General features: G+C 42.2%; 1 long non-coding RNA gene across 1 annotated transcript; it reads left to right on the forward strand.

The window, feature by feature from the left end:
* Nucleotides 1–36,599: 36,599 nt before the first annotated feature.
* Nucleotides 36,600–119,680, forward strand: LOC115644367. Its single transcript, XR_003998484.1, has 3 exons — nucleotides 36,600–36,659; nucleotides 90,939–91,066; nucleotides 119,619–119,680. It is a non-coding gene; the product is annotated as an uncharacterized LOC115644367 (long non-coding RNA).
* The last annotated feature ends 24,499 nt before the right edge of the window (nucleotides 119,681–144,179 follow it).

The following is a 144,179-nucleotide window of genomic DNA, read 5'->3' on the forward strand; positions in this document are numbered from 1 at the left end:
ATAGAATTCCCTACAACCTCAAATGAGTACTCTGGGAGAAGAAGAGAGAGCAGCAGTTACCTCACGTTTGGATTTCTTGGATTGAAATACAAGTCAGTCCATTGTTACAAAACTACACAGGTGAATCCACACAGACTTATTGTATAAGGTATTGAAGCATACTAATAGACATAGCAAAATCACATGAACACTTTAGCAGTGTTCATTGTTAGATTATTAATCACAGATAATCATCACCCACAGACACCTTCTCCAAAACTCTATCAAATCTGCCAATTAATCCACATCTACAATAAAATTAATAAAGTGATCAAAATCGATATTTGTATTACAGTCCCACCTAGAGGCATCTACCAATGCACAGATATGTAGGGTACATCTACACTCAAACAGGAGAGAGAATTTCCAGTTGGGATAGATGTACACATGCTATCTTTGAGTTAGGGCATTAAAAATTGAAGTGTAGCCCCAGTGGTGCAGGTGGCAGGATGGGCTAGCCACTCCGAGTATAATGCTGCCTGGGACATAGGTACTCAGACAGGCAGCCTGTCTCACAGCTCGTGCCACCACAGTAATATGTCTGTTTTTAGTGCAGTAGTTTGAGCAAAGCTGGCACAAGAACATCTATCCAAGCTCAAAATTACAGCTCCAGTTTCAGTGTAAGATGTACCCATAGCAAAAGATGGTCTATAACCTGAGGAGCTTACAAATGGAATAGATAAAACAGAAAAGGGGAAGGAGAGGAAACAGGCACAAAGATGAAGAATGACTTGTCTAAGGTGATACAACCAGTTATGAATAGAACCCAAGTATTCTGAATCCCAGTCCTGTGCCCTACCACTGGCCCAAACTGCCTCTATGATCAAGCTGCAAGCAGAATTTCTCCAATAATTCTTTCCTAATAATCTTCTTCAAAAGATGATAGGTTAAAGATTGAGTGATAATTGGTGATATTATTAACAAAAGATGGCATCTTGAGCATCAGTATGACACCTGCCCTCACAAGCAAAACGGTCCATAACAGTGGGCCCCCAAATTTCCCACCAGCTATTGCTAACTTTTAACAAAAAGGTTAGGCTAATTTTAACTATTCAATTGTTCCAGTTAAACAAAGTGAAATTAGGGCCCATTTCCCCCCCTTGGTTTAGAGCCCCCATAAATGGATTTACAAAACCCTAGGAGGGAGCAGGTAGGTGAATGAAGCTAGGATTTTAAAATATATTATTTTGTATATACACACTTTATAAGTGGTTTGATACTATAAACAAAATTTAAAAATATCTTCAACAAGTGTTTTCTTTTTCTCACTGAGTTACGAGGACAAAACTAACTGTATTTAAATCAAATAAGCAGATAATAGAAGCACTGTCTGTGGGGATACCTTCAGTTGTATTTCTAATATTATCTGATCAAATGTCTCTTAAATTGGTTTAAACTTCCTTGGCCAAGTCCAGTTTCTGCAAATATATGGATACAAAATGGATTCCATTTAAACTCCTAAGTCTGCCAGGTTCTCCTTACTTCACTAACTTGCTTTGTGGAATGCAATAACACACTTGAGATATATAATCTAACATTGCTCAGTTGAGGCCAACTCTGCTTGCCACGTGATAGAAATTCTATTTTGCCATCAGCTGTAATTTACGATGAGGCCAGTCTTTATAAAAGTCTAAAGTGATACCTTTCCTAGTAAGAAGTAGTGACCATGCCCCCTGACCGAAAGCTGCGCAGTTCATTTTGAAAGCATTTGTCTCAGAAAATATATTAAAACAGGATGAGTAAAGGATGAATTTTGCTCTTCTGCAGCAGGCCGGCCCAACGCCTATACCACTTACCACCCATTTAAAATAGACTTAAGTAGGGGCGGTGCATAGGTTTGAGCTGAACTCAAACATCCTCCACTCAATAGTGGCACCAACTACACATTTTCATTTCATTGAGCATACCAACTTGACCCCAAAAAGAGAATCCTTGACTTTTCTTTTATCAGAAACTACCTTGATTACCCTGCTATGTTTTCAGCATACACTAACTGGAGAATAACTACAGACAGAGTCCATTAGGAAAGTTCTGGCTTTTTTTGTTGCTGTTTTGGGAAAGATGCAATTTTCACTTTTTCTCTGTTTTATGCAGTGCATTCACAACGAACAAAAATATCTCAGCTCATATATAAATAGGACTTGATTCTGCAACTTGCTGAGCAGTCTGGTCCTGATCAAGCAGTGCATTTAAGCCCATATTTAACTTTAAACATATGAGTAGTCTCGTTGGAATCAATAGGACTATTAATGTGCTTATAGTCAAATAATACTTTGTGGCATCAGGGCCAGCATGTGCAACACCTTGCAAGACTGAGCCCACAGCTAGCTGCACAGACTAACTGCAAGTTTCTCTTCAAATCAAAATGAAAATTCTACATTAAAATAAGACAAAATTCAAAGTGATGGTCTGAATTATTAAAGTAAAGGTTACAATTAGGAACAATGCTGTGTTATATAAAACCATGTGACAAAAATCAGCAGTCTTATTGCAATAAAGTAGTCTTATGAATGTATACTATGCATATTCAATGCCAGGTTTGTTTTCAGTCTCCACAGAATAGTAATTGCTGATAGTATGGAATTGTGTGTTCTGCTTTTGCAATGTGGACTTCCATTCCCTGAGGGGTAGTGCTTAGAATGTGGACTGAGAAAGGTCAGCACATTATCCATTAAGCCATCAAGCTTTTTCTTATTATAATAGTAGGTGAAAGGCTTTAGTTTGAGTCACAAATGTAAAGTTCAGCAGACTGATCATATCTCATATTGAAAGAACAGTGCAAAAATAGCTTTGTCATAGTACATATTGGTATTCAGTGCTCTAAATGTCACTACACAATGACAGAGTATCAAATATGTTGAATCATATCACTGAAAGCCAGGAGATAGAGCAATTTTCAGCTTTCCAAGTCCAATTTATGTTTATAAATGGGAAGCTCAGTTTGAGCCCTACTTATCTGAACAGACAATGCTAGCATGAGGTTAGATTTTTATATGAGCCTGCTTGTTTATCTCTAATTATATGCTAATCAATTTGATTTCTCATTTAAACTCTAAGCTATTTCCATGTAATAATCAACCTCACGTTGAAGCAACAAAGCAGCTGTTATACTTACTACATAAGCAGGGTTTAATTGCACATTTGATATGATGAAAATGAAGATGGATTCTGTTTCATTGTCCTTACAATATACTGTTCTACGGTGCACTTGTACTTGAGCTGACACATTTATAGCTATATTATTAAAGTGTAACATCCAAATATTTACTAAGACATTGCCAAGCTATTTCCTTTGTGTTTTTGTTTTATATAGGCAGACTGACTGGTTTTTTATTGTATTTTTCTCTTAATTTTTTTTGTAGTGAATGTGACATATTTATACAACAAAAATGGAAAAACAAAAACTAGAACTGGCTAATCTCCCTTAAAATAGCATATGTCTGACCAAAGCAAACCTACATGCAGATGGCAGCTAAAAATATCTTTTCTTTGGGGGCATTAGGGAAAGAGTTTGGAAAATTCAGAGTACTATTTTTTCCTACTTGTATACAGGTAGCACCTTAGACTTATGAACACCAGAGTTACGAATGGACCGGTCAACCACACACTTAATTTGGAACTGGAAGTACGCAATCAGGCAGCAGCAGAGACCAACCCCTTGCCCCAAAAAGGAGAATACAGTAGAGTACTGTGTTAAATGTGAACTACAAAAACAATAAAGGGGAATTAAAAAAAAAGATTTGACCAGGTAAGAAAGCTGTTTCCGTGCTTGTTTCATTTAAAATAAGATAGTTAAAAGCAGCATTTTCCTTCTGCATAGTAAAGTTTCAAAGCTGTATTAAGTCAATGTTCAGCTGCAAACTTTTGAAAGAACAATAATGTTTTGTTCAGCATAACATTTCAGAGTAACAAACAGCCTCCCTTCTGGAGGTTTTTGTAACATGGAGGTTCTGCTGCAGTTACACAGTTGTCATGGTGACTGGGAAATATTTGAATAAAAGTATTGTTAAATTAAGGCCCTGATCCAGCAAAGCCCTTAAGCACATACTTTAAACATGTGTAGTCCATAGATCCATGGGACTAATCATATGTTTAAGTACTTTGCTGAATTAGAGCCTAAAAAAATCCAAAGTTCAAACATTTTGGGTTTTTTTTTTAGTTAAATACTACATGGATAAAAAAGCTAAAATTCTACCTCTGTCCTGATTCTGGATCTAATTGTGAATTATGCAAAAGTGCCCTATGAGAAGAGATGAGCACTTTGATCTCTGATCTATAGATAAATGTCTATCAGGGATGGTCTAGACAGTATTTGGTCCTGCCATGAGGGCAGGGGACTGGACTCGATGACCTCTCGAGGTCCCTTCCAGTCCTAGAATCTATGAATCTCATAGATCGAGGCCCACAGTGAGCAGAAGATATATACCTAAGCCCTTCCCACTGTGCTCCCCTCACAAATCTGAGCAAAAACAATGCAACCTCCCCCCCGCACACACACACCACCACACAAACCTGTATTGAATCTTCTGGCTAAAGTATTCCTTGTTATTGCTTGAAATATTTACAGTTCCAATGGAATAGTGGGCTCAGTCCTGTTTGGTTGGATATTCTGGGGTGAACTGGAATGCAAGTTTGGTCTTAGCATAGTCATCGCAAGGTAGGGTTTTTGATAGGGTAGGTACCTTTGTGCCAGACAGGGTGCGCATTCACTGGAATGCCAAACCCATTATTGTAATACTGTAGCTCAGTGTGTCAAAGCAAGAATTTTTATTTCTATTTGTTTGCAGTAGTTCCCACTATGTACTAGGCACTTTCAAAACACTCAAGAAAGATGGTCTCTGCTCCATGAAGATTAAAGAATGATAGAATCTGCAACTCTCGTGAAAGTTTTTTTTAAATATCAACATCTCTTGCATTTGGAAATTGTAGGTTAAAGAAGTGGTATTTGATACTTGTTTCTATGAAATGTTATCACTTAATTTTATTGTTTTTATTAATATATGAAACAATGCTATGTTTTATGATAATTTTAAAGAAAACCTCTTTTTGGTCTAGTAGATCAACTTTAAGTAGGGGGAAATTTTATGTTAGGCTGGCATTGAGTATATACTCAGTGTTTTCTTTTGGAGGCTATGTAAATGCTGAATAATCAATTTGGATGTATGGGCAAGGACTTTCATGGTATGAAATATGGACTTTTACCTTCTGCGATTATTTGTGCAGGGATGGCTAATTAGAAGCCTGTGGTATTCAGAAATGTGACTCATTACTTGCTCTCTGATTTAGATGCTTAGATGGGACTAGCATTAAGCATGTACTCAAGTTGCATTGAGTTCAGTCCTCACTGCTTCTTTTTAACTGCTAGCTCAGCCCATCATGTTCTGTCTGCTCACTCTGGACATCCTGTTTGCTCTGACAGTGTGTATTTTCAGTGCAAACATTTAAATAAGTGAGGTGTGTCTCACTGACTTTTCACAACTTGCAATGCTATGCTTCAAAATGTGATCACTCCTGATTTAAGAGAGAAACTGTTGTTTTCTAGTGTACTTGCAATAAGTGGCTGCTGAGATTCATCAGATAGCAAAGTGAAATGGAGGCATTTAGTCTCAGAAGTCATTTATTGTGAATATGGTAGAAGCATTAGAGGAATTGCTATTACACCAAAATCCATAGCATGAAAAAGTAGAAGAATGCATTTCCCTCACTCTACATGTGGATGTGAGCACTGTGGTGATTTTTTCTCTGCCTTACCAGAGATATGCACCTTGGAGATGATTGTAATGAATAACTGAATAAAGGTGGCTTGTGTGTTAGAGGGTAGGTCTTTGGTCTGAATAATTGATCAAAGGGAGTGACTTGTGTGAAAAGAGCAATGTCGTTGGACACGCACTGCGCTATATTTCAGACTAGATTCCAGGGATGCAAGTTGTGGTAATGTCATGCAAAGCTACACACATGAAGAAAAAAATATTTTCAGTAATGCAGCTGCAACAAACGTTATTTAACTACAAATAAGATATTTGTACTCTCTGTGCACCTTATTTAAGGTCTCATTCACATTTTACTCTGTCCTTAGTCAGGGAAACTCCCACTGAAGTTCATTATACATATACTTGTCAGTGTGGAAACCACTCTGCTTTTCTTGATGGCATTGAAGAGTAGACCATACATGGTGCAGATCCAACCCAAGGATGCTTTGAAGTTATACGGGTGAAATCTGCTCTCACAAATAAATGATAGCAGAATTTGGTAACAAAATTGATTTTCTAGGGTTCAAATTGTATCTAAAGCTTTCATACTAATTTAAGAAGAAAATAATGATTTTACACATAGCTAAATGTTGAAAACATTGGTTAATGGATGAAAAAACTAGGCATGTATTTATATGTCTAAAATTGTTATAACTAGTTAAGGAATGTCTTACAGAGATTTGATTTGTTTTCTTTTGAATTTTTTCTCTAATGTACAGGACATTTCACTTAAAGCTACTGATTGATGTATGATAGGAGGGACCTTAAACTGATATTTCAAATTATACATTTATGCTTTTAGAATCTGATATATAAATGATTGTTTAATGCTTGTACCGTATTTGATATATACTTATATGCAGAGCTTATTAATATGATAGTTGTATTCCAGCATTTTTAAAAGCTACACAACTGTTTTCCTTTTCTTTAAAAATTTCCTTCAACTTTACTGAGAATTAACAATTGTGTGACTTGTTACTGTTGTGAGATAGAGTAGAACCATTAATTGATATGTATGACAAAGTTCCTCCTCTACCTTGGTGGGTCCTGGGCTTATTGGCAGATTTGCTCACCTCAGTGATCTTCCCCTCTGGTGGAACCCACAGTCCGGGTCAACTCCTCCTGTGTCTGATCAGGAGTTGCGAGATTTGGGGGGAACCCGGGCCCACCCTCTACTCTGGGTTCCAGCCCAGGGCCCTGTGGATTGCAGCTGTCTATAGTGCCTCCTGTAACAATTGCATGACAGCTACAACTCCCTGGGCTAGTTCCCCATGGCCTCTTCCCAACACCTTCTTTATCCTCACCACAGGACCTTCCTCCTGTTGTCTGATAATACTTGATTGTCTGATAATTCCTCAATCCTCCAGTAGCACACCTTCTCAGTCTCAGCAACTTGTGCCTCTTGATCCCAGCTCCTCACACGTGCTCCTTCTCCTCTGGCTCCTCCCTGCCTGACTGGAGTAAGCTCCTTTTTAAACCCAGGTGCCTTGATTAGCCTGCCTTGATTGGCTGCAGGTGTTCTAATCAAAGTAGCTATCTCCACTGCCTTCTAGAACGATCTTAATTGGCCCCACATGCCTTGATAAACTTGGAGCAACTGCCATTTGGTTACCACGGTCCTGGGGATTTATTTAGCCTGGTGCTAACATACCTGTTCCTCAGTACTTTACTGTAGCCATCTGGCCTTGCCGCATCACATATCCCTCCCCCTCTGCTCAACAGCATAGGATTGGGCAACTTGGGACGCCAGGCAGTGTGCTCGTGAAAGACCATCACCGTTGCCGTGGTGGCATCCAGCCTTGTGCCGTATGCGGAACTGGAATGGTTGGAGGGATAAGAACCACCTGGTGACCCTTGCATTCTTTTCCTTATTTCTCTGCATCCACTGGAGGGGTGCATGGTCCTTCACAAGAGTAAATCACCGGCCTAAGAGATAATAATGCAGTGTCTCCATGGCCCATTTGACAGCAAGGCATTCTCTCTCGACTACTGCATACTTCTGTTCTCTTGGGAGCAGCTTTCTGCTTAGATAGAGAATCAGGTGTTCTTCTTCTCCAATCATTTATGACAGAACCGCCCCGAACCCCACCTCAGAAGCATCTGTCTGTAAAATAAATTCCTTGGTAAAGTCCGGGGCTATGAGTATGGGGTCATTACAGAGAGCTGTCTGAAGGTCTAAAAATGCCCTCGCTGCTGCGTCGGTCCACTTCACCATGTTTGGACCTTGAGCCTTAACCAGGTCTGTTAGAGGACTTGCCCTACTGGCGAAGTGGGGAATAAAATGTCGGTAGTAGCCTACCACACCTAGGAACACACCGTACTGCTTCTTTTGGGTCGGCCGGGGCCAGTTTTGAATCGCCTCTAGCTTATTAGTTTGGGGCTTCACTATACCTCTTCCTACAATATATCCCAGGTACCTAGCCTCTGCTAGTCTATGGCACATTTAGCAGGATTAGCGGTGAGGCCAGCCCGCCTTAAGGTGCGTAGTACTGCCTCAAATTTCTCCAAGTGGGTTCCCCAGTCCGGCGTATGGATGATAACATCATCTAGGCATGCAGCTGCATAACTAGTATGGGGGCGCAGCAGCTTGTCCATGAGACGCTGGAATGTGGCTGGGGCCCCATGTAACCTAAAAGGGAGGACAGTGTACTGGAATAGCCTGTCTGGGGTGGACAACGCTGTTTTTTCTTTAGCTTCTTTGGTCAGGAGAATCTGCCAATACCCTTTTGTCAGATCTAATGTAGTCAAGAATCGGGCACTACCCAATCGGTCAACCAGTTCGTCGATGCGTGGTTTGGGGTATGCGTCAAATTGGGATACCTCATTCATTACAGAATCTCGTGGTACCATCAGGTTTGGGCACTAGAACAATTGGACTGCACCACTGACTGTAGGATTCTTCAATAACGCCTAATTCTAACATTTTCTTTACTTCGGCCTTGATTTCTTCTCTTTCGGCTGCTGGGATTTGGTAGAGTCTCAGTGTTGGCTCCAGGGATCGTGCGGATATAGTAATAGGTCTCAGTCTTCCGCCTCAGTTTTGTAGAGAACACATCTCAGTTGCGATTAATCATGTCAGCTGCCTCGAGTTTTTGGATTGGCATCAAGTCGGATGATATCTTCACTTGCTCATGTAAGTTATCCTCCTGGGGAAGAGTCTCCTGGGTGACTAAGCATGCCTCTCGATCATGCCAAAGTTTTAGAAGATTGATGTGGTAAATTTGCTCCAGTTTCCTGTGGCCTGGCTGCCGCACCTTATAGCTGACCTCTCCCACGGCTTCAATCACTTCATATGGTCCCTGCCACTGGGCCAACCGTTACTCGATCTCCTGGCTGGAACCGTCAAAGCTTTGCTTGGTGATTATAATGGGTCCGTTGGGTCTCCTGTGCTTTCTCTAAGTGTTCCCATACAATGAGTGTAACTCGAGCTATTCAATCCCTCATCTGTAGTACATGCTCGACTATGTTCCTTCTGGGATTTGGCTCCTCTCTCCAGGCTTCTCTGGCTATATCCAATATGCCTCGGGGGTGGCACCCATATAGTAGTTCGAATGGAGAGAAACTGTGGAGGCTTGTGGAACTTCTCGGATGGCGATCATGAGGTAAGGCAATAGGGTATCCCAGTCTTTGCCATCCTGGCTCACCACTTTCCTGATCATTGCCTTGAGGGTCCTATTGAACCTTTCTACAAGACCGTCTGTTTGTGGGTGGTATACAGAGGTCCGCAGGGCTTGTACGTGGACCAATGAACAGAGATCTTTCATCAACTTGGAAACGAAAGGTATCCCTTGATCAGTCAGTATCTCCTTGGGTAGCCCAACCCGGGAATAGATATGTAGTAGCTCTTTAGCTATTGTCTTGGAAGCTGTGTTGCGTAGGGGGATGGCTTCTGGGTATCGGGTTGCATAGTCTAGTACAACCAGCGCATGTTGGTGGCCCCAAGCTGTCTTTTCTAGGGGCCCAATCAGATCCATGGCTATGCGTTCAAATTGTACCTCTATTATTGGAAGAGGTATCAAAGGGGCCCGTAAGTGTGGGCGAGGGCTATGTAGCTGACACTCTGGACAAGAAGTGCAATATCGCCTGACGTCTTCATGTACTCCTGGCCAGAAGAACCTCCACAGGATCTTGGCCTGGGTTTTCTCTACCCCTAAGTGTCCTCCAAACAGGTGACTGTGGGTGAGGCTCAATATGGCTTTTTGATGTTTTTGTGGCACCAGAAGCTGATGTATCTCTTGCTCCTGCATTTGTACCACACGGTACAGGAGATCTTTCTTCACTATAAAGTAGGGTCCTGGGCCCCGGACCTTCCCCTCCACTGGTATCCCATCTGTCTCAGCCACCTCTTTCCTGATGTTATCATATCTACGGTCCTCTGTCTGGTCCCGTCCGAAAGTCTCTCTCCCAGGACTAACCTGCCTGAGTTCCCAGGGGCCGGCTTCTTCTTCTTCCAACGGCTCATTGCCATAACGGCTGGGGCCAGCCTCTGGCTCATCTTCCCTGTTGGTAGTTTCTCTGATGGCTGCTCGTGTCCATCTGCCTACTAGCGTAGTCTTCTGGCCCTGGGTCAGGAACTGGGTTCCCAAAGCCTTCGCGGCCTTCCTTTCTTTTTTTGTTTTCCGGGCCTTTTGTGGGGGGCTGAGAATAGATCCTGAGAAAACTCAGAAAACATTGGGGGTTGACATTCCCCCAATGATGAGTCGCTGCCAACAGGGTCTCCACCTCTCTCCAGCCTCTCCCAAGGGAGTAACTTATCAAACCCTGGATAGTCCCTCCCAATAACTACAGGATGTGAGAGTTTAGGAACTACACCCACTGTCACCTTAATGGGGTTCCCCTGAACTTCTATTTCCACTGGGATGGTGAGGTAATAGCTCATGGCCCCATGTACACACGTCACTGCTACGCGTTTGGCTTGCACCAGCTGGCTACTTTTTACCAGTTTACGTGATATAGGGGTGATAGCACTCCCCGAGTCCACAAATGCTGTAGTCTCTACTCCATTTTTCTTCACCGGCCTGGTGTAGTTATGCAAGGTGGATAAGGGAGCATGGGACCTCCCAATCCCCCAAGTTTCATTGCATAGGCTCCTCGGTGCTAGGACACTGTGCTGCTATGTGTCCCCACTCCCCACATGCATAACATTTATAATTGTTTCTAATCATTCTCCTATCATGTGGGCTAGGGGGTTTAGTCTCAGGGTTCCCCCCACTCAGGCCAATCCCTTCCTTCTGGAGTCTCTGCTGGTTTTCAGCCTCCCTCTTCCTCCACCTAGGACTCCCCAGGGGTTTGGCTGTCCCACCTTCCAGGGCTGAGTTGGGTGTTTGCTACGAAAGGAGCTTTCCTTGGGTAGTCGAGACAATTCCCTGGCTGTCATGTGTCTTTCTACCAGCATGATCATCTCGTTATAGGTGGACGGATCGTTCTGGCCTACCCATTTGGGAGATCTGGTGGCAGTGCCCTCATGTACCAGTCGATGACCAGAACCTCAAGTATCTCTTCCGGACTCCGGGACTCTGTTTGCAACCACTTTTGTGCAAGATGGATGAGGTCACACAATTGGGACCGCGGGGTTTTGTCTTCCTGGTACCTCCACTCATGATACCACTGGGTCCGCACTGTGGGCCAGGATCTCTGCCTTCAGCTGGGAGTAGTCTGCTGCAGCCTCTTCAGGCAGATCATGGTAGGCCTTCTGGGCCTCCCCACACAGGGATGGGGCAAGGATGCCAGACCACTGATCTCGAGGCCAGGCCTCCCATAGGGCTGCCCTCTCAAAGGCCAGAAGGTATGCCTCTACATCATCCTCCCACGTCATTTTCTGCAGCCAATGGCTAGCCTTTATGAGCCATGTCCCATCATGGCCACAGTTCAGCTCTGTAAGGGTCTTTACCTGGTTTACCAGTTCCCGCAACATAGCTCGGTCTTGAGCAGCTTGGTCCATCAGCAGGCAATTAGTCTCTTGCTGCAGCCGCACTACTTCTTGCTGGCCCCTTCCTGGACATAGGCAGCCTTCTGCTGGGCCGCCGTGGCTTGTATCAGTGCCCTCACTACATCATCGATTGTGGTGACAAAAAAAATTAACCCTCTCTCTCTTTTTTTTTTAAAGCACCCTCCTTCCTCCACCACTCTGTGCACACCAAAAATCCCACCTCTGGCACCAGTTGTGACAAAGTTCCTCCTCTACCTTGGTGTGTACTGCGCTTATTGGCGGATTTGCTCACCTCAGAGATCTTCCCCTCTGGTGGAGTCTGGGTCAGCTCCTCCTGTGTCTGATCAGGAGTTGGGAGGTTTGGGGGGAATCTGGTCCTGCCCTCTACTCCGGATTCCAGCCCAGGGCTCTGTGGATTGCAGCTGTCTATAGTTCCTCTTGTAACAATTGCATGACAGCTACAACTCCCTGGGCTACTTCCCCATGGCCTTCTCCAAACACCTTCTTTATCCTCGCCACAGGACCTTCCTCCGGCTGAATGATAATGCTTGATTGTCCGATAATTCCTCAGTCCTCCAGTAGCACACCCTCTCAGTCTCAGCCCCTTGTGCCTCTTCCTCTCAGCTCCTCACACACGCTCCTTCTCCTCTGGCTCCTCCCTGCCTGACTGGAGTGAGCTCCTTTTTAAACCCAGATGCCCTGATTAGCCTGCCTTGATTGGCTGCAGGTGTTCTAATCAATGTAGCTATCTCCATTGCCTTCTAGAAAGATCTTAATTGGCCCCAGGTGCCTTGATTAACTTGGAGCCAATTGGAGCCTTGGGCTAACATATCTGTTCCTCAGTACTTTACTGTCGCCATCTGGCCTTGCCCCATCACATATGGTAATTGAGGGCATCCTATCACTGGTTTTAAAGTATATGTCTCACTGCATTATATAGCATGTACACAAGCCAATAAAAACTTAAAATATTCCTACGTATCTTCAATTTATAGGATGAAAGTTTAGCCTCAAATGTCAACTTTCCTTGCTTTCTTGCTGCTAAAAGTTAGAATGCTGGCATTATTTTTACATGTGTTTTGCTCAGATGAAATGTTAAGAAATTGCACTTTGGGCACAATCATACTTTACTGGCTCTGTTCTTAAATAATGTATCATAGATGAGGTCTCTTGTCATTCATGGTAACAGGATACCATAAATGTTATAATTCAGTTACATGACCACATGCAAATGGCCATATGATTTAGCTTTTTGTACAAGCTGCTGCATAATTGTTTATTTTATCTACATTACAGCTTTGCTTTCTGGAAATTGTTCTGAATCTTCCCCAGAAAAGGGAGTTCAGTGGGTGTCCTGTGCCTGCTCCCATGCTGCTGCCTTTTGAAAGGACTGAAGTAAGAAGATAAGAATGGCTATACTAGGTCAGACCAAAGGTCCTTCCAGCCCAATGTCCTGTCTACCAACAGTGACCAATGCCAGGTGTCCAAGAGAGAGTGAACCTAACAGGTAATGATCAAGTGATCTCTCTCCTGCCATCCATCTCCACCCTCTGACAAACAAAGGCTAGAGACACCACTCCTTACCCATCCTGGCTAATAGCCATTAATAGACTTAACCTCCATGAATTTATCCAGTTCTCTTTTAAACTCTGTTATAGTCCTAGCCTTCACAACTTCCTCAGGCAAGGAGTTCCACAGGTTGACTGTGCACTGTGTGATGAAGAACTTCCTTTTATTTGTTTTAAACCTGCTTCTCATTAATTTCACTTGGAGGAAGGTTCTTCTGAAATACAGGTCTGTGCTAAGGACAGCAGAACTGAAGGTCAGTCCCAGGAACATATGTATTCCCAGACATCAGCTTCTCTCAGAGGAAGTGGTGTCTCTGCTGAACTGTAGCAAGCAGCATGTTGCAGAGCATAAGGTACGCCATTGGGGTTGGGGTTAGCTCCTGTACAGCGCTAGAACCACTGAAAGACTTTCTAATTAACTGTAATAAAGGCAGATTAAGCAGTTGAGAGAGCTAGAGGAGGCTTGGAGGTGAGTCCAGCTACCTTCCAAAGTTCTCATTTCAACTGCTGTGGGCCCTAGGAGTTTCCATGGTAACATTCAGCCGCTCCAGTGGAGTTGCTAAGCAACAACGCAGATAAATAATAATATGTCTCAGGAGTTTTTATTTGTGAAGTGTATTTTAAATTATTTTAACATTTAAGCTTGTGAAATTATTTTGCATCAGTTAACATTGTTGCCATAATTCCCATTTTGCTGTAGAATTCTGTGCAATTTTAGTGCATATATCTAGAAGGTTGGACCCAGACACTGGATCTAATATGGTGCATAATATGCTGGGCCTTGAGGAGATGATATGTGGGTGCCTAACTGTCATAAACAGATGGCTAAGGGTTAATGTCTCTTTTACCTGTAAAGGGTTAAGAAGCTCAGTGAACCTGGCTGACAACTGACCAGAGGACCAATGGGGGGACAAGATACTTTCAAATCTTGGTGGAGGGAAGTCTTTGTTTGTGCTGTTTGTTTTGTTCGTTGTTCGCTCTTGGGGCTAAGAGGGACCAGACGTACACCCAGGTTTTCTCCAATCTTTCTGAGTCAGTCTCTCATATTTCAAAATAGTAAGTACTAGCCAGAAAAGGCAGATTAGTCTTATGTTTGTTTTCTTAACTTGTAAATGTGTCTTTTGCTGGAAGGATTTTTACCTCTGTTTGCTGTAACTTTGAATCTCAGACTGGTGGGGGAAGTCCCTGTAGTCTATATGAAACTGAATACCCTGTAAGCGTTTACCATCGTGATTTTACTGAGATAATTTTTACTTTTTTTCTTTCTTTAATTAAAAGCTTCTTTTTAAGAACCTGACTGATTTTTCCTTGTTTTGAAATCCAAGGAATTGAGTCTAAACTCACCAGGGATTGGTGAGGGGGGGAGGAAAGAGAAAGGGAATGGTTAATTCCTCTTTGTTTTAAGATCCAAGGAGTTTGGATCTGTATAGCTTCCCAAGGCAACCCAGGGAGGGGAAAGTCTGGGGGGGGAAAGGAGGGGGAATGGTTTATTTCTCCTTGTTTTAAGACCCAAGGGGTTTGGGTCTTGAGTTCCCCAGGGAAGGTTTTGAGGAACAGGAAGTGTGCCAAACACTATATTTTGGCTGGTGGTAGCATTATCAGATCTAAACTAGGAATTAAGCTTAGAAGGGTCCATGCAGGTCCCCACTTTTTGGACGCTAAAGTTCAAAGTGGAGAAAAAACCTTGACACTAACCAATTAGAAACTTCCTATCCCACATTAACTTTCTCTTGCACTCCATAGAGATAGGAAAGTAAAACATGGCACTTAAACCCTTTTTTCTCATAGTAGCCACAAAGTCAGTATTAACTTGTCTTTCATAATAAAAGAAGGTACATGCTGTATACTGTAGCCTCCAACATAAACCTAGAAGGACTCAGTCACACAAAGGGATAATATAGCTGTGAAAATATCTTTAAATTTTATGAGTCAGTCATTCTTGCTTGTTATAATAAGTGGGGCTGGTAGCATTGTCTATTACTTAGGTGCCCAGACATTTCCCATTAAGACCGTGTGTTTAGTTGTTTATAACTTTAGCAAATGATGTCCACTTGGGCTGAAATTTTACATGCCTCAGGCTGATTTGTTGAAAATGTCAGCCAATACTGTTCAATAATTTCCAAGATCAAGATAAGAGAAAAATATGTTGTTTTGCCTGTGTTGAAAAATTCATACTTTTTCTCTGAGAAGCTCTATTTCCCCCATGTATTGGAGCAAGGACATGATCTTCATGTGAAGGATGTGCCTTTTGCCATTCAAATTGCAGATGTGGACTGATGGGGGCCAGAACTGAGAGCCAGGAGACTGCCTCTGCTGTGCTGTCTATGCCCACTCTGATGGACCAAGGCAATGTGGAGAAGGAAGCTGACTAATTTGAATGTGCTGGACAAGCACTGTAGTGGGAGGGGAGAGTAGGTTGGAACAGAAGAAAGACTGGTACCCCAGGTTGGTGGTAGGGGGAAGAGGTATCTGGACTGGGAATGGGCATGTTGGGGAAACTGGGACTGGCTGGGCAAGAAGATTCAGAGTCTGAGAGGGAAATGGGGGAGAACTGGAATCAGTGGGTTGGGGAAAGGTTGAGACTGAATGAGTCGTCAGGTGGGGTGACTGGGACTTGAAACCTGTGGGCTAGTGGGGTTCAAAGTGTGGTGGGGAGAGAGAGATTTGACAAAAAGCCAAGGTGCAGGGGGAAAATGGGCACAGTTTCTTTGACCAGTCAGTGACAAGAAGGCAGGGAGTGGGTTGCAGGGACACTGAGATTATATGAGGAACCCGGGGAGGAAGATTGGGTCTGTGAACTGATGGGGATGGGGGATGTGTGTAGGGGGCTGACTTGAGGCCAGTGCATTGAGAGAAGTTGATCAGAGAGGGAACCAGGCAAGGAGGTAGAATGGGACTGTCAGGGAAAGGAGACTGGGAGCAAGGGGTTGAACTGGGAGGAGGAATAGCTAGAGGAGACTGGGACTGGGATAGGGAATGTGCAGGAGGAGACTAGGAGGCTGAACAAGGAGAGTGGGAGAATCCTGAGAAGTGAAGACTAGGACAGGGTAGGTGAGGAGAATGGGAGTGGACAAAGAGTCAGGGATAGGACCGATACAGCAGGTTCAGGCTGGAAGGGATGCAGGAAATGCACAGAACATGCTATGCATGCTAGAATGCACTCCCTTCCAGCCTGGACTGGACCCCAAACTTCTTGAGTCTCACCATTCCTCTGCTCTTAGCAAATATCAGTGAATCTCTCTATCAAATTATCTGATCACCTTCTTGTGCTAGTCCACAAAGAGTATGGCAACCAACTTATATCAGTTACTCTGTTTACATAGGACTGTGTGGAGGGTCTAAAACTTCTATCTCTGATGTCCCATGTGGATGTCAATAGGATGAATTTTTTTTAAACTACCTGTACAGAACATTATTAAGGTTGCAAAATCAAGCACTCAAAAATTAGGAAAAGCCAGCATTACGGTTACTGTGTGTGTTTGCACTATCTCTCTCTCTCTCTCTTGTTTTTTGTGAAAAAGTTCGAAATGTCTCTGTTGTATCCCAATGCAGAATGGGAAAATTTTTGAAACCTCAGTGTTTTGTAGGATGCTCTAATTAGGATGCTAGCTTTAGCCTCCTAGTTTGAAAATATTGGCTTAACTGCATATATTTTTCGTACATTTTATGAACCCAGTATATTCATGAGGTAGATAGCTTTTATGTGTTATTGACTAGGTGTGTTTTTGATCATCCTTCATTTTTGTCATGCAGAGCACACTTTATGTGTCCAAAATGCTGAGCAAGGCTTTCTGACTGATATTCATAATTCTTTGAGCATAATAGTCCTCCATAATATATTGGACATGAGGAGGTGGAGCTTAGAAGCCTGTCTTGTTTTACGCCTGGTCCAATTTAGCTCCTAGAATGTACTGTAAAAAATACTTTTCATTTTGATTTTGTATTAGGCAGAAAGCCTTTAATCCTGTAAACTTTAGCCCATTAACCTCAGCACCTCATTTCATTCCTTGCATCTTCAGTGCTCTATTCTGTTGCGGTTGATCCAAAGCCATTTGGTGCTACTTCAGGCTTGGATTAATCTGCTGCATTTTATTCTTCTCTGAACTCATCCTTCATCTTTTCAATTAGTTCAGTGAGCAGCAGGATCACAGCCTTCAGGACCTTCCCTTGTGGACTCTGCTTTGGATTATGCATATGAATCAGCACAATTGTGGCTGATTCAGCTCCTATCTCCATGAGTGAAACAGAGATGCCATGTGAAAGTGAGATACAGACTCATCCACCCAGAGCTTTGGAGAAACAGCATGAGCAAAAGGCAGATATAAGGGAAAGATCAAATTAATTCACTGAATGTCAGATAACTAGAAGAGATTGGCTTGAACGACTCAGTTTATGGCGGGTGGCTGGATAAGATTGGTTTACAGAGTGCCATGTGAATTGATTTGGAAGGATGTAATAGATGAGGATTAAGACTCCATTGTACCAGGCACCATATAATCACAGAAAAGAGAGAATCCTTTATAATTTAAAGGTAAAAACCATGACTAGATGAGCAAAGTAGCCATCAGCATACAGACATTACAATATGTCTATAGAGTGTGTTCACACAGTATTACAAGGCTCTACATAAATATCTAAAAATATATAAGACATGGTATATTATATTTGTTATTTTAGAAATAGAATGTGATAATGTAATTAAAAACTGTAGTAATATATGTACACAGGGACAGAATAAAGGTTTCACATGCAAACTTCATTTTGACATGTTTTAAATCTCTTGCAGTAATGTCATTTTTTAATGGAATATGTGTTACTGTGCAGGCCTTCACTTACTGCTAATCACTTAAAGCTCTTTGCATCTAGGAAAAAGAAGTAATGAGATATGGTAGAGTGGGACAGGAAGGGGAAGAGAAACTATTAGGATGAAACTGAATGGTAAGAGTTTATCTGGGTGGAATTGGGACATAAATAAATATTTAGAAAGTATAGAATTGTAAACATAAGAATACAGTCACTAGTAAGATTTGTAATAAGTCCTTCTACATCTTGCATAGAAGGTGAGACAAAGTGAACTGGAAATCATCATGTTACTTTATCACTCATTTTACTTAGGTTACTGAACTCATGAAGTGCCAAAAGCCAATTAAAGTCTTGTCTAAAAAGCATTTAGGATTATCAAAGAGAGCCATCCACCATTTAAAAATAAAATGCCAAAATTCAAAGAAACAATTTCCAGTTCAAGCCTTGTCATCTAACAAATGTTTTAGAACATAAAATGAATTCAGTAATCAGAAACCATTTTGTTATAAAAGAGTTGATTTATCCTTACTGAACAATGAAGAGGGGAGGGGAAGAACAATGTAAGTAGAGAGAACAAGACAGTATGTGTATGAGTGAGCATATGTTTTCTCTCTGACTTATAAAGGAGTGTCCCTAGTGTTTTCAAATTGTTAAATATGAATGTGAATGAAACTAAAGGAAGAATTCCACTGATAAATAGTAAGTCAGTGGGGGTCTGTATCAGATTATAATTATTACTATTTTATTATTATTTCAATTATTTCAGTGTTTGACAGAGTTCAGAATAATTGGCAAGGTCACCTCAGGAAAAGGAGTGAGTACTGGTGATCTGACAGAGCTATTTAGGAAATCTTATGGATGTAGATTGTATGGAAACTTATAGTGATAGTATATTTGTGTCAACATACATTTTTAGAACAGAGACATTTCTAAATTACATGAAAGGAACATTTTCACCAGCAAAATTTGAGAGAATGTTAGCAGAAAAAGAAAAAAAGAGGGGAAAAAAGTAGGGAGGAGGAACAGAAAAATAGTCATGATTATTTACCCCAGGTGCCCCTTTGTCACTTTACAATGCTATAAAGTTGACTATAAAGCCCTAAGAGTTTATAGTCCCAGGCCCTCGTCTGGCAAGCATTTATGCATATACTTAACTTTAAGTAAGCGAATAGTCCCATTGATTTCAATTCCTATAGCCTAAAAAGCTGATCCTATGAATACTAGCAGGTTTGACATTTACTATCATGAGTAGTCCAACTGGCTTCACTACAAAAACTGATGCATTAGGTCCTGACATTGCTACATGATGTAACAAGCTGAATGATCTGAGAGTGGAGAGCTCTACTTCCTTTGAAAAAAATGACATATAATTAAAATAGTATGGCAAAACTATAATTAAGAGGTGATAGATCCATTAAGCATTGTACATCTTATTTGTAACCAATGCATTATTCTTCTGAGAGTATGTATGCTCTTATTGTCTGTCCTCTCATTCTTCACCTTCAGTCTCTCCCTGTATTTGTCATTTTCTTCTGTTCTCATCATAGCTGAGAATTGGATCTTACAGATACTTACCACCAGTGCTTACTACTGTAAGTAGTCACACAGAAAAAAAACCAGACATGGAGTGTGTTGGGAGAAGAAGAGTTAGGAGAGAAAAGGATGAAGACAATAAGGTTATGTAGTCTCTTGGGTAAGCAATACATGTAGTTTGAGTTACTTTTACTATATACTATATACAATGTTTATCTGAGCACACTCTTTCTTGTATGCCTCTTGTTCAGTATTTTAATGCAGACCATTTTTTTCCAAAGGAAACAAAGCTCTGGTTTACACAAAGGAGTATCTTTAAAGATTAACTAAATCACTTGCTTTGCTGTCACAAATAATTTCAAGGCCTGAATCTTAAGCCAAGTGTACTGAATTCTCACTGAGAATACCGTGTGAAACAGCTGCAGGATGAGGTGCTCAAATGTTGTTGTTGGGGTTTTTTTTGGATTCAGCTTTTCAATAATTTTCACGATTAACAATGCTTTACGGATAGCGTTCTTCAGAGCCGCAGCTATACCCCTGAGTGCCGCAACTTTGTTTGATTCTGGCTTAGTGACACCAGTCCTTCACCTGTTTCAGCAGCAAAAAAATAAAGCTCCAAGTTCAGCAAAAGCGATGTTTTAAATTTGCAGCCTTGAGAAGAATTTTTGTAGATGAACAGAAAGGACTTATTTGTCTTTCAGTGTTGAGCTCTGGACATCCAGTCTTGCACATCCAGAAGGTCACACATCACAGTGTGAGACTTAGAATAAGAGAAAGAAAGGGGAGGAGGGAGATTCATGGAGCTTCAAAGGAACCCCTAGAGGGGAAAATTAAATTTCACAGAAGATCTGTTTTGATGTTGAATTCAATTTTCTTCACCACCCTTTTGATCCCCAGCAGATTAGTGACTGACCAGAGATTTCTCTCCATTAAATAACAGAAGCTAAAAGCAATATTGTTGGCGCAAACAAGCACACTCAGGAAAGTTAATGCTGATACTATCCTTAACCTATGCCACTCTAGTGGAGCATCTTTCATCAAGAAAAATCCCAAAGCATTTGCAAAGTGGCTTTATATAGAAATCACTTTGTTCTCTCCCAAAATGTGCCCCTCTCTGCAGTAAAATACCACAAGAGCTAGATCCATAAATGGAGCTGAGATTAGGTGCCCTACTGTTTGTTGGAATCCACAGCCCTGAGCTAGGTGCCCAGGCTCCCTATCCACTGCATGGGGAAAGTTAGGTCCGAAAGAATGGAATTCACGGAAGCCAGCAAACTGAGTGGGGAGCCACCCAAGCTAGCTAACGAGAGATGCTGAGAAAAGAGGTGTGGCCTAAGCATTGTCTCTCAAAGAGGTTTAGACACCTAACTCTGGGCTGAAGTGAGACACTTATATCAACCTGGGAGTAAGCTTTGAACCTTCCCTGGAGTTAGGGCTGATCAGGATTAGGCACCTTTCTCACAAAAAAATTGTCTTGGTGGAGGTGTTGCTGCTGCTATACCCAATAGCCCAGTGGTTAGAACACTCACTCCAGAGGTGGGACAATTATGTTCAAATCCCCACTCTCCCTGGTTCAGCGCAGGGAATTTAGTCACTTTCTGGCAGAATGAATGTTTAAGTATTTCATACAAAATAGAACAGCTTCAATAGGAAAGATTGAAAGCACTACGCTTCAGATTATCCTGTAGTCCTCTGGTTAGAGCACTCACCAGATAAGTGGGAGGCCTGTATTAGATTCCTTTCTGCACCACAGGCAGTGTAGGGGTTTGCACCCTAGTCTCCCATGTCCTGGATGAGTGTTGTAAGTGCTGGCCTATTGGTTACAAGGTGGGGGCAGGGCCAGTTTCAGGCACCAGCCTTCCAAGCAGTTGCTTGGGGTGGCAAAGTGCAAGGGGCAGCAGTCCATGTGTTTTTGCCCCCAAGCAGCATGCCAAATGGCCGCTGTGGATGGCAGGGCAGTCCGTGTGCCGTTAGGGCGGCACATGCATTTCTGTGGCGGTGGCAATTCGGCGTCAGCTTTTGTGTTCCGGCTGAAGCTGCTGCCAAATTGCCACTGCTGCAGAAAACGTGCATGCTGCCCTAACAGCGCACGGACTGCCCCCGCTGTCCACGGCAGCAATTCAGTGCATGGCTTGGAGCGGCAAAACCAGTAGAGCTTGCCCTGGGTGGGGGCATCTCTTTGTGCTGGTCTCGACATGAGAGGTTGCACCTGGGCATCCCTACCAGATCAAGCTCTGCTATGAGAATTCAGCAGGGGGCATAGGCACTGAGTAGCTCAAGTGTCAGGACTTAGGTAGCTTTGTGCATGCTCACTGCCAGAAATTCAGGTGCATATAGGACTTTAGAGGCCTCCAGGTTTATGTGGGCTTTTTGAGGCACTAAATTTTCGACTTAGGCACCTAAAACACTTTTTGTTATCCTAGTCCCAAGTGTTGAACAGTAGAAAGCAACTTTAGGTTACAGCTTAGGAAAGGATGAGAAGAGAAACTTCCAGATGAAACTTTTGAGAGTATTTAGATGGGCAAAATGTAATTAATTGTCCAAAGTGGAGTTCAGCCAAGACAGTGAGACTAAATACTCTTACTCTTGCCAAAACAAACAAAACCACCAAGAAATCTTTAATGACAAGTGGTTAGAACTTCACATTTAAATTGCCTCTGATTCATACAATTTTCTCTGTATAAAATGTGGCAGTATTTACCTCATTTACTTATTCTAAATAGTAAAAAAAATACCTGTGATATCAGAACAGTCCAGTTCAAAGTCACTGTCCTGATTTCCAAAACCCTGTGTGGAACTGATCCTAGCTACCTGAGAGACCATGTTCTCCATAACCAAGACTCCTACCTTCCAGTCCTAAAATGGCATGGGTCCAGGCAGTGAGGGGTGAACAGTCAACAGGTTTGGGCTGGATAAACATTCAAAAAGTGGTTTTTAACAGTCCTTCTCCCTGACTTGACTTTGGCAACCTTGCAAGCTGTTGCCTTTTTTTTTTCTTGCAAGAAGCTGTGATGGGGCAAGGCCAGATGGCTACAGTAAAGTACTAAGAAACAGGTATGTTAGCTCCAGGCTAAACAAATCCCTAGGACCCTGGTAACCAAATGGCAGTTGCTCCAGGTTAATCAAGGCACCTGGGGCCAATTAAGATCTTTCTAGAAGGCAGTGGAGATAGCTACTTTAATTAGAACACCTGCAGCCAATCAAGGCAGGCTAATCAGGGCACCTGGGTTTAAAAAGGAGCTCACTCCAGTCAGGAAGGGAGGAGCCAGAGGAGAAGGAGCCTGTGTGAGGAGCTGGGAGCAAGAGGGCAAGGAGCTGAGAGTGAGAGAGTATACTGCTGGAGGATTAAGGAGGACAAGCATTATCAGACAGCAGGAGGAAGGTCCTGTGGTGAGGAAAAAGAAGGTGTTTGGAGGAGGCCATGGGGAAGTAGCCCAGGGAGTTGTAGCTGTCATGCAGCTGTTACAGGAGGCACTGTAGACAGCTGCAATCCACAGGGCCCTGGGATGGAACCCAGAGTAGAAGGTGGGCCTGGGTTCCCCCCAAACCTCCCAACTCCTGATCAGACACAGGAGGAGTTGACCCAGACTGTGGGTTCCACCAGAGGGGAAGATCACTGAGGTGAGCAAATCCGCCAATAAGTGCAGGACCCGCCAAGATAGAGGAGAAACTTTGTCACACAGCTCACCCCAACAAGCCCTCAGCCCTTTTCCTGTATCTCAGAAGTCTCCTCTGGCCTTCTGCTTCTGCTCACAAACACTGCTCTCCTGAGAACCTCAACTTGTTATAGCCATGACCAGTCACTATGAAGTTCAGAAACAATACAGACTCTGCTACAATCAGTTTCTCTGTTCTGATTTTGTCAGCTCTGGAGCTTTCTCATCTCAGAGTGTATTGTTTGCCTCTGATAGAAAAAGCAGTGCATTTGAGACTTCACTTGAGGCTTAAGCCTTGCAAATATCAGAGATCCAGTGAAACGTCATAGATCATCAGAGGATGGGAAAGGAGAGGATCTGTTGGAGAGAGATCAGAATGGGAAAGGTTATGTGGTCTGTTTGCTGACAGAGGGACTGCTGGGAAGTTGCAGAAGTTGCTAGAGAGAATGAGAGAGATCCTGTTGGGGGAAAAAGTGGTATAATGTCTCAAAAGCAATCTGAAATATTTAAAAAGTTCAGGGAGAAGGCTGAAGAGTGGGTCTACAGTAGTTAGATTTGATTAAAAACTGTTCAGTCATCCTTTAGTGACATTAATCAGTTGATTGCTGCTGAATATATCAGTTATGCTTCATAAACATGCACCCGCTGTGCTGCTGAGTGTACCTGCTGTTTTTTGATCTTTCATCGATTTTCAAAGTGATGGAATAAGAAAGGAGGGAGAGCAGAGGCATATAAGTGAATGATTTTAATATGGAGGCAGCAGCATCTTGTGGATAGGGCACTGGACTGGAAGCCAGGCTCCTCTACCCATCTTCTGAGACTTTAGTAAGTTACACCACCCTTCTGTACCTCAGTTTCCCCCAACTGTAAAGTGGCTTGAGATCAACAAATGTAAAGTGCTATATAATAGGTAAGTATTATTAATAATACACCATAGTAATTACTTGATATTGTCAGAGTTACTTAGTTTCACCATACAAATAAATTAAACATATAAAATCTTGAATTCTAACTAGTTTAGAGACACATGTTGGGTTTTAGCTACTAGTGGAATAAGCAGGTGGTGGGAAGCTACCCAACTCTCTGGAGACCCAGTATATAAAGGGAATGCACAAAGTCCACCATCACACATAACTTGAGAATATTCTCAGGGAGGTAGTTTCTCTTTCAGTAATGACAGCATTTTTCATGCACAGAGAAAAACAAAGAAAGAGCAAAACACTATAAGACTAGATATTAATCTCAAAAAGAACAGTGTGCTCATTTAATTGATGGGTTGTACTGATATGATAAAACTATAAAAGCAAATCTCAAGTGGTCTGTTAAAACTAGTAGCACCTCAAAAAGGATTTAACATTTTAATTTATGAACAAATATCTGTCTGTCTATCTATCTGGATTAAAGTAATCTGGGATCTATAGCATACTCACATCCATTTCCCCTACTGCACCACAACTTCAGCACAAAGTGAACAGGTACTGGTGCCCCCTTGATGTCAAGGAGCCACAGGGTAACACCCTCAGAACAGGGGACTGAATCTACTCTGGCAGTAGGTAGGTGACCAGGCAGCTTCCTCCATGGCTCAAGTGATTGTTGCTCTTCCCTCTGCTGGAGGCTTTCTGTAGACTGAGGCAGACATCACTGCATCAGTTACACTCCATTTATGTTTTGAAGCATTTTTTTCCCAGCAACAAGAGCGAGAAATCAGAGCTGAAATTTATCATCACACAAGTCTGGGAGCCAGGGCCCTAGACATGGGTTTATTGTATATGTGCCATAATCCAGCCCTGAATATATATATATATAAAATATATAAAAATATCTTCCCTAACTAGTTTTTGTGTGATATATTTTTTTTCTCCCTCCCCATTCTTACTCTTTCTGCATCTCAGATCCATAACCCTCTATCTATTTCTTCCTTAAGTAGATGCAGACATGTATTCTACTTAGGTGCATGCCCAGTGCACCAGAACAGGAGAATTTTGCTTTGCCGTTCCCCATAGGGGTGGCGCTCATGCCCTGTGGCCATAGCCTCTCTCCTGGTTATATGAGGCGGTGCCACCCCACCCTGTTCCCTCAGTTGCTTCTCACTACCTGTTACAGTAGTTGGAACTCTGTGGTTATCACCTCATGTTCCATCACTCAGTTTTCTGAGAATTTCCTTTCATAGATAGTTTTTAATAGTATCCTAGATAGTGTTAGGATTAGTTAGGATACTTATTGCCCTGTGTGATACCTTCACCAGGGTTCAAGCGCTGCCCACTGTGTGCGTGGTGTGATTCCTAATAGTGATCCCCACATGATGTGCTGGCTCTGTTTAGGTGAGGGGCATGCTAAGGAGCAGTGCTCTCTCTGTAAGATGTTCATCAAAAGAGCACAGGTGGCCAGAGACTTACGCTTGCAGCAGCAGCTTCTTCAGCAGTCCACAAGGCCTGTTTTGATACTGAGGCCTGTGTCTGATCAGTGGTTGCCTTTAGACTTGGTGAATAAGGCCAGTCCATTTTCTAGTAGTGCCATATTCCCCAAGAAACAGAGGAACTGTTCATCCTCGTTGGGAGGTGTCCAGTAAAACTGCCCAGGACCATTCCAAGGCTCATGAGGACTCTTCCTCCTCCTCTAAAAAGAATGTGGGCCAGCACCATACTACTTCTGGCATGCAGGATGGATCAGGTCTATCAACCACTCATTGGTATCACACCAAGACAACTAGGAGCCTGTGCCTTTGTCTCTGGTTCCAGCCTTGGGGTGTCTGTTGAATCTGGTGACAACAACATCAGCACCAGCACCATCTGTCTCCACACCAGCACCCAGGTAGAATTTTTACAGGAGAATACGAACAAGTTGCTTGACATTCTCCAACTATCTGCTCCAGGGTGGGTAACAATCCTATTAATGATGCTGTCCTGGAATCTGCAAAGCCCTCTGGAAAACTCCAGCTTTGATGCCACCCAGGGGAAACCATTCAGAGAAGCACTACAGTAGTTCATCCCCATGAAGCATTTTGAGAGTTTCTGTTCTCATCCAGTCCCTAATCATCTTGTGACTGCGTCAAATTATAGGGATCAGCAGGGTAGATATAAATCTACTCCCAAGGAAAGGCATCCAAGAAGATGAACTTGATGGGGGAAAAAAGATTTATCTCTCCAATTCCATGCCAATTTGTGTAGCAAACTAGCAGGAATTGCTATCTAAATATGACTTTGTTAATTGAACAGCCATGTCTAAATTTGTGGACAAGTTGTTGGAAGACTCTACAGAAGAGTTTTGTGGCTGAAGGATTTTGGTAGGTAAGACTTCTCTGCAGTCAATGATGGATACATTGGCCAGAATTATGGTCTCAACTGTAACTGTGAGGAAGGTGTCATTGATGGCAAAATTCAGGCATTGTTCTTGATACTCAACAGGTTATCAAAGATATGCCCTTTGGTGGTTGGGTTCTATTCTTGAACAAGAATGATGAAACCTTGCAGTACACTCTCAAAGGTTTTCGATCCATGCAGCACTTTTTTTGGGGAGGTGTAGTCTGGTGTCACAGAGATGCCATTATGGCAGTCAGTAGTGGCAACAGCAGTATCCCTCACATTGCTTCAGTGAGCAGTCGTCCTTTCTCACAAGGCAGAAAGACTACCACAGGTAGGGTTCATAGATCCCAGAGGCAAAGGCTTTTTGGTTCTGGTTTCAGTCAGTCAACTCATCCCCTCACCCTGGAGACTACTGAGTGCCCATTTCAACTTGTGTGTCTGGGGCAGCAATCCAGTTAGGATCTGTACATTCCCATCTTTCATGCTTTGGGACAGGATTGCTTGATTTTACGATGTTTGGTGCTCAGTTACCATGGACAGCTACGTCCTAGGCATCATCAGATTGGGTTGTGCCATCCAGATCCTTTCCACCCCTCTTCCCACTCACCTTCCCCAACCCTCTTCAGGGACACCTCCCATGAGACACTGCTCCTTGAGCAGGTTCAGTCTTTACTAGCTTTGGGAGCTGTGGAGGAGTTTCAATTGCAGGAAAAGGATTGGGGGTTTTATTTCTGATACTTTCTGGTTCCCAAATCCAAAGGCGGGCTGAGATCTATTCTTGACCTCCACATCCTCAACAAATATATCAGCTACGTGAGGTTCTGAATGGACACCCTAATAATTATTCTCCCCATGTTAAATCACAATGATTGGTTTTCTGCCCTGTACCTTCAGAATCCTTATTTCCACACACCAATTCTCCCAAGCCGCAGGAGAGTCTCTGGTTTGTCCAGGCGAACTGACATTATGAATACACCATGCTCCCTTTTGGTCTATTCTCTACTGTCTGGGTCAGTACCAAATGTATGGATGTATTGATGGCATACCTCAGGAAGAAGGGAACCCATATCTTCCCATACCTGTCTGATTGGTTACTGAGAGGCAAGTCCAGGAAAGATGTCCTCTCCCATGTACAGGTCATACTACTCTTACTCAAGCGCCTGGGCCTCATCCTCAACAATGGACAATCAATGTTGCACTCCACTCAAAAATTGCATTAATCGGGGCCCTAACAGATTCTACAAGTTTGAGAGCCTTTTTGTTTTGAGAGCTTTTTTGTTTGTGAGAAGCTGGGAATGGGCGACAAGTGATGGATCACTTGATCATTATCTCTTCTGTTCATTCCCGACCGGGCACCTGGCATTGGCCACTGTTGGAAGACAGGACACTGGGCTGGATGAACCTTTGGTTTGACCCAGTATGGCCATTCTTATGTTTTGCCAATTGGCTGTTTTCATATGATTTACTGCCTCTGTCTGGAACTGCAGGCTCAAATCTCTGCTACAGCTTGAATTGGCCTGAGGCTGCTGGGTCACTTGGCTACATGAAAGCAGGTTGTCTGGTTTGCCAGATTATATATTCACATTCTCCAAACATGGCTGAAGTTGATCTATCATCCAAACTGTTATCCCTTGGACAGACTGATCTGACTTCCCTTCTGATCCTGAATTCCTTAGAATGGTGGACGGTTCAGGATAATGTGTGTCAGGGTGTTCCCTTCACTTGGTCCCCACCAACCAGGACTATTGTGACTCACATCTCCTTGATAGGCTGGGTAGCACATCTCAGGTTGCTGAAAATTCAGAACCTGTGGTTAGAACAGGAAGCATCACTGAATATCAATACCCTGGAATCTTGGGACATCTACAATGCCTGTCACAGTTTCCAAGATCACAACAGGGGCTTAGTGATTTATATACTTAGCAGCAATACCACTGTGATGTATTATGTGAACAGAAAAGGGAAAGCATCCTCAAGTGTTCTATGTCAGGAAGTGATCAGTCTCTGACAACTTTGCATTGTGAAGAGCATTACTCTGGCGACCTATCACTTACCTAGAGTCCAGAATCAACTAGTGGTTCACACCAGCAGGAATTTTCCCCTGAGTCAGAGATGGTCTCTGAAACCCAGTGTCCTGCAGTCCACCTTTGAAGTTTGGTGGATCCTGACAATCAACCTGTTCTCCAAGAGATACAACAAGAAATACTGTCCATTTTGTTCTTGAGTGGATTTCTATCTCTGCTCCCTGACCGATGTCTTTCAATTGGATTGGGAATTGGCACTCTTGTATGCTTTTCCTCCAATTCCACTCATCTTGCAGGTCATCCTCAAAATGAAATTGGACCACACCAAGGTCATATTCATTGCTGTGGCATGGTCAAGGCAAAGTTGGTTCTCCGACCTTCTCGTGTTATCAGTTCAGGCTCCTATATGCCTTTCTCCGTATCCCAACCCCTTGACTCAGCATCATAGTTACATTTTGCATTCTACACTCAGCTCTTTGCATCTCACTGCATGACTGCTCCTTGGTTAAATGATGAGGCAGAGCAAAGTTCGGAGGCTGTTCAACAGGTTATATTTAATGGTAGGAAGCCCTCTACCAGAATGCCCTATTTGGCTACTTACAAGCATTTCTCAAAATGGTCGTTGGCTCACAGAGTTCAATCAAAGCTGGCTGGTATCCAGGGCATTGTGGAGTACGTGTGACATCTTCAATTGCCAGCTCTTGCATTCAGCTCATTGAGGGTGTACCTGGTGGGTGATTTTGGCATTTCATCCACCAATCCATTGGAGGTAATGATTGTCACTTGTGTTTGAGTGTGATCACAACTGGAAATCAGTTTCCACATGTAGGGTTCTGGAGACGTGCCAGGGCAAGTTGGTGTCTATGATCCTTCCTATTGTTGGCCAAGGTGGCACGATGATATTCTGATTCATGGGAGATAGGTATTTTCAAATACCATGATAGCAAGGTCCTTGAAAGGAATCCTTCATCTCCACCCACTAGTGGGAGAACCAGTTTCTTCGTGGGACCTTAATACAGTTTTAGCAGCTCTGCTGGGACCTCCATTAAATCCTCTGGCATCTTTTTTTTCTCCTTCATGTAAAAAAAACCCCATCTTCCTGGTGGCAATAACATCTGCGAGGAGAGTATGAGTTGCAGGCTTTGCTGGTTGAGCCTCCTTACATGCAATTCTTCAAAGTGACCTCAAGGCTGCACCCGAAGTGTTTTTCTAAAGTGTCTTATCAACTTCATTTGAATCAGGTGGTATAATTACCTGTGTTATTTTCTAAGCTGTACTCAACTCCGGAGGAGCAGTGTCTTCACACATGGGATGTCAAGTGATGTCTAGCCTTTTACCTGGAAAAGTGTTTTTGTGTTTCGCCTCATCTGCTTGTGTCATATGCAGACTGACTGAAGGACAAGTAGTCTCTTCACAGATGATCTCTAGGTGGATAACTTCCTGTATCAAGACTACATAAAAAGTAGCTCTGACTATGCCTCCACCCAGGAAGTGATCTTGTTCTATACTGATAGCGTTTTAAGTGATGATTCAATATTGGACATCTGCATGTCTGCCACTTGGTTAGCTGTACATATGCTTCTGAATTGTTATGCCATTACCATGACATCCAGAGCAGATGCAAACTTTGCAATACTTGTTTAAATAGATTCTGGGCCCCACCTCATGCAAGTACTGTTTGTGGACACCTACATTGAGTACATAGCTGCATCCTCTTGAAGGAAAAACAGTTACTTGCGTGTATTGTAACTGTTCTTCTTTGAGATGTGATGCAGACATGTATTTCATATGAGCAGCAGATATAATAGGCCAAGGGAGGCTAAGCCTCCCCGGCACAACTTCTGTGGAGCCACTGCCCAGCACATGGTGACACCGCCCCTTCCTTGTTCCACCCCTTTCTTGACACCCTTACCGCCTGCTGCTGCTGCCTGGTGAGTGTTCCTCCTCTCGTCTTCTCCATTCCCCACCCCCCTCTAGAAATCCCTGCTGCTCGCCATGTCCCTCTTCCTCCTCCTCCTCCCCTGTGGTAGTGGAGGGCTCATGAGGGACATGGCAAGGCAGCATCAGATGGGGGGGATCTCACAGCAGGGGGGTCTGGTGGGGGAATGAGGAGGCGGGTAGGGGAATGAAAAGGCAGGTGGGTGGGATTTGGTCTCACAGCAGAGTTGGTGGCAGGGTGACAAAGCTGGCAGCAGGCGGGGGGTCTACGTCTTCCAAAGGGTGGGCGCTGGGGTCAGGAGGTGAGTGGCAAGTGTGGGCGTCTCAGTATCATGGCATGTGGGCAGAGGGGTGAGGAGGCAAGCAGCGGGAGGGCAGGCAGGCAGGGGATCTCAGTCTTGCAGTGGGTGGGGTGAGGAGGCAGGTGGAGGAGTCTGTCTTGCGGTGCATGGCAGGGTGAGGACGCAAATGGGTGACAGAGTGAGGCGGCAGGCGGGGTGGGTCTCGGTCTTGTGGTGGCAGGAGGCAGGGTGAGGAGGCAACAGCAGGTGGGGGAGTCTGGTGGAGGAGTGAGGAGGCGAGTGGTGGGCGAGCAAGTTGAGTGATGATAGACTTGGCAAGTGGAGGAGTCAAGCAGCAGCTGGGGGAGTGAGCATGAAGGGGTCAGGGCCCAGGATGGGGTGGGGTGTGGCTGGGACCGTGGGTGGAAGAGGCAGGACAGGGAGCTAGCCTCCCCATGGGGAAGCTTCACCTGCTGCCCTTGCATCAGCTTCTATGCTCCTGATGTGTGTGCGAAGGAACTGATGAGGGTTTGAGGAGGCACAGCCTCATCTATCAAAGGGGTGGGAGGGGGCTATGACCATGAATTTTGCTAGGCAAAATTTTCCAGCTGCAGTGTTCTTGGTGCACCCACACCTTTGTGGAACACATGTTTGCATCACATCTCAAAGAACAACAGTTAAAATACAGTACTATAACAATTATTGTCTCTCCCTTTCATTTATTTCTGTTTCTTTTCTCACTGCTTGACAGTTTGAAGTATAAAACATTCGCAGTCCAAAAGCTACATAACATTTTTAATTCATGTTTTTCAAATGTCATTTTCATTGTGCTATCAACTACTGAGTAAAAATAAGGATGTAAACTGTCTGTTTTTTTCCTAGCCCCTAGGTCATTCTGCTTCTATGCACTGACACACACCTAATGATGATGGTGAATAGGGGCCAAAACCAGAGCTTAAGAAAGTCACTGTGTATCCTTCCATTGACTTCAGCAGGCTTTGAATCAGGCTGTAAGAGAAGTCATTAGTAATAAGCAAAACTGCAAAATCAATACAGCTGAGCAATGATATCTTGACATTTACCCTGAAAGAATCCATGTGATTGACATTTTTTCCACACTAAAGAAAAGAAAATAACAGCCATGAAATTGTTTCTAATTTCTACAGCATGAGCAGAAAGGGAAAAATGAGAACTAAAATATATCAGCCAGCGTCTCCTAGCAGAGATGTTATTTAATTCTTTCACTCTCATGCATTTGATGTAGAAAAATATTTGGCAAGTTTTTTAGCTAGATGTGAGTTTAGATTGCAAACACCTCTGGAAGTATGTTCAGATCTGTTTTTTTTCACTGATCTTGCAATGGACTCCACATAGGCATAAAGTTTGGCCTGTCTGATTCCCATTGCAGGAACCGGATCTTAGGGAAACCACAAATACAAAAAAAGTGTGCTTGATTCCATACACAGAAGTCTTGCTTTCTTTTAATCTTTTGCTATTTATTGTCAAGGTCGTTAGCAGCCCAATGATTGTTCTGGTGGAGCACCTTTATGGAAAACTTTATATATTTTAACAGGAAATGTTAATTTTTCCTTGGGTTCTTAAAACCATCCCTTACAATTTAACAGATAATTTGTCCTGGCAGTAGAATTTTACAGAATGGGGAAAAGGAAACAAGCAAAAACAAAACAAAAACACCATATTTGTAGAAACTCTCATTCTCTATTAAATTCCATACGTTAGAATAATTTCTCTACAGCTATATGGGTTAAATGCTTAAGTACTTTTCTATAAATATAACTTACACTTTGGATACTGCTAGTTGTTCCCTTGCTCCCCTTTTCCCCCACTGGACCTGGTCAATGTTTCTTCTGGTTTTAGGCATTTTTATAGTACTCATCACTGTAGTATTTGCATGCCTGTTCAGTTGGAAATATCCCCTCTTCTTCTCGAGCTGTGATCGACTAGAAATTCTGCCTTTCTCATCCACATGGAGCAGTAACCGGTGGACCAGAAGGGGCAGTGCCTGGGAGAACTGTACAAATGGACAAGGTCGAGTATTCTGAAGAGAGAGAAATATTTGGCTATGATTTTTCATAACAGTTTCTCATGTTTATTTTGATTTGACTCTACCAAGTGTTTTGCTCTAGCCCTCTAGATCTGTGGTGTCAAATACCCATCCCATGGTCCATATCTGTCCTTGTCAATGTATTTGTGTGGTCTACGTGTTATATGTAGATTCTGTACTATCTAAGGTTTCACTTTGAGTACTTAGGGTCATGAAAAAAACCTTCCAAATGTAAAAGAACACTGACATCTTCCGAAGTTCACAGACAGCCAAAAAGACTGGCTCTGAGTGTTGTGATATCTTCTGTTCTTCTCATTGGTAGGTAACTTGAAGCCCAATGATGACACTTTTAAATGTTAACATTAACTATTTAATTACTTTTCACTTTTGTAGATAGGACAGGGCTGGGAGTGAATATTACAAAGTGAACTGGGATTTGCTACAGCATGGTAAATGTGACCCTGTCACTCTGTCTGGAGATGCTCATGACCATGAGTGCTTACCTCAGGGCAGACTGTCAAAAACAGAGGCAGACATCCCCAACTGGTGGTTTGTTCTATAATTAGATTTCACCAAGCCAGTAACTAATGTGAACTTTAACAGTCTTACCATGGAGTCACAGACAATCCCCTTAGACGCTCCAGTCTACCCTGCCACCCAGACAAACTGAACTTAGTGATAAATGGTCAGCTACAACAAAGATCACACCATGGTCATGTTACTTCCTGTCCCAAGAGACCAATCACTTATTCCAGATCAATTGGTACCTTAGATCTTACATCAAAGACAATCCTGTAATAAGCTATCAAAAGGTTTATTAACTAGAAAAAGGAATAAGGGAGTAATTTACAGATTAAAGCAAGCAAATGTACACACACAAATGAGTTACTATCTAAATCCTAAGAAAGAGTGACAAAGTTGTGGTGATATGTCAATTCAAAGTGTCTTTCAGGGCGGACCTAAGGGCTAACCCTTGAAGATCTCTAGCTTCAGTTTTGTGAGAGTTCAAACATCTAAAAAGATTAAAAAATCTTCACAACTATTGTTATATTCTTTCCAGGATTCAAAGTGATGGAACGAGGCCTTCTGCCCATACTCCTCCATAGGTGTAATAGGGCCATTCACCAATCCTTTGTATTGCAGCCTATGGTCCTTGATGAACCATCTGATTTTGATAGTCCTTCTGAATGAGTGGGGATGGAGGAGGACAATTCCTATGCCTGAGTTCACAAGTTCAGAGCAAATATTTTCAAAGTTACAAAGCAAAACGTACTCATTTTCTTATAGCTGGAATACAGAATTTCCAAGTGAGATTAATGCATATAGCAATTTACAAACATTTCATAGACTCTAAACGCTAAATACAATCTTATGAGACTAATACCCTATTTTGAGAAAAACTAACATACAGGTGAACTGGTCTGGTCTCCAGCTACAAGCTTGTCAGTTCTTAGCTAATGCCTGCAGCCTCAGTAGGAGCTGGCATCTGGCTTACCAGTGTCACAGGCTCCTTTGAAGATTCTCAGAGAATCCTACTTAGGACTTGACCACAAAATTATTTGAAAACCTTCCCTGCTATATGTTATGGTATTTGCCCCTCATATTAGATGTTGGTTCATTGTTAGAGGCAGGGAAGCAGGTTCTGGTTACTGACCAAATCAGGAATCTTCTAGAAGCACAGAGACTCAGATCCACAAAGGTACTTAAGCACCTAAACCCCAGACTTAAGCACTTAAATCCCAGTGGTAGGCACCACTGTGATCCACAAAAACATTTTGGCTAAGCCTATGGGCACCTGAAGTCACTTGGCAGCTAAATTTTCAGGGTAAAAGTTCCTTGGGTGCCTAAGTTTCTGCCTTTGGGCATGCAAACATTGGTGCCTGGAAATATAACTCATGCCTAAGCCCCAGTGTGATTAGCAGATCATGGAAAGATATGCAGAGGACTTGCCTTTCTTTCCCATAGAGCCTGATCTGGTAGACATGCTCAGAGGCTGCTCACCAGATTGGATTCCATTCAAAATCTGGAGTGATGCCACCCACCTTATAACTATAAGCCAGTTGTTAGAACACTCACTGGCAATGTGGGAGAGAGAGTTCAATTTTCCCCTCTACGTGATGGTGAAAAATGATGTGAACAAGGATCTTCCATCTCTCAGGAGAGTGCTCTAAGCACTGGGCTATGGTATATCCTGAGGTGGTTCTCACCTGTGGAAGTTGTTCTGCTGTGGATAAACGGTTAAAGAATCATTGGGTCAGAGTGAGAATGACTCTGTAGCCCATTGATTAGGGCATCCACCTGGGAAGTGGGAGACAAGATTCAGTCCTCCTAGTCCAGTGACTCTATAATTATTGATACAGAGTGGAACAGCATCAACGGAGAAATTAAGAGATCCTCCACATCAGACTATCCCATAGCCCAGTGGTTAGCACACTCTACTGAGAAGCGTGTATGACCCCTGTTCAAATCCTTTCTCCCGATCATGTAGAGCGGGAAATTGAATGTGGACCAACCACATCCTAGGTGGGTACCCTAATTACTGAGTTAGATGTTATAAGGTGGTGTACAGCACTAATTCCTCCTTTTCCAGCTGTTTTATGTGGAGTGAGGCAAGTGTCTAACTCACTCTCACAAGAAACTATTTAGGTACCTAAGCTACCTGACTCTAGGAGTGGGATTCCTGGTTGTGGATCACAAGAGGGGCTTCCCTGCAGCCCAGGTTTAAGTGTTTAACTCTGTGAAAGGGAAGGAATCTAGGATACCATTCGCCTGTTGGCATCTCCCATTGGCTGTCTTAGGCAGCTCTCCTCTGTGCCTAGCATGTTGGCTTTTGTGGATCATAGTCTTAGGTGTTTCTCTCTCCCCATTCATTATTTAGGGAGACTATATTTGTGGAATGAAGTGTTGTTACAGTGATTCTAGGTGCCAAAAAGTTAGGCTTTGTCCCACCTAAGTCCCTTTTGTGGATCTGGGCCATAAAGATTTGGATATAAAAGACAACTATTTCTTTTGCCCCCTTGCCAGTACTGGTAGAACTGTTACACCAAGATATGAGTCTGGCAAAGTGCCAATAGAGGACTCTTTTGTTGTCACCCCCTCCCCTGACTCTGGGCTCTTATATGCTATTAATTTATGAAAACATGTTGCTATTATATTTTTTATTTTTCTGAATTTAAAAAAATGACTACTAAGAAGCTTAATCTCTGAACTTGTCTGGACAGTATTTATGCCACCTGATATGGAGTCTGCTAATTTCCAGTGGTGCATGGTGGTAGATTGATATACCTCTTCAGAGTCTCCTGACACTAGTATTATAAACAGGTATAGAACTAGATTAACACTAATTATAGAACTTAGAAATAGAACGGACCTAGTTGACCATCTGCTCCAAGAGCAGGATTATTCTTTGCTATATTTTTTGATCTCTGAATGAAGTCTAGTGCTAAATGGCAGTATAGTGACATTTTTTTCATTAAATCGGTTCTTGTTATGGCTCAGTTTATACAAATCACTGTAACATCAGTCAAGCTAAAAGTGAATAAATTAAAGAACTTTAGTGTTATTTTGTTAATAACTGATTATGTGCTCTATTTAACACTAATTGTTGGCATATTGGTAACTCATATAATTGAACCCAGGTGATTCTTTCAAGAATGGATTTTCCTATTCCTAACCCAGATGCACTAATCCCTGACTTCTAATTGCCTTTTTCAGGAATGTCCCCAACTTTTTCAACACTTCATAACAGTGAACAATTTATCATGATCAGAGGTAAATCCTTCTCATAACTCTGAAAAATTCAAGTAGATTATATTACAGTTCTTTTATAATAAGATTATGAATAATTTTCTTACTCCTCTTTCAATAGTTAGAATTTTAAACTGCACTTTTTGCTTTTTTTATGATGCATATAGAAGGTGTATTATTTTCAAAGTTTTTTTTTCTTAATATGTACATTAGAAATTGAGCCTGGTAGATTCTTTGATAAATGGAGAGGTAGTGAAATGATGGCCTCACGAGAATTCCATTTAATAATTAGTTCCTGTATTAAATATATGTGCTTCAGAAAGACTGTTTTGGGGTAGGTACTCAATGGAATTCATCTTGTAGAGCAGGGAATTGTCCTCAAGAGTCTGAAAATTCCATAGGACTCTACTTTAAAACTGCACCTTAAGAAAATAACCCTGTCCTCTGTGTATTGTAATAAGCTCCCCAGTAGATAACACTAGATCTGTTGTATGGCAGAATGGCTAAATAATCTCTGGGGCAAGCTTCTGGGACATTAGTTATAGTTAAATATAGCTTTTTATAGAAAGTTATCATTATTATCTCTTTTAAGAATGTGTGTGCTTGGAGCAAGGGAATTATGGAATGTTATTGAAGTAAGTTTGTGATGGTTTGGAGAATTTCAGAGGTTTATGAATTGCCTTCCAAATGCAAAGAGAAAGTGTGCCAGATACCATGTTTAACTGCAGAGGCCTTTCAAAAGGAAGGGATCAGCTATGTAATGTATCAGCAAAATCTGATCTTAACTCATATGTTTATAATGTTTATAAACCTTTCAATAAGAGCTGAGTAAAATGTATTTTATTTTAGCTAATGGATGCTGCTGCATTACTATTCTAACATAATAGAGTGAGTTTTTAGTTACTTTAAAAAAAAATAAATATAAAAGTGTTGATTTGGTCCATCTTTCCTCAGAATTCAGTGGCTAATCTAATATGGGTGGCCAGTTGTTCCATTTCTCTATATTCTGGTCTATCACATTTCTATTGCTGATATTTGTTTTGCAGTCATGGATGATAAAATATATTTATTGGCTTCAGTCACAAGAATAGTCACAAGACTATCTTTTGTCTCATTTTAGCAAATTGGGATGATGGTATGTTTTTAATTGCCTAATCCATCTGTTTCTTGTATTATACAGCCAAATCCTGCAAGGTGCTTTTGTATCCTCAACTCTTTGATTCACCTTGTTGGATTAAGCCCATTGTTACCATTAGATACTACTAGATGGGGGTTCAGCAAGGATTTTATAGAGTGATAATAAATTATTCCTCTTGTTCTGCATTGTATTCTTCTGCTAATCTAGTATTTTGTTTTCTTTCCCTTAACTGTAGCTGTGCACTGTTTCTGGTTTCAATTATTTTTTTCCATAGTATATGCTAGAGTTCTTTTCAGTATGTTGGAGGCTTATTCCACTTAACATTGCATTCTCTGATTTGTTTCCCAGCTGGGATCTGTCTCTAAAATATAGACCCAAACTTCAGTTTTGCAACTATTCAGGTATCCATGTAAACTTCATGGCTCTTTGCTATGACTAATAGTATTTTTCTCCATGCAATATTGAGTCCCAATCAACTTTACTTATTTCATACTCCTTTAAGATACGCTTTTCTGAAGCCAAATGTATTTGTGTTACATTCTCTTTCTTAAAAAAACCTCAACAGCATTTCTTATCGAATGATATTGTGATCCCTAGATACTAGCTCCTCTCTAACTTTGACCTCACTTTTTTTTTTTCCAAACTTGGTCCATTTTCAATCATTAGTTCTCAGATAACGTGTCAACTTGCAGTTGCTTAACAAAGAACACAAGAAAACCATCCTATGCTACTGCCTTGAGAATGCCTCCCTCTTCAGGGCCATATCAATGAGTAATTCTTAAAAATTCATAGCACAATATGACTCTACAGTTTCTATTAATACTGTCTGCACTGGTTTCTCCATAGAAATACATGTCAGTTAATAGGCCTTCTTCGTGGCTGAGAAACATTTTCTTGGTTCTTTTTTCATTCTGCCCATAAGATATTCCACAACGTGCAAGCATAATTTTTCCCTTTACCTCAGCTAAAATAGTTCTTATGCTTCCATACGTATAGTATTCTTGTTCATCTATATTTCCATCCTCCTTCTTTCTTTTTACCTATTCATAAGAATATAGGTCAGCACTGGTCCTGGGTGAAAAATGGGTTTAAATTGACTTTTGATGTTAGCATGAGTGATAGGCCCAAAGCAGCTGACCAAAACAAATGAAATAATGAGAAAGAAGGGTTGTTTCTGTTCAACTTGTAGTGACCCTTGAAATACCAGCATTATCTTATTTAAGGTTTGGGCTGATTAATAAAAATATGGAAAATATGGGTACCCAATGCAGTAAATAATTGGCTATATACGTTTGTTTAATTTATTGTAAAGAAATGCTTGGTCCAATAGTTATGAAGAAATATGGCAAATAAGACAAGAAGAAAAGTGTTGAAGAGAGAGACACAGCCATTAGTTTTGTCTTCAATGGGCCAGAGTACACGGTTCAGCCCTAAACTTCAGGACTTTAGCTAAAGTGCAATAACTAGCAAAGATATAACTTGTATATTACAGTGTATAAAAGGCAAGGTTTGTAGGGTTGGTTTCTTTCATATGTGTTCCTTATCCTTCTGGAGTCACACCAAGAGGGGAAGGTAACTCCTGAACCTGAATCTGTTGTATTTGGCCAATGCTTATAACTGTATTGTGGCTAAGATACAGAATATAAGTGTACCTATGCTTGTATTGTATTTTGCATGCAGTAAAAACTAAGTAGCCTTAGGAGTAATAAAAGAATATTTCTGTGGAAACTGAATTATGGTGAACCTTAGTACATTTATTAGGAAAACTATTTCCAACACTATTCCTTCCATAAACTCTGTACCCTGGTATTTCAGTCTCACACTCAGCATCTCTCTTGTTCCACAATTATTCCTCAACACATTTCATTCTAATACAGACTAATTCTTTGAGGATGCAACATGGTCCAGTAGAGCAAGGTCAGAAGACCTCAGTTCTGTTTCCACTTATGCCACTAACCTGCTGTGTATTCTGTACCTCAGATTCCCAATCTGTAAAATAGGCAGAAAATTTACTCTCCTTTTAGAGAGCTTTGAGACTGTAACATAATTAAATATATATATAAAGAGAGAGAGAAAAATTCTCCAAAATATCTTTGCATCATGGACAGGGAAAAATGGCAGGCATGATTTATATTTTAAACTTCTATCATAAAACATCAAGTTATGCAACATGGCAGAATTAACATGCTGCTGTTGAAACCTTAATTTTTTTTTTTTGTGTGTGTGTGGTTTTTAACAGCAACTTTAGCATAGTATATTATTGTTATTGTATTAGCATGTAATACTCAATCTGTTTTTAATCTGAACAAACACTTGTTTGGGTGGATTCATTTAAAAATACTATGTCAGGTAAAACTCAGGTCCTTATCCTTACAATATATCCCTTGGTTTTCATATCTTTCATAAACTTTTTTTTTAAAATGCCTCTTAATTTTGGATCAATGCTCAAAATTTTGAAGGTGATAACTGGAAATTGAATCTGAAATGATTTTCTGTCCTCTAGGTTGTATTTTCTTTCAAGAGATGAGTAATTGGGTTTCTATCTGAGTATAATGCTTTCTGGATTCACCCATTTTGGTTTATATCCCTTGGTGAAAACTGATCCTAAAGATTAAAGAATCCACGGCTGTGATTTTAAGTTGGATTTATTGGTATAGCAGCTGCCCAGAAAGTGTAAAATAGATTGATAGAGAATTTACTTTGAAAACTCACAAGGATGGTTCTGGATACACATTGGTATTTTAAGAAGTAGATTTATAAAATATTATTGTGCACCTACCTGCCAGACAGCTGTCGTATGTAGGGAGTGTATCTCTGATCATGGCTAATTATGGGTAATATGCTCATCTTTCTTATTTGTACCAGAAACAGTCCCATGTTTCAAGGAACTGAGTGGAAACTGCTTTTGAACCACCCCAAATTGAACCGTAATAAAAACAAAAGACTTTACTATTGCTTTGCTTGCAGATTTGCATGGAATTGAGATAACTATTTACCTGTGGCTCTACAACATAGAGCCTTATTCTTCCCTCTACACACACATACAGGAAATGAAAAACCACTGGAACTAGGAAACAAGGCATGGGAGGGAAAGAGCAGCTGCTCTGTGACACTTATTAATTATCATTTATTATTTATTTTATTTCATTAATTGTATTACCATAGTGACTAGGGGACCTAGTTATTGGTCAGGATCCCATTATACTGGGTGCTGTGCAAACAGAGAATGAAAAGATGGTTCCTGTTCAAAAGAACTTTCAGTCTAAGTACGCCCACCCCCTTTCCTGATCCCTCAAATAAACCTCTCTACACTGACAGAAATATCAAGAGTTGGGGCTCTACATATAGGGGGAGGATCTGGGTGAGTGGGGGTCGGGTAGACACTTAGCATGGTGTCTGTCTGTCTAGGTAATTATACCTCCTTCTTCACCATACTTTATGAACACTTTATAACATATAAGCTTTATTCACCTGGATCCTTTTCTCTCTCTTTGCCTTTACTTGAGGGTTTATTACTGTTTTTAATGGTCTCTTTTATACATGAACTCAAGGTCATAAAGTGAGCTTTATATTTTCTTTTGAAGGCGGTGGGGTTTGTGGTCATTCTGATCCCTTCTTGGCAGTAAGTTTTATAGATCTGGAGAAATAAAATCATTTACTGCTGACAGCAAGACACAGTTACTAGACAAATTGTCCCACACGCCACTCAATACCCTTGGGAACCAGGGCACGACTAGAATTTTAATCCTTTATGTCCTAAAGTATCAATGCCAGAGACTCATTTTGTCAAATCCAGTTTTACAGTGGACTAGATGTCAGGAAGGCTGTCTCATGTTTTCATGGGTGTTTGACATTTCCATTCTTTTGGAGAAAGTTCATGGAAAAGTTATGACCATGGAGAGTGAAACATTATCTGCAGTAGCTTGGGATTATCCCACTGAGGGCTTTGAAAATTAGGAATGAAAATGTGAATTTTATTGAGGTGCAACTGAAAGGAGTGGAGCACTGGAAAAATGTGCTCTAAGCCAGTGTTTCTCAATCTTTTTAATACCAAGGACTGGCTTGCTGACTTCCTAAACTGTGCCATGAAGATCTCAGGGACCGGTGCTGGTTCACAGAGTGGTCATTGAGAAACATTGTTCTAGGCTTTCTAAATTGCTTTATAAGCAGGCTGCTTCATATTGAACTGATCAGAACTTTTTTAAATGTCAGAATTTTGGTTCAAAGAAAGATGTAAAGTGTTGCATTAATCAATCCGGGAGGTCAGAAGTTCATAAATTCGCCAAGGTCAAGTCTGACTCTGATAGGATGGGCTGTGGTTTTCTAGTCAGCAACAAGTGGAAGAGGACATTTTTCACAGCTGTGACTTATTTGAGTAACCAAGGCTAATGCAGAGTGAAAAAGGATCTCGATACCCCAGGTCAACTTGAGCAGGGGTTCATGGTGGTAGATGATTTAGTAATGGTGAGTTCTTTTAAATGTCCTCTTCTTCCATCAAACATCTTCTGTGTCTGGTTCAACTAATCAAGTTGGCAAGAACAAATTGGACAAATGCCCACTTTTGCCAAGAAAATTGGGATGGCCAAGACAGGGCTTAAAAAAAGGGTCTGTCCCGGCCAAAACAGGACATATGGCCACCCTACTGATTTATCTTCTCTGAAGTAACAGATTATTGTACAATGTAGGTATAAAAGTTGCTCTTTGGGGGCAGAGAACAGACTTCTAATTGATGTCCTACGTGGTGGTGCTTGGTTTCAGCCAGATTTGAGATGTCATGCAGGAAGGTATGGTTGAAGTATTTTAATCGGGAAGTACAGAGATAGATGGAAAGTGGGAGAGTGAAGGAGGAAGAATAACCAGACTTTTCCAGTCTTTGAAGATTCATTTCTAGTTTTGGTCTGAAGTTTGGGTCAATTTTTATTTTATCCTTCCTGATTTGTCCAGCCCAAGTTGTCTGTTTAACTGTGATCTCTGCAGTGGCTCTGCCTTTATCCAATAGTTGCATGATCCAGGTTTTGTCCACCTCCTCTTTCAGATGGATCAGTGTTTCCCAAACTTACAACAGTTGCGTACCCCTTTTGAGACATTTGTCTTACTGGCGTACCCCTTCTCCAGTGAAGATAATTTGGGGGGGACGGGTGGTAGCCACATTTTTAGAACATGCTCCTAATTCATTTCATTCTGGATTAAATATTTATTAGAAATAAATACAAAATTATATTACATAGAGTTGAAGCAAAACTTTTAATAGAAATAATAGTTACATCTAGAAATAGTACTAGATATAATTAAAATAATAGAAATGAATCAACAGTCTGGCAGAACAGTGTGTGTGTATATATATGTATATATATACGGTGAATTCATATCATTCTGAAATTAAAATATGCTGGTTTGGTTAGGTTAGTGAAGAAAGGACTAGTTTTAATACTTATTTTTTCAGTACAAACCAAAATATTCAGTGCGAGGGATGGAACTGCTTTTTACCAGACACTATCGTGGGGATATCTGGGGATATCTGGGGATATCTGGCTCGATGTTTGTGATCTTTAGATGAAGATGGGGCTCCACGTCAAAAAGACGTTTTCAGTTTTTTGTTTTGATGTCAACCAGAGCAGAGAATCTGATCTTGCACAAATACAAGGTGGGACAAGGCAGAAGATACTTGACTGCTTTGTCCAACAAAGCTGGATATTCAGAGCTAACCCCCAACAAAATGACATCAGTGTATTTTGCTCAAATTTTGTTTTCAGAAAGCTATCTGAAGCCAGCTCCAAGAGCTGCTGTTCTTCTGAAGCAGAGAGGTTATTTGGCAATGTTTGAACATTGATGATAAAAGGCTCCTCATGCATTCAAAGGTGCTGTCCAGTTCAGGGAAATACTTACGAAGATCTTTCTGCAAGCTTTCCAAATGCTGTTTCATGGTTTGCAACACATCACTATGAAGTTTGTTAGTTGAGTTTATTACCAAGTCATGAAGAGATGGAAAGGAATCAAGTTAACAACGACTAAGATGTTTATGCCACAGTTTCAGTTTTGCGACCATGGCGCTCACTTTGTCTTGAACATGGAATATGGATATGAGTTTCTCTTGCAAGGATAGATTGAGGTTGTTTAAATGAGCAAAGATATCTGCAACATATGCTAATTTGCATAGCCATTTCCAGTCGTGTATATGGTCTTGCAGGTTAAAGGTTTCATCTAAAAAATTTGCAGTTCTTCTTGCAGCTCAAACAGGCTTTTCCACATGAAAGCCAACGCACTTCAGTGTGAAATAGGAGTTGTGTGTAATCACTGCCCATCTCATCACAAAGCTGAGAAAACAGCTGGGAGTTCAAAGGGCGGCCTTTCACAAAATTGATTATTTTTACAGCTTCATCCAGTACTTGCTTTAGATCTATCTGCATGTTCTGGGTGGCAAGTGCTTCCCTGTGAATGCAACAGTGAGTCGATTTTGCTTCTGGCGCAACAGCTTGAATACATGCAACAACTCCTTTCTTCAAACCAATCATGGCTCTGGCGCCATCCGTGCTTATTCCAACACAATGACTCCAATCCAAGTAATTGTTTTTGATAAAGTCATCAATAATTTTAAAATAGCTTCTCCAGTTGTATGTGTTGGCATAGGTTGTCAGAACAAAATATCATCATGGACTTCATTATTCAGATCATATCTGACAAACAACAAAAGATTAGCTAAATTCACAATGTCAGTGGATTCATCCACTTTCAGTGCATAGTAACGACTCTTTTGTACTCTTGATAATAATTGCTTCTTTATGTTTGAGGCCATATCTGTGATTCTACGATTAACAGTGTTATTTGAGAGGGGGACACAATCTATAGCTTTGCTAGCCTTGTCTCCAGTCTTCACTTGCACCATTACTTTGGCTGCAGGTTTTATTAATGTCTCGCCAATCACTTCAGCAGCTCCGAACTTTGCAATTAAGTATGCCACACTCTGTGAAGCTTCCAAAGCTTTCATATTTTCACCTCCCATCACATTATAAATTGTTTTCTGGGACTCTTGGAGATCTTTGCACCTATTATCAAAGAATTCTACAGGTTTTCCCTCGTATTCTTTGTTTGCTATCAAAATGTCGTTTTATATTGGATGGTTTCATACTTTCATTTGTGAGAGTCTTGTCACAAATTGCACGTAGTGGAACAGGCTCCACTTCATTGCCAGTCCACAAAAATCCTAGTTTAAGATATTCTTCAACATATTTGCAGGCTTTTTTTGTTTTCTTTGCCGCTGATACATTCAATAAACTTACAGATGGCTCACATGGTCCACTAATTTTGTCATCACAATTGTCTGATGTAGCCATATCACTGCATTTTTTGGCATAATTATCACTAACATTCATTTTTCCTTCATAATTTTCTTTTATATGTTTCAAACTTCCCATTTTTAGCCAGAGATCCATTGTAAATGGGTTTAACAAAGACAAAAAGAAAGAAATTTTGTATATTAATACACATCAAGTATGTACTTGCTACAATCTTTAGATTACTACAAGTAGTTATTCACTTTTATCTTCTATCCATCAGTATGACTTCTGCGCATGCCACAAAGGCAAGTGTATTGCCTGAGCCATGGTAACGCGCATGCATGGTTTGCATTGGATCTGCTGTGCTATTAGATGTTACTGAACACATTATCATATTAGTTACAATGTAAACCTTTGTGTGTTTCTACTGTACAAGTGTACATCATTCTTATATATTAAATTTTAGTGAATTGTTTTCTGCTGCTAAAAAAACCCCAACCCTATGATAAAGTAAAATAAGAAATTCTGATGCATACTCCTTGAAACCCTTTCATGTACCACCGGGTTACGTGTACCACACTTTGGGAAACACTGGATAGAGAACAGCAGCCTGAATGAACATATCCATTTAACATGAGTCATTAAATGGATTAAATATGTAAAATTAACATGGCACATATTAACCTGTCTGGACGAGACATCAAGCATCATCATAGACAGTGCTGAAGGATGCTCGAAATATGTGGACACTCGTATAGCAGCAGCTATTGTCATGTTTCAGTACTTCATCAGCCTCTGTGGGTACATCATGTCATCAGAGTTGATACAAAGCTGCAGATGTATAAAACCAGTTCTACAAACTCAGCATGGGAGTGAAACGTAGGCACTGAAGAAGACTTAAGAACATTGGATCGACATTTTCGATTTTTGTTGTCTCAGTCAACTGCTCCATATCAAGTGGCAAGATAAAATCAGAACCTAGGCTATTTGGAACCAAAGTCAGCAGCGGTCTCCATCAGCACTGGTACAGCTTCAATAGCTTTCTTGCTATGGATATATTATTATAAGAATGGAAGACCAATGAATTCCAAAGCATATATAACAAGGAATGCCACTACATGGCCAGCAGTCACATAGGCTCCCAAAAGCTTCAGTGGCCTGACAGGATTGTCAGTGATGGACATAAACTGATTATACAGTCAGACTATTTTAAGCACCTTGTCAGAGACTGATGGTGCTTGATTTGTAAGGATGCTACATCCCTTTGGGATTTCTCATGATGATGATGATGACCACAAGATTGAGGGTGCCTCTATACTAGAGATTTATAGTATTGCAGCTCAATACAGTGTGATTGCTCTGAGTGGTGTGTGTGTAATTTAGGGTAGTGGGTGAAGCTGAAACCAGCCAGGGCCCTGCATCCAGCAGTGCTCTGAGCTTTCAAAGCTGCCACTGAAAGGTAGACAGGGGCATTCTGGGACAGTCCTGCAGAGACTGGAAGCATTGATGCAGCTTCTGTACTAGCACCTGTAGTTTATTCTAGCCCTGCACCATGAGAGACCAACATGGCGGTTTGCCTGGCTCATGGCAATGGCAATCCAAATGATAGAATTAAAGTTTGGAAACTTTTTTTTTTGCATGAAATTGTACAGCATTTCAAGTGATCAAAGGGGTCCAAATGGTGGGTAGCACAGCAAATTTCTCTGCTACAGATAATGCCAGTATCATACACAGGGTAGAAAAAATTACCTAAGAAGAAGCAGCAGACACAGAAATGCAGTCAGGCTGGATCTTGAACAAGGAGCTGTTTTTCTGAAATTCTGAAAGTGCCTATATAACATATCTGTCAGTTTTTACTGCAAGATGCAGTTTGCTTTTGCCATCTAATGGCTTTGTTCATAGTGTACAGATGTGTTCATAAATTAGACTAGGAATATACTATCCTTTGTTTATGTCCTACTTATTTATTCTCAATGCGGAAATAACCCACTATGGGGCCAGGTCCTCAGATTGCAGAAATCAACAAACCCAGTTTACAACAACTGAGGATCTGCCTATGAGACTCTCTAAAACTTTATCCTTGGAAACCATGAAATATTCTTTTCCTGAGCAGGGAGTGGTCAATGAAGAGGTCTTTAAAATATAATAGAAACTTAGTTGCCTCTAACTAGTTCATGCTTTGAATAATATTTGGCTACAAATTCTAATAGTTAAAAAATAAAAATATCCATAACAATAATATTTGTAGCATACCAGTATACTAAAAACAAAAATTGGGAGTCAAAATATTGTCAGAGCCTGTAAAGTGGGCTGTCTGAGCTATTCGTTGAAACCAGTAGCAGCATGAGGGTCATAGCCACTGACTTTGACCCCAGCTTTCACCTTTGCAGAAGTCCCACCAAGGTTACAAAGTCAGAGTCAGTAACTGGGTCAGGGTGAGGAAGCAGGAACCAGGCATGGTAAAAAGAAGCAAGGACAAGGCATTGTAGGTAGCAGGGACAAGGAACAGGAGCAAGGCAAAGAAGCAAGGACTTGATCTCAGAAGTCTGGACAGCAGCAGGCCTAGCAACTGGTTTCTCAGACAAAGGATGGGCCAGGAACAGGAATCTTTATACTCGATGGTGTCCAATCAGCAGTCTGCTATTGTCATTTGACCCTGTTGAGTCAGCAGGTGTAGCTTCTGGTGGGGAGGAGGGGTATTAGCAATAGTTCCCTCATCAGCACTTGCAGCTTAGTGATGTAGAGGATAATGCTCCTGTTTAGCAATCCCATAAACCTGGGTTTGAGACTTGCAGACCTGACACCACCCCCTGCCATCTAGGGTGATTCCTGGATAATATAGGGCAAGGCCTCTCAGGATAATTCCTGTGGAAGGCCTGTACTTTTTCAGGGGAGTGCACATGATGAGCTGGCTCCCAAGATTGACTGGGAGGGCTATGGGACCAAAGAACAATCAGATAGTAGAGTCCCACTGCACATTTGGGAGTGCAGGATGTGACGGGTTGGATCACAGAAATCCCTTTGGGGCTGTGAACTGATGTGCCAAGACTACTTCTGCCCCTGCTTTCCCTGCCAGCGTGGGACTCCAGAACCCTACCTGGTTGTGCCAGACATGCTTGCTGGCCACAAACACAGACCCAGGTCTGAATCACGTCCCGCAAACTACAAGCTTAACTGAAAGCAGCTTAAGAAGTGTTCCTGTCTCTAACACTCAGATGCCCAACTCCCAATGGTGTCCGAACCTCAAATAAATCCATTTTACTCTGTATAAAGCTTATGCAGGGTAAACTCAAAAATTGTTCACCCTCTATAATACTGATAGAGAAATATGCACAGTTGTTTGCCCCCCCCCCCGTATTAATACGTACGCTGGGTTAATTAATAAGTAAAAAGTGATTTTATTAAATTGAAAAAGTAGGCTTTAAGTGGTTCCAAGTAGTAACAGACAGAACAAGGTGAATTACCAAGCAAAATAAAATAGAACACCAAGTCTGTCTAATAAAGTAAGAAAACTGAATACAGATCAAATCTCACCCTCAGAAGTGTTAAAGTAAGCTTCCTTTTACAAAATAGTCTCTTTCAAGTGTGGGTCCAGCAATCACTCACACCTCCTGTGGTTACTGTCCTTTGTTCCAGTTTCCTTCAGGTAGCCTTTGGGGTGGAGAGGCTGTTGAGCCAACTGAAGACAAAATGGAGGGATCTCCCAGGGGTTTTAAATAGACTTTCTCTTGTGGATGGACACCTCTCTGTCCTCCTGTGTAGAATCCAGTACAAAATGGAGTTTTGGAGTCACAGGGGCAAGTCACATGTCCATGCATGACTGAGTTCCTTACCCGCCAAGCCACATTCCTGGGAAAGCTCAGATGTGGATTGGTGTCTCCAAGTTCATTGTTGGCTTAAGTAGTTCTTGACTGGGCACTTACTGAGAATAGTCTTTTCCCAGGAAGCTGACCAATTGCGTCACTGAAGCTATTTAAAATTAAACAAATACATAGCCAATATTCATAACTTTGAATACAAAAATGACACATGCATACAAATAGTGCGAATATATTCAGTAGATCATAACCTTTGCAGAGATATGTTATGTGGCATATGTAGCATAAAACATATTCATTCATGTCATATTTACATTCATAAGCATATTTCCATAAAGCCTTATGGGGTGCAACGTCACACAGGATGTCGTGGATGAGGTGCTCGTCATGTTCTTAAACTTGAACCAAGGGCGGATGTGGTGCATACCATCCAGGGAATGGATTTTCAAGGAAACTCTTCACAAGGGAGACATGGAATACTAGGCTGATCTTCCAGGATCAAGGAATCTGTAATTCAAATGCCACCGGATTGATCTGCTGAGTAATTGTAAAAGTGCCCACATAATGATGATCTAATTTGTGTGCAGGTCAGCCAGTCTTTAAGTGTTTATGGACAGCCACACTTTCTGTCCTACCTTTAAAGGTGGAGCTTCTTGTCAGTGTTTGTCAGTGTGGGATTTGTAGGGTGTCTTCGATACTTCCAAGTGCTCCTTTAGGTTGCCTTGATTTGTACTAGATTGGATGCAGTGGGAATCATTGGGAATGAGTAAACAGAAGGGTGGAAACAAGGATGCAAACCATATTTAGAGTAGATGGGGCTGGATTGGGTAGAGGCATATTTCGTGATGTTATATGCAAATTCAGCAGGTAGGAGTAATGTGGCCCATTTGTTTTGACAGTGGTTCAGGAAGCAGTGTAGGTATTGTTTGAGTACCTGGTTGACCCACTCCAATTGATTGTATGTTTGAGGGTGGCATGCCGTGGATGGATGGGGCTGGACATCATCTTCCTACCTGCATACAAACTGGGAGCACAGTCTGTGGTCAAGGAGGCCATGGAGGTGGAAGATATGTATAACCAGAAGAAACACAGTAGTTTCCACACTTAGGAGACATGATTATGGTACAAAATAGGTCCTTTTGATAAGCTTGTTCATGATAATAAGTTTGGTGTTGTGGCCTTCAGCTTTGTGTAGTTCAACTATGGAAATCAAGAGTTATGCATGATCAGGACTGGGAAGGGGTTTTGGATGGCATCAGGAGGCTGAAAGGCCCGCTCAGTGGTAATTTTATTTGAGCACAGGTGTCACAGGACCAGACATAGGGCCAAACATCAGCCTGCATTTGTGGCCACCAGATTGAGTGGGCTACAATCCAAAGTCTAAATTAACCCAAAGTGACCTGCCCAGGGAGCATCATGATCTGTGTGCAGCACTTTCAACCTTGGGGAACTGCCAGGGACACACAGGCAGAAATTGATATAGAGAAGATTGTTGACCCAGGAATAATAGTGGTGTAAGGTGGTATTGGGGAGAGCCTCCTTAGCTGAGATTATGAGTTTAAAAGAAAGAATCATTAGGGAGGGTTGCTCAAAGCATTGTAAGGATTCAGCGTCTTGGCAGATAATAGGTATTCTAGATTCTTATAGTTAGTTAAGATTATGATGGGAAGTTTGGCCTCCTCGAGATAGTGTTGCCAAGTCTCCAATCCAGCCTTGATGACAGGCTCCTTGTCTGTTATTTCGTAATTACGTTTGGCTGGGATTCATTTTCGTGAAAAATATGCACTCAGATGCATCTCATGCTGAATCCCTGTTTCTTGGGACTGTACTACCCTGATTGCTACAACAGAGGCATCAGCCTCACAGACAAAGGATTGGTCAGAATCAGAGTGGACCTGCATTGGGGAAGAAATGAAAGCTATTTTCAGATGTTCAAAAGCCTGCTAGGCCTCTGGGGACCAGTGAAACTTTGCAGGTTTGTGGAGGATGGAAGTGATAGGGGCGGAGACCCTCAAGAAATTTAGGGGGAAACAACTCCTGTAAAAGTTGGCAAACCCTTTGAACCTTCAGATGTCTAAGATGCTCTGGGACTCAGCCCAATCCCAAATTGCAGATACCTTCTGAGGGTCAATCTGTAGTTGTTTACTGACAACATGAACCCCAAAATCTTGATGGATGATTGTTCAAATACACACTTTTCCAGTTTTGCTGGCACAATCATGTGAGAACTTCATGGAAATGGTGGCCATGGTTTGCTTGACTACTGTAATACATGAAGATATCATCTAGATGTGCCACCACAATCTAGTCTAGGATACCTTGATATATGTCATTGATCAGGTGGTTAAAACTGGTGGGAACAGTGGAGTCCAAAGGGCATTACCAAATATTCAAAGTGTCCCTATCTTGTTTGAAAGGCAGCCTTCCACCTGTCCCCCACCCTGATTCAAACTGGATTATATGCTTTGCTATGGTCCAGTTTAGTGAACACCTGCACTGACCATACTCAGTTCAGGAGCTCTGGAATTAATTGTACACAGTTATTTGGTTCAATGACCTTTAGTCTACACAGAGTCTCAGATAACCGTCTTTCTTCTTCACAAAAAGTACAGAGGCACCTATGCAGGAGGTAGAGCAGCAGATAAAATCTTTAGCTCTCTTTTCCTGGAGGTAATTACCTGAATGCTGCTAGTTCTGATTTGAACATTGAATATATATGCCCGAGTGGAACCTTGGCTGAAGGCTGATAGGGCCACCTTAAACATGATGCAGGGATGGTCAGTCTGTGTACCATTTTTCAAACACATTAGGGTAGTCTTGGTATTTCACAATAAAATGAGATCCATCATGGAGGGATCGTGTTTCTAGGTCCAACGTGTTTGCCACCATGTGGGTTACTGGAATAGAATCCTCCGGCTTGATTTTTTGGGGTTCAAGTTCTTGAATGAAAAGGCAATTCTCCCTATAGAAGCTTGGCAGGAAGCCAATGACATGTTGGGGCCATAACATATGAGTAGGGCCCTACCAAATTCATGGACCATTTTGGTCAATTTCATGGTCATAGGATTTTAAAAATCCTAAATTTCATGATTTCAGCTATTTAAATCTGAATTTTCACAGTGTGGTAATTATAGGAGTCCGACCCAAAAAGGAGTTGTGGGGGAATCGCAAGGTGGGTGGTGGTGGGGGGTGTTACAGTACTGCTACCCTTACTTCCGTGCTGCTGCTGGTGGCAGCATGGCCTTCAGTGCTGGTCAGCTGGAAAGCGGCAGCTGCTGGTCAGGAGCCCAGCTCTGAAGGAAGAGTTGCCACCAGCAGCAGCACAGAAGTAAAGATGGCATGCATGGTATTGCCACCCTTACTTCTGTGCTGCAGCCTGCAGAGCTGGACCTTCAGTCAGCAGCTGCCACTCTCTGGCCACCCCGCTCTGAAGGCAGTGCAGAAGTAAGGGTGGCAATTTCACAGCCCCCCCTAAAATAATCTTGTGACCCCCCTTCAACTCCCTTTTGAGTCAGGACCCCCAATTTGAGAAATGCTAGTCTCCCCTGGGAAATCTGTATAGTATAGGGTAAAAGTACACAAAAGACTAAATTTCATGGGGTGAGACCCGATTTCATGGTCTGTGACGTGTTTTTCATGGCCATGAATTTGGTAGGTCCCTGCATATGAAGATCATGATGAATGATCCAGGGTGCTCCTAAAATCAGGGTGAAATGTCGGGAGGAAATAAGGTTAAATCATAGGACTTCCCAGTGTGCCCTAATCACCAGTGGTGCGGTCTCCTGTGTAACCAGGCCCAGTGCCAATGAAGACACAGATAATGTTTCTATCAGGTCCAGTGTAACCTTGGATTGTACTGGGAGACTGAGGACGCAGGCTGCAGAAATATCCATAAAATTGTTCCTGTCTTCTATCTCAATCAAGGCCCATCGTATGGGAAATGTTTGCTCGACCTGCAGGAGCTGCAACTGCAGAGGAATCTGTAGAAGTGGAGATAAATGAAGAACCTCTGGATTAGAATAATGTCAGGGTTTCTCGCTGGTGGTACCCAGACTCTGGCCTCTGACTGGGGGTGGGGTTAGTCTCTTCCATATCATCAGCTTAGCAGGTGTTTTGACAGAAAGCCTGGATACTACAAGCCCTGCTCCTCCACAATAGAGGCAGAGGTTCTCTCATCTTTTGCATTTTCGTTCATCTGGGGACAGGCAGGGATGTCCAGTGTTAGTTGGTATGGACTTGATCGAGGCCGAGCTTATTTAGCCCGAGGGCTCAACCTTAACTATATGGGGGAGATAGACAGGCTCCTTCTTCATTCCAGGTGCCATTTATGCAGTCTGGTGTCCAATCAGATGCACAGGTCCATAAGGGTCTCTAAACTGGCATGGGGCAGCAAAGGGAGAGGTTCACATGTCCCAGCTCATTTTTTAGTTCTTCACAAAGGCTGAGTCAAATCTGATGGAGGAGTGCAGCATCATCCCAGGCAGTATCTATGGCAAAACATCTGAACTAGATGACTCAGGAAGGAGAGGAGCTTTCATAAGGCAGTCTCTGCCATGCAGACTTTTCAAGGGCCATTGAAAATACTGGCAAATGGTTGTAAAAATGAGTTGTAGTTGCTCAATTCCAACTAATTCTGTTCTAGAAAGGGAGAGGCCCATGCCAGAATCTCCTCAGTAAGCAAGCTCAGTACTAGCTCCACCTTAACTTGATCTGTAACATACTCCTGGGGCTGGAGCATAAACAGGAGTCTGCATTGGCTAACAAACTCACAAAACTTACTGAAGGTACCCTCATAACTCTGTCAAAGGAACAGTGGGGCTGGTCGCCCAAAGTGGTGTCATAAGAAAAGCAGAGTAAGTTTACCCGCAGCACCTCTAAGTGCTGTAGCTTGCTCCTGAAGGGAATGATTTCCTGTCTGCAGCTGTTAGGCTTGGTCTCATAGTTTCTGGTTTTCCACCTGAAGAGCAGCTATCTACTCCTGAGGACTCATCGGGCCCTGTGGCAATGGTGGGGCAAGAGCCCTGGCAGTGTCCATATTCAGTTTGTGGATTCAGAGTCCCAGAGAAGATCAAGATTGATCACCATCAGGGCCTGTAATTTGGGTTGTCTGACCTAGTGGTTGGAGCCAGTAGTAGAATTGGGGTCATGGTCATGTCCAGGGTCAAGCAAAGTCACCAACTGGAGTCAGGGCGAGGAAGCAGGAACCAGGAATAAAGCATGGTAACAGGAGCAGCCAGGAACAAGGTATGGTAGGTAGCAGGAACAGAGATGAAGTGTGATAGGCAGTAGGAATAAAAGCAGGAATGAGGCAAAGAGGCAGGGACTTGGTCTTGGACATGTGATCAGCAACAAGACCAGCAACTAGTTCAGGGGTAGGTAACCTATGGTACGTATGCCAAAGGTGGCACGCGAGCTGATTTTCAGTGGCATTCACACTGCCCAGGTCCTGGCCACCAGTCTAGCGGACTCTGCATTTTAATTTAATTTTAAATGAAGCTTCTTAAACATTTTTAAAACCTTATTTATTTTACTTACAACAATAGTTTAGTTATATATTATAGACTTATAGAAAGAGACCTAAAAACGTTAAAATGTATTACTGGCGTGCAAAGCTTTAAATCAGAGTGAATAAATGAAGACTCAGCACACCACTTCTGAAAGGTTGCCAACCCCTGAACTAGTTTCTCAAACCAGGGATAGGAATAGGACATTGTATATCCAGTAGTGTCCAATCAGCAATTTGCTGTTAGTCATCTGACCCTGCTGAGCCAATGGGGGTAGCTTCTGATTGTGAGATATTAGCCGCAGCTCTGTCATCAATTTACCTGATGCATATAAACTACCCATCATTACTGTATCATGAAATAAGAGACAGAAGGAATAAACTTTCTGCTTCCTTTTAGATTGTTGGCAATACTTTGCTTTTTTCATTTAGTGGGTACGTTTTTGAACTACACTACATAAAATATAGTTGAAAATCTAAAGGGCAAAATTTATATATATATTTTTTTCAAAAAAACTTCTCTAGCTAGTTATCAATAGATCTTCTGTAAAAAGTACATTGATTAATTCTTAGATCTTTCTCCATATTTACCAGAAGAGATGTAAAGGGTACATCTAATAAATTCCTGCTTACAGCCAGGACAGAATTTAGTGTTGCTAACATTGGAGTAGATTTTTAAAAGACAAATAATTAGAGTTAATGATATTGCAAGCTAACTGCATGAGTCCTGTTTACTTGAAAGAAAGTGTGTGTCACCACAGCATGGGCTGAAAGTGTCAATGGCAGACTGCCAAGGCAGGTTTCTGCATAGTGACAGTCAGCATCCCAATCTAGAAAAATGCCTCTATTATTTAAGCAAATTTGACAACTGCTAAATCAAGCTGTCCCTCAGTAAGAAATACATGTGCCATTACAGAGCCATAAACACATTCATGTTATTAGAAAAAATGTGCCTGGTTCATAATTTCAAAGAGAAGCATGAAATATTTATATGTTGTATACAATGCAACAGTCTGGAAGGCTAGTTATTTTAAAGTTGTTGTGAAACACAGACTACTTCAAATGTTTTCCAGATGTTTTTGTCCAATATTAAGGTTTCCATATATTAATGACTTTTAGGAAAGGATAGGATCTCTGCTGTCTAGAAAATATACTGCAGAGAATGATCTGTATAAGTGGGAGAAAGGAGTACAGATCTAAAGCCCCACTTGTGAAATGAGCTTTGTTGGGAGAGAAAAGAATAGGACACAAAAAATAGTGATAACATTTGTCTCTACTTATTTTTGATTCAACAAATGTGCCAGTTTTGTTATCATGTCTTCATTTACCTTATCTCCTAAAAGGCAGCCTGGGAAAATAGAAGATAATTAAAGTATGACCTGAAGATGGTCTAGTCAATCATAGAATTATAGAAATTGGAGGGATCTAAAGAGGTCATCTAGTCAGTCTCCTGAGCTGAAGCAGGACAACATATACCTAGGCAGATATTTGTCTAACCTGTTCTTAAAAGCCTCCAATGATGGTGATTTCACTGCCTCCCTTGGAAGCCTATTCCAGGGCTTAACCATCCTTCCAGTTAGACAATTTCCCCTCATATCTAACCTGCATCTCCCTTGTTGAAGAAGCCCATTACTACTTGTCCTATCTTCACTGGACATGGACAACAACTCATCACCATCTTCTTTATAATAGCCCTGAACATGTCTGAAGACTTTTTTTGTCCTCCCTCAGTCCTCTTTCCTCAAGACTAAACACACCCAGTTTAGTTTTATTTCTCTGTTACTCCTAAAACCCTACTGTAATTTTCCATGTCCTTCCACCCCAACATCTAGCATATGTTAAAGTCACATTTGTGGTTAACATTTTCTTTACACCTGTAAGGTGAATCATGTCCGCCCATACATTTCTATTCTGTATGCAATACGAAGATCATTTGTTACAATTTTCCATTATTTCTAAGCAAAGCTTCATATTTAATATCTAATTCAATGTTGTCAGTTATGCTTGTCTATCTACTTATTCCTTTCTTGTGGTTTTCATTACACTTTCATAACATGTTATACAAGTAGCAGAAACAATCACATTTCTTATCTGCTAGTTGCTAGCACATATACAGTTAAGACTACCTCATGCAGCTGTAAAAATAGATTATGAAAATGGGTTGTGCTTGACATTCATTTCTGTTTCTTGCAGGGCACTTCCTACCTACGTAAGTTCAAAGCCAAATATACCTTTTAGTTCCCTTCGCATAACTGTGAGGAATGCTGGGGGTACTGGGCCTTCATGGCAACACCCCAATCCAATGGGTTAGTGGAAAACAGAGTCAAAACAAAGTGCCTATTGAAAATGGTGTGGACTCAGACTCTGATCCATACTTAGCACTGCTACATTACAGAAAGATTCCAATGAAGTATGGAATCTCACCTGCTGACATTTTATTCAACGTAAAACTGAAAACAAGAATGCCTGCACTGTTAAAAACTGGTGTCAAAGTCACTAGGAACTTGAAGATCTATGAAGTGCTGGATAAAACAAAACAAAACAAAAAAGAATCACTATGACTTGGGGTCCTGGGAGCTGCCACCACTTCATGAAAATGGTGGCATGGAACTCTATGATGGGAAACAATGGTCACAAACAACCCTGGACTCATAAGAGATTTCCAACCCAGATGGATACATACTAAAAAGGTGACACCTCTGTCAATTCCAAGAAGGATGGAAGATAATGGGCAATAAATCTGCCATTTTGCCCAAGAGGGTCTCAGACAGGTAAAACCACAACCGGATGAGACAATGGAGCCCCAATACCAGAGGCCACTCAATATCTGCCACCCTCGGCAACACTTCAGGGCACCCCCCCCCATCATATATATTTGGCCTGGCCATTCTTCCATCATGAAAGAGGGGCTGGGACAAATATGAGCAAGAGGTGTTGAGACGTGGCATGTGGAATTGCAACTCCACTGAAATTTGGCCTGTCCAACCCTTCATCATGATGGAGGGGTGGCTGGGCTAAATCTGCAGCTGCCCACATATCTGCCACTCCAGGTAAGCTGCCTAGCTTGCCTATAACTAGAACAACCTCTGCCCAGGAAATGGAACTAGAACAAGTGGATTTGCTGTCTCCTAATAGCAGACCATCAGCACCCTGCAGTTTTCCTAACTGAAGAGTCATGGTAAACAAGGCACCAACTGCCCGTAATTGGGCACTCTAAAATTTGATCTTTGGCAGCAATGTATTACCGTGTCATCTTTAAGGACTTTGGAAACAAGAAGGTTTGGAATGTGTCTCTGAAGAATATGTAGAGAAAGGAACAGAGGGGTCCTCCTGTAAAAATCCCAAGAATAGAAAAACTCAAGAGGAAGCTCACATTGATGTTTACTTTTTTATTGTATTTTAGTTTTTATTATTTAATTTCATGACAAAAACAAACCCCAGGAAGGGGATAAGTTTCGACCATATCCAGTTGCGTAAACACGGGAGTAGGGAACTCCACCTGCATACTATGACAGGCAGTACAGACTCCACAGGTTTGGTCACAGAAGGCTCTGGCCAGCCATGCCTCCTGGGCATGCTGTCAGTGGAGGTGGCGCTTAAAAGGGTGCAGCAAAGCTCAGTAGGTAGGGTCAATGAAAGAGAGCTGACTTGCACTGGTATCTCCTGCAGGAATTCAGTAGAAGCCCCACACCACCCTGAAGCAGACCTCAACCCAGAGATGCTAGCCACTGCAGAAAGAACAGCAGAGTCTCCCTTCTGAGGCGATGCATTTCAAGCCATTAGCCTGACCTTCACAGTGCCTCAGGAGAGGCTGGGACATGGTGGGAGGTAACCCCAGAAAGCAGAGTGAGTGATACCCTGGCCCATGGCAAACACCAGATCTACTTGCCCCGGGACCCTGGGGTTGGAACCTGGAGGAGTGGAAGGGCCCAAGTTCCCCTACTGCCAACTAGGTGTTACCACCTTGGATGTATGCTACTAGGGTCTACTGCCACCCCACAGACTTGATCCACTAGGTTCTGCCACCAAATCCCAGACTTGATCACTAGTTGGTATGTATAGCCAGTGCTCTGATCGCTATGGGATGTGGTCTAGGGAAATAGTCTCCCATATATCTCTCTCTCTCACACACACACCAATAATAAGGGGGTTTATATTGCAAACTATGTAATACATGTGCATTGTTTCTCTTTACTATGTCTCATTCTAGTCAGCACTGCCTGCCTCAATTTCATGATTTTCACAGACACTAAAAAAGTTTATATTATAAACATTTCCTATATTCATTACATTAAAGTAACTCATTGAACAGAACAGAGCTCTCTATAGAAACTCATCAGCCAAAATACTTCTTTCTACTTTATCTAAAATAGAAAATCAATGTGAGAAATAAGTGAACAAATAAAGCAGAGATGGGTTAAATTGATTGTTGGGCTTTAAAAGGTTTTCTTACAAAACAGAATGGCAATTTCATAGAATCAAAGGGTTAAAAGGGACCACAAGGATCATCTAATCTAACCCCCTGTCAAGATGCAGGATTTGTTGTGTCTAAACCATCCAAGACAGATATCTATCCAGCCTCCTTTTGAAACCCTCTAGTGAAGGCACTTCCACAATCTTCCTTCCACAATTTCAGCCATTTCTGGGAAAATATCTCTTTTCTCTGCCAGACCTATTTTCACTGGGCCTTGAAAATCTTATAAAATCCATCTTCAAAACAGATTTTTATTAAATGAAAAGAATTCTCAGTTTGGATACTATTTTACTTCCTCTCTTGCCTTCTACTTGGTAATCTACTGGAAATCTGCCGTTACCCATACATTCCCAGTACATACCTCCTTTAGATTTATTATGGGAGGGACAAGTTTCAGAGTTTTCAGAGTTTGGTGCCTTTGTGCTCATAGTTCATGAAACATTAAGTACATTTTACAAATGACATTGCAGACTTTTCCCTAACTTTATTACATATTTCAGTCATTGCATTATTTTATATGATTTACTGAAAAGGCTGCATATTTTACTAATCAGCCAGTATACTTTCTTGATTGAGTTTCCTATTTTAATACTGGAGGACATACACATTTTACTGATTGAGCTGCACACTTTGCTCACTTTGCTGATCCAACTGAATATTTTATTGATCCAGCTGCATATTGTGAAGAGCCAGGTAGACACTGTGCTGATTGGGTATGGGGCACATTCTGCTAGCAGACTCCAGCTTCTTGCATATTGGTTTGCTCTTGACTAAAGATGCTCCAGAAATGATCCCTCCCTTTGTATTCAAGAGGCCATCTATTTTTATTTATTAAACTTGTGACATTCTCCCTTTTAGAACTGGAAACTCGTTGTTCATCCTTCAGCTGGGCAATAGATTTTTTCAAGCCAATGCTGCTCTTTAAAAGTAATCTGACTTGAAGCATTTGTGCAAATTGTTCTCATTCTCTGGGTTTCTACATGGCTTCCTCTCCCATGGAGCCTAACAAGGTCATTGATGTGATTTAGCCCCCAGAAGCAAAGGACCAAGACTTCCTAAACTGTACTACAAGCTGTTTCGACATTTTCAAAACAGTTCTGTTTGTTTATCTATTCAGAATGACTTTTCATTTTGGGGCCAGATTCACAAAAGGACTTAGGTGCCTCACTGCAACTTTAGATGCCTAAAGCCAGAATCAGGCCATACTGGGATTCACAAAATCCTTGCTCAGCTGCCACTGACTAGGCACCTCAACTCACCCTCTACCTATATCTTGGCGGTAAAATGTCTCTAGGGTTCTGCCCATAAGCACATGCACAGCTGCCTCACTCGAGGCATCCAGATACCAAAGCCCCAGAATGATGCATGAACTGTGGGAAGACAGGCATTCCTCTGCCTTAGTCATCTGCAGGGCCCAGTGCAATAAGTGTACTCTGAGCTGACCTACCAAATTGAGCCCCTGTAGATGAATACACACAAAACAGCTGGAAGAGGAGCATCCTCATAATGTTTAGTCCATTGATTAGGGTACTCACCTGGGATGTGGAGACCCCTGGTTCAAGATCCACCTCCAGCTGAAAGGGAGAAGGGATCTGAATAAAGCTCTGCTCCCTCTCAGGTACATGCCTTAGCCACAGGGCTATAGACTATTCTGATGTGGACCCCCTCAGTCTCTTCTGTTGAAGCCTTTCCACTGTGAATAAATAATGAAAAAGGTATGGGGGGGTCACCCTTCTCCTCATCTTGCAAAATAACATAGGCACCTAACAATGAGAGAGAGTTTTCAGCTGAGAATCCCAAGCAGAAAGTGGCACCTCCCTGAAGCCCTGACTTAGGCACAGAACTCCATGACAGGAGGTAGGCTAAGGACATACCCCTCACTGGGACATCTTCCATTGCCTATTTTAGGTAAGGAGCTGCTATTTAGTAGGGTGGCTTTTGTGAATTCATTCTGAAATGCATATCTCTTCTCATTGTATAAGGAACTCAGTTTTGTGAAACACAGTAATTTTTCTAGATGCCTAAAAGTTTAGCATGACGATGCTCAGCAACAAAACTCATAAGTTCTTCTGTGAACCTAGCCTTCAAAATCTTAGTTTAGACTAAAAAAAAGGATAAAAGATTTAAAGAGGTCAAAATCAAGAGAGTTTAAAGAGTTTCAAAATTATCATAGACTTTAAGGCCAGAAGAGACCATAATTATCATCTAGTCTGATCTCCTGCACATCACAGGCCACAGAGACGCACTCCTTTAACAGACTCATAACCTCTGGCTGAGTTATTGAAGTCCTCAAATCTTGATTTAAAGACTTCAGTTTACAGAGAATCCACGATTTACTCTAGTTCCAGCCAGCCAGTGACCCAGGCCCCATGCTACCGAGGAAGGTGAAAAATCAACCAGAGTCTCCTGCCAATCTGACCTGAAGCGAAATTCCTTCTCAACCTTAGTTATGGTGATCAGTTAGACCCTGAGCATGTGGGCAAAACCCATCAGCTAGACACCCGGGAAAGAATTTTCTGTAGTAACTTTGAGCCCTCCCTCTCTAGTTTCCCATCTCTGGCTGTTAGAGATATGTGCTAATAGCAGTTGTGGATGGGCCATATGCCATTGTACTAAATCTCATCATACCATCCCCTTCATAAACATATCAAGCTCAGTCTTGAAACCAGTTAGGGTTGGGTTTTTTTGCCCCCTTTGCACACCTTGGAAGGCTGTTCCAGAACTTCACTCTGCTGATTAGAAACTTTTGTCTAACTTCAAGTGTAAATTATTGATGGCCAGTTCATAGACATTGCTTCCTGTAACAACATTGGCCATTAACTTAAATAACTCCTCTTCCTCCTTGGTTTTTATCTCTTTAATGCATTTATGGAGAGCAATCATAGCTCCTCTCTGCCTTTGTTATGTTAAGCTAAACATGCCAGGCTACTTATGTCTCCTTTTGTATGGGGGGGGGGGTCTCCATTTCTCTGTTCATCCTAGTAGTCCTCCTCTGCACCTGTGCCAGTCTGAATTAATCTGTCTTAAACATGTGATACCAAAATTGCACACAGTATTCCAGGTGAGGTCTCACCAGTGCTTTGTGTAATGGTAATAGCACATCCCTGTCTCCACTTGAAATAGCTTACCTGATTTATCATAGGATTGCATTGCCCTTTATTATGGCTGCATCGCATTGTGGCTCATTGTCATCTGGTGATTGACCAGTACATCCAAGTCTTCCTCCTCCTCAGTCACTTCCAACTGATACGTCACCAGCTTATAGCAAAATTTTTTATTGTTAGTTACTAAATACATAATCTTGCACTTTGCATTATTAAATTTCATCCCATTTCTATAATTTCAATTTTCAAGCTCATCCAGATCTTTGTGTATAATGTGCCAGTTCTCCTCCATATGGGCAATGCCTCCCAACTTGTGTCACCCACAAATTGTATTAGCACACTCCCACATCTCATGTCAAGGTAATTAATGAAAATATTAAATAAAATTGGTCCCAAGACTGATTGTTGAGGAATTCCATCATAATCTCCCTCCAGCCTAACAGTTCATCTTTACTGCTGGAGGGCCAGGACGGTTTGTTTACCTGCAGTGTCTGCAGGTTCAACTGATCACATCTCCCACTGGTAGCGATGGGGGTCAATGGGAGCTGTGGGAAGCGGCAGCCAGCATATTCCTCAGCTGCGCTGCTTCCCGCAGCCCCCATTGGCCTGGAGCAGCAAACCACAGCCAGTGGGGGCTCCCATCAGCCAAACCTGCAGACGTTGCAGAGAAACAAATCATCCCGGCCCTCTGATGGATTTCCCTGATGGGCTGCATGCCAAAAGTTGCCGGTCCCTGCTGTATACACTGCAGTAAGTTGACCTAAGCTACATTGACTCCAGCTACATTATTCATGTAGCTGGAGTTGTGTAATTTAGGTCAACTTAACCCCACATCTTAGAGCTTCCCTCTTTCAAAATTTATTCTAGAACCTTGTATACAATTGTTAGGTCAAATTAACATGGTTTGTAATTTCCCATATCACTTTTCTCCCCCTTTCTTAGATATTGGCAGTATATTTGAAATTCTCCAGTAATAGGGTATGACCCTGAGTTTACAAATTCATTAAAAATCTTTACTGTTGGGCTTTCAATTTAATATGTCAATTCTTTTAATATTTTGGATAGAGATTATCCAGGCCCCCTTCCCTGCAATTTGGTCTCATTCAGCTGTTTGAGTTGAGCTTCGATCTTGGATGTGGTAATTTTTACTTTCATGTCCTGGTTCCCATTAACCACCCTGCCACTACTTCTAAAATCTTCACTGCCTTTATTAAAGTGTAGGTGTTGAGCCATGCCTAGATTATCTTTAATCTGGCAGTTGTCACATTTTCTGACATCCAAGAGGTAGCTTTCCTTGTTAATCCATTCCTCCTTCCATTCCTTATAGACATTCTGCTTTCTCTTAATAATCTGTCCAAGATGTTTGTTCAACCAGTTTGGTGTGCAGCCCTTCCCTGCACGTTTTTCCTTTGCTTGGGATGCAGACTTCAGATACTTGAAGTCAAAGTTGCAGAAACTAACTCCAAACCTCTTCTACACTCATATCCTTGAGTTCTTCAGTCCAGTCCACTTCCCAAACTAATTCCTTTCATTTTTTTTTAAGTTTGCCTTTCAGAAATCAAGGACCCTGGTTGCAGTCCTACTTTTGTTTATTCTTCCATTCAGTTTAAACTGAATTAACTCATGATCACTCCAACCAAGGCTATCTTCTACAACCAACTCCTCTATGGGGTCCTCGCTACTTACCAAAGCTAAATGTAAGATGGCATCACTTCTTCTTGGTTCAGTGACCATTTGGTGAAGAAATCTGTCAGCTATGACATCCAGGAATATCTGGGCTCTACCACTATTAGTAGCTCTTGTCCTCCAATCTCTATCTGGGAAATAAAGACTCCTATAATCTCGCAATTCCCAGCAGTATTTATTTCATTAAAATATTTGCGGACTCTATCCACATCCAAATCAGATCCTGGGCATCTGTAGCAGATCCCAAGAGCTATCTCTGTGGTGTCTCTGTTACCTTTCTTTCCCAAAGTCATTTTGACCTAAACAGATTCCTTTTTATCCATTCCATAACTTCTAATTTTTTTTACTGTCTACCTTGTCATTAATATACAATGCGACTCCACCACCTTTACTTTTATGCTACTCCACTACCTTTCCTGAACAGCACATACCATTCAATACCTATATTCCATTCATGACTAATATTCCACCATGTTTCCATTATCCCTATAATATCTGGTTTCACTTCCTCTGCCAGTAGTTCTCTTTGCCTTCTGGGATTCCCTCTGAGACCTTTTCCATTTGGTTTATGCAGAACACTTTGCCCAGTTCTGGCAGAATACTTCATCCAGTTCTCTGGGATCCAAAAAACTCAGTTTTACTCCAGACTTCATCACTCAGGTTCCTTTATTTGGCATAAAGCAAAGCTACTCTGATTTGATGAAACTCAAACATAGGGAGTGGGTATAGGGCATATCACATATTCAAAGTTATACGGAAAACCTCTTCCTTTATATATATTTACACGTTACATTGCATTTACTCTACTTTGCATCACACATTTTGGGATTGGCTTGGTTACTTTGCAGGACCCAAGCCCTGTGCAGCATGCTCTATCCATTCACTGTTTCTGCAGAACCTGATCTTTACAATCCAGGTTTATCTTTTCCACTGTCCTTAGCACCAGGGTGTTCCTGCTTATTTTAGCTAGCACAGACTTCCTTCTTCCAGCATACTGCTTGCTAAGCCTCTTTACAACTTAACCTTCCATTCACCTTCCCCATCATGCTCACTAAGAATTGAGGCAAGTTACTTATATCAAACCAGGCCTACACCTTTGTGTACAGACATCATAGTTCTTTCTGCTTGGCTTCACCTAGACTCATTACCAGATTAGGTACAAGAATTTTAGTCCCATTATTGCCTACCTGACTGCTATTGTCAGTGGCATTCCTCTTGTTGTCCATTCTCCCACCTCTGTTGTTCCTTTCTCCATTGCTGCATCCTCTTCTACTTGTTTTTCCTCTGACTCAATATCAGACTCAGGCATGGAGATTACATGAGCATCTCCCAACCATCGCCCTCAAATTGCTAGTTTAAATTTTTTTTAAATTCAGCTGTGCCAACCTCCATCCCAGAGATCTATTTTTCTCCCAACTCAGGTGGAGTCAGTGCTTAATTTGCACTAGGGCTTGCCAGGGCTGAGCTCTGGTATCTCTAGGTTTGGCAGCTCATAGCCCGGCACCTCTGGGCTCTCCATGTCAGTTATGAAAGTAAAAAAAAATTGCTTGAGCCCTGGCATTTAATTCCTTGAGCCTTGGAACCTCTTCTGTCCCATGAGAACAGTAGTCAAACATCCCAAAGCCATCCACATAGCACCTTGAGCCATCAGCTGATCATCAAAATCTTGTCTCATCTTCACTATCCTCCTCTAGGAACAGGTAGAATCCTACTGAAGATCACCTGAGCATTCAGTTCTTTAAGTGTCTTCCCTAGTCCAATGTAGTTTTCCTTGATGTGTCCCAGCAAGAATCTAGCAGTATCATTTGTTCCTATGTGAAAGACAATCAGTGGATTCTATTCTGCTCCCATTAAGACCCTCTTCAGCCTCAAGTTCACATGCCACATGTTAGCTTCCAGCAGACAGCACACCCTTCTGTTCTCTGGAACTGCTTTGGTGAGAGGCTTATTTGTTCTTCTTAGCAGGAGGTCCCCAATCATATAGACCTGTCTCATTCTTGTGTTGGTGAGACTCTCCAGCCTTTACCCTTCTGTTCTTTCTGGTTGTAAGTATTCTTGTCATCACTTCTTATTTCCAATCTTCTGCATGTCATTCTCTATCATCCTGGGGATGAGAATTCTGGCCATCTCCATTGTCTCTTCTCCACCTCTCTTCTTTCTTGTTTTCCCCACTTTTGTTACTGCCTGACTCTTCCCTTCATTTTCCAACTCAGCGAACCTGTTCCTCAGCTCTATTTTTCCTTCACTAGTCGGTCTTTTGCTCTGCCTTGTTCTCATAGTCAAATTCTTCTACTGGCCACTTTCCTCATCCAGCAGTCTACCCTCACAGTTCTCTGGTCCAGCATTTATCTGCAAGACTTGAAATTTGCTGTCCATTTCCTCTCACTCCTTCCTTCCATCATCCACTCAAACCCCCTTCTCAACTCAACTGTCATTTTTAGCTGCATCTCTAAACCTTGAATCTTCTGCTCCATCAGATCTATTAGGTGGCACTTCAATCAGATACCAGAATAATGTACATCCTGCAGCTTCCACATCCAGTCATCTTAAAAATGTAAGAGTGGCCATACTGGGGAAGAACAATGGTTCATCTACCCAGTATCCTGACTTTCAAGAATGGCCAGTGCCAGACATTTCAAAGGGAATTAATAGGGAATTAATAGAACCGGGCAACGATTGGCAGTCAGAGTTTAGGGACACCCAGAGCACGGAGATGCATCTCTATTGTCTTTTCCGCTGCTTTTTTTTTTGTAGCTGTCATAGCCTTCTCTCCTAAGTTCCTGTCAACAAACAGGGGTTGGGGGACAGGAACCACGCAAGTACCACATCCACCCTCCCCAAACTTCCCCTACAAACTTCCATTCAGACTCCCTTGTTTTCAGCTGTTTTATGGCTCCTATGCCACTATTCAAATATTTTTTTGATGCAATCCAAATAATGTTTGCATTATCTCTGTGAAAATTTTTCAGATTTTGACTTTTCATCCCATTTGAGGATAAGAACAATTTAAAAAAAAATCAAAATCTCAAACACTTTTGGGACAATAAAATGTTTGCTGCCCAGCTCTAATTAACTGAATTTCTGGTGTTTCTAACATTTTATTTCTTTTGTAACTAAAATGCTCTATTATTCAATCTTAAAGCACAATCTAATCTCATCCTTATCTCAAACTTAATTTTTTTTCTAGGAATCACATATATAGGAATCACTTAACCCATCACTGAAATACAGCCACTTGTGGGCTGAATTGTAGCATAAACAAGACATATTTCATAAATAGTAAGAATAACTTTTTCCTTTGTAACTACAAATGAAAATTTAAGTAAATAGAATAAATACAGAATAAGTAGCACAGGAAGAATGTGGATGTCCACTAGTGTTTTTAACCAACATGCCCTCTGATCTGCCTTGACAAGTCTTGGACAACAGGGTGGACGAAATGCCTGCAATTGATCTACATTACCACTACCTCCAGAGCCGCCAGTGTTTTGGCTGTGTCCATGTTGGCAAGAATGTGGAATTTTAAGAAAAAAAGGTCTAAGTTAGACATAACCATAGAGGGCAGGGGAAAAAATTATTGCAGAAAATCTTTTCAACAATTAAAATAATTTTATTTAAAAGGACACATTTGAAAAGAAGATTAATTCTCATCCCATAATTTGCACTGCATTTTAGTTTTATAGTTCGTACATTCTGATTGCACATAATGCCTCTGGTATTTATTTACCTTGTTTTAGGAAGTCTCCGGAAATGACCATCATATTGTTTTTATTACTGGACTTCTGGAGCATGGCATATGCTATTTCTGGGTACTATATACACATTACAATTTTACTTAGATCGCTTGTCATTCTTTTTGAAACTCAGACAGTTCCTCAGAGATCTTCTTTTCTTTTCTAATACAAATTTCACCTCAGATTTTGTGTGTGAACAAGCGTATATATTTTTTTATTTTCACATTGTCTCAGTTATGAGTCCAATAAAGTATTACCAGTATCTAAATAACGAAGCAGACTGCTCTGTTTTCCTTTTTTTCACTTTTATATTCTTGTTGTTATGCTGTGTATCAACCTCGCTTATCTCTGTTCTTTATATAGAGCTGGACAAAGGCATGAATAAAAAAAGTGAATTCTGTAGTTTTGGAAGAATGGCCAGTTGATTATTAAAATAGAATCTAGCTAAAATGAGAAGTTGTTTTTGCTGTTTGATCACTTATATTCCTCCCATGGGGGAGGATGTGCAGCAGAGTGTCTTGTTTTGAGAGGATTTGTTTTGGTTTGGTTTTTGTTTTTAATATATAACATGCAGTGTATTTAAGCTAGAGAAGGCCAGGCTAAAGAAATGTGCCTTACATTTGGAGCAGAAAGTGATGAGGTTTGTGTTGGTTATTAGTTCCTATGGAATTCATGAGAATCTTAGACTAGCCCTGAAGAAAGTTTTATCTCCCACACAGATGAGTTTTACCCTTTATTGTAGTGACTTCCTCTACAGCAGTGATCATCCTGGAGCTATAGGTGGTATAATATCTTGGGCCCACGCCATGAAACACCCTGAAGATAAGGACCAGGACTTTGAACTTGATTCAGTATTCTATGGGAAGCCAATGTAGCACATGCAGGACAGGTTTGATGTGCTTGCATATCTTGTGTTGCTGAGGAGACATGCAGCTGCATTATACACCAGTTGGAGATTCTTAAGTGCTGAAGGCTTCTTGCCCAGCCATATCACATTGTATATGATATTTGTGGTTAAAGGAACCTAGAAGAAGCAGCTTCATTCCAATTTCTTTTCCCCAAACCATTTAAAGATTCTTCAGTTAATAGCTTGCAATAGATAGAATATGTTGTCATTTTTAACTTAATATATGAATCCGTGAAGCGATGTCAATTCACACTTGCTGAGGATCTATCCCCAAGTTCCTAATGAATAGGCACACACATCTGACCATTAATGTGCTCTCAAGGTACAGCATATGCATTCCCATTGTAATACAAGCCAACACATCCCACAAGAGTACTCATCCAGGAGTTGGAGGCACTAAGGACAAGTGGAAAGTTTTGACTCCACATCAGTTCAATCTTTGGCTTCTCTGCTGAGACTGTGGCCAGCAACATCAGTAACAGGTATCTGATGATGATTTGTTGTGATGTGGACATCTGCCCATTAGGAACTGGATAATTTGTTTGCCTAATCCTTCAGAAAATAATGTAAAGGCCAGTTTAAATAATTTAAATGCCTTCCTTCTCTCAGTACTGAAGCCAAAAGGACTACATGCTAAGCAAGTTACAGCTCCACCTGAGTAAAATATCAGAATCCAGCCCTAAGGGAAAGCTAACTGAGTTTAACAGCTTAAATGTAACACTGATGTATTTCTTTGTACATAGTGTTTGAAGAAATAGATTTAGGGTCAGGACTTTTTCAAGGACTATCTCCCTTGGAGTTAAGGAAAAATTAGCATGCACCATAAAAGAATGAACATTTGTTATAGGCACAAATCCTCTTACTGAGCTGTGTACCAATTTGCACCTGCATCAAAAATTTTAAAAGGAAAATAAATGGAATCTGGGTAAATCTGGCCTTAATTTATAAAAATATTAACAATAATCAGATAATATTTTACAACTAGATCATTTCGACATAGCTTAATTTTCAGTCTTACCTTTGACCGTATCCTCAACGAGGACAAGAGCCTGTGACATATGGGAAGCAAATTTATTAAGAAATAAAATTAAATGCTTAAAATTCTGTGCTGTGCATAGGATGAAAGTTTCCTTCCTTTCTATGAATAACAGTATGCCATACTTTTCAAAGTCATGACAGTAAAATAGTGTGGTCATCCTGTCATCAGATAGGAACAAAGACAGACTCTAATCCAACAAGGTCCTCTGTATGTGCACCACTATTCCCTCTAAGCTGTGCATGTGTGTGTGCTTGCACAGATCCTAAATCCCATGCATATGGCGAAACACCATGCACACAAAAAATGAAATACTACTTTGGAGCCAGGCTGAAATATCATTTACGGGCGACTTTTGACATTGTTCACCCGCCATCTATCAACACAGCCAGAATCTACTAGCTGGCAAGAGGGGGAAAGGAAAGGAAAAGGTGGGCAATGAATCCATCAAATCCCTCCCTGCCAGCATTTCAAATGTCGAACGTTGATCACGTTGGGACGGTCGGGACCAACACATTTCCTCGTAGTCTGTTCATTTGGCTGTGTACAAACTCAAGTCAAAGTGTCTGGCTGTAGTTGCTAAAGAACTGCAAAGATTTCCCAGAAATGAACAATGGAAAGTGTTGTTTTCATGATTGAAATCTTTCAAAGGCATTGGACTTCATACATTTACTTGTGTTGTTTTACCATTTTCCTGTTTTTGCCGCGTTTTTTTGCTATGCACAAACTTCTGGTATCCTGATCTGAATGATCTCCCGTTTGCCCTTTTGTCGAGTCATACTGTTAAGCACATTGAAATAGTAGCCATATAATAAAAATATTAATTTTAAATAAACCAGTCTGGTAAAAAATCGATCCCAAAATGTCACTGTCTAGAGGTCTAAAGCGTCAAAGAACAGTGACTTCATTTAAATCTGGATGGCTGGATGAGACTATAGAGACGGTTACACCAAAGTCACATAGTGCAATACTTGTAAACTTCTTGAAATATTCACATATGATGAGGACAACAGAGTGGTTTGTGTATATTGTCAAGATGCCAGAGCTTGGGAGAATTTTCAACAGGAAAAATGTGGAACGATGTATGGAAGTTAGATTTCTTAAAGCATCATCTGTCAAGTAAGTCTCATATAGATGGTGTAACAAGACTTAGAAACAGAAACCCTTCTTTAAGGAGTGGATTGCTTAGCATGATTCTTGAAAGTCCAGCTGAAATGCAGAGGAGGCAAATTAATCTTGAATGCAAGAGCTCAAACCCAGAAGAAATCAAGATACTTATTGACAGTATGGTGTTGGCTATGAAAGTGAACAGCTCAGTGCTTTCTGTTCACGATATTAATGACCATATGGAAAAGTATGTGTGCATACCAGTGAACTGAAGCAGTAAAAATTATGCTTTTGAATTTCTTGAAAATATCAACTGCATTGTCCAAAATGACCTCATGCATGAAATAGCATCGGCAATGTTTCATACTCTAGCTGTTGATGAAAGCACTGATATAGCCATTAACAGGAACTTGATACTCTACTTTAAATATAGCTCCATAAATTTTGCAGACTATAAAACTTTGTTTGGTGGACTATTACGATTGCAAGAATGTGATGCTGTTTCAATAGTGTCTGCAATCAAAGAGTTTTATAAAAAACACCAACCTGATCTAATGAAAATGGTGATGTTTACATTTGATGGTGTGGGCAAACTCAATGGCATGGTGGATCAGCTGAAACGTGATATTCCACAGTTAGTCCAGCAACATTGGGTTGCACACCAGGAAGACTTGGGGATTTCTGATGCATGAAAAGAGGTCAAGCTGATAAGAGACATTGAAACCTTAATGAGAACTGTGTACACGGTGTTCTGTCAGTCATTCAAGAGAAAATGCAAATTTCAGGAAATAGTGGATGCTTCTGAATGTGAGTCAGTGGCTTTTAGGCCACTCAGTGAAGTGCACTGGTTATCTAGGCACTTTGCACTTCAAGCAATTATTCGCAACTATAATCCTCTTCTGGAATATTTTGAGCATGACAAAGATACTGCTCCAGTTTCTAAATACTGCCACAAAAAGCTGAATACCATGGAATACCAAATAACATTAGAAGTTTTGAATGATGTTTTGTTAGAGCTTGTTTCACTATCCACGCTGCTTCAGAAATGGGGCCTTACACCTCTTGAAGCATTTCACCTTGCCTGAGGTAAACTGAACAAGATCAGAAGACAGCACCTTGGAGAGTCAGTCTTATGGAGTGACAAAGTTTAAAGCTCTCTTAGATATGAGCTCTCAAGAAAATAATGAAATTGATGCCAGTTCCATAATAAATTTAATAAAGGTCTTGTGCGCATATTTGGCAGACAGGTCTCCAGAGGATGAAGTCCAGGAGTGGTCCGCTTTTGATTGTGCAGCAGTAGTTAAGGGTGACTTCAATTTTGGAATTCATCAGGTCAAATCCGTATGTTCAAAATAGAAATACTTTCTTGCTGAAGAGATTGTTATAGTCAGTCAGTACAAAGGCTTCAAGTTTGCAGTAGCTGAAAGAATCAAAAGCCAATTGGTTTTAAGTTTCCTGGATATGGTGAAATTTTCTCACCAGAATTAACTGTTTCAGGATCTTGCAAAGTTGATGGATATTGGAGGAACATTCCTCGCATCAAGTGCAGACTGTGAGTGTGGCTTTAGCTTAATGAACTCTCTAAAAAAACAAACTACAGAATCGTTTACAAGTAGATCATTTGGACATGCTGATGTGTATTAAGAGTTACCAGCTGGATGGAGGATTGGTAGATCTGAACAGAGTTTTATTGAATGGGCAAATGAAAAAGATCACAGGGAAAAACAGTAAGGTTAGTTTAGTAGTCTTTGGCATTTCGACCAATAAGGAAATTAATTTGTAATTACATATCTTATGCTTGGCTGATAATCATTTATTGATGTTTTAAGGAAAATTTTAAATTTAAAACACAAACTTGTTTTTTCTTTTTAACTTATGATGTTTCTATATGAAAACCCATATAAATTGACATAATGGTATACTTATTAAATTGTCTTTATTATATGTTTATCAAAATCTTTTTGGATGTGTATAGAATGAAAAGTGAAAGTGGAATGCAATGGGTAGAAGTCTATGGACTGATAATGATAATGATTAATATGTGCTTGATATATGCCCATGATTGTCTATAAAAAGATCATAAAGCGTAATGCTTAAAACTAACTTCTGCTTCATGAAGAATAGTTAAATTTCCTTTTTCTAAGTATTTAAAAATGACATTTGTAAAATAACATAGTGTAAAACTATTATCACGAATTGCAAATAAAAACTTTTTAAATGTATAAGCATTTTTCTCGCTTGGGCGCATTTGCCTCATGGCACACAAATTTGAACTCTGCTTCAAAAATTTGCACAGAAGAATTTTTTTGTGCACATGGCCTGTCAAAAATTAGAGGGAACATTGTGTGCAACCACACTGAGGTCCATGGGGCTCTGTCTGCATGGAGCAGGTCTAAAATAGCTTACTGAAAAGTAGGACAATCTGTCTAAAAACAGGACTCCTGGTAACCCTAGGTCAGAAATCTTGACTCTATTGAAGTCAGTGGTAAAAATTCCATTGACTTAATTGGGTCAGGCTTTCACCCTAGGACCTTTGGCTACAAAACATGGACCTCTATAAACTAAGCTAAAGGAGAAAAAAAAATCATGTTTAGTACTACTAGGACTTTATCTTCTGGCTGGCCACTAAATAGCACTAGTACATTTACAATCTAGTCACATTATGTGGTAAGAAGAAAAGCATTTATACTAAATTGTGTGTGTCTAAATCATATATAGACTCCACCAAAGCAGAGCTAAAATGTTCCAAGTAACATGAATGAGCTAGAAGCTGACATTTTCTTCTGTTGATTACACTCTAAAGTAATTTCAATTAAATAAAAGTAAATATAGAAAATTGAATATATTAAATGGAGTGAAGTTAGTTAATTCATTCTATTAATTTAGTTTTTAGATATTTAAATTAGTTCTGTGTTGTAAGATCACAAATACTAAACACAGGAAACAACATCTCTTTCAGCTGGAATATGCAAAAAAACCTTTCTCATTTATTACTTACTGAGGCACCTTCAAGTTATAAGTGTTGGAGGTCCTTCTTTTTTTTTTTTTAAAGATTTGTACAGTTGAATTTTTATTCCCCTTTCAGACTAGTTGAATGAGATTTTTCCAAATCTGTATAAATTATCTGAAATGGCTAGGGCTATAAACTAAAATTGAAAGTACCACATGAAAGATCAATTAGGAGACATTTTAAAATTACCTTTGTATAAAGGTACATGTTTCACATTTACGATTTACTTTTCAATTATTTTCAGTGAAAGGAAGGGAATGACTGTAATTAAAGATCACACGAAAAAGTGGCATTATCTCTGTCCCAGCAGGAGTTGCAAGTTTCTAAGCAAATCACATGTATTTTTATGTGAATAATCTACTGATAGTTTTATTTTTACTGGTTGGAGAGTACGTGATTTGTTTCTTAATAACCTTTTCTTTTAATGTTGTTCTTTCTGAAAAACTCACTTTGGTTGCTTATAACATTTGAAAATTACTGAAAAGGGACATGGAATTTTATATATTCTTCTGTAAAATAGAAGAAAAACATTGTCTTGAATTTAGGAGATTATTTTAGTGAAGGAATACTGTATATACAACACAGGAAGGTAAAACATCCCTGCACTGTAACAGTCTGTAACAAAAGGAAACACCTAAAGTTCAGTGATTTTAATAGTACTGCAGGGTTTATTTGACCATTAAGATATTGACACAGAATGGAAACAGTGAGGAGATATTATGTCTGAAGTGGGCACAATGCCTCCTATGGCTACAGAAGGAAAGTCACTAGGGGAGTCCAGCTGCTGAACGAAGCTTGAAGAGAGTGAAAATGTTATCAAGATATAACTGATGAGGCTATTGGAAAGCTGTAGATTGTATACCAATAATGTAACTCTGATTTGCATATACACATTACTTTGTTTACATAAAACTTCCAACAATCATATTCTTCAATTACTTGCTCCTTCTTCCTCACAAATCAATATATTTTCTGTTAAATCCATCATCCCCCCTACCCTTGAATTTGTCCCCATTCCTCTTCAAGATTGCTTCCCAAATTTCCCCCACATCTTCCCCTCTCTCTTTGGTTCCCTATTCCCCTCTTCATCCCTTTTTTTGCAACACTCACAATTTCCCTACCCCCCCATCTGTGTCACTCTGTTCTTTCCTCTCACAATCTTGAGTTCCCCACATCTCCCACTTTGAGTTTCCTCTGTCCCTTCCTCATGAGTTTTTGTCCAACGTGTTCTAGAGCAAAGCCACCAGCCTCCCACAGCTGTAGTAACATGGCTTGAGCGACCCCTACATTACTCAGCCCAGTGTCTTTCTAGCCCACTCTCCATAGCCACTGCAGGTTGAGGGGTATATTCTAGGCAAAAACTCTGGTTAGAGTCATTCAGGACAGCATAGAATACTTCTCCCTATTGGATAATGTTGCAGCTGCTTGGGAGCCCAGCAGGGGATGTTAAAAATCAGTAGCTTTCTAGACAAAGCAACATTTTTAACAGGTCTGCCAAGGCCCTCTTAAAAATATTACTAATGACTCAGAAAATGCAATACTCATGAACTGCGCAAATATCAGCTGCTAATGCAACAATATTACCACCACATGTCACCATGAGTTAACTCTGGCATAGAGTTATGAAAAGTGGCTTGTGATAACAAGGCTTAATGTGAGATCTTGCAAAGGCCATGCAGTAATCAGTCTGTTATTCCCAAGATTTTAACACATTTCTATATGATACCGGTTACCCAATTTAGTCTTCCTTCATAAGTTTATTATGTTTGTTTCCTACTTCTCAGATTTCCAAGTTAGGCATTCAAATCAATTTTTAGGCACCTAAAAAGTAGTCTGATTTTTAGGAACACTCAGAGCCCACAATTCTTATTGACAGTCACCTGGAATTGTAGGTAATCAATGCCTTTGAAAATCAGCCCAGACGCTTTGGTATTTTTAAATGCAAGTATATTTTTTCTCTTGAACAGAATAAATTCCTTTAATACAAAATATACAGTACTGAAAACTTTGTTACATATCTATACAGTGAATCAGTGAAGATTACCTCTTTAATCTATCTCAGTGTTTCCCAAAGCGTGGTACGCATACCCCTGGTGGTACGTGAAAGGGTTTCAAGCGGTACGCGTCAGAATTTATTTTACTTTATCATAGTTTTTTTTAGCAGCAGAAAACAATTCACTAAAATTTAATATATAAGAATGGTGTACACTTGTACAGTAGAAATACACACAGGTTTACATTGTAACTAATATGATAATGAAATCAGTAACATGTTATAGCACAGCAAAGCCGATGCAAACCATGCATGAGTGTTACCGTGGCTCAGGCAATACACTTGCCTTTGTGGCATGCACAGAAGTCATACTGATGGATAAATGATAAAAATGAATAACTACTCGTAGTAATCTAAAGATCGCAGCAAGTACATACTTGGTGTGTATTAATATACAAAATTTCTCTCTTTTTGTTTTTGTTAAACCCATTTACAATAGATCACTGGCTAAAAATGGGAAGTTTGAAACATACAGAAGAAAATTATGAAGGAAATACGAATGTTAGTGATAATTATGCTGAAAAATGAAGTGATATGGCTACATCAGACAATTGTGATGACAAAATTAGTGAACCGTGTGAACCATCTGTAAGTTTATTGAATGTATCAGCTGCAAAGAAAATGAAAAAAGCCTGCAAATATGTTGAAGAATATCTTTAACTGGGATTTTCGTGGACTGGCAATGAGGTGGAGCCTGTTCCACTAGGTGTGATTTGTGATGAGACTCTCACAAATGAAAGCATGAAACCATCCAACATAAAATGCCATTTCAATAGCAAACATAAAGAATACGAGGGAAAACCTGTAGAATTCTTTGAAAGTAGGCGCAAAGATCTCCAAAAGTCCCAGAAAACAATTTGTAATGTGACAGGAGGTGAAAATATGAAAGCTTTGGAAGTTTCATAGAGTGTGGTTTACTTAATTGCAAAGTCTGGGGCTACTGAAGTGATTGGCGAGACATTAGTAAAACTTGCAGCCAAGGTAATGGTGCAAGTGATGACTGGAGACATGGCTAGCAAAGCTATAGATTGTGTCCCCCTCTCAAATAACACTATTCATCGTAGAATCACAGATATGGCCTCAAATGAAAAGGAGCAATTATTATCAAGAGTACAAAAGAGTCGTTACTATGCACTGAAAGTGGATGAACTGATATTGTGAATTTAGCTAATCTTTTGTTGTTTGTCAGATACGAGCTGAATAATGAAGTCAACAATGATATTTTGTTCTGACAACCTATGCTAACACATACAACTGGAGAAGCTATTGTCAAAATCAGGTGCTTATTCCGCCTAAAATATTGATGATATTTTGTCATTGGATTCATAAAAAGCCTTTGACAGGTTTATTAGAAAGTATTTGTTCAGCATGCTCTTAGGAAAGAGGACTTCCTGGTATCTGATTTCTGCCTGCTGCCAGCCGCACAAATACAAGGTGAGAAAAGGCAGAAGATACTTGACAGCTTTGTCCGATAGGATATAAAATAGTCCAGCCAGGTGGCTTGATACTAGGACAACATATTGATAAATTGACAAGTGTTGTCTGACCCATGTCTCTTTTGTTTTGTTTAAAATCCACCTTATCACCCAGATTCCCCAGATAGCTTTGGATTCACATAGATGGCAGACCATTCTTGATCATTTTGGAACTGAGTTAATATCTTAAAGATGATGGTCCTCCTGAGACTTCTGTTTGCCTTTAGATCTTTGCTAGTTTATGTTCCCCTTTCTTCTCCAACCCTGAATTAACGTTTTAAAGCCTTATTTTGTGGGGCCTGGGCAACAAGCCCAGATTCAAGAGATTTTTACCTACTTCAACTTGGTCTGCAACCTTGACATGGTGGAGAAGTCAACGTATACTTAAGACCCTAAGAGAGATGCTGGTTGGAGTCCTATACTCCTGGTAGGGTTACCCGTGGTGGTAAGGTCAAAGGCCAAGTACCAGACAAAGTGCAGCCCAGCACAACACAACCCAATAAAAGCCTTCAACAGCAGAACAGGTAGATGGAATAGGATCACCTCTCAATGTCTGTGAAGGCAGATGAAGGCTGCAATGGAGGAGAAACCCCCAGTCATCTTGGACTTCATTGCCACTGGACATAGATGCCTCTTCTGCCAAGATTTGTATGGCTGTTGGTGCGCATCAGCTCCCCCACATTAAGCTACTCATGTGCAGGCTTCTTTCACAGGAAGAACTTTTTCCCCACCTCTACCCATAAAAGTCCTGCGGCAAATGGGTGAGTGGCAGCAGGGATAAGTAAAGTGATCACCAGGAGCCCCTAATCACAGACCCACACAGAGGTGGTGACCACAAGACAGTCATCATGTGCTCCTGAACTGGGATAGCAGGGCATTTTCAGCAGCAGCAGTCATGACTGAGCAGGCCTTTTTAGGAACCCTTCTGCTCATCCCATGCGGGGAAGGAGATAGAAAAGGTACCCCACCATACCTGATTGGATAACCGTGCCCAGAGGTATCACTCCTAACTCAGTTGAAAAACAAAAATGTTTCTTGCAACTTGGAATGTCTGTACCCTATTAGACAAACCAAAAAGTGAAAGTCTCTACTGCAGAACAGCAATTGTTGCCCTAGAATTCTTGAGGTACAACATCAACATCACTGCTCTCAGTGAAACAAGATGTGCAGATGAAGGCCACATGAGGGAAGAGGGTGGCAGTTACAGTTTCTTCTGGAAAGGAAAACCAGCAAGTGATAGGTAAATACATGGTGTTAGCTTCTAGTCAACTGCCTGCCTGAGCTCCCCATTGACATCAATGAGCGCCTTATGACTCTCTGCATCCAGTTGGTCAATAATTCATTTGCCACTATCATCAGTATATATGCACCAACTCTTGACACTGAAGGACAGAAAGAATCCTTCTACGCTGACCATGATAACATTTTGCCATCCATTCCAAAAACAGATAATATAATCCTTTTAGGGGACTTTAACTCAAGAGTTGGCTGAGATTCTAACATATAGAGTAGCACCAGTGGGAAGGAAGTAGTGGGAGAAAACAATTCCAATGGCATCCTTCTACTCAGCAAATGTGCAGAGCATGACTTTGTGATGAGAAACTCAATCTTCAGACAAAGCAACAAGTACAAAACAACTTGGCAATACCCATGCTCATAACTGTGCACCTCCTAGGCTATGTCATTGTAAGAACATAGGATCTAAGATGTCCAAATCACCTGTGTCATGAGAGGAGCCGATGATTGCTGGACTGACCATCACCTGGTGAGGTCAGTCATGTCCATCAGGATTGCACTGAAACATAGAAAGTAATCCAGAGCATACAGATAGCAAAACAACTTCCAAAGTCTTCAATCCTCAGCACACCAAGAGAACTTACAAACACTCCTTGGCGAAAAAACTGGACATATGCACACCTGGAAATGACAACATCAGTGTTGAAGAAGACTGGGAATCTCTAAAACAGACCATCCATGAGGTTTATGAGGAATCTATTGGCCTTGCTAACTGTCGCCATCAGGACTGATTTGATAACAACAACATTGAGATTACAGCCTTTTTGGACCATAAGAGAAAAGCTTTCTGTGACTGTCAAAACCAACCACTAGCCAGTCAGAAGCAGAGCTCTTTCCATCAGCTCAAAGCTGAAGTTCAAAGGAGGAGCCGTGCAATCAAAACCAAATGGTGGGAGGACAAAGCAAAGAAATCCAAACATTCACTGATAGACATGATATGCGGAGATTTTTTTGTGAGACAAAGACCCTGTACGGACCAAGCTCATGTGACCTTACACCTCTGAGATACAAAGTTGGCAGTACCCTTCTTAAAGATAATGAATCCATCAAAGAGCGCTGGAAGAAACACTATCAAAAGCTTCTAAATTGAGAATCAACTGTGAATGACGACACCATCAACTCCATCTCTCAGCACCCAATCTGGGAAACTTTTGCCAACTCACCAACACTTGAGGAGGTCTGCAAAGCAATTAAACAAATGAAGAACAATAAAGCACCAGGTCCTGATGGCATACCAGCTGAAGTACTGAAAGTTGGGGGAGAAACACTGACTAACAAGCTTCACTTGCTGCTCCTCAAAATCTGGCACACCAAAGAAATCCCTAATGACTTACGTAATGTTAACATCATAACCATTTTCAAAAAGGGAGACAGGGCCTACTGTAGTAACTATCGAGGCATTGTTCTTGTCTCCATTCTTATGGAATCTCCTTCTTACTGAATCACCTGCTTCCTCTTACAGAGGAAGTCTTCCAGAGTCCTAGTGTGGCTTCACACCATCACGAGGCACAACCAATATGATATTCGTAGCCAGGCAGATCCAGGAAAAATGTCAAGAACAACACTAGGAGCTGCATATGGCCTTTATCGATCTGACCAAAGCCTTTGACTCTGTCAACTGTGAGGTTCTGTGGAAAATCATGTCAAAGTTTGGTTGCCCAAGTAAATTTATCACCATTGTAAGACTCCTCCATGACCAGGTGACTGCCTATATCCTGTGCAGTGGCTCTAACTCTGAACCCTTTGTCATCTGAACTGGCATAAAACAAGGTTGTGTACTGACACCAGCCCTTTTCACCATTGTCTTAGCAAGTATGAAAACAGTAACCAAAGATCATCTACCACAGGGCATTGGCATCCAATATCGGATTGATGGCAACCTCTTCAAACTTTCTTGTTTCTGTGCCAGAACTAAAGTATATGGGCAACAATAACTGAACTCCAGTATGCAGATGATTGTTCTTTAGTTGCACATTCAGAGGAGGATCTTCAAACAGCCTTTAATTGCTTCTCGGAAGCTTACAAAAGCCTAGGACTAACTCTGAACATCAGCAAAACAAAAATTCTCCAACAGCCAGTCCCCAGCAAGGAAGATCTATATAGATAAAGAAGAACTGGAAAATGTAGAATACTTTGCCTATCTTGGCAGCCATCTCTTACAGAGGGCAGACATAGACATTGAGATTCAGCACAGAATTCGCTTTGGCAGACTGTCTTACCAGGTGTTCAACAGTCCCAACATCAGAACACATACTAAACTTTTAGTTTGTAAAGCGGTGTTGATCCCAACTCTCCTTTTCAGCTGTGAGACTTGGGTGACCCATAGATCATTAGATGAGTGAAGTTCTGGAACATCCTTGCAAGGGGAGTAGTGGGGGCAAAACACATAACTGGCTTCAAGACTAAGCTTGATAAGTTTATGGGGGCGGGGGGGTATGGGATAGCCAAATTTTGGCAATTAATTCGTCGTTGACTACTAGCGAAAAATATGCCCAATGGCTTGTGATAGGATGTTAGATGGGGTGGAATCTGAGTTACTAAAGAGAATTCTTTCCTGGGTGTCTGGCTGGTGAGTCTTGCCCACATGCTCAGGGTTTAGCTGATCGCCTTATTTGGGATTGGGAAGGAATTTTCCTCCAGGGCAGATTGGCAGAAGCCCTGGGGCTTTTTCGCCTTCCTCTGCAGCGTGGGGCATGGGTCACTTGCTAGAAGGGTCTCTGTACCTTGAAGTCTTTAAACCATGATTTAAGGACTTCACTGGGTCAGACACAAGTTTGAAACAGGAGTGGGTGGGTGAGATTCTGTGGCCTGCATTGTGCAGGAGTTCAGATTAGATGATCATAATGGTCCCTTCTGACCTTGAAGTCTATGACTCTATGAAAACACCTGAAAAACCTGGAACGCCAGCACCAGCACTTTCTTTGGAAGATCCTCAACTTAAATTGGGAGGATCATCTCACTAATGTCAGTGTCTTCACAGAGGCCAACATCTTCAGTGTTGAGGCCTTGATTATCCAGCACCAGCTGAGTTGGAAAGGGCACTGTGTGCGCATACCTGATGGGCATACAGCAGTTGTTTTGGTAAGCGTACAACTCACCAAAGGAGAAAGGAAATGGGGAGGCCAAAAGAAACACTTTAAAGACACTCTCAAGATAAACATCAAGAGTTGTGGCATTGACACCACACACTGGGAGACAGTAGCCCAGGACAGGGATAACTTGCAAAGACTTATCAGAGACGGAATATCCACTTTTGAGGAAAATCGCCTTGCCCTGATCATAGAAAAATTCCAGAAAAGAAAGGAAAGAGAACAGTCACGCAGCAATCGCGGCCCAACCCTGTCTTCTAATACCACCTGCAATGTCTGAGAATGAGCCTGTGGCTCAAGAACCGGACTCATCAGTCACCAAGGGACCCCTGAAAAATAAAACCTGTGAAAGAGATCATCCTCGACCTTGAGGGATCGCCGATGATGATATCCTCAGTCTGGCACATTCCCAGACTACATATATATACATCTGTGGATGTAAATTGGGTATCCATGCAGGGCTCTAGATATATGGTCCTCGTTTTTGGAAGCATCAAACTAATTGGTTAAATTCCTCATCAGGAAGTCTTTTGTGCAATGGTCCCACAAAACCTTAGACCCCTCCAATCTCCTCAACCCATCCCCTCCCTCCCTCCCGCTCTCCTTTTCTCCCTGTCCTCTTTGTCTTGTCATTCCTCTCCTATTCTCTTTACTTTCCTGTCAGGCTGTTCTCTGGTCTTCTTTTTACTTTCAACATTCCTTTTTAAGCAGATTATATCTTTATCTGAAAGGGAATAATTCTGGAAATTAGTTTATGATCTTACTTTACAAAGAACCCCAAAATGGTGCCGAATAACAAAATGATCATTATTATATAATTGTACAAGCAAATATTTCTAAGTACTCAAATATCCTTTGTTAGATTATTTTTTTAATGAAGAAATTAATAATTAAGAAGTTTGGTCTTTCCTACTTAGCTGTAAAATCTGATATTGGCTTTCTACTCCAGGTTAGTTACCTTTCCTCTCTTTGTTGTCTTTGCTATTTATGTTAGCTATGCTACAATAATAAAGAATAAAGAAAGAAAGAAAACAAATGATCTTGAGGAATTACTGTCTAAGTTTGCCACATTAATTAAAACAAAACAAATAACTTCCAAGTACAGTGAATGAAACTGATAACTAAATGAGAAGTGGGAATTTGCACATGCTGATGCTGAAAATGGAAATCTGAAGAGATTTCTGATGTTGGGGAGAAAGAATGGAACCCAATTTTATTAACCATTCTAATATTTGAGGGTCCCTGAACTTTAGAAAACAGACTCTAAAACATACATATGCAGCTGCGAGTTTTATGCTTCTGAGCTCTAGAATTGAAATTTATTTAAATAACCAATTCCCCTAAGGAAATGGGATAAATCACGTCTAGATTCAAATAACTGTTACTTAAGAATTAAATTTCCTACGCTACTTCCTGCAAGATTAAAGCCAGCTTTTAGTTTTTCAAAGAGACATTTTGCTGAATTTTGTTAAAATTTTTAACCTGCAGAAAAGATTTTAATCCGCCCTGGACAGCTCCTAACCTGGAATCTGAGCATTTAATGAGATAGGAAACAGGATGATTTGAAAATGTTTACCTGCTGATAAATGCTTTACTAGAAGTTTCTCTTAAGAGTCAGGTAAATCTGTTCACTCTCTTTAGTGAATTTAATCCTTATAAAATAACATAGTTGCTTTATTGTCTCGTTTTATCATCTGTCTTCATTTTGTGGTGGCTAGTGAATCCTTTACTTTCATGGTAAAGAATGGCAATGATTCTTTTGTTCATATTTGCTGTTTGTGTGTGGCAGACAGCTGTTAAAGACTATCTTACTGTTCTGGGCACACCACCTGCCTTTCCTCCCCATCTTTATCCTGTGGTGATCTTTCATCCCAGATGAGAGCCATTTGAATCTCTCTTTATAGAGTACAGAAAGAGAGAAGTCAATGATTCTGACATCTTTAATGCTTCTGATTGTATTTAATGTGCTAATATCCATAAGGTTATTCACTATCCTATGCATATACAGTTTTTATCTTTTCTGAGACTTTTTTATCTACTAATTACAAGATTTAATAAGAGAGAGAGGCATGTGATGAACATCAGAGAGACCTAACCAAGCTAGGTAAATGGTCAACCTGATTGCAAACGAAGTTCCGTTTTGATAAATGCAAATAATGCACATTAGAGCGAAAAATGTCAACTCCTGTTATATATGCAGAGTTCTAAATGAACTGTGTCAACTCAGGAAAGGGACTTGGGTGTGATCATGGACAGCTTAATGAAGATCTCTGCTGAATGTGCACCAGTGGTCAAAAAAGCAAAACAAGATGTCAAGAGGCATAAGAAATAAGATTGAGAATAATATACTAAATATTATAACCTCTTCATATAAATCAATATTGCACCCTCATCTGGTATATTGAGTGACATACAGGTTGCCCTATATCAAAAAGTTTATTTCAGAATTAGGGAGAGTTCAGAAAAGAATGATGAGAATGCTCAATGGCATGGAAAAACTCTTATATAAAGAGAGATTGAGAGGAATTGTTTATCTTAGGAAGAAAGCTAATAAGAGGGACATACCATATATACTTGTTTATAAGCCAAAATTTTTTAGTAAAAAAGGGAAGCACCAGAGAAGGGGGTAGGCTTATGAACAGGTACAGAGATGGAGAGGTGGGACACAGTCCCTCCCCCCAACAGAGGAATCAAGGAGAGGCAGCACAGCCAGCAGATCCAGAAGGGAAGAGGCGGGGACAGTCTCTCCGTTTCTGGCCATACTGCTCTTCCCACAGCCTCCGAAGCAGCTGCAGCTCTGGGGCTCGCAGGCTGCAGCCATGCTGCTCAGCCCTGCCCCCAAGAGTAGGTTGTGGCTGCGCCATCCAGCCCACTGGATCATACTGCAGTTGTTCCACCTGGCCCAGCCCGCTGGAACATGCTGCGGCTGCACCGCACGGTCTGGCCCGCTGGACCAGGCTGTGGCTGCACTGCCCAGCCTGCCAGAGTAGCTCCAGCCAGGCCAGAGACATCCTCCCCTGGCCCTCCCCAGATAGAATGGGATGGGGAGAGTGTGGGGGTCCCAGGCTAGGGGTGGGGTCACGTGGGGAGTGATCACAGAGGTTACTCCTCTGACTCCCAGCTTCACCCCCATAAAATTTTCCCCACTAGTTGCTGTCTCGGCCTGTCAGGGTAAGCAGCTGGCCGAGGCTCCCTCCCCAGCCCCAGCCCAATCTGACCCGACCCCTGTCCCCAGTGCATCCAGAAGCTTCTCTTGACAGAGGCAGTGTGGCTCCGGTGGGGCCTCTGTGCTCCACCCCGCTCAGAGCTGCGAGGTCAGGGGGTGGGGCTGCGAGCTCCAGGCTGAGCTCAGTTCCCTCTGCTCAGCCTCGAGCTCACAGCTCCGCCCCCTTACCATGCAGCTCTGAGCGGGGCAGACCTCAGAGGCCCCACCGGAGCCACGCTGCAACTGTCAAGGGAAGCTCCTGGATACACTGAGGCTCCAGGTGAGGGGGGAGCTGGGGGCAAGGGGCTGGGGCTGGGGGCGTTGGTTAAGGGGCAGGGAGTTCCAGAGACAGTCAGGGCACAAGGAGGGGGCAGAGGTTGGGGGGGGCGATCAGGGGACAAGGAATGGGGGGGCTGGATTGTGGGCCTTCCGGGGGTCTGTCAGGACTCAGCGGGGGGGTGGATAAGGGTCGGGGCAGTCAGAGGACAGGGAGCAGGGGTGGGGTCCCAGAGTGGTGGTGGTGGGGTGTGGGGTCTCTGGGGGGATGGTGAGGGGACAAGGAGCAGGATGGGTCGGGGATTCTGAGGGGGGGCAGGCAGTCGGGAGGCAGGAAGTTGGTGGGGGTTGGATATGGGGCAAGGCCAGACTGTTTGGGAGGCACAGCCTTCCCTACCCTAAAGCTCATTCAGCAGTTTGAGGCTTGCAGAAGAGCCAAGCTGTTAGCTTTCCCATTTGGGCTACCATCCCTTTCACTTCTCAAATGCCAAATTATAGTCTATATTTAATTTCAGTGCCATAGGGAGATTCATGTCAGGGGAGGGTAGCTTCATTTAAAATTAGCCACTGGGGGAGGGATCACATGAGAAGAGCAATATCCTTCCCAACCGTACCAAGGGAGACCCCCCTACCCTGAATTCCCTGAGGCTTCAGAGGGGTTAATTCAGTGGTTCTCAAAATTTTATACTGCTGACCCCTTTCACATAGCAAACCTCTAAGTGCGACCCCCTCTCTTATAAATTAAAAACATTTTTTTATATTGTTAACTCTATTATAAATGCTGGAGGCAAAGCTCTATTATAAATGCTGGAGGGTTTGAGGTGTAGGCTGACAGCTTGTGACCTCCAGTAATAACCTCGTGACTCTCTGAGGGGTTTGAGAACCCCTTGGTTAATTTAATTTTAGCACCTTGTGTCCATTCACATGCATGTGCTATTTTGAGTATTTCAGTTTTCACAACATAGGCTCATCCCAGATTCTGGAACAAGCTCAAGTGCTCAGTTCGTGGAGTATGTACATAAGCTATACTAAAGACAAACCCACAGTAACTGTCTCTGGTTTGTGAGGGACCGCATGGAGCCAGTCTCTAGGAAACAGATAAATGCATGGAGGTTAAGTCCATTAATGGCGATTAGCCAGGATGGGTAAGGAAAGGTGTCCCTAGCCTCTGTTTGTCAGAGGATGGAGATGGATGGCAGGAGAGAGATCATTTGATCATTACCTGTTAGGTTTACTCCCTCTGGGGCACTTGGCATTCGCCATTGTCGGTAGAGAGGATATTGGGATGGATGGACTTTTGGTTTGACCCAGTATGGCTGTTCTTCTGTTCTACCCTAAATGGAAGGGGCCCCCGAAATTGCTTTGCCCCAGACCCTCTGAATGCTCTGGGCAGCCCTGGGTCTGAACCAATACAGAAATTCATATGTTGCTGTTTTTATATGCCTTTTCATTTTTATCCTTTTTAATATACTTCTTCTTTGACTGGAGATCTTGGAGAGTGGACATCAGTGAGATTTTTTTTTTAACTTTGTGTTGGAGTGTAGTGGGGAGGTAGTTTATAAATCATTGTTGAAGTTATATGCTTCTGCCATACCAATGTAGTACGATATTTGATAATTCCTATTTAAACTTTTGAAAATATAAAAAAGAAATGTTAGATTTAGTCTGGAATATTTCATATCCATTCAGATTTTATGCATTGAACCCAAACTTTGGTATTAAATTCCCATTACATGTCTTGTCTCTTTTAGGTTGCCTTTACTTGTGTAGAAAGCTGCAGTGCACATTGATACCTTCCTCCTTTATAATGTGGTCTGGAAGCACAGATTTATCCAGACCATTTAACTTATACTAGTTTGTACCTCTGTGGGGGACTTCTCACCAGAAGATTAGAATTTTGTTTCTTTTATGGGTGTGATGGTCACTACCTTCAGGATCTCAGAGAGTTCTCTCATACTTATGATGCACACACCTCCTACTTTTTCTAATTTTAAAAAAGCCCAGCTTCTGCTAGAAATGTGGAGGTATTGATCTGTTAGAGAGTGGAGGCTGAACAGTAGTACCTGATTACTAGTATAGGAACATATAAAAGGTATTGTCTTTTAAGGCAATAGGCTACTTCTAGAAGCAAATTGCTTTCCATTTCTTGAGCAGGTGAGAAGTAGATAAACAAATGCTACAAATATAAATAAGGTGTATAGATTTTGCTCCTGCTAATGTGTTTTTAATTGCATAAGTAAATAGCACAATGGTACCAAGGGCCTCTGATTTGTGTTGGTCTTCAGAAAAATTTAATTCAGCTGTTCTCCAAAAAGATCTCCTCCTTAAACCTTAAAAGGGTTTCTGATGTTCTGTATCTGGGCCCTTTTTACACTAAGGAATATTAATATGGCCTTAAAATGTGGCCATATCAAAGAGAACAAAGTGATGCTTAAGAAATGTATGACTGCTAGTTGTAGACTTACACAGCTATGAAATAATAACACTTGTTATCAATTGTATTAGAGGTCACATTGGAGGATCATAATGAGTCCTAATGATCTAATTATCAAAATTCAGCAAGACTTCATTTTCTGCTCCATGATATGTGATTATCTGTGTCAGATACTGAAAATAATAAGACAATTGCCATTCGAAAGAGATTCCAATGTCATTTTCCACTTCATTTCCTCTTAATAATAATAATAATAATAATAATAATAATAATTAATAATATTAAAAACCTCTACACTCTTTTCTTTCAGGCACCCAGTAGAATAAAAGTAGTAGTAATTTAAAATGACAGTTTCATTTGTCAGCTTATATTTTATTTCTCTTGCTGAAATATGTTGTAACAAAGGATTGAGTTCAAATTATTTAATTAATGTGATGGGTAACTAATTTTAAAGAAAACTTACTATTTTGGAGGCATAGTTTGGCTAAAATCCACCTTCTCCTTGAGGACAGATGCTGCAAATGAGATGTAAAATATTTTTGAACAGTTAAGCAAAAGTTTTATGCTACACAAATATATTCCTCTCTGTCAAAGCCTTCTGGAACTAGTGGCTACTAAAAAATAAAATAAAGGACAGATGGCAGTTTTTGTCTGGGGGCTCATAGTCCTTAATAGACTGTTCAAACGAAACTTGGAAAGGCCCCAAACCTTTATAGCTCAGTTATAAAAGAAATATCTTTCAAAAGAAGAAAATTGCCTCACAATGACCATGTTAGTTTGTTACAAATCCTATTAACATTTACCACACACACACACACACACACACACACACACACACACACACACACACACACACACACTAACTAAATTAGGAGAGGAATGGAACATGAAGAGATAAACATTAAAATTTAGTAAATAAGAGGAAAACTTATAAGTGGTGTTGAGTATCTTCTGTTCCCCTTGTTTTTTCCTAGGGAAGTATTTTCCCCACAAACTACTTACCTGTGGACTGATGTTACTAGCATAAGTTGAAAAATATGTGTCCATAGATGTACAGAAAGCTCCATTTCTCAGGAAACACTGGCTTCCTGCCTCCTTCTATGATGGGAATCTATTACCAATAAGAACATAGGATTGGAAGGGATCTCCTGGGTCATCAAATCCAGTCCCTGCTATCACATATAATTCCATTATTGAATCCCATTAATACATTATCAAACTGATTTGAAAACTTGTTAGGTTGTTTGCCCTTATAGCTGCTATTAGAAAGCTGTTCCAGAACCTCATTACTCTGATGGTTAGGAACCTTCTTCTAATTTCTAGTCTGAACTTATTCATGGCTAGTTTATACCCACTTGTTCTTATGCCAACATTATAGTTGATCTTAAATAGCTCTTCTTTCTCCCTGATGTTTACCTACCAGTATATTTATAGAGCACTCTTGTACCCCCTCTTTGCTTCATTTTTCTGGAGGAAGTAGAAATTGCCAAAGTTGTCTGAGAAGTGGAGTTTGCATTACCACTATGGGCCAGCTTCTCCATCTTGTTTACCTTCTGTGGTCTGGTAGATTTTACAATATAATTAACTTTATTTAATTGGTCAGATGGGGGGGTTCCATGTTCGCCAATGGGAGATGCATATGAACATCTAGGACAGGAGTCGGCAACCTTTCAGAAGTGGTGTGCTGAGTCTTCGTTTATTCACTCTAATTTAAGGTATCGCGTGCCAGTAATACCTTTTAACGTTTTTAGAAGGTCTCTTTCTATAAGTCTATAATATATAACTAAAGTATTGTTGTATGTAAAGTAAATAAGGTTTTTAAAATATTTAAGAAGATTCATTTAAAATTAAATTAAAATGCAGAGCGCCCCAGACCAGTGGTCAGGACCTGGGCAGTGTGAGAGCCACAGAAAATCAGCTTGTGTGCTGCCTTCGGCACATGTGCCATAGGTTGCCTGCCCCTAATCTAGGATGTAGGGGCTCCCAAGGACTATAGTTAGGAAAGTAGAGAAGACATCAGTGCTAGGGAATTAGGAAGACAGCATGTGAAGGAACTAAGGGATGGGTTGTGAAGTGGATTTATAAGCTACCATCTCTTCCCCAGTCACATTGCCTGCCCAGTTTCCAGATGCAATAACCATCCTGGGTCCCTAGTCTCTGCCCGCATAGCTTCCATGATCTCTACATCATTATCCACCAAATTTTAATGTTTAATAGTTTGGGGGGGATATGGAGGGGATATGCAAAAAATTGAAATGGAACTAGGCAGCAAATGGAACTAGGGGAACTGGGCTAAGCACCATAGCTGGAGCGGTGGACAGACCAAACAGACCAGGGAGTTAGCAGGGAGTCCCACTGACCAGCCCTACTCTCAGGTCCTGATTGTCGTAGCTTGAGCTGCCTATACACATGTAAACTTTACGAACATCACTGTATCTCTCCAGTTCATCACAATCACACCAAAACCCATAACATTAATTCTGGCCTCACACCCTTATGTACAAATAACATTTTACAGACTTATAATGAGAATGTTTCTTAATCTGGTTGAAATCAGAGTTTTGGTTGTACATTTAAGTGTGAGTATGAGAAACTGGGGTCCTGGTTTAGGAGTTACACAGGTGTGAAAGTGTAGTAATGCAGCAGTGAATCGTACCCTGGATGTATGTACTGTGGGTGGTTTTACATTAGAACTGAAACTGAGCTTTTGGTGGTGCTGTTGGCTCTGATTTTCTGTTATGCTGGAATTAGCACCACACTAGCAGTACAAAGCATCCCTAAATGTGAATGGATCTAGCCAATGAACAATTACCTCTGCATAAGGAATCCTTAAATGACATAGATCTGTCATCACAACTCTTACTCCATGGTGCACGCTGGCTGCTGGCATAGGGGTTGGGCATGGGGAAAGGAGAATGGCTGGGGTCCCCTTACACCTTTTTGAAATGGTGTCCAAGTCTGAGTGCTGTAATCTGTCCTGGGGATGAGCCAGCTTCCTCTGTAGTTCAGAACTAGGGTACGTAAAGGGGACTTAAGGCCACCCTTTACACCTTCCCTCTCAGATTTGTGCTGAGAACTCCTCAGCCACATTGGTGAAATAGTGCCGAGTTGTATTTGAGTGTATTGGTGATGTTATGTGGTTTATTTGGAAAGCTGAGAGATGAAATTGGTGTGCATGTTAACATTTGATTAACTGGCAATTTCCTTTATATTTATGACTGTGTTGGTAGGAAATTAGTTAACATTTTTGGTTGGGGAATGTCATTATTTTACAAAAGTGTTTAAGAGGTTACGCCTAATCCCAATGTATATATTGTACAATGTGTAATTTTAAAATATATAAGGTATATACATGTAGCTGGTTTTAAAATACTGTTCTTGTTGTTCTGACAATAGCCTCTTAATTTTTTAAAATGAAAAACAAATGACATTGCAGGGGAAATAATCCTATGTACTATGGATAGACAATATATTTTCTGAGCGTTATTGTTTAGTTTACATGTTCATCTGTAGGAAAGTATAAGACACTAAGCCTAGACAAAGAGTAGGGCTTAATATGCAAAATGCAGTAAGTCATTTATATTGCTTCAATTAAAACTCATTATGTTTCAGTGCTAATTGTTGTCAATACCAATATTTCTAAGTCAAATGTTTTAGCTCCTTTATTTTTCATTTTTCTTGCAGCATGCATTGGAAAGATGGTGACTAATCTATCTGTTGCTTGGCAAGCTTAATGTATCTGTGTTTGCAAAAAGTAGATTATCAAGAGAAGACATCTTTCAAATCAAAAATGTAATTTTTAACTAAACAAGGTATGTTAATTATGATGAAATGCATAATTATTTTCCTTTACCGACTTGTTTTTAATTGTCTGTCAAATATTTCTAATAAGAAAAGCTAGAGGTGGCAGGATGACTTGATTAATATTCAGCTAGGACTTGGATTTGAAAATATATTTAAAATCTAAAGTTCACCCCATGAGAGATTTCTGATTGTATCTATATCATGTTCAATGGAACTGGAGTCAGAGGGCCCATGTTCCCTGGAGAGTCTGTTATTGACTGGACACCAAGGAATGAATGAAGTTAGGGTGGAAGCAACTCTGTCACATGCAGAGAGAAATATACAGGGTTTAATAAAATCCACTTGTTCAGTTTAATTTGTATTCAGCTTCACTCTTTGCTAATGAAACAGTATCTTGGAAATTATGTTGCCAGTCTCTTGGGGAAAGGTACAAACTGCAATATCATGCTCTTTTTTTATACATATCCTATTAAACACGGAAAAATGTTATTTGGACAGTCATGTGAAGGGAAGGCATGGTTTGAGGGTATAAAAAAAGACATAAAAGCTTCTGTCATGAATATTAAATTACAAACACTTCAAAGAGTTTTCTGAAGTTAGTCACTTTAGGTCCATCCTCCCCCCAGTTATTTTTAACTTGATTTGATTTAGCAAGAATTCACAGTTCTGTGGTTTTTCTATTATGTCTGGGCAGAACTACATTACTGTCTACAGTACCTAAGCAGTAGCCAAGATCCTGAATTTTTTCAATCACTTCGTCTAAGAATCCTTACCCATGTTTCATCTAGACTAGGGGTGGCCAATCTGAGCCTGAAAAGGAGTCAGAATTTACCAATTACATTGCCAAAGAGCCACACTAATATGTCAGTCGTCTCCCATCTCAGCTCCCCCTGCTCCCAGCACCTCCCACCCACAGGCAGCCCTGTCAGTCAGCACCTCTCCTTCCCTCCTTGCACGTCAGTTGTGTTGTTTCGTGGCATGCAGGGGGCTGTGGAGGGGAGGAGGAAGAGTAAGGGCATGGCAGGCTCAGAGGAAGGGGCGAGAAGGGGTGTAGTGGGGGCAGGGCCTGTGGCAGAGCCAGGGGTTGAGCAGTGAGCACCCTCCAGCACATTGAAAAGTTGGCACTTGTAGCTTCAGCCCTGGAGTCAGTGCCTATAGAAGGACCCACATATTAACTTCTAAAGAGCCGCATGTGGCTCCGGAGCCACAGTTTGGCCATCCCTGGTCTAGATTTCTGAACTATAGTGGAGCATAGGAAAATATTATATCATTATTGTTGTGATTTATGGAAGATGACACTAGTTATCACCAAGCAATTACTAAAACAATAACTAATCTCTGAACTGGGTACATTAACAGAACCGATGACCATACATGGGGCAAGATCTTGTAGGATGACTGCAGCCCCAATGAAGCAGAGATTCACTAAAGGGAAATATGCAGGTTTTCTCAATATTGTTAAATGTGATATAACCTACAACAGCCCTTCTTGCAGGTATTTTAAGTTTCATGACTTGTAATAGTCATATTGTGGTCTATCCATTAAGTTATATATATGTACTAATATCTTTCTCTTTAATGAGGGCTCTTTCGAAGATAAATATTGTATTAATGAAACTTGTTCCCATCTCAATTTTTATTACATTTGTAATAATTCATATAATTATCATTACTATATTCCCTGAAAGGTGCATAAGTTTACCTGTACTTTCAGAAAAGCATTTCTTCCTGCTTTATTGTATCGTAACAATATTCGTACCACACAGAGTACCATCGTCATACCATTGACATAACAATGTAGAACACAACTCTCTTCTTTTAGAGCTGTTTTTTTCTTTCATTAGAATGCAACTCTATTAATCACAACTCAGGCAGTTTAATGCTTGGATTGCAGCATAAAATGTAATTTATTAAACTCTGTTCCAGGCAGTCTGAGTCAGGTACTAAAATATTTATTACTGTTTTCTGCATTTTTGGCTTAAAGAAAACTGTATAAAATAAATAGATCAACTTTCCATCTTTATTTATCTCAATGACCAGTAGATTAGAAAAAAATTATAGGCATATCCCTCATGTGATATATGCAGTGACAAGTAAGTGTTGTTCACTGCTTTTGCATTATACCATGGACACCAAGATTTTGTGTGTCCCTTACTAGAATCACCTAATCGTACAAAGTACTTGTTTTTCCTCCCCTCCAAGAAAACTGTGCTCTACAATCATGGCACCAATACGTGTTGAAATTGTTTATCATGTCAAAAGCATACTGCTGATTCATGATGTTAAAATGTACCTCTTTTTTTTTAAAGCATTCTTGTGTGTGCTGTGTAGTATGAATATAACACATACATTTCTTGCCCTTGAAAACCCAGTGTATATGGTGCTCATAATGGGCTTCAACCGATGCCTATTGAAGTATAAGAATTCACATAGGCCCTAAAAGCCTATTTCAGGGGAGCATTTTTATTTCTTTATTTCTTTGCCTATGACATGAACCAGTGTGCACAAATGAGCATATATTATCAAAAAATTGGTACAAGTCAGGAGAACCCCAAATCTTTTTGCATGATTTTCCTTCACTCCACTGTTTGAATACTAGGGCAGTATCTTATTCTACCATAACTTTAAAAAATTGTTCCTTTGGGGCCAATTCTAGTACTTGTACATTGAGTAAATAAACATGATTAAGGGATGCAGAACTGGGCCATCAGAGAGGGAAGGAAGGAAGAAGAACAAATATCACTCTGTATATACCAGTGATGAGCTTGGACCATAAAATCAGATTTAAACTCCCTTTCTTCCAAAGTGTGGAGAAACTTGTATTTGGATTCAGTTTCTAACCTTGGATTTGAAAGCCATCTCTAATTTAAACCTCCTATAGTAAAATAAATGTACATTAAACAGATTGCCTAAAGCTTCTTGTTACTGTGGGGTTATTACTTCTTGAACAGAAGTATAGTAAATATAAAAACTGTGAAAATTCCTGCATATAAACAAGATTTGCTCAGCAGAGTTGGTGTATAACAACTTTCAAGAATACAACATGAGCAGTGCTTCTGGCCCTCCTGAGCCATCTGCCTGCCAACTCCCTACATCTCCTCCCTTAGTTATGTCTCACTACTGTGTGAGGACTGAGCTACACAGAAAACAATAGACGTGGAAATAAACAGCAATAGATCTGCTTTAAAAAAAGGAAAAAAGCCAACTATAGGGGCAGATCTTGGAGGTGAGACAAACTGAATCTGCAATAGCAGGGCTGGCCTTACCATAAGGCAAACTGAGGCAGCTGCCTCAGGTGCCAGACTGGGGGTTCTGGGAAGGGGACACTAGGACCCAGGATGTAGAAAATTGTGTCTGCTCCTGGTGCATATGTATTCTCTCTGCTCTAGATGCACAGAGATTGTGGGGTGCTGGGCTGGAGGAAGGAGGGCACAAGAGACATGGCAGGCAGGAGAAAAGGTGAGAGGGAATAATAGAAAGCAGCAGGAGCTGCAGGGAGAGAGAGGTGGAGCGTCTTATGTACCTCTCTAGCACCGCCAGGAGCCTGGACTGATTAACACCAGCTTCTCAGGGAGTTTTCCTGTTTCCTGCTGCTTCCCTGAACCCACTTGAGGAGAACAGGCAGTCAGCTGAAGTAGTAGGAGCCAGTTCAGCCATGAAGATGCTGATATGTTCCCTCACTCAGGCCCTGCTACCAGCCTGCTTATTTATCCCTTTCAATTGAGTGTTGAGAGCCACTATAGCTGGCACAGAACAGCAGTCATGAGTGAAAGAAGAAAACGCCCCTCTGGGGCAGCATTCAGAAAAAGCAAGCAAGCAAAGGAAGCTTTTCTATGTACGCAGGAAGGAGCTCTCCTGAGATACATAGACACAAATGTTCACAGTGAGCCTTCCGGCCCCAGTGAGGATGTGAGTGGTGAGGAGATGCCTGATCTTCCAGTTAGTCAGAGTGCAGGTGACCTGGCAGCTACTGCAACATCCATATCTCCATCTCAAATGGATGTAACTAGGCACATTCCCGAAGAAAAGTGTAAATCGGAGAATAGTGTGGTGGAAGCACAAGAAACAGCTGCTGATGAGTTTAGTTCCTTAAGTCTAGATGATTCAGGACTGTGGACCCATTTGAGCAGTAGCCTGAGGGACTTCCTTTTACTGCATGTGCCACAGCAAGTGAAAAACTTCATGTTCTCCAAAGACAATGAAAATAGAAGTTTCCATCCAACACACTATTGACGTGAAATCCCCAATGGTGATGAAGCAGAGAGGCCATGGCTTATGTACTCAAAAACCCAGAATGCTGCATACTGTTTTTGTTGTGAACTCTTCCAGTCTAATGTTCCAGCCACATTGGGTTCTGCAAGAACAAAGGACTGGAAAAATCTGGCTAGAAATCTAGCATGCCATGAGAAGGCAGCAAATCACCAGAGAGCATTCCATAGGTGGAAAGAGCTTGAGATGAGACTAAGGTTAAAGGATGATGAGCATCAAGAGAAGATTGTATCAGAGTCTCCTTACTGGCAAAATGTTCTGAAAAGGCTTATTGCCATTGTGAGAATGTTTGCTTCCCAAAACCTAGCACTGCATGGCACTTCATTGTTTGGCACATACAGCTGATCTGGAAACTTCCTTAAAATTGTGGAGCTGATGGCTGAGTTTGATGCTGTAAACCAGGAGCATCTAAGAAGAGTCACCACCCAAGAAATGAACAAACACTACTACCTTGGAAAAACACTTCAAATGAGATCATACAGATACTGCGAACAAAAGTCAAACAGAAGATTGTGGCAGATCTGAAGTCAGCAAGATATTACTCTATTATTCTGGACTGCACACTTGACATCAGCCATATGGAACAAGTGACTTTAATGGTGAGTTTTGTAACAGAACTTAGTGAAAATATCTCTGCAATGGTGACTGTCAGAGAGCATTTTCTAGAATTTATTTACATTGATGATACTACAGGAGGTGGTATGACAAATATGCTTCTTAAAAGGCTGGAAGATACGGGAATTGCAATAACTGACATGAGACGTCAGGGCTACGATAATGGTGCCAATGTGAGAGGGAAGAACAGAGGAGTGCAGACATGGATCTGAGAGTTAAACCCTCGGTCTTGTTTTGTCCCATGCAGTTCTCATTCATTGAACTTGGTGGTCAGTGATGCAGCATCAGCTTCCAGTGAGGCTGCTGAATTTTTTAATGTAATTCAAAGCATCTATGTATTTTTCTCTGCATCAGCTCATCGATGGCAAATTTTGAAGCAACATCTGGGAACATCCTCTCTGATGCTGAAACTATTGAGTGCCACATGATGAGAAAGTCAAGTGGAGGCAATAAAACCTATCAAACACCAAATTGGGAAGATAGATGATGCCATAGTTGCCATTATGGAGGATAATGCTATGACAGGAACTGTTCATGGGAGAACAGTGACAGAGGGAAATGGAATCACCAGAAACATACATAATTTCAAATTTCTGTGTGGCTTAGTATTGTGGCATGACATACAGTTTGAAATAAATGTTGTAAGCAAGAGACTCCGAGGGGTTGACCTTGATATATCTGGAGCAATGGAATAACTGGACAAAGCAAAGTCATACCTACAGTCTTACCACTCAGATGAGGGATTTCAAAATATTCTGAAGAGTGCACAGAAGTTGGCAGATGAACTTCACACTGAAGGTATTTTCCCACCCATTCAAGAACACAAGAGTCACTGAAGAAGACGATATTTTGATTATGAGGCATGGGATAATCCCATAAGGGACCCTAAACAATTCAAAGTTGAATTCTTTAACCAGGTGCTAGGTTGTGCAATACAGTCAGTTGAAGAAGGTTTCATGCAACTCAAGGAACACAGTAATATATTTCAGATGTTGCATTATATTCCAAAACTCCTCACTATACCACAAGAAGACCTACACCAGCAATGCAGGGCACTAGAGACAGTATTGACACATGATGACAAGTGTGATATTGATGAGAGTGATTTAGATGATGAACTGAAAGCCCTTTCAAGATACATTTCAGTAGGATCAACTCCAAAGGCTGTTCTGGAATATATGTGCACAAATAAGATGGCCACCCTCTGTCCAAATGCTTTTGTTGCTCTGCACATACTTCTAACACTTCCTGTTGCCAGGGGAGAACACAGCTTCTCCAAGCTGAAGTTAATAAAAATACATGTGTGCTCCACAATGACACAGGAGAGGCTGGCTGGCCTTGCAACCATCTCAACAGAGCATGAGCTGGCCCAGACTGTGGACCTTCCGCAGGAAGCAGTTCAAATCTTTGCAACCAAGAAGGCACGGAAAGCACCACTTTGATTATTCAAACAGATAAAAATGCCAGTGTTTACTATGCAGACAAGAAAAGTTACATTTGTTGTTCAGGTGTTTGAAAGTTAAGTATTACTTAAAATTTTTGAACTAGGCATTTTAAGTTGTTAGTTCTCCTTTATTGGGGTAGGTAGCAGAGCAGTACCATGAGAGGAGTAGAACAAGAAGAAGGCAGAATTGAAACCTTTCAAAGTTTTGGCCCAAGTGAGGGGGCATAGGGGTGTCATTTGAGCTCCCCGCCTCAGGTGCCAAAATGCTGTGGGCTGGCCCTAAGCAATAGTATGTACTCCCTTTTCTTATCAAATGTACACAACCTATATAATATGTATGCACTAGTAATATCAAACACAGAAAATTTATTACCATTATCACAATATGAGGATATTGCATATACACTGTCCAGATAGTGATTCCAGTTGTATAACTGCTCAAAGTAGTTACTCTTTCTTATTTACTGAAAATTTTATGGCATACGTGGTGCTTTGAAAACATAGCCGCTGTCACCTCTGTCTTGCTGAGAGAGCCAAGATTATAAAACAATGGGAACAGGATGGATCCCTTAGAGAGCAATAGTTGTTTTGCCATTGACTTGAATGGGAGCAGAATTGGCCCCAATGTCCTTAGTCTAAGGTGGAGCAAATTGATAAAAGAGTATAAGTAGAATAAATATAGTGTTAAATTGTGGCCCAATTTACATTAATGGGAATTTTGCCAATGACTTCAATAGGTTCAGAATTTCAGCTATAGATTTTGGAGCCGAGAAGAGCAATGTCAGCATGTTTCTAGAAGCTCTAAAAACTGCATACCAATGCTACAGAGACTAACATATAGCCAGGATGTCCAGAATATGGTGTGTGTAGGAGGGTCTCATAAATAAATTGATTTAGGCCATTTCATCCTCTGCATCTTTCTTTCGTATTTGGTATAACATATCACATAAAAACAAAAATTTCATTAAATATTAAGGGTGCACAACACGTAGGTGAAGCAATAACATCACTGATGTCAGCAGCAGCAGCAAAATCTGCTGGTGCAACTGAGCCCATTTCCAGTTGTTACACAGATAAGGAACATATGGCTAGATAAAGTCTTTTCTCATTACCCTATAGTAGAGCAGAGCTATTGAAATCAAGCTGTGTCTATACTAGTGAGATTTTTTTTTTGCAGCAGAAGGTTGACAAATATATGAAGCTTTCTTTCATGCAAACCGCATTCTAAAGTTATATAAAATAAAGGCCTGATTATGCAAGGTGCAGAGCACCTTCTCTGAGATGCAGAACTGCCTCAAGTTTTATTGAAGTTAATGACAGTTAAATGCTCAGCATTTTGCATGATTAAATGTTAAAGCAATGCTATATTAGTCTAGCAACTTTAATAATTCTTACTTGCTGATATCATTGCAAATCATTGGCCTAGAAATCTTCTGTTCTGCAGCCTTCTCCCTGAAAAACCTGCTTTACCCTCTTGTACAGGAGCCTGAAGTCCAGTAAATCTTATGCAGGAGCTGTAAACTTTGCAGAAAAAGAGTGTTCTTTGAATCTTGTGGCTGAAATCTACACTTGATCTCCGAATAATCTGTGTAGCTTGCAGAAGCAGAAGTTTCTTCCTTTTGCCCCTCAGATGACTGGGTTAAAATACGTATGTCATAAACAGATGGTTAATGTCTCTTTTATCTGTAAAGGGTTAAGAAGCTTAGTGAACCTGGCTGACACCTGACCAGAGGACCAATAGGGGGACAAGATACTTTCAAATCTTGGTGGAGGGAAGTCTTTGTTTGTGCTTTTTGTTTTGGTTCGTTGTTCGCTCTCGGCACTGAGAGGAACGGGACATCATTCCAGGTTCTCCAGTCTTTCTGAATCAGTCTTTCATGTTTCAAAATAGTAAGTAATAGCCAGTTAGTTTTGTTGTAGAAAATAAAAGGCATTATCTTGGAGTCTAGTACTATTTCTAGAATAATGATAATGCAATACTTACTAGGCCTGACTCTCTTCTCACACCAGTGTAAATCAGGAGTAGGTTGTGGAGGGTTTAACTGAGACCAGAAAGAGGCCCATTAGATGTATACATGGGCCAGATCATCAGCTATCGTAAATTGTCAAGGCTTCATTGAACTCAATGAAATTCCACTGATCTGCACCAGCTGAGCACTCGATCCACTGCATAAAACACCAGCCCTATTGAAGTCATTGGGAGTTTCATTATTGATTTTTTTTCTGGAGTCAGGATTTGACCCACAGAGTTTAACAATGAAATATAACCAAGGTTTGCAGGCTAGAAAGACAGAAACTCGTCCCTCCTTAGCCTACTGAAAATGACTACTAAAAAGGCATGCCTACATTAAAAATATTGAGCTATTTCAGCAGAGTATTTGCCCCACTACAGGCAAATAGACTCTTAGGGTGGGATCCATGAAGGTATTTAGGCACCTAATTCCCAGGTCTGGCTTCACTGCAATCCACAAAACTGCTGAATGTTGTAGGCACCTAAACTCATAAGTTTTTCAGAGCACAGTTTCCCTTGACACCTATGTTTATTCCTCTGAGCATGCATACTGCTGTCTCCCGATAGGTTTCCAAATGCCTATCTCCACTCCAAGCCCCATAATAATCCAATAACTAGGGGAAGGCAGGGGTTCAGCCACCTAACTCACCTGCAGTACCTGATCTGGAAGGTGGCCTTTGAGCACCCCTAACAGATTGGGTCCCATTCAGAATGGAAGAGGAGGTGGTGGTGATGGCCCAGTAGTTAGAGCACTCACCAGGTTAACTTCAGTACCTGGAAAGATAAAAGACCAAATAATTAAGCAATCAATTTGCAAACACTTAGAAGATAATAAGGTGATAAATAACAGTCAGCATGGATTTGTCAAGAACAAATCATGTGAAACCAGACTCAAGAGATTTCTGTGACAGGGTAACAAACCTTATGGATTGGGGGAAGTGGTAGACCTGGTATATTTTGACTATGTGTTTTGATACTGTCTTTTGTGACCTTCTCATAAACAAACTAGGGAAGTACAACCTAAATGGAGCTACTATGAGGTTGGAAAACTTAATTGTTTGGAAAACTGTTCCCAGAGAGTATTTATCAGTGGTTCACAGTCAAGCTGGAAGAGCATATCAAGTGGGGTTCTGGGTCCAGTTCTGTTCAATATTTTCATCAATGATTTAGATAATGGCATAGAGAATACACTTGCCAAGGTTCTGGACGATACCAAGCTGGGAGGGGTTGCAAGTGCTTTGGAGGATAGGATTGAAATTCAAAATGATCTGGACAAACTGGAGAAATGGTCTGAAGTACATAGGATGAAATTCAATAAGGAGAAATGCAAAGTACTCTACTTAGGAAGGAACAATCAGTTGCACACATACAAATGGAAAATGACTGCCTAGGAAGGAGTACTGCGGAAAGGGATCTGGAGATCATAGTGGATCACAAGCTAAATATGAGTCAACAGTGTAACACTGTTGCAAAAAAAGCAAACATTCTGGGATGTATTAGCAGGAGTGTTGTAAGCAAGACATGAGAAGTAATTCTTCCACTCTACTCTGCACTGATTAGGCCTCAACTGTAGTATTGTGTCCAATTCGGGGCTCCACATTTCAGGAAAGATGGGGACAAATGGGAGGAAGTCCAAGGAAGAGCAACAAAAATGATTTCAGGCTAGAGAACATGGCCTGTTAGGGAAGATGGAAAAAAATGGGTTTGTTTAGTATGGAGAAGAAAAGACCGAGAGGGGACATAACAGTTTTTCAAGTATAAACGTTTATTAAAAGGAGAAAGGAAAAATATATTCTCCTCAACATCTGAGGATAGGACAAGAAACAGTTTAGGTTGGGCATTAGGAAAACTTTCTAACTGTAAGAGTGGTTAAGCACTGGAATAAATTGCCCAGGGAGATTGTGCAATATCCATCATTGGAGATTTTTAAGATAGGGTAGACAAATACTGTCAGAGATGGTCTAGATAATACTTAGTCCTGCCATGAGTGCAGGGGACTGAACTAGATGAGCTCTTCAGCTCCCGTCCAGTCCTATGATTACATGATATGGGAGACTCAGGTTTAGTTCCCTTTTCTCTACCAGAGGGAAAGAAAGGATTTGAACAGGAATCTCCCACCTCTCAGAAGAGTTCTTTAATCTCTGAGTTATGGGCTATTCTGAAGCATTTGATATTGGCTGCCAGACATTAGATGGACAGCTGGTCTGATCCAATCTAGCAATTTCTGTATCACTAGATTTAAAAAATAAAATAAAATAAAATGTTTTTCATTTGGGTGCTCCCTTTTTCTTGGCAATCACCCAGTTCTTCTGTCAAGATGAAATATTCTACTCACTTGTCACCTTGGTAGTTTATGCTCTCCAGAACTAGATTATTACCTTGAAAAACTGGGAGTTAGTCCTATTATCCCTTAAAAATCTCCCTCCCCCCAAAATAATATGTTTATAGGACACTAAAAACATCAACTCTCGTGATTTGTTAAAAATATGTCACCACAGAGTTATCTGGGAGGGGGACAGGAGCTCAGATTCAGCTTTTTGCATGGATTGCCTCTCGTTCAGTAAAACATCATTTACAGTTCAAAACAGAGATAAATCAGTATGCTATGCTCGGGTAAACATCTTTCTCCTTCAAACTATATTATGCTGTGTTTCTTTGGCAGCAGAACACCCACTATAGTGTACTGAAAGGTGGCACATTATTCATGCTCTTTAGATATTGGTATGAAATACCTGACATTTTGGATTTAAAAAAAATATGAATGTATATAGTACATGCAATTAATTCTATCCAGTGCTCACAGCATAGCTAGCTACTTACATAATATATTAACTTAATAATGGTATTATGGTTCAGAGCTGTAAAAATGAAACATTTATTTTAACACATTTTACAAGACTATGGGTAGGATACAGAACTAAAACTAGGTAAAGCTGAGCCCAAACCATCAAACCAGATCTGCCCTGTCCTCTAAACTTCAGAGATGTTCAGATTCAGATCTAAATGGCCATCTCCACTTTGCAACTCTGTCCTGTTATATACGTATATAGATAACTGATTTCGCTTTGGTAATAGGAATAAACCCAGTGGCAAATGCCACCACGTTTACAAAGATACCCTCCCTCTCCACCCAGTAGTGGACTGACATTTGAAACTTCTGAGTTTACTGTCAAATACATTCTTGTCTCTTTAGGTTCCTGGTCCAGATCCTCAAGCACCTAACTTCCATAAAAATCAATGGGAGTTAGGTGCTTTAAGGATCTGGATCATTAAAATCAATGGGAGTTAGGTTCTTAAATACCTTTATGGCTCGGGGCCCTAGTCCTGCAAACTTTCATAGCCAAACTGACAATTAGTGCTAAGAAAGACCGCTGTTGCTTTGTGAGTTCATAAGGCCAAAAAAAAAGTGCTGTATTTGCTATTTAATATCTCCTCAGTGGTTTTTTTTTTTATTTATTTCTGGGAACTGCACATTTTATAAATTAAATGACAGGGGTAATTTATTATTCCTTTGTTCATTTTCTTTCTTTTGCAAAACTGTCCGCTCCTCAAGACCAAAGCTTTCTGGCTGATCAGAATCTGACATAAACCCCAAGAACTGAATGAGTGAGGTTTCCATTCATTCCACTGGATAGATTGATCAGAGAAAGTTATGTGCCTTATTATCTGAGCCGAATGGCTTGCTTAAGGGACTTAATTTTATGAGCCATTAAAAGGAAAGTGATTATAAATTTGCGTACAAATGGGCAAATAGGACTAAATCAAATAAGAACATCCCTGAGCTTTCATCTCAAACTGAATTTAAACCCAAAGGTGCTGGTGGCATGAAAAAGAATTTGACATATTTGCACTTCCAGGCTTGAGTCAGAACCAAATTTGGAAATATTGAAATGCCAGAAAAGTATTGTTACTTACTTGTATTATAGTAGCACCTTAGGGTCCAAACTGTTGAGCAGGGCCACATTGTACTAGGTTCTATACAAACACCAAACAAAAAGTTCCTGGACCAGAAAGCTCAGGGTCTAAGAATCTGTTTTCATGGTGTTTCTGGCCCAGAGGAAACTTCAGATGATATGCTCAGAGTAAATTTCCAGGCAGATATACAGTTTGTATGTGTTGTGGTAAATTCCGATTAACTTTGCACAAACATGCAACTCTTTGTATCCTTAATGACATCATGATTCTAATTTTTCAGGTTCAGTCACTGGGAGTCATTATGACAGCTGTTTATTGGGGAAGCAGTATAGTTTAGTGGGTAGGCCACGGAATTAGGAGATCTGGGTTCTTTTCCTAGCTCAGCCGCAGACCTGCTGGCTGGTAGTGGCCAAGTCAGTGCCTTAGTTTCTCCATCTGTAAAATGTGGAAAATGACAGTGACCTCTTTGTAAAATTCTTTGAGATTCTATGACAAAAAGTGCTATATAAAGTATTATAATTACATCACAGTGATCAACTTAAATAATTTGCTTATCTCCCCTATTACATTCACTTTTTCTTTAAAATACCAGAAGGCATTCTTCCAGGCTACAAACGGCATGGCACATCTAGAGGATAATTAGGAGTAAGCCTGTGAAAGAAGCTAAATGAGTTTTGATTGTTTTGCACTCTGGAGTTATTTTGCTAGGATATACTCTGTAGTGAGACAATTATATAACTGGAGCTTCTTAATAGAAGTCCAGATACAGCATTAACTATAACTGATGTGATAATATGGAAAAATGCTGAAGGCAAGGTGTGTATTTTGAAAGGAAAATGTAAATGTAGGCAATATTTGTTTTCATATAATGTAAGACAAGGAATATGTTAGATAGTATGGCAGTTGCAATTATGTAAAGTGTTCGTTCTAACAGCTTCCAGTTTTAAATGGGAAGAGCCTTCTGAATGAAGGACCTTCAGCTCTGGAACTTCCTTCCTTCTCAACATGAGTGGCTCCAGGCACCAGCACGCCAAGTGTGTGTCTGGGGCGGCAAGCCATGGGGGGTGCTCTGCTGGTTGCCATGAGGGCAACAGGCAGGTTGCCTTCGGCAGCATGCCTGCGGAGGGTCCTTTGGTCCCGTGGCTTCGGTGGACCTCCCGCAGGCAAGCCGCCAAAGGCAGCCTGCCTGCCATGCTTGGGGTGGCAAAATACCTAGAACCACCCCTGCTTCTCAACACCCCTTTGGTCTTCTAGGGCCCACGTTTGTTGACTGTTGGGGCATGCTACAAAGACTGTCAGTTCTTCCAAGTATCAGAGGGGTAGCCATGTTAGTCTGGATCTGTAAAATGCGACAGAGTCCTGTGGTGCCTTATAGACTAACAGACGTATTGAAGCATAAGCTTTGGTGGATGAATACCCACTTCATCCAAGCTATCTCATGGCATGTGGGTTGAAAAAAATATGAGTGAGTGGAGGGGAAGATATTATTTTTTGCAGGGTAGAATTTTTTTAAAATTGAAATGGATCTGTTTGACTTTTTGTAAATGGTTTTATAAAATTCAAAGTAATCCAGAGTTTTAGATTCAGTATGTGCTTAATAAATTCCAGTACATTTGTGTTATAGATTACTAACAGAAGTAATGGGAGTGTTCTAACAATAACCACAGGCTACTGCCCTCCTGGCTCAAGTCAGATTGTAGAAGAAGGAAAATGAGGAGATGCACTAGGGCCAATATTGCACAATTGAAGTCAAAGGAAGTTTTGATATTGACTTCACTGAGAAGAGGATAGGATCCACCTTGGGCATAATGTAACAGTTTGAAAAAGAGTTAGAGTGTATTAATGTGAGCAAAGAAAGTCTGAATTGTAGTAGAAATTGCTATCCCCTACTCCATATCCTGGACATAATAATCACCCACATACTCAAGCAATTTGGTGGTTTCAGATGGTCTGTATGAGAAGTAAAAATGCTCATTCCTTCTAACGTGGTGCATTTTTCATTAGAAACTATCTATGTCTCTGGAAACAGTGAAATTGACTGTAGACGAAGGGTTGCCAAATGCCACAAAGTGTGTGTGTGTGTGTGAGATACAATATTCTAATTTCTTTAGTGTAAGTGTTCTTATGTGTTACTTGTAACAATAGTAGGTTAAAATATCACACTTCTGCTAGATTTTTTTAAAATTCCAAAATATCTCTTTCATATTCTAATTTAAAATATGTGAGAGGACAGCTACCATCTTTAGTTAAAAAAAAAGAAAGCTTAATAAAAGACTTGTTTCTGGCTTACAGCTGATGTTTTCTTTTAGTTAGGGGAGAGTACATTTAAATTCCAGTCATAGGACCTGATTCTGCAAACACCTCTGCATGTGATTAACTTGAAGCATGTGACAAGTGAAACAAATTAGAAACTAAGGATATGTCTACTTGAGGGATTTAATCTGAAGTTTTTGATGAGCATCAGGTAGGTCACAGTACACAAGTCACATCATGGGAACTCCCGGAGGTGGTTTGCTGTGAACTAAGGGTATAGTCTTCTGGGGGGGGGGGGGTTCCCATGGTCCTTTGCTTCATTGCTGAGCAGCGTGGATCCTGGGATTGTTTGGGAAGCAAAATGGCTTCAATTTAAAAAAATCCACGTTCTTCTTTGAGTGATTGCTCATATCCATTCCAGTTAAGTGTGTGTGCCGCGCGTGCACATTCGTCGGAAAACTTTTACCCTAGCAACTCAGTGGGCCGGCAGGTCGCCCCCTAGAGTGGCGCTGTCATGGTGCTCGATATATACCCCTGCCGGCCCACCCGCTCCTCAGTTCCTTCTTACCGCCAGTGTCGGTCGTTGGAACAGTGGGGCGCGGCTTAGCTGACCTCCACTTCCCTAGCTACTCGTAGTTCTCGTATATAGTTATGCAGTTATAATCCTTTTATATATATATTTGTATAGTTATACGTTTTTTCTTTGCTAACATAGTTAGTTTAGTAATAGTTAGCGGGGTTCAGGAAGTAGCCCCTTCCATGAACCCGGTGCCGGAGCCCATGCACGGCTCACCGGGTTTTAAAATGGGCTTGGCCTGCCAGAAGCCGATGCCGAAGGGAGATCCACACGACTCCTGTCTGAAGTGCCTCAGGGAATCACACTTGACAGCTAAGTGCCCCATTTGCGAGGCTTTTAAGCCAAGAACAAAAAGGAGCGGGACTTTCACTTACCCCTCCACCTTTGGCACCGAGCGATGATCAAGCGGCTGGCAGAAGCGCCTCCTCGGCACCGGACCCCGCCGGTACTGCCAAGGCCTTTCGGCACCGGCCGTCGCCGGCACCGAAGTCGACTTGGCACCGCTCCCTTCCTCCGAGGTCGAGAAAGCCTACGATTCCTGCTGGTGCCTGACGGCTCCCCGGCACGCGCCGTGGTTGAGCCCCCTGCTCCTGCTGCTTCCGTGCCACCTGCATCGCAGCCAGAGAGCTCGTCTAAGTCGGGTTGCCCGGCACCGACACCTGCAGAGGCACCGATGACATCGGCACCATCGATTCCAGTCCCCCAGGGCCATTGAATCCAGTGCCTGACGGCTCCCCGGCACGTGCCGTGGTTGAGCTTACTTCTCCTGCTGCTTCCGTGCCAACTGCACCGCAGCCAGAGAGCTCGTCTAAGTCGGATCGCCCGGCACCGACACCTCTGAGGCACCGACAACGTCGGCGCCGTCGAATCCGGTGCCTGTCGGCTCCCCGGCACGCTCCGTGGTTGAGCTTATCGCTCCTGCTGCTTCCGTGCCGACGGCACCACAGCCAGAGAGCTCGTCTAAGTTGGATCGCCCGGCACCGACACCTACCGAAGCTCTGATGACCTCGGTACCGTCGATCCCAGTCCCACAAGGGCCGTCGAATCCAGTGCCTGACAGCTCCCCAGTATGCACTGTGGTTGAGCCTGCTGTTCTCTCCACGCCGGAGACATTACCAACAGCGAGGGATCTCATTGCCATGACAGAGTCGATGCTGCCTGACCCCGGCACCGCCGGTGCGGGTAATACAGTCTCTTCAACACAGCAGAACGGCACCGTTCATGATCACGGTCCCGCAGACACTCCAGGTCCCGTCGGCACACCCGACACCACTTGCAGTCCCGGTGCTGTTTTCCTCATCGGTACTGGTCGTACTCGCCGCACCGGTCGGTATCCCGTTCGCCGACCCGCTATCGGCACCATTCCGACTCCCGGCACTGCGACAGGTACCTTGACTCCTGTAGCCTCTCCCCGAGCCTCGAGATCTCGGTTGACCTCCTGGCACCGTTCTGGTTGCAGGTCTGGATCTCGTTCCAGGTACCGGTACGCCTCCCCGTGCCGGTCCCCGGTGCCGAGTTGGGCAAGGTCCGATAGAGTCAGAGACTCTGCCCGTGCCTTCTTTTAGTACCTCCATGGCCATCCAGACATGCATCCGTGTCATCCCACATGCGCAGATCTTATGCTCAGGACCATGATTCTGATACGCCCCCTGACAACCTGAGGTGGAGGAGGTCCCAGAGGTAGAGGACCCGGTATGGGGCCCTCTAAGGGGTACAACTACTCGTCTGTCCGCTCTCCTCTCTGCTCACTAGTCTTTCAGTCTGTTAAGGAGAGGTATTGGTGTGGCCAGCGGGCGCCAGCCCCGAAACCGAAGGAGGCTTGGCGAATGAACCTGCTTGGCTGACAGGTGTACTCTGCAGAGGCCCTGCAGCTCTGGGTAGCAAAGCAACAAGCCTTGCTTAGCTGCTATAATTATAGCACCTGGGTGAAGGTAGTTTAGTTTATGGAGTTTCTCCCTCAAAACTCCCGCCAAGAGTTCGCTGCCGTCTTGGAGGACGGGGGGAAAAGGTACCCAGAGCATCCCTCCAGGCCTCGTTGGACGCAGCAGACTCAGCAGCCAGGACTCTGGCCTTTGGTGTCACCATGAGGTGCATCTCAGGGCTTCAGGTTTCAAACCTCCGGCCGGAGCTGCAGTATGCCATTCAGGATTTACCCTTTGTTGGTAAAGGCCTCTTCGCGGCAAAGACAGCCCCAGGCTGCGATGCCTGATGGACAATAGGGTCCTAATGCTCTCTCTCAGCATGCATATGCCAGCGACCAAACGCAGGCCTTTCTGTCCCCAGCCGCCATACTCTGTGCCTAGCCAGAGACAGGACTTTGGCAAACGGCGAGGCCAAGGTGGTCGCAGACAAACGTCAGGACCCCTAAAGAGCCAAGGTCAAGGTCCCTCGCAATTACCACTGGGACCAAAGACGAACCTTCCAAGGTGCGCCTGAGGGCGGTGTACCAGTCACAGGCCGGGATCCCAATCCCGCTTTCTCCTGGCATGGACCCAGTTAATTTCAGATCGCTGGGTCCTGCGCACGGTGGAGCATAGGTACCACCTCTAATTTGTTCCAGCCCTGTCCCCCTTCAGGGACCCCTCTCATGAGCAATTCCTCATACAAGAGGTGCAGACGCCGACTGACGAAAGTGGCAAGGGGGTTTACTCCTGTTATGCCCTAGTCCCCCACTCGAACGGAGGTCTCAGACCTTCCTAGTCCTGCACGGACTCAACCAGTTTAGGATAAGGTTGAAGTTCCGCATGGTATCCCTGGGAACCATTATTCCATCCTTGCCTCCTGGGGACTACTATGCCGCCCTCGATATGAAGGACGCGTACTTTCGCAACGCCATCTTCCCTCCGCACAGGAGATACCTCCGCTTTCTAGCCAACCGTCAGTACTTCTGGTTTACGGCCATAGTCGTCGCCTACCTTCGCTGATGTCGGATATGCGTTTTTCCGTATCTGGACGATTCGCTTATCCGAGGAGACTCCGAGACACAAACCTCTCAGCACGTGGGCATCGTCACGGTCTTATTCACAGGTCTAGGCCTGATGATTACTATAGAGCAGTCCACTCTGGTTCCCACGCAGAGGTTGGACTTCCTAGGGGCTATCCTGTTCTCCTACCTAGCCGGAGCCTGCTTATCACAACTGCTGTTTTTAGGCGATGGCAACAATCATCCGAGGTCTGCAGGCTTTCCCAATGACCTCGGCTCATACTTGTCTCAGTCTCCTGGGTCCATGGCTGCCCGCAAGTTTGTAACCAAACACGCCAAGCTCCGCCTCCGTCCTCTCCAAGTCCGGCTCACCTCGGCGTACCACCTGGACAGGGAGCCAATGGTCATGGTAGTCACCGTTCCCTCGAGCACCTTAGGCTCCCTAGAGTAGTGGCTAACTCCCTCCCTGGTGTGGGCAGGGATGCGGTTCCATCCGCCCCAGCCCTCACTGCCCCTGACGACGGATGCGTCATCTCTCTGCTCGAGTGTTCATGGTCACCTCTGAGCTTAAGGCCTTTGGTCTTCTCGGGAGCTGGCATTCCACATCAATGCCCCAAAAATGAGAGTAGTCGGCCTGGCGTGCCAGGGGTTCCAGCGGCAGCTGCGAGGCCGTGGTATCTCGGTGTTTACAGCCAACACAACGGCCATGTGCTTCATAAATAACCAGGGAGGGACATGGTCCTCCCCCCTTTTGTCAGGAGTCCATCCATTTCCGGGACTTTTGCATGGCCCACTCGATGGAGCTGGTGACGTCCTTTCTCCCAGGCATTCGGAACGTCTTGGCGCTTTGACTCAGCAGGTCTTTCCTGTCTTACGAGTGATCTGCTTTCCAGAAGTGGAGATGTTTCCTCACATAGACCTGTTCGCTCACCGCGAGAGCAGAAAATGCCAGATGTTCTGCTCCTTCCAAGGTCTCTCCTTGGGATCGATCTTGGACGCATTCCTGATGCCGTGGAAAGGCCAACTCCTTTATGCCTTCCCACTGTTCCCACTGGTTCATTAGGTCCTGCTCAAACTCCGCAGGGGCAGAGCGCGCATCATCATGATCACTCCAGAGTGGTCCAGGCAGCACTGATATACCACGTTGCTCGGCCTGTCAATAACTGACCCAATTACCCTGCCACCCCACCCAGACCTCATCACTCAGGGCAATGACAGGCTTCGTCACCCGGACCTGCAGCCTCTTCGCCTCACGGTGTGGCTGCTGCGTAACTGAGCCGGGGTGACAGGAAGCCTTCCACCTGGTCAACGTACCGGGCCGAGTGGAAGCGTTTCTTCTACAGCTGCAATACGCTCGATCTTGCTCCTACTGAGGTCTCGATCCCCTCTATTTGGCCTGCCTCTGGCCTTCAGCGGCAGGACCTGGCGGTATCATCGCTGAGGGTACACTCGGCAGCCATCTCTACCTTCCAGCCAGGCTAAGGTGGACGTTCCGTGTTCTCATACTCTATGGGTTCGAGGTCCCTCAAGGGCTTGGAGCGCTTGCACCCTCGGGTGCACCGCCCAGCCCCAACCTGGGACCTCAACCTAGTTTTAACCAGACTTATGTCTCCCCCATTCGAGCCATTCGCGACCGGCCCTCTGCTATACCTGTCTTGGATGACAACTTTCCTCGTAGCTGTTACATCGGCCAGACAGGTCTCCGAGCTCAGAGCTCTTACGGTGGTTCCGCCGTACACTAGGTTTCACAAAGACAAGGTGCAGTTATGACCGCACCCGGCTTTCCTCCCTAAGGTGGTTTTGGCCTTTCATGTTACCCACAGCTCAACGCAGTGGGCGCAACCATTGCACTCCCTGGACATCTGTGGAGTGCTCGCATTTATATTGCGCTGACAGAACCATTTCGTAAGGTGCCCCAGCTCTGTCACGGTAGCAGACCAAAGGGAGGGCTTGCTTGTTTTCCTCTCAGAGGATCTCATCTTGGGTGATGGCGTACATCCGCACTTGTTATGATTTGGCTCATATTTCCCCAAGCCACATCACCGTGCATTCTACCAGGGCTCAGGCTTAATCTGCCGCATTGCTGGCTCATGTTCCTACCCACGAGATCTGTCGCGCAGCTCCATTGGTCCTTGGTCCATACCTTTGCTTCGCAGTATGCCCTGGTTCAACAGTCAAGAGATGCTGTAGCCTCTGGCTCAGCAGTTTTCATTCTGCCACATTTCACTCCGACCCCACCGCCTACGTAAGGCTTGGGATTCACCTGACTGGAATGGATATGAGCAATCACTCGAAGAAGAAAAGACGGTTACTCACCTTTGTAACTTTCGTTCTTCGAGATGTGTTGCTCATATCCATTCCATACCCGCCCTCCTTCCCCACTGTCAGAGTAGCCGGCAAGAAGGAACTGAGGAGCGGGTGGGCCGGCAGGGGTATATATCGAGCACCATGACGGCGCCACTCTAGGGGGCAACCTGCCGGCCCACTGAGTTGCTAGGGTAAAAGTTTTCCGACGAATGTGCACGTGTGGCGCACACACCTAACTGGAATGGATATGAGCAACACATCTCGAAGAACAACAGTTACAAAGGTGAGTAACCGTCTTTTTCCACTGTCTCTACCTCGGCTTCCTTTCTGGTTTGGCTTGTGCCATTTTTTAATAGCTGTCTGCCAGCATGGACCTGACCGTACTCCATGTCACTATGGAAACAACAGAATATACAGAGCCTGCTTGGACTGTATTACGGCAGTCAAAGCCAGACAAATTTGGCATTGGCCTTTGCCTGTTGCACCATAAAGCAGACGATGAAAGAACAGGAGAATATTCTAGGCAGTAGCAGCAGGTTCCTCAGGCAGCAGGAGAACACTCTGAAGTGGTGGCAGCAGGACAAGAAGAAAGAGGATGATCCCAAGCTTTTGGAACTAAAGAACTGTTTTCAGCTGCATAGCATTTACTGCCATGTCTAGGCCTGGGAATCCAGCTAGGATTGGTGGGAGAATATAGTTCTGCAGATCTGAGATGATCAGCAGTGGTGAGAGAACTTCAGGAAGGGGAGGACTACCCTTTTGGATATCTCTGCAGTATTATCTCCAGATCTGCAGCAAAAGCATACTAACACGCAGTATCCCGTCCCCATGGGTTGACATTGCTATCTGGAATTGGGCCCTTGCAGGATGTTACTGATCTGTTGCCAACCAAATTGGCATGGGGAGATCAACTGTTGGGGCCATTTCCATGCAGATCTGCTATGCTATTGATAAGGTACTGCTTAACTGGATCATAAAGCTAACTACTGCTCTGGAGATTATTGATGGCTTTGCACATGTGGCATTCCCAAATATTTTGGGGCAATTGATGGAGTCCATGTGCCTATCGTTGCATGTCCTGGCCAGGGTGCAGAATTTAAAACAGAAAGAGTGAGGGTATATATCTATAGTGCACCAAGGACTGCTTGACCATCATGGCAGGTTCACAGACATAAATGTAGGGATCTGGAAGCATCCATGATGGTAGGGTCTTTTGGAACTCAGTTCTATCTAAATTAATGGAGTAAGGACTCATTGCCTCCAGGACCACTGTGGACATTAATGGTGTGGACATTGGTCCAGCCATTCTGGGAGACCTAGTTTATCCTCTGATGCTCTGGCTACTGAAGCCATACACAGGCCACTTGGACAGAAGGAAGAGACATTTTAACTAGCACCTGAGTAGTTGCATAATGGTGGTAGAACATGCATGTGATCATTTCATGGTGCTGTTTATGGAATAGGTTGAAAGATGCAGATCATTTTATGGTGGTGTTTATGCAATAGGGTGGAACCAGCAGGAATTTTTTTTTAACCATTATAATGTCATGTTGTGTTCAGTGTAATATTTGTGAGAACAAGGGAGAAAACCATAATGATGGGTAGGAGGTTGAGGTGCTGAGTTTTACTCAGCGGTTTGAGTAGCCAGCAAGGTGTCCCAGCTCTGAAGGCAGCACAGAAGTGAGGCTGGCAATCCCGTGACTGACCTACAAAAGCTTTGCAGCCCCCTACGACCTCCTTTTGAGTTGGGACTCAACACTGGTTACAACACTGTGAAATTTCAGATGTAAACATTTGAAAATGTGAAATTGACCAATTTAAAAATCCTCTGGCCATGAAATTGATCAAAATGTACCATGAATTTGGTAAGGCCATACTTATTGTTCATATTCCAGACTGGGCATGATAGCATTTTTGTTGTTGTTGTTGTTGTTTTGTTATGTATATATGAATTTACATACCTGAGACTCTTCCCAGAAATCTCAGAGATGGTAAGTGGTCAGTGTGTGAGGAGGGAGCTGTGTGCATTGGTCTTTCTGTCTGCTGTATATGCTGTTAGGAAGGTTGGAGTGGGGTGAGGTGTGTTGGAATTATGTTCACGATTTGGTTTTGCAGTTTTGTTTGCACACTGGAGGTGCTTGTATGACACTGGAGAGTGTCAGCTGACCAAGTCAAGGGCAATCTAGCCTAGTGATAAAAGTGGGTGACAGTAGTCCAGAGCCAAGGCAACAGTCAAATTGCAAAGGTCAAATCAGAGGGCAGGAACTGGTGCGAGCAGGATAGCAGGCAAGGAGGGGCAGGACAGAGGCAAGGCTGGGTGCAAGGCAGGAGCGGCAGGAATGAGGTAATGCAGGAGCCGACACAGTGGTGGGCAAGAGCATTGAGAAGCCAGTGAGCTGTTGCTGCTGCTGGATTAAGAGCCAGCCTGCTGGCCCTTCCAGCCAGTTAGGTGGTGTGGCTAATCAGGCAGCCTGCTGCAGGCCACCTGCAATGTTTTAGCTGCCTGGAGACAAGTTCTGCTGCAAGCCCTGATTCCTGACTGAGAGGCATAGGTGCTAGAACTAGGAGTGCTGGGGGTGCGGCAGCAGCCCCCTCAATGGAAGTGGTTTCCATCATATACAGGATTTATAATTTGGTCAATGGCTCTGAGCATCCCCACTATAAAAATTGTTCCAGAACCCCTGGAGAGAGGTTATAGGGGGAAGGGGAAGACGACAGACTTGATAGTAATCCACTCTACGTTCCCTTCAGGCTGTCCTCACTCTTGACATTACACTGAGGGAGATAACTAGGAGGCAGAGAATGGTCTTATTCAAAAAGTCAAAAAGTAGACCAGTCAGATATGCTGTGAAGTTATTCACCAAGATGCTCCTCCCAGATGTTCTGAAGGAGAGGAAGGGGCTTACAAGCTATACGAGGACCAGGGGTGTGTCGCTATTCCCTATAATATGAAAAACAAAAATCGAGCAATTTCTCAGTCTTAAACTCTACTGTATCCTCCCTGCAGACATGAAGAAAGTGCACAGAAAAATAGGTAGGGTCCTCCAATGAGTGTCATTTAGGATGTGTGTTATGAGGTGTTACAGAGCCCGTTCATCACAGCGGTGCCTCCTGCTGGCTTTCACAGGGATTAGTTCTGCCAGTCAATGCACCGTCTCCTGGTGGTGCCTATCTGGTCATCTTCACTGCCTGCAGACCTACATCAGGCTAAGTACCACAGCATTCTCTTCATGACTTGGCTCTCTGGCCATGTCACCATCTGTGTTTCCCCCTTCTGGGTTTTGGTTTACTGTGCACCAGTCATGCCACTTCCCCAGTGGTGAATGGAGGAGACCTGGGCCTGCCCATTACTCCAGGTTCCAGCCCAGGGACCCTGTGGATAGCAGCCTGCTGCTGTGCCTCTTTAACTTCTGTCTCTGCTGCTTTAATTGCCTGGGCTATTTCCTTGTGGCCCCAGTACCTTCATTGCCCTCTTCTCAGAGCATTCAGCCAGCTAGTCCCAGTAGCCAGGTAGGAGCTCCCTCTTGCTCCCTGGGTCCCTGTTAGCAGCTGCTCTGCCCAAGATACTTTCTTTCTACAGCCTACTAGGAACACAGTCCTCAGACCCTGAGCTCCCAGCAGCCACTGACCCTGCTCTGCTCTGCAGCTCCCTTTTATGTGAGCCCACTGGGCCCTGACTGGCTGTTCCATGCAGCCTCCCTTCAATTGGCTGCTTCCTGCACAGCCTCCCTAGGTTGCTTGTAGGAGTCACATCCACTATTCCTTTCTGGGACAGGGTGTGGCAGGTCCGTGATGCCTTGATTAACCCCTGCAGGGTGAGTCCGGGGTAGAAACTCCATCACACAAGGCATTTGTACCTCAGCTGGTAGCAGTATTGTATGTGCCATTACTGATCACACAGTATACATTTAAATCCCATGTAAACTATGAATACTCACCAAACTTATTTTCCTGTAAACACTATCACAATAAACTGTTGAACTTTGCACAAGTGAATTTTTTTTATTCATCTTTGCCACGGGGCTCGGGGCAGTGTAGAGATTGGTGTCTGACATTTGAAACGGCAAAGGGAGGGAAGGTTTGCTGGTCAGAATTGATGAGGGAAAGGGAAAGGAAAATAGACAGATAAGCAACTGCCCTTCATGCTGTGGTCCTGAAAACTACCAACAGTTGTGACTTTAGCATGTCACAGAGACAAATTGCCTGGGTGGAGCAGCCACCATTTTGGAAATGTGTTCAGGAGAGGGATCGGGGGAGGGTGGAGAGGTCTGAACAGACAGCATGGGCCAAGGGATGAAAGGGCGCAGAGACTGGATATTCTGAAGGGCTACTAGCTCACATCTGCCTACAATGACGGTGTCTATGGGGTACCATGAATGGCAATATGGCACAATAACAATAAATAATATATTGCAAAGATAAGTACTTTCATCCCAGAGCTCCTTCCAGGGGATCTGCTTCTTCAGCCTCAGTCTGGGTTTCTGGTTGGGACCTGGACTCAGGAAATTCACAGCGGGATTTGTGGTCCATTACAGCAGGGCAGAATGGGGGCTGGTTTTCCAGTAGGCCAGTCTCAGGGTCCTGAGTCCCCAAAAGATCCTGGAGTTCAGGGGATGGCTCCTCTGCAGCATCTTTCTGCTTGTCCTCCAATAAGTCTGGCCAGTTTTCCTTGGTGGTGGGGAAAGCACAGGCAGCAGATACCGTCTGGTGTCTGGGACAAGTTGTATTATAATTTTTCAGGTCATCAAACAATGGACAGGGCACATGTCCCCTGCTGAATTGTCACCTATTGTCTCCTGATTCAATGTACTTTTCCCCTGAACTACTAGATCTTTATCTAGCATCTCTCAGCATCCTGGTCACGGCTTTGTGCAGGCATCCACTTTGCCATGTCCACAAAAAGGAATATATTCAAGTGGCTGGCCGTGAACAATTCCTGAATTGACACTTCTCCCCAGATGATGATGAGATCCAAAGTCTCAGCATGGCTCAAAACAGCTGTCTGTTTTAAGGCATGCTGTGGGGTTTCTGGAGTGGTAACGTGGTTACATCACAAAAATCCAGGAGCAAATGGATAAAACCTGATTCTGTGCCAGCTTTCAAAGGGGGCAGGATTGGCCTGGGAACTTGACACAAGAAAAAGGAGGTCACACAAGTGAATGGACAGGTCATAACGGCTGATCTGCAAAGCACTGTAGGATAGCCACTGGATCCATGCAAAAAGTGGTGCACAGCAATTGCATCCACATGAACAACAGACCGAATTAATTCAAGTCTACATACATCATAATTATAGCACAAGTACCAATTCAGAGCTAACACTTTGTAAGCAGACTCTAGAGTTTGTAATAAATGCAGAGTTAGGGTGCAGTCATGGTTTACATTGTTTTTATGCAAGTGTTTTCAAACCAGATTATCTCAATTTGATCTGGATTAAACCCCCCAACAAAGAAAAGTAGAAGAGATACTTTTAGATTTGTCTGGTGTCTCTGAAGTATGAAAATAGCTAAATAACCTGCTTACCTTTAACTTAAAATAAAATAAAAACTTGTATGCCCAAATATCACGATGTATTTGTGTATAAGTGAGAACTTGTATGGTATGACTAATCTGATGATAATATACAAAGAATGTTTTAAGTCAGTCAATGGCACTACTCATGCTTAAAAGTATACACATATTTAAGTACCTTCCTGAATTGGGTTCTTGATAAAGATTTACTTATAAAAAATGTACTACTGCATAATCTAAAAAAATTCTCACTATGGATTACCATTGCTTTTCATTTCTTAAATATGTGTAAAATTACTATTATTAAAGTTAAACAATGCTGTCATTATCTTGTATCAAGAAGGTTATGTATCAAAATATTTCTTTTCAAAGCTGGAGAGCTTCAACAATACATATCAGATTTGAGAACTCTTTCAGTTATTCAACCATCTTAAATCATTTATTGTGCTTACTGAATTTGCTGCTGCTTCAGAAAATAATCATGTCTTTGTGCTCCCAATACATCAGTCACGTTTTTCATAACTTTCAAGAGAAGTAACAAACAATGATGCTTTCCCTCTCATCCCAGACGCCACAACACTTACCTATCTCTTCCCATTATATTCTTATAGGCATAGGGAACTGTAACACAGTTAAATAGTCTTTCTAGCTTTGTGGATTGCACTATATTATCCTGTAAGCAAAAATAGAGGATAAAATAGGTTTTGTTTATGTATACAGTTCTGCTTTTTGTATATTTTAAAGGATTTATACTATTTCTAAGCACTTTTGATGATTATTTGTGTATCAGCAGATGGATAATGATTTACATAATTCAAATTCAGTTTTCTCAGGAAAATAAAAATGAAAGGAGGAGTAGGTACAATATTGGAAAAATGATACTGACTTCTATAGAGGGCTGAGTACATTAAGAAGCCACTGAAGATTTAATGTGGAGGAACCTATATTGTCTTTTCCTTCAGGAGTTTCAATTTTTAAAAAATGTGATTTAGCTCTTTTGCTATAGCTAAATAGGACAGTTTTAACTCAATATTGCATCCTATAGCTTTGGGCACAAGTTAGCACATGCACTGCATGTATTATTTTTGCATAAGCTAAGCTATTATTTTATTAATTTTGCCTTTTATATGTTGGTAAGTAAAACATTCTGATGTGTTTTTTATGTGAAGAAAGACATTCACATTTTCTCCTATGGTTTTATTCTTTATTTAAAAAAAATAGCAGCAGGATTGAAAACATTTTTTGAATATGAATCCAGACCATCAGTGTGTGTTTATTTACACAGTGTGTGTGCATGTGGGGAAGAGAGAATGTATTTTTCATTTGATTTTGGATAATCTATCCCATACAGTTTAAGAGTTCTCCTGTTGGTTTTTGAATGTTATGATTCCTGATGTCAGATTTGTGCTCATTTATTCTTTTGCGTAGAGACTGTCCGGTTTGGCCAATGTACATGGCAGAGGGGCATTGCTGGCACATGATGGCATATATCACATTGGTGGATGTGCAGGTGAACGAGCCCATGATGGCATGGCTGATGTGATTAGATCCTATGATGGTGTCACTTGAATAGATATGTGGACAGAGTTGGCATTGGGCTTTGTTGCAAGGATAGGTTTCTGGGTGAGTGTTTTTGGTGTGTGGTTGCTGGTGAATATTTGCTTCAACCTCTCTGGCCACTCAGTAACAGACTTAAAGGTGGCTATTTTGCAACAGAAAAGCTTCAGAAACAGACTCCAACGAGAAACTGCTGAACTAGAATTAATTTGCGAACTAGATACCATTAATTTGGGCTTGAATAGAGACTGGGAGTGGCTGGGTTATTACACAAATTGAATCTATTTCTCCATGTTAAGTATTCTCACACCTTCTTGTCAACTGTCTGGAATGGGCCATCTTGATTATCACTACAAAAGTGTTTTTTTTCTCCTGCTGATAATAGCTCATCTTAATTAATTAGCCTCTTGGAGTTGGTATGGCAACTTCCACCTTTTCATGTTCTCTGTATGTATATATATCTTCTTACTATATGTTCCATTCTATACATCTGATGAAGTGAGCTGTAGCCCATGAAAGCTTATGCTCAAATGAATTTGATAGTCTCTAAGGTGCCACAAGTACTTCTGTTCTTTTTAGTGATGTCATGTGTACCTCTTTAATCTCCCACAAATCTGTATTTCTAAATTGGCATATTTCACTGCCATAGAAAAAAATATTTAGGGAGTGTATGTGCACATGCATGTTCACAAGGAGTCTTTCTGCACATGTGCCTTCCATGTAATTATCAAACTCTGTGGTCTCTGTGCTCTTTTGAGCAATTGCTGGGGATAGGCCGTTAGTAGGTGAGACCACAGTCCTGTCTCTCTTGCACTGGTCATGGAACTGGCTGGCCACCCTATGCTTGCCTGTGCCTAAAGATATAAAACAGCCAAAAATGTGTAGTCGTAACATCTAGAATGTATAGCAATGAGCCACAATTCATAGCACTCATTTTTTGCTGTGAATACGTACAACTGGATATTTGTATCACTGAAAGTGATGTCCATTGTATGAATTCCTAGCTGCATTAAATATGTAATGCCTATACTTTTTGGCTTCCTCTAGTTATTTTTTTTCCATAGGAATTAAGGAAATTATGTTCTATATTTCTGTTTAATCAAATACTGGTAGTTAGTACAGAACTATAATACTAAATGTTATTTCCCCACAATTAATTGTTTTTTATCTCCCTGTAGTGAAATCGTAGTGAAGTCACCTCCACAGGACCGGATGAGCAGCAAATGAAGAGCATGAGAATAAGGGTAAGAAGCTGTGACGTTATCTGATTAAGATAGGACCATGCAAAAGCATTGTTGCTACTGCTTTTATATAATTACAATGAATTTTATACAAAGTGTGATGCATGGCCAGAAAGAGTTAAGCTGCTGACAGGCTAATTGGCTCAAATTCAAACCTTAGAGACATTTTGGTAGATAATGTTTGTGGTTTTGTGTGTTTATATATATATATATTATTAGAAGTTAACAATGTAGTCAAACAGTTCCTGTCCATGCTGTATTCTGTTAATTCAGAGATCAAAAGGACATATTAACATTTAAATGAACTGTAAACATAGGATATTGCTGTAGTCATCTCTCTTTGAAATGTATAGCAAATTACCTGAGAAAATGGTGGAAAATGGGCAATTGTCTTATGTTAATCTGCGCAGCTAATTACTGGTGATACTTAGGAAACAGATCTACTTCAAAGTCCCCATAACTGCTGGAAGCATGGCTCCCTGGAAGTGGCGAAATGTCCCTCAGCTCCTAGGCAGAGGGTGGCTAGGAGGCTCTGCAAGCTGCCTCTGCCTGCAGACACTGCCCCTGCAGCTCCCATTGGATGGGAACTGCAGAACCAGTGCCCAGGGCAGGAGCAGTGCATGGAGCCCCACTGGCCATCCCTCCACCTAGGAGCTGGAAGGACAAGCTGGCCACTTCTGGGGAGCCACGGGAAGCTACATAGGGAGCCTGCCAGCCCCGTGCCAGCCAGAATTTGGTTGAAGCTGCCAGAGTCCCTTTTTGACTGCGTGTTCTGATCAAAAAATGGACACCTGGTAACCCTATGGGTCAGGGTTACAAAAGGCTATTGCTGTTACATGCCAGGATTTAGTCTCTGGTGAGTTTAAAACCAAGTTTACTCAAACATGTTTACCGCTCTACTGGACATCTGTATAGATAAGATTCTGATCTTGTAAATCCATATGCATCTGGATATGCTTAGGCATGTCAGGCAGTAAGTATGTGTCAGGGCCTAAACTGTAAAACATCATAGAGACTTGCTCAGTAGCAGGCAATTCAAAATAGTAATAAATTCTGTAGTAAACATGACAAGTTTAAATAGAAATCATGGCCATGAGACAAAATTTTACTCGAAGAGTATAAAATAAAATAAACATTTTGAAAAATCAAGCAGTGGGGATGGGGGAAGTAAAAAGACTTAACCCCACGGAGAGGCTTCAGTAATACTGTCAGTTGATGGTTTCCATCAGCAGACTGCATGTGAGAGCATTCCAATAGAGAAACGACAGCTTTAAAGCAAAAAATGTGCCACTTAGTAGTGCACATTAATTAGTTAGGATGTCTACATCACATGCCACCGTCACAACCATCACCAATGTTCTAGTTTCAGCACTCAGATCACAGGGTACCTAATATTTTAGAAAATTACAATAATCAATAATGAAACTAGGAACAAAATTGGCAATAATTTAGGACTAATGTCAGCTTCACATGTGCAATAATTTCCCCCCATTGATTACTGAAACTTTCCACTTTAAGATAGTGTAATTATATGAAAGATTTTCAGCCACGACCATAAGCTAAATATTTCTCTTTCCTGGCTCTCACTAATGTCATTTGCACAAAGCCTCAAGTCATCACTCTTCAGAACCACTCTCTCAGTATATCACTACCTTCTGAACTTGAAAGCTCTCCCTTGGTTCCCAAGAAAGGTCCCAATGGGTGACACTCATCCATTATGTAACACTGTATTCACTGGCGCTATACCAAAATTTTGATCCACAGAGTAAATCCTGGGTCCGCTGAAGTAAATAGGAGTTTTGCCACTGGCTTCAGTGGGACCAGGATTTCATCCAGTCTTCACACTGGCATAATTTATACACTTTTGAATGCATTAATTTACATTTGACATTTATTTGATCATATATTTTCTTGATTGTCTTGTTTTCCTATTTGTGTTAAGAGTGTTGAGAGCTTGATAGGGTGGAGTTTGTTTCGGAGGTTTTAAATCTAAATAAAAAGGGTCCAGATGGTTTTCCTATTTAATCCTCTAATATTTCCCCTCTTCACTCACTGCCAACACAGAATGGATTTACACATAAAGATTTGTTTTGTTACAGACCTAATAAAAGTCATTTTGTGATCAGATACTCCAATACATTAATTTCACATGGAATTGTAAGATGTACTAGTTTAAATGAGCAGATGTGGCCCAACAACTTTAAAGCAGATTAGAATTTCCCCATTGCTATATAATTATGTTTATAATTAGTTGGTGTTTCATTCCAGGGAATTTGTTCATCGTTTGTAGAAAACAGCATTTTATGTTAGAAAAAATGAGTGAAAACTGACATGGGCCCTGCCTGTGCTGTAGTTTGTTTGGAGAAATAGAATACTGATGGCCTTGTAGTCCATAATCTGGCACTTTATTCAAACTATGCATTAATTTAAAATTGAAATAAACAAATACCCCAGAGTTTAGTCTAGTGAGAAAATACAGCCCTTCCACTAAAATATAAAAACTACAGGGTCATTCAGCTAGCTAAGCCCTTTTTTTCAGGGACAATTTTATATGGCAGGCAACAGATACCAAAACATCCGAAATAGAACCCATCCCCAACAAAAATGTTTCACAGCTCAGAGTTTCTAACCTGGAGTCTTTGCTTCAGAGTTTAACCCTGGGTAGTATCCAAGTCTTCTTCCTGGAACAACTGGTTTTATTGCCTCTCTTGGGCCTAAAGTATCTGTGTAAGCCCTTAATCCCTTGTCTATGGAGGTCTGTCTTTTCACCCTTTAGCACAGAGGAAGATACTTTGAAAAAAGACATCACATTCCACTTCAACAGCAACAGGAGTTCAATGCTAAAATAAGGTTTGCTCTGTCTTGTCTTTTGACCCAAGAACTCACATTTCTTCAGCATATATGTACAAGTTGTTTCAGAGACCCAGCAGTAGTTTCATAGTTCAGAGCAGAATTTGGTCCCATAATAAAACAGAAATGTATATATTGCATTATTCTGTAAAATATATAATCAATCCTATTGTAATTGGGGCTTGCCTCTGTTTTGTAGCATTTAATAAATGTGTGTAGTTAAAATACTGGGGGGAATGGGGGAGGATGGCACATCAAACCTACTACAGAGCACAATACTTCTCTTAGGAGTAATTCATCCAAGTGATGAAAAGGTTTCTTTTAATAAAGTCAAAATATTAGAGTTTTATGGATTTGTAATATTTCAGCCAAAACATTCATCCTTTACGATCCCCAAAGCGTTGCAAATTGTTGCATGCTGAGTGCTAATAGATATAATTAATTATGTAAGTTGGTCATGACATTTTCAACGAAACTTTTTTCTCTGGAATATGATTGTTTTGTCAAAACTGAAATGTTCCATAAAACGATATCAGTTTTGACCAGTTATGTCAGGGAAATCGCTTACATCCAGGAGGGGGGGCTTTTTTTGTGAGAGTTGAGGGGAAGACACAGACTAGCTCATCCCCAAAGAGCCACTGCCAATAGCCGAGTTGTTAAGGCACAGACTGGGGAATTCATGTTCAAGTTCACAGCAGAGATCTGAACCTGCATCTCCCATACCACAAGTGCGTGTCCAAGGCATCTGGCTATTCTGCAGTTGATTGGTCTTGTCTTTGTGAAAAATTTCAATGGTCTCATTTCATTCTTCATTGGAACAAAAACAAATTGTGAAACCTTGGATTTTTTATTTGTTTTTTTTTGCCAAAATGAATTATTTTCTAGCCAGCCCTAACAGCAACCTAAAGTAAGGCATCAAGCATATAGAGATATACCTTTAAAATCAAATTTCCTACAGATGGTGCTCCAGATTCACCCCAAGTATTTGTATTCCCCTCTATAGGACATGAATCTTTACTGTTACCCTAATTCCCCCTCCCTTATCTCTCCTTATGTTTGTCACATTCACTTGTTAGTTTGTTTTAAATTAGATGTGGAGCTCTTCAGGACAGGGACTGTCTTTTTATCTGTGTGTTAAGTACTCAGCACAATGGGACTCTGATCCTAATGCGGCCCTTTAAGGGTAACTGCATGAGAAAACACTTTTGTACAAAAAATACACTAAAGAGAATATTGAATTTGTACAACTAAGCATCCAATCAGAAAATGCCTGACTTAATATAGTACATGTAACCTTAATTCTGTCCCTTATGTGTAGGCATTATGACACAGTTTTGCCCAGCATCACATAAGAACTCTGTGGCAGATCCACGAATTGAACCCAACTGGGTTTTAATCCAGCGTCTTAAACAGGAGAACGTTCTGTCTCTCCTTGCAATCTCTGCCTCATTCATTGATCACCTTGTGCTTTGAAGGAGGCAGGGATCTTGTAATGGAAGGCTGTTCCTAGCTGTGCAGAGGATTGTGGGCTGTAGGTTATAGACAGCAAAACCATGCACATAGATTTGGGATTTTTATTCTGAAAGGCAAAGCAGTTAAGTGGCTACGCATGCATAAGATTAGAGCAGAACATTTTTCTAATATTAACACTTTCATCATGTCGTAAGAACATGAATTTCAGGAAAATGTCTGTTTTAGGATTATTAGTTTTCTGCTTTGCAAAGCACACTTGCAGTGGTCTGAATAACTTTTACTGAGGAACAGTTCGGACAGATTGTGACTTAAACCAGGCTCGGCATTATAAGTAAGTGGAGGAACCATGTTGCAATAGGATCCCCAGAGAAAATACTGTCTGATTTGGTTGGAATTCCCTTTCAGGCTCTTAGGCAGGGGTTGGCAACCTTTCAGCAGTGCTGTGCCGAGTCTTCATGTATGTGCTCTAATTTAAGGCTTTGCTTGTCGGTAACACATTTTAATGTTTTTTAGAAGGTCTCTGTCTAAGACTATTGTACATAACTAAACTACTGTTATATGTAAAGTAAACAAAGTTTTCAAAATGTTTCAGAAGCTTTATTTAAAATTAAATTAAAATGCAGATCTTATTAATTTAGTGTGATCCTTGCCCTTGCTTTTCCTTGCTGAGTTTTCCAATGTCTGGTGGCACGTATTTAGATACTTTAAGCTGCACACAGGCTTCTGAGTTATAAGCTGATAAGCAGCTGGCAGGAGGTCAGCAGCTGGAACCCCAGATCAGCAGCTGAGATGAGTGGAGCTGGCGGTTGGTAGGGCTGAGCAGGGCCGGAAGCCTGAACCCTGTCTGGCAGGGGGTCTGCGCTGGTGAGTGGGGCTGTGGCTGGGACCCCAGCTGGTAAGGGGCCAGAAGCCAGAACCCCAGAGTGGCAGTGGGCTCCACGGGTCAGCCCGCTTGGCTCTGAGGTTTCAGGGTTGGGCTGAGCGTCTCTGCCAGCACCCCTCTGGGGTTTCAGCCACCGGCTCCTGCCAGCCAGGGTCTCAGCCCACTGCCAGCCTGGGGTTCCTTCACCCAGGCCGGCAGTGGGTGCTGAGTGGGACCAGCAGAGGGACCCTGACTGGCAAGGGAACAGCAGTGGGAACCCCAGAGCAGCGGCGGGCTGAGCAGTTCAGCCCACCACCGCTCTGGGGTTTCGGCTGCCAGCTCCTGCCATCTGGGATCTCAGCCCACTGCCAGCTTAGGGTTCCTTACCCCAGGCCAGCAATGGGTGCTGAGTAGGGCTGCACTGGGGGGGAACCCAGCTGGCAAGGGGTCAGCAGTGGGAACCCCAGAGCAGCGGTTGGCTGAGCGGCTTAGCCTTCCCTGTGTGCCATCAGAAATCGACTTGTGTGCCATCTTTAGCATGCGTGCCGTAGGTTGCCGACCCCTGCTCTAAGGAGTAGTTGTTGGAATGGAAGCTCTGTCAGCCTTTGAATGGGATGCAGTGTGTGCTCCTCTCCCTGCCTGTCATGAACAGATAATTAAGGGTTAATGCCTCTTTTACCTGTAAAGATTTAAGAAGTTCACTTAGCCTAGCTAACACCTGACCAGAGGAACCAATGGAGGAACAAGATGTTTCAAAAGGAAGGAGGGAAGTTTTCTTTGTTTAGTCAGTTTCAGTTTTCAGCTGGAGTGAAAAAGATCAAGGAACCAGCCTGTTATCAGAGTAGTAAGTTTTAGAAAGGGATAAATAGGTTTATGTTTATTTCCTTTGTAATTTGTCTTGGTACCATTAAGGGAATTATCAAAATTGGGTATTTGGGTATTTTTTTGCCTAGGGGAACATCCTCTGTGTTTGGAATCTGTTGTCTGTGGGAGTAGCTGGTATGCTAATCTTTCCCAGAGGGTTTTCTTTTACCTTTCTTTTCTTTAATTAAAAGCCTTTTTCTTAATACCTGATTGATTTTTTCCTTGTTTTTTAGAACCAAGGGGGTTGGATCTGGATCCACCAGGAGTTAGTGGGAGAAAGGAGGGGGGATGATTAATTTCTCCTTGTTTTAAGATCCAAGGAGTTTGGATCTGTGTTCACCAGGAAATTGGTGAAGTCTCTCAAGGCTACCCAGGGAAGAAAAGTAGTGCTTGGGGGTGGTGGCAGAAATACCAGATCTAAGCTGGTAATTAAGTTTAGATGTGTCCATGCAGGTCCCCACATCTGTACCCTAAAGTTCAGAGTGGGGAAGGAACCTTGACACTGCCCAGTTAAGTAATATATGTGCTAGCCAGTAATCCCATGGCCTAGTTTCCACAAGCATTTACAGTATCTTGTAATTAATGTCCTGCACATTGCTGAGCGTCCACCATATCTCAGTCAATCTTGGTTTAAGTCTAAGTGGGTGACATGAAATCTTTCTATAAAAAAAAGAGAAAGTCTGACAATTGACAGTGACTGAAAGGAAAACTCCACTTATATTGCTCTGTCCACTATTCTGAAAGCATTATCCATGATAAAAAGCATTTGTCACAATAAATAAGCTCTGAAATGTACTTCAAAACAAGCTTTTTAATTGTGATTGGTATATCTGAGCTACTTGCTGGTGGAGACCATCTTTTGGAAATGGGATATGATTTGTAGCACTGGCATTGAGCCCAAGAGTGGTGCTAGCCATTTTGCCAGCCAAAGCCAAAAAATTTTTGTACCCCTCCCCCCATCAAGTGGCTAAACTAAGCTAAGCTCAGATATGCCAATCACAATAAAAAGACCAGCAGCCAATCAAAGGGCAGAGTGGTGCAGCAGGATAGTGCCTCCTAAAGGCTGGCACCATGGGCGACTGCCCTGCTCACCCACCCCTAGAACTGTCCCTGAGCAACCCCATTATAAGAGACTTTAAGCCGGTTTCTCTCATGCTTTAATACTCTGCAATTTGACTATATAAACATTGATGGTTGTATTGTGGCTTTTAAAATCACAACCATATTGGAAAGCATGCATTATTGTGGCACACTATCAACAGCTGCAAGAAGATAGAGGCATGGACAATGGCTCTGTGGGCACTGTTAGCGCACTTGGAAGTGGCAGCTATTACAGCTTTTCAGTGTACACTTCCTACAGGTACCAGCTAGTGTAGAAGAAGGCAGGGCCACAGCCTAATGCCTGCTTGCCTTCCAGGACTGTCTAGTGTCTCTAATGGTACTAAAACTTCCCTGTGCCTTGTGATCAGAGAATGAAAGCACTAGAATTCTGACTGTCCATCTCAAGATGTGCAGTGAAATTCATCGTGTCCTCATTTCCCACCCACCCCATGCATCCACTAATGAACAGCCAGAATCTTCTGTTAAGCATCTCATTTGAATATTTATTAATAGCAATACTTAGCACTTATATACATAGGCGCCGACTTCCCCTCTGCTGTGTGCGTACTCAACCACCCCCTTCCCCCAAGTCCCTGCATGTGTCCTGCCTCTTTACTGCCTCCTCCCCCGAGTGCGCCGCATCCCCACTCCTCCCCCTCCCTCCTGGAAAGTCCTAAGCGCTGCTGAACAGCTGTTAGGCGGTGGGCGGGAAGCGCTGGGAGTGGGGAGGATGGGGTGGGGGGCGGGGGGAGCTTGGCTTCTGGTGGGGGTGGAACACTCGCTAATTTTTCCCTGTGGGTGCTCCATCCCCCCAGCACCCATGAAGTCGGCACCTATGCTCATATAGCTGATATATATGATATAGAATACAAGTAAAAATGACCTCTAGAGTCGGCATTTCCTGACAGCTAATGATTATCCAAAGGAGTGGGCCTTTAAGCTGTAAAGTCATTAACTTAAGGAAATGTTCATCCCAGAGGCTATTATTGCTTTTAGAAACCATGCAAAATTAAAAAGATACAAAGTACCATTTTTTTCTTGTATGCTGCACCTCATGCTATCAATACTGATGCTGTACTAGAAATGTTCTTGCTGTCATTGACTGATATAGTGACAATAGGAAATTAGGGCTTCATTCTCAACATTCCATTAGTCTTCAGCTTCCATTCCCCCACTGTTCTTTTAACAAATCTTTGCTAATTCCTGATTGGGGCCGGGGATGGAGGGACCTGAATGATGTTTTTAAGTGCTATCTCCAATTTGCTGCATCTTTGTTTTGTTCATAAAAGTTACAAATTATTAGGCAAGGCTCAGCATTGCTTTTCCTCTTTAAAGGTCAGGTAAAAAAAAACGCTGGGTTTTCACATAGGACAGGGTGGGCAAACAATGGCCTGTGGGCCAGATCTGTCCTGTCAGGGCTACAGATCCGGCCCATGGGATTGCTACCCCCGTGGTGCCATGGGCCACATGCAACTCCCAAAAGCGGCCAGCACCACGTTCTTGTGGCCCCTTGGGGTGGAGGGTGAGCATTCAGTGAACCACGACCAATGAGAGTTTCGTGGGAGGTACCCACAGGCGAGGGCAGTGCTCAGAGCCCTTTGCCCCCTCCCCCAAAAGGGGTCACAGGGACGTGGTGCTGGCTGCTTCCGGGAGCTGTAAAGGGCTAGAGCAGGCAGGCAGGGAACCTGCCCTGGCCCTGGTGTGTGCCGCTGCCACCCCAGAGCTGCTCCAGGTAAGCGGCACCGGGCCAGAGCCCGACCCCCGAATGCCTCCTGCACCCCAACTCCTTGCCCTTAGCCCCCTGCCACACCTGGCACTCCTCCTGTACCCCAGCCCCTGCCCTGAGCCCCCTCCCACACTCCTCTCTGCACTCCTGCCCTAAGACCCCTCCAACACTCTACAACCCTGCCTGTACCCCAGTCCCCTTCCCTGAGCCACCTTGTATACCTAGCACCCCTCCTCTGTCCCAACCCTTGCCCTCAGCCCTCTTGTACACCCCATACTCTCTCCTGCATCTCAACCTCCTGCCCCAGCCCTACATTCATGGCCCTGCATGCAATCTCCCCACCCAGATGTGGCCCTTGGGCCAAAAAGTTTGCCCACTCCTGAGACAGCATAATGTAGTATGGAATTATGAGGCACAAATTTGTCGTTCACTTTGAAATGCTCCTTTCTGCAAAATGCCTACTTAAATGTGGCACACCACTCATGTTCCAATAAAGCCTTTTTGAGAATTTCTGTAGAACACAGGCTTTAGAATAATAGAGTATCAAGGTTGGAAGGGATCTCAGGAGGTCATCTAGGCCAACCCCCTGTTCAAAGTAGGACCAATCTCTAACTATTTTTTTTTGCCCCAGATCCCTAAATGGCCCCCTAAAGGACTGAACTCTCAATCCCTGGGTTGAGCAGGCTAGTGCTCAAACCACTGAGCTATCCCATCCTCCTTTGTGTTGACCTTCTACAAGGAGATGAATTTGATACAGGAAATTCTAGTAAACTATTGTTGCTGTTAGGGAAAACTGTTGCTTGCTGTATTACCTACCCTTTTTCTGCTGGATCATGGAGAATGGTAGGAGTCAAACTGATCCACCTTTCAAACAAATAATGCATTATTTACCTTCCTTACCCAACAAATGGTGTGAATTTGGTCCTCAAAAATCTTGAGTGACTAATAACATTAGCACAAGCCATAATACAGGCAGCTTCAGCTGGGTTCATTGCCAAAGCAGCTCAATCCCAACCTGCAGCACGCTTAGTATTCCAGGTCTGGGTATTTCTTGGCTGTATTCTAATTTCTGTGTTGTGAAGCTTTTGTTATTCAGACACACTAGGGCCTGAGATTTTGGGAACTAGTGGAAACCATCTCATTCACTTAGGATTTAATGGCATGTTTCTAAAATGGTGCCTTACGGGCTGAAGATGAGGATACTTGATATTCTGTGCAGAGTTTTGAAGCTGGAAACCTGTGAAAAATCTCAGAAAATTCTCACCACTTTATACAGTTATTTTTTGTAAACTGCCTCCAGTCTCCTTCTTACTATTACTCCAATATGATTGTGTGGTAAAACTAATCAATGTTTGGTCAGTTGCACTGGAGTAGCTAACATACTTCATTATTCTTATTTTAATAGATTTGTTCCATTTTCTTTATCCTTATTCAGTGATTTATTTGATGTGTATATATATGTATAGGCTATTACTGGACAGAAAAAAAACTACAAGTAGTTAAAAATAATCCATTGCATAGTGACAGGAAGATGGATTTAATTCATTGTGTCGTTTCTTGCAGATATGTCCTTTTATTCTCTGGGAAAATATGCTCCTTTTATGACAATCTAAGCCATTTTGAAAATGAGATATTAACATTTCCTGAAAGGAAAATTAGAATTGCTAACATTGCAGCATCCATGTTAATTAAAAATAAAAAGACAACTCACATTTTCAGATCTGACCTATTTATTACCTATCAGAAATAACAACTGCTCTTGAATAATTTAATTTGAAAGGAGATGTTTGGGGTTGAATTTCGAACTCTTTGGTAAAATCAATTTTGTGGTATAATGCTAGTTTACACTTAATCAGTGTATTTGAATATAGGATGTGACATGACATGTAGCTGTTTCTAATTTATAAAACACTGACATTGCAAAAAAACCAAACAGAAGTTATTTATTATAAAAAAACAAAACTATAGACATAATTTGAGACCTGGTTCAAAGGATTAGAGATGAATAATAGTCAAATGCATTTATAAATGTTAGATAAATAAAATGTTGTGAGTGTTGGGAAAGGTGTTCCTAGATCAATAAAACTGCCAGTATTTCCATCTATCTGTGCCAGAATTTAGTCTCCTCTGCTACAATGTGTGTTCTCATTCAAAAGTAAACAAGGAAAAAAATAAACTTGAACTGATATTCTGATATTGCACTTTCTTCCTCATGCCCCCTTCTCAGCATATGAACAGAGTCAGTAGGGCTGCCCTTTCTCAGGGCTGTGTTGCCTAATGGTCAAAATGAGTATAGCAGCCCCTTCTGTTGGCGTTGTGTGACCTAGTGGCCAGAGTTAGTAGGGCTGCCCTTTCTCAGGACTGCATAGCCAGAGTCAGTATCATTGCCCCTTCTGTGGGGCTGCATGGCCTAGTGGCAAGTATGCCCAACACCAGGGCAGCGGGGAATCTCAGCATCCCCCAATCAGACCCCACTCAGCATCCCAACTAGTCTCCTGGAGCTACTTCATACCCAGTTCCTGATGCTGGGATCCCAGCGTCTCTATGGGCTCCAGGTTTCTTGGTTGGGGCAGCTACCAACAGCTCCACCACTCCTGGATCATTTTCCGTCATCGCAGCATCCCTGGTTTCTGCCATCTGGGGCTTCTGTGGTTTCTGGACTGGAGCTCATAGCATACATCCTCTCTACTTAGTGGTCAGCCCTGAATGAGCTGAGCTGCTCTCTTTTATATCTAGTCTCCAGCTGGAGCATGCCCAGCAGAGCTGTGAGGGCATGGCCTCCTTGTCCCAGAGAGTGGCATTAACCCTCGCAGTACCAGTGTGGGGCAAGTGTGCCCCATCACTCAGCGACAGACTTAAGAAACTCAGTCTGTTTATCTAATCAAAAAAAAGATTGCGAGGTGACTTGAGTAGAGTGTGTAAGTGCCTTCACAGGGAGATAATAGTGAGTAGGAAAGGTAAAAGCATAACAAGAACCAATGGCTGGAAGCTGACATCAGACAAATTCAAACTGGAAGTTAGGCACAAAATTTTAACAGTGAAGGTGATTAAGCATTGCAACAAACTACCGGAGAAAGTGATGAATTTTCCATCTCTTGATATTTTCATATCAAAACTGGATGCCTTTCTGGATAAAATGCTACAGCCAAACACAAGCTATAGTGTAATCAATCATCAGTTATTGGGCTCAATATAAGGATGACTGGGTGAAATTCAACGTCCTGTAATATTCAGGAGTCAGATTAGATGATCTAATGGTCCCTTCTGGCCTAGAGTGCTATGAATCTATGATTATCTGGAAGTCTATACCCTTGTCACTCAATAGTCAGACTGTTATTTGTTATGTTCTTTCTTACTGATACCACAACTTCACAAGTATTTTTGTAAGGTGTTTTACTTTGATAAAGATGAATTTGAACATCTGGACAGAAAGAAAACTAACTAGACTAATAGACTAGCCTCATTAGAATATTCAACTTGCATGTGAGAGAATGTATCCAGAGATTGTGAGAAGGATTGATAGATTCTTTCTAAACAGAAAAGAAAATCCAGTGTGACAAAGTTCGTCCTTTGCCTTGGTGGGTCCTGCGCTTATTGGCGGATTTGCTCACCTCAGTGATCTTCCCCTCTGGTGGAACTCTGGTGGAGTCTGGGTCAACTCCTCCTGTGTCTGATCAGGAGTTGCGAGGTTTGGGGGGAACTAGGACCCACCCTCTACTCCGGGTTCCAGCCCAGGGCCCTGTGGATTGCAGCTGTCTATAGTGCCTCCTGTAACAGCTGCATGACAGCTGCAACTCCCTGGGCTACTTCCTGATGGCCTCCTCCAAACACCTTCTTTATCCTCACCACCGGACCTTCCTCCTGGTGTCTAATAATGCTTGATTGTCTGATAATTCCTCAATCCTCCAGTAGCACATCCTCTCAGTCTCAGCTCCTTGTGCCTCTTGATTCCAGCTCCTCAAACGCGCTTCCTCTCCTCTGGCTCCTCCCTGCCTGACTGGAGTGAGCTCCTTTTTAAACCCAGGTGCCCTGATTAGCCTGCCTTGATTGGCTGCAGGTGTTCTAATCAAAGTAGCTATCTCCACTGCCTTCTAGAAAGATCTTAATTGGCCCCTGGTGCCTTGATTAACCTGGAGCAACTGCCATTTGGATACCATGGTCCTATTGGCATCCAGCGGGAGTGGGCGGGCAAAGCCCGCCCACTTCTAAAGGGCCTCTCCCCAGCCTAAGGGGAGGACCACAGGTCTGGGACACCAAGTAATTACGGAGGACAACTAATGAAAAAACAGGATCGGGAGTGAGGTCATAGGGCTAAACGAAGGGAACCTGATGGGGACACCGAGCAGAGAACCCCAGACAACGCCCACTGCTCCTTGAAGGCGTCAAGGGAGCCAGTGGACGCCGCCCAGAGGAACTCTGCCCGGATGCGTGAGCAGACGGAGGAACGGAAATAGGCCCTACAGTCGCAGGAAATCCCGTCGGGTCGCAGGAAATCCCGTCGGTTGGATACCATGGTACTAGGGATTTTTTTAGCCTGGGGCTAACATATCTATTCCTCAGTACTTTACTGTAGCCATCTGGCCTTGCTGCATCACATATCCCTCTCCCTCTGCTCAACACCATAGGGTTGGGCAACTTGGGACGCCAGGCAGTGTGCTCGTGAAATACCATCAGCATTGCCGTGGTGGCATCCAGCCCTGTGCCGTATGTGGAACTGGAATGGTTGGAGGGATAAGTACCACATGGTGACCCTTGCATTCTTTTCCTTATTTCTCTGCATCCACTGGAGGGGTGCATGGTCTGTCACAGGAGTAAATCATCGGCGTAAGAGGTAATAACGCAGGGTCTCCATGGCCCATTTGACAGCAAGGCATTCTCTCTCGACTACTGCATACTTCTGTTCTCTTGGGAGCAGCTTTCTGCTTAGGTAGAGGATAGGGTGTTCTTCTCCAATCATTTGTGACAGAACTGCCCCCAACCCCACCTCAGAAGCATCTGTCTGTAAAATAAATTCCTTGGTAAAGTCCGGGGCTATGAGTATGGTGTCATTACAGAGGGCTGTCCGAAGGTCTAAAAATGCCCTCTCTGCTGCGTAGATCCACCACAACATGTCTAGACCTCGGGCCTTCACCAAGTCCATTAGAGGACATGCCCTACTGGCAAAGTGGGGAATAAAACGTTGGTAGTAGCCTACCACGCCTAGGAATGCATGGACCTGCTTCTTTCAGGTCAGCTGGGGCCAGTTTTGAATTGCCTCTAGCTTATTGGTTTGGGGCTTCGCTATACCCTTTCCTACAATATATCCCAGGTACCTAGCCTCTACTAGTCCTATGGCACATTTAGCAGGATTAGCGGTGAGGCCAGCCTGCGTTAAGGTGCATAGTACTGCCTCAACTTTTTCCAAGTGGTTTCCCCAGTCTGGCGTATGGATGATATCATCTAGGTATGCAGCTGCATAACTAGTATGGGGGCACAGCAGCTTATCCATGAGGCGCTGGAATGTGGCTGGGGCCCCATGTAACCCAAAAGGGAGGACAGTATACTGGAATAGCCCATCTGGGGTGAAGAATGCTGTCTTTTCTTTAGCTTCTTTGGTCAGGGGAATCTACCAATACCCTTTTGTCAGATCCAGTGTAGTCAAGAATTGGGCACTACCCAGTTGGTCAACCAGTTCTTCGATAAGTCGTATGGGGTATGCATCAAATTGGGATACTTCATTCAGTCGGCAAAAGTCATTACAGAATCTCATGGTACCATCAGGTTTGGGCACTAGAACAATTGGACTGCACCACTGACTGAAGGATTCTTCAATAATGCCTAATTCTAACATTTTCTTTACTTCGGCCTTGATTTCTTCTCTTTTGGCTGCTGGGATTCGGTAGGGTCTCAGTGTTACCTTGGCTCCGGGGATCGTGCTGATATGGTGATAGGTCTCAGTCGTCCGCCCCGGTTTTGTAGAGAACACATCTTGGTTGCGATTAATCATGTCGGCTGCCTCGAGTTTTTGGATTAGCGTCAAGTAGGGTGATATCTTCACTTGCTCATGTAAGTTATCCTCCTAAGGAAGGGTCTCCTGGGTGACTAAGCACACCTCTCGATCATGCCAAGGTTTTAGAAGATTGATGTGGTAAATTTGCTCTGGTTTCCTGTGACCTGGCTGCCGCATCTTATAGTTTACCTCTCTCACGGCTTCAATCACTTCACAGGGTCCCTGCCACTGGGCAAACAGCTTGCTTTCTGCTGTGGGCACCAGGACCATTACTTGATCCCCTGGTTGGAACCGTTGAAGCTTTGCTTGGTGGTTTCTCTGAAGGCTGCTCATGTCCATCTGCCTACTAGCGTAGTCTTCTGGCCCTGGGTCAGGATCCTGGTTCCCAAAGCCTTTGCGGCCTTCCTTTCTTTTTTTGTCTTTCAGGCCTTTTGGGGGGCTGAGAATAGATCCTGAGAAAGCTCAGAAAACATTAGGGGTTGACATTCCCCCAATGATGAGTCACTGCCAACAGGGTCTCCACCTCCCTCCAGCCTCTCCCAAGGAGTAACTTATCAAACCTTGGATAGTTCCTCCCAATAACTACAGCATATGGGAGTTTAGGAACTACACCCACTGTCACCTTAATGGGGTTCCCCTGAATCTCTGTCTCCACTGGGATGGTGGGGTAATGGCTCATGGCCCCATGCACACACGTCACTGCTACACGTTTGGCTTGCAGCAACTGGCTACTTTTTACCAACTTACCCGATATAAAGGTGATAGCACTCCCCGAGTCCACAAATGCTGTAGTCTCTGCTCCATTTATCTTCACCGGCCTGGTTTAGTTATGCGGGGCTAATGCGACGCCTGCAAAGTGGATAAGGGCGCATGGGACCTCCCAATCCCCCAAGTTGCATTGCATAGGCTCCTCGGTGCTGGGACACTGTGCTGCTATGTGTTCCCACTCCCCACATGCATAACATCTATAATTGTTTCTAATTATTCTCCTATCATGTGGGCTAGGGGGTTTAGTCCCAGGGTTCCCCTCACTCAGGCCAATCCCTTCCTTTTGGAGTCTCTGCTGGTTTTCATCCCCCCTCTTCCTCCAACTAGGACTCCCCAGGGGTTTGGCTGTCCCACCTTCCAGGGCTGGGGGTGGGTGTTTGCTACGAAAGGTGCTTTCCTTGAGTAGTTTGGTCAATTCCCAGGCTGTCATGCGTCTTTCTACAGCGTGATCATCTCGTTATAGGTGGATGGATCGTTCTGGCCTACTCATTTGTGGAGATCTGGTGGCAATGCCCTCATGTACCAGTCGATGACCAGAACCTCTAGTATATCTTCCGGACCCCTGGACTCTGTTTGCAACCACTTTCTTGCGAGATGAATGAGGTCATACAATTGGGACCACGGGGTTTTGTCTTTCTGGTACCTCCACTAATGATACCGCTAGGCCCACACTGCGGTTGTTACCCCACATCTGGCCAGGATCTCTGCCTTCAGCTGGGAGTAGTCTGCTGCAGACTCTTCCGGCAGATCATGGTAGGCTGCCTGGGCCTGCCCACATAGGAATGGGGCAAGGATGCTAGACCCCTGATCTCGAGACCAGGCCTCCCGTTGGGCTGTCCTCTCAAAGGCCAGAAGGTATGCCTCTACATCATCCTCCCGTGTCATTTTCTGCAGCCAATGGCTAGCCCATGTGAGCCGCGTCCCATCATGGCCACGGCTCAGCTCTGTAAGGGTCTTTACCTGGTTTACTAGTTCCCGCAACATAGCTTGGTCTTGAGCAGCTTGGTCCATCAGCAGGCAATTAGTCTCTTGTTGCAGCCACACTGCTTCTTGCTGGGCGGCTGCCTGGACACAGGTAGCCTTCTGCTGGGCCACTGTGGCTTGTATCAGTGCCTGCACTACGTCATCCATTGTGGTGACAAAAAAAAATTAAACCTCTCTTTTTTTTTTTTAAATCACCCTCCTTCTTCCACCGTGCTGTGCACACCAAATAATCCCAACTCTGACACCAGTTGTGACAAAGTTCCTCCTTTACCTTGGTGGGTCCTGCGCTTATTGACGGATTTGCTCACCTCAGTGATCTTCCCCTCTGGTGGAACTCTGGTGGAGTCTGGGTCAACTCCTCCTGTGTCTGATCAGGAGTTGCGAGGTTTGGGGGAAACCCAGGCCTGCCCTCTACTCTGGGTTCCAGCCCAGGGCCCTGTGGATTGCAGCTGTCTATAGTGCCTCCTGTAACAGCTCTATGACAGCTGCAACTCCCTGGGCTACTTCCTGATGGCCTCCTCCAAACACCTTCTTTATCCTCACCACCGGACCTTCCTCCTGGTGTCTGATAATGCTTGATTGTCTGATAATTCCTCAATCCTCCAGTAGCACATCCTCTCAGTCTCAGCTCCTTGTTCCTCTTGCTCCCAGCTCCTCAAACGCGCTTCCTCTCCTCTGGCTCCTCCCCGCCTGACTGGAGTGAGCTCCTTTTTAAACCCAGGTGCCCTGATTAGCCTGCCTTGATTGGCTGCAGGTGTTCTAATCAAAGTAGCTATCTCCACTGCCTTCTAGAAAGATCTTAATTGGCCCCTGGTGCCTTGATTAACCTGGAGCAACTGCCATTTGGTTACCATGGTACTAGGGATTTGTTTAGCCTGGGGCTAACATACCTGTTTCTCAGTACTTTACTGTAGCCATCTGGCCTTGCCCCATCACACCAGTCAGTCTCTAAATTTAAATGGGTCTCATTCTTTTGTGGTAACAGGCTGGTAGTACTTTCCTGAAACACTCCAATCTGAAAACAGATGTCGATGCAGCTTAGAAGTAAATGGGTTCTGCTGACTCAGTGAAGGAGGTGACTTGTTATCCGACCTAGTTTTAAAGGGGATAGAGAGGCTCTCATGTAAGAGACGATGTAAAATGTGATCTACCCTAAAGGAAGAACCATACGAACAGCCAAACCTGGGAAGAAGATTGGTGCTAATTTTAATGCTAGTAAAACCAAATCTGTGGCAGCGGAGAGTTTGAACTTTACTGTGTGGATTCTATTCGAAGAGCATGTTGGGTAAAGGACTTGATTACAAGATAGTTAAAAACAGATGCAGAACACAATTAACTCTTGAATCTGAAAATTGGAATAAACTAGTTTTTACTACATTGCGTGCCTATCAAACTTAAACTTGGAAAGTAAACTAGATATCTAACATCTGTTGTTAGAACTAAGGAAAGGCCAGATGCACAAGAATGCATTATGTCTTACTGACATCTCATTTTCAACTGTGCAAGAAGTTTGATATGAGGAGAAGCATCCGTCTAATAATCATGTTAAATTGCAATATTGTTCTGTCTCTCAGCAACTGGTTAATTCAATCAGAGCACACAAATTTTTCATCAGTCTTTAATTTGCTTAATTTTGGTGAGCTGTTGTCTTAGAAAATTTCCTATCTTTCAGCCCTATGACGACAGGGTTGATGCCTTGTGCTATTCTTTCTCTGTCATTTCCATTTCAATATAGATTTTATAGTTCATTACCTGTCAATCAGTTTTAAACGATGCTGTATTCATTTGATCATGTTCTGTAAAACAGTTGTGTGCTTCTTTCAATGTCTTACATTTATTTCAGTCTGAGCTCTATTTATTTCTCTAAGTGTTGAAGCCATCTGTAGCTATGCTCATTTTAACGTGTATTTATTTTAGCAAATGCAATATTTTGTTTTATATGGCATTCATTTGGGAAGTTTATTGAAGCAAGTGAATTCTGACAACATCACGGAAAATTCTTTAGCTGTGACAAACAATTTTTTTCCCCACAGTATGTTTATTTGTCATAAAAACTCTGAGGACTAAGTTTTCAAACAGTGCTTTTCAAGATCTCACTTAGATGTAACAATGTACCAAACAACAAATGAACAAAAAATATATGTTCATAGGAACAATTTCAGCTCTTGATTCTGCTGGACATTTGGGGGCATATCTTGGCCCACAACATGGGCTCTGCACAACTCTGACTGTGCAGAGATCCATAAGGTTGCCCTCACGATACAGTGAAGTATTCCCTTGGTGCATGTAAATTCTTAGCTGGAATAGAGTTGGCAAAACCTCTTTTCCAGCTAGCCTCCCTTTGTCCTCTTGGCAGGTCAGTTTGTTGTGGAGTGTTAAGAGTGCTGTGAAAAAAAGATATAGTAGTTAAAAGAGCACACTCTGTGGGCACATAAGAAAATGTAGTATTTTTGTGCATAAATTAGTAACCTTAATAAAGTTGTTGTTTTTGCACTGTAAATGGCTTTCTAATTTTAAGCTCTTAACAGGTGAATTTCTAAAGGAAGGTGCCTGTGCATATGGGTCCATTTCCAGGGAGATGGGGAAGCTGGTCTTAGGATGGAATTTGTACCTTCTCTTCTTTCCATCCCTTTGCATTGATCCACTAAAAAGAAAACAGGGACTTCTCAGGGCTCAAGTATGCATCCCAAATACAGAGCTGGTTCCAGAACAGATATACCACTTGCAAACCCATAGGGCAGCTACATTTGCATTATGCAATTCATTTGTAACAGCTTCATTTCTTTTCTCTCAAACAAGCTTTTCTTTTTTTTTAAACATTTGTAAGAGTCTATATGCACAGGGCCTTCATGCTGAGACCAAAATGTTTAATTACTCTAAAATGTTAACAGTTTTTCTCCAACTCCACTTTCCAATGATTTCTGAACTACATTCTCTTTCAGGTGTGTTTCACATAGTTTAAGTATGCGGGTTTTAACTGGTTTTGAAATGTGCCTGGAGCATATGGCAGCAGTAAAAATCGAAATAAATGTAAATATACCTCATTCATTGCAACATTTTCCAAACTGTACTAATTGCTCTGGAGGAAGAGCTTTTGAAAAATTAATCTGCTGCCAGAGAGCACATCTGTACGATGAGATAGTGTGTGGCAAGTCAGGGTGTGAATCCACAGCTCACTAACTTGTTGCGCATTAACTGGCTGTGTGGACCCTGCTAACATACACTATGAGTTCTGTAGTGCATTTTGATATATTTCTGTTTGAAATAACTGAATTATATCCCTTCAGTTTTGCTATAGTGCAACAACTTGTCTCATCAGCCGCAACTGGAAACTGACACTTGTTAATCTTAAAGACATAGGCCCTGATCCAACAAAGTATGTGCCATTGTTTAACTTTAAGTATGAGTGGGCTCCTAGGCTTCAGTAGGGCTACTCAGTGTGCTTCAAGTTAAGTATGTGTTTAAATATTTTTTTGGATCAGGGCTTTAATTTTGGACCAGCATTTAGGAAAACAACTCACTAGTTTTTAAGTCAAGAAGAACATATGAAGGCAGCACAGTAGTCACTGTGTTCCCTGTTTCTGAGACCTGATATGTCTGAGCTTCTAGGGCCCCTTCTCCTTCTCGATCATACATGTAATAGAAATAAGAACCTTCAAATTCACCTTTCCTTTGGGGGAGAGGGAAGAACCTCTTGGATCCTCTTCCCTAATGGAATGGGAGAGGAAGAATGCCCTGTCTCCGGACTCCATGCCTGCTACAGAGACTGCTGGAAGAGGAAATTGTTGTTGCATTTTCCCTTACTGTGTACAATAAGACTGAAGGAGAATGAGCTGCCTCTGCTGATTACTCTGAGGAGATGAAGGGAAGGTTCTGTATAAGAAAAATGCAGGATGCTTGGTAGGATTTAGGCCTGCTCACATCCCAATGGGTTGTGAATGAGAGTACAAGTGTGACAAATTACAAGGCCTGCATTCATCCTTATTAGTAATCTGGGAGACCATCTGCTGAAAATGCAGGAAGATGTAACCTACGAAACAGGTTATAATTAATTTGTAGAATACTTAGAATTAAGCATATCATACAGCAGAATCATACGCGAGGAAATGCAAGGAGTCCTATTTGGAGAATACTCATTATCCAAAGTAAAATGATTACATAATAAATGGGGGAAAATAAAGAAGTGTAATTTTTGGATATGCTGACCTGCTTAGTACAGGTCTCCAAGCTGTGCAGCATGGAAGACCAGAGAATCACTAAGTAAAAGTGGTGGTTGGCAATATTTTAAGAGAATTCTCTTGGGTGCAGAACTTCCCCATTGCTCTGGAGTCCTTTTGAAACAGAGACCCCCAAGATACATCAGAAATATTTGGTAAAAGGATCTGAAATTCAAGTACATAGATGATGCCTGGACCAAACGCTGAAGAGAGAGGCTTTGCAAAATGGGACCACTTTGAAATGGATGGAATTTAAAATCTAATATAGAGACTTTTACGCATGAACAAGCTCAATTATTTTAGGAGATAAATACTGGAAATTGTATTGGACGTTAAACCCAGAACAATATTGCTAACTCTTGTGACAGTTGGTGTTTTTCTGGAATCTTGTAGTTATGTGAGAATCTCTGCTTTTTTTAAAAAAAACCTAAGCTAATTGTGAAGAGCTTGAAAATATGACCTATGTGTGACCTAAAGGCTCAGAACCCAGAAGGCAAATAGAAAAGTCACCATTTTTATTATTTAATCAAGCCAGTCTCATGATTCTTGGGGTGGGGTGAAGTCAGAGGAAATCTTGTCATTGACTTCAGTAGAGCCAGGATTTCACCCTGTAAGTCTGCAGTATTCTTGAATATGCATGGCTGAAAGTTAGACACCTAAATCCATGTTCAAAAATGATGCCCTAAGAGATTAGAGGATATGTTCTGGAATTCTCAAAGTATGGATATTTTGGAATTACATATTACAAATACTTTGCTGAATAACTAAGAAAAACTTTCCTTGGACTAGCATTCAGTGCTACATACTTTTTAGCTGAGTTAATTAAATTAAATAGAGGTACATTGGGCAGCAGATTTAAAACAAAAAAAAAGGAAGTTCTTCACGCAGCACACAGTCAACCTGGGAACTCCTTGTCTGAGGAGGTTGTGAAGGCCAAGACTATAACATGGTTTAAAAGAGAACTAGATAAATTTATGGAGGTTAAGTCCATTAATGGCTATTAGCCAGGATGGGTAAGGAGTGGTGTCCCTGGCCTCTGTTTGTCAGAGGGTGGAGATGGACGGCAGGAGAGAGATCACTTGATCATTACCTGTTAGGTTCACTCCCTCTTGGAGAGCTGGCAATGGTCACTGTTGATAGACAGGATGCTGGGCTGGATGGACCTTTGGTCTGACCCAGTATGTCCGTTCTTTTGTTCTTATGTACCTAGAAAAAATACGTGTATGATACTTTCAGGATTACTTTTTTTCTGCTTAAACATCCAAGGGGCAGAAATAGTCCATGGAAGTTTCTAATAGGCATGATTCCAATAGCATCTATAAACATTTATAATGAAAGAATATAAAAATGAAAAATAATTTGATTGGAGGCTCCTACTTATCCTATTGCTCTTGTTTTAATGGCCTACTGGTTTTCTTGGCATCATTTCATTCATCCTCTGAAATCCCGAGCAAGGCTAATGGACCTGCCTACTGAGGGTTGTCTGGGTGCCCCTGTCCGGCTGTGTCACCTAAGGGCAATACTCCAGGATGTAATGCCTGCTGGTGAGCATTCAAAGGGGCCACTTTGCCTAATAACAATATCGGGGGTAGAGTTGCCTAGTGATGAAAGTGGGGAGGGTAGGAGAACTTGGGCCCATCCTTCTCCACTGGGTTCTGACCAAGAGCCCTTTGAAACAAGGTACCCTGACACAGATTTTGGGTCCCAATACCCTGAAACGCATTCCCTGGGTCGCTTCCTACCTTGTCCCAGTTGTCTCTGGGGTTGGACGTGGGGTATCTCTCAGGTCCTTTCTGTTTTATCTCCAGCAGCTGCTATGCTGGCAACAGGAAGTTGTCTCTCTCAGCTCCCACAGTCAGCTGGCTTCCCATGGTGCAATCAGCAGGCTTGACCCCAGTGGCTTGGAATCTCAGTGGCTTGGTGTCAGGAGGCTGTTACATACAACTGCTCTCCTCCATCAGTATAGAATGAGCTGAGCTGCTCCCTTTTGAATGCTATCTCAACGGGAAGCAAGCCCTGAAGGAATGAGGAACCTAGCTGTAACAGGTTGGGTCACAGAAACCCCCTTGGTACTGTCACCTGATGTGCTGAGATTACCTTTGAGTCCATTTTCTCTGCCGGTTTGGGCCTCCAGAGCCCTGCCTTGTTGAGCCAGACATGTCAGTCTGCTCCAACACAGACCCAGGGTCTGAACCTGTATAAAGCTTATACAGGGTAAACTCATAAATTGTCCGCCCTCTCTAACACTCCTAGAGAGATATGCACAGCTGTTTGCTTCCCCAGGAATTAGTCATTAACTCTGGGTTCAATAATAAGCACAAGTGATTTTATTAAATATAAAGGGTAGGATTTAAGTGGTTCCAAGTAATAACAGACAGAATAAAGTAAATTACCAAACAAAATAAAATAAAACACACAAATCTAAGCCTAATACAGTAGGAAACTAAATGCAGGTAAATCTCCAATAAGCTTCTTTAACAGACTAGACTCCTTCCTAGTCTGGGTCTAGCAATCACTCACACCCCCTGTAGTTGTTGTCCTTTGTTTCAGTTTCTTTCAGGTATCTCTTGAGGGTGAAGAGGCCATCTCTCGAGCCAGCTGAAGACAAAATGGAGGGGTTTCCAGGGCCTTTATAGTCTTTCTCTTGTGGGTGGAAACCCCTTTGGTCTCTTGTGCAAAATCATAGCAACAAGATGGAATTTGTAGCCACCTGGGCAAGTCACATGTCCATAAATAATTCACCTTTTTGCAGGCGCATGCTATTGTTTAAATGTTAGTTTGATCATTCCCAGGAAAGCTCAGATGTGCCCAAAGTCTATTTTCATGTAAGTGTTTATTGACTGGGCACTTACTGAGGCTATTTAGAGTCAAACGCATTGAGATACTAGTATATAGCCAATATTCTTAACTTCAAATACAAAAATGATACGCACAGACAGCATAATCATAGCCATCAAATTATAACCTTTCTGTAGATACCCTACTTGCCCTCCTCTGCACAAGACCTGGTGCAACCATAGGACCTTGGTTGCAACAATGATCTATACGGTCACTGTTCAAGTCAATAATGTCACAATGGCCTCTTGGGCCAAGAACTCTTCTTTATCCCTTGCTTTACCTATGTGGGGTTGGTACACCCCCTCACACTTCCTGAAAGGGCTAACTTTAAGAAATAGGTTGTTAATTTCCATGTAACAAAATATTATTCTAAACTGTTTATTCCAATATATGCTTATTCCTATAGGAATATATTTCTATCCCATTCAGGCTTGGGTGCTACTCTTTGCAGTAAGCTACTAAGTCAAATGGCTATAGTGCAATAAAAAAACCAGACACGGACCTTCCCATATCTAAACTCATTTACCTCCTTTATTCTCTCGAGGACACTGCCTTAATTAATACATTCAAATTCCTTAGCCCTTTGCAGAACTTTAGTCTGCTTTTGCGACATGTAGATTTTTTTAACGCTATTATTTCTACATCAAACAGAAGAATACTAAAATATTCTATTTGGGGGATGGATTTGTAATATTGATATAGCATCACTGATGTGAATGGCATTTTACAGGCATATATAAAGAAAAAAGAAACAGAGTATTTTATAAAGGAATTCCTGCTGCAATGATATGAGAGTGAGAGCAAAGTGAAAAATGACAAACATTGG

Source organism: Gopherus evgoodei, chromosome 1, assembly GCF_007399415.2.
Source record: "Gopherus evgoodei ecotype Sinaloan lineage chromosome 1, rGopEvg1_v1.p, whole genome shotgun sequence".
Taxonomy (NCBI): domain Eukaryota; kingdom Metazoa; phylum Chordata; order Testudines; family Testudinidae; genus Gopherus; species Gopherus evgoodei.